The following is a 120,232-nucleotide window of genomic DNA, read 5'->3' as shown; positions in this document are numbered from 1 at the left end:
AAACCTTGACATTACTAGAATCGTCTGGTTTTTGAACGCCGCACACTTTTGCTGTCATCTGACTCCAGAGAGAGGAAGAAGCGTTGCTGTTTCCTCCCACACGAGTGCAGCATTTACCCTTCACCTTACACAACCGTTTTGCCCATTGTGAGTGCATTTTTTGGGGGGCTTAAGATAAATACAATCATTCCATCTTGTGTTGAATCTAACTGGCTGTTTAAAGATGTCAGTCAAATTGACCCAAGAAAAAATAATGAAAATGAAAGACTAGCGTAATACTGTAAATGTTTGACCTGCCCCCCATTTCTGACACTTCTGTCAAATGAAACATGGCCTGGGTCTAGTTGACCTCTGAAAAAAAAATTTTTTTTTCCTCGAACCGTGATCTGTAATAGGTACCGCACTAAGTCGTGTTTGATATTTTTTAGTAACGGGGTTAACCGTGAAATATCAAGAATGTTTCATGTTTTTGTTTGTTCATATTGGACACTTTTGGATAATGTAACATGGCGTGGGTCAACCCTTAACAATATCAATGCAACAGGAGGGTTGAATCACAAAAGGCCGTTTATTGATTTGTGACATGTTTTAGCACCAGTGCACATATATTGTATGTTTTGCACCATTCTATCTATTCTGTGTTAAAAGGTGCCCAGCTCTGCCTTGCCATGTATCTTTTATAGAGTCTACATAACATGCATTATTCAGCAATAACACATGGCCCCATCTGGGCCCGTGTGTGTGTGTGTGTGTGTGTGTGTTCTTGCGCAACTTTTCCCTGACGTTTTATCATTTCATGCCATATCCGATAGCGCTTCAATAGCAAAGAAATTCCCCTCTAAGGTATACAATGTATGCATGTGCGTGTGCGTGTAATAGTGAGTGCAGATGGCACGTTCAAGATCAAGCTCTTTCATCACGCTCTTGCTCATTAACAAGGACGGGGAGCGCTGCCCTAATTCCATAATTCCGTAAAAAGAAAAAAAAAATCAGTCAGTGAAGGAAGAGGAAGAAGGGATTAGCCAATTGTCTGGAAACGAGAGCGAGGAAACAAGCAGGGGAGTAAAAATGTAAGAAAGAAAGAAAGAAAGAAAAAGAACAGAAGATGCGTTGCCATCTGTATTTCCTGGCGTTCCTTCCTTGGCTGCCGCCCAAACTGCCGTCTTCCAGGCCAAAAATCCCCTCCTGCCAATTATTGTTCCACAAGCAAAGCCAATTAAAAAAAAACGAGGGGGGCTAAAACTAATGAAATGATGAATTGAAAGGCAGCGTGTTTACCTTATGTGTGCTAATAATAAATGATGACTTTTCACTATCATTCCAGGAAGCGCATCTGTTCACTTGTAGGCCCATTTCCTGTTGTGAGGCAGCCATTGTTGCCCCTTTCATGAAAAAAAGCAAGCTATAATAAATAATGGCCAATTTTGATTGACATTAATGAGGCGGTCACTCAACAATGTGCAACATGTTTATTTCAACAACTATCTACTGGGAATTAAAAAAAATTGTTAGTTGCATCGCGCTAGGCAACCATGACTTCTACTAGCTGTTTACAATGATGTGACACTGATTTGATTGGTCTGAAGTTTGTTATGGCTGTAAACTTATGGCCATGTCATTTATGTATTGTGTGATTTAAAAAAAACAAACAAAGGCTCCATAGCGCCCCCTAGAAACTTAAAACTAGTTGAATGGGGGGAAAAAAGGGAAGCTACGACGCCATGCGCTTGTCGTCATGGGAAATGTGGTCTTCCTTCAGGCATAACATTACCGCTTTTGTCCATATGGTGCCGCCATAATCAACGTAAACTGAAAGTTCTAAGTGTTGCTTGAAGGAGCCCAAGATCACGTGATGTGAAGCAAGCTTCAAGGCGGCGGTTCAATGGAAAACGCATGTCCTTGTTTCGAAGCGTCAGTGTCAAACTGCCATCAGTAGAGAATGGACTACTGTTGCCAGCCAGGCACTCGTTGCTAATGCTAACAGCTAGCTTCTAGCTACGCATGCTGGAGACTTGTGCCGCAATGACGCTAGCGGTTTTTCAGCATCCTAAATTAGCGATTGAATACGGCACCGTATTTACTTGATATCAGATAAATACTAAATCTTGCTATGGTTATATCTGTAAAATAGCTGAGAATGTTTTTTTTTTTTGAAGTCATGTGGAACTAAGTGTAATGCAGTACCTGATGTAAGCAAGAAGAGCTGGCGGATCATGCTGTCAGTGCTTTTCTGGCGAGCTGTCACAGCGCTGAGGAAAGAACACATGAAGACGGGAGAAGGTGATTTCATTGGAATAATTTCACGCTTTGACGCCGGCTGTCCCAAAATGACCACATCACGGGTCGAATAAAGTCATCAGAATTCATTGCGAGGCCCGCGGTCAGATAGGAACGAACCTGGCAAGAAATCCCACTGGCGTTACATTTACAAGCAGACACAAAAAGGAAAATCTTTATTTGTGTGCTTCTTCCTCCTTCCTTCCTTCGTGTGTGGAAGGTCAGCCTCCCCTGCAAAAAAAAAAAAAAAAAAATGTACAAAATAAAAACCAAAAAGTCGTACATGCCCCCCCTGAGGCATCCTACTATACCTACCACTAAAATGAGCGTCGGATCATGAGCCAGAGAAAAACAACAGGAGGACGGACGGCGTCAGTGGAACAAAAGAAGACACGTCTTTTGTTTGTTGCTTTGTTTGTTTTAATCTTCCACAGGCTACACTCACTCTCGCCCACCCATCACTGCATCCCACGCAGGAGTCCTTAACAGTGATTTTTTTTTTTTAAATGCTACAAAAATAAGAGGAAACCAGTAAGGAGGTGCTTCCCCTCATTTGTTTGTTTGTGTGTATGTGCATGCCTTGCATCGTGTGCTTTTCTACATATGATGCCCAACTCAATAGAATTTAGTGGGAAATTGCACTGGCGGGGTCATTTTTCTAGCAAGCTGCCGTCCACTAATATGGCTGACATAAATACAATATTCTCAGAAAAATGCTGCCATTTCAAAATAGGTGGTTATCTCCATTGTGTAAAAAGGTCAGTTTTCTACTAATTACTAGGGATGTAACGATAGCCAAACGTCACAATACTATAATTATAACAATTTTATGAAGAGGTTGGCAATATATATATATATATATATATATATATATATATATATATATATATTTTTTTAAATCATGATACTGTATAAAAACTTAAGATATTCAAAAGAAGAAAAAAATGCAAAAAAAACCCCCGTTTTTTGTACATAACATCAGTAACAAAGAAATAGTCTTGGGCAGCCATTTTATTTTATTGTCATGTGCTCGTATTGGCTCAGCGGCCTAAAGCGGGCGAAAAGTAACGTTTTTTGATGGAGATGAGTGAAAACTGACGCAGTGGCCCAAACATGCCTAATTAGAATTAAACTGCACTAAACATACTCTAACACCATCAGAGGGTACTGGAAGTGCACCAACGGAATACAAGCTCACCATTTTAACAGATGTGGAGCTTTTAATATCGCGACGTGACGACGACGACGACATCGCGGCGATTTTAATATCGCTATATTGGCGTTATCGTACATCCCTAGTAATTACGGTGTCATTTTTGTATAAAATCCTACTAAATTCTTATGAGGACAGGCGGACGTGTATATCTGCATGTTTGTGTTCACAGTGCTTTGCTCTTATATGTTCACTTCCCAGCAACAAAATAAAATAAAAAAAATCTCCATCTTTTGACATTAAACTCAATCCACGAAGGCTACCACCAAATATGTGTGTGTGTATGTGTATGTATATGTGTGTGTGTTTGTGGTGCAACCACACACGCCAAAGTCCACACGCTTCCCCTTAAGACTGGCTTTCCAGTTTGAGTCAGCGTTAACGTTCGTGGTGGTCTGGTTGAGTCTCTTGGATGGTTTCCGATCTGCCAATCCGGACCCCGCTGAACCACCACAAGGGGGCGAGACTGCGTGAAGAGAGAGAATCCTTCCTGTTGGCTGCCTTAAAAAGTCCCGGGAGACCGAGAGTGGCGGCAAGGTGGTTCTGGTTCCCCTCATGAAAAAATAGATCATCAATACAAACAAGGTTGTTCTGAGGGTTTCACAGTGGTCATGCAACTGGAGTGTCGCCGCCTCTTCTCTTCAAAACCCTCCCGCCCAGTCCCGAGAACCCGTTTTCCAGAAACCGCGACCCAGAACCCGAGAAGTGACCACAGTCGTAACAATACACAAACACAAAGAGGTGGGTGACCAGTGGTACATTCATACAGGAGTAAAGTCATGGTTCCAGAAGTCACCCGACCTGTTGGACTAAGACAAGTGCAGACTGCGCCTGTGCTGACAGCAGGCGGTGATAAATGCTTTTGTTTAGAAACAACAAACAAGACAAAGAACACATCCCAGCTGAAAATATACACCTCGCCAGACCCAGCCGCTAACCCTCCCACGGGCTATGGTTAAAGTTGTCATCGTGTGTGCTCACGTGATCCGGATCTGTTTAGTCTACAGCAACAATTTGATTAGGTTGTAAAAAAAAACAAATAAAAAAATGCAGGCATGGCTACTTGCGCTTCAGGCTTTGGGAGTACAAAAACTGTTTTGTGCATCCGGGCCGACCTTCTGGATGGATGACAAGTTTAATCATATCCACGTCTACCTCGTCACTGGCCAAAAAGTCTACAGTCACATCCAAAGAAGATCCTGATACAAGTGAAAGGACATTTCCCAGAGTGCAACATAACCGGTCCACCCTGCAGACTTGCCAGGCCTGGAAAAGGGTGTCCGTGGTTGGGCCATGGAGGGGCGGGGGAGGGAGGGGGGTTGGTCTGGCAGTGGTGGTGGCTGGTGGTCGCGTTGTCGATAAGTGGGGGGGGGGGGGGTGGGAAGGAAGGTGGATGGGACGGGTCAAAGGGCTTCCCTGAGGGGGGGGGTGGTGGACTTTCGAGGGACAGCCAGCCCAGCCCAGCCCGGCCCGGCCTGGCATCCCGGGGCGGGAGCTCCAGGAAGAGGGGGAGTGAGGGGGTCACAGCCAGGAGAAGAATCCCAGCAGCAGCCAGGCCAGAGCGGCTGCCGGGGCTGCGCAGTCCGGTCTCCGGCTTGGACCGGCGTCAGTCAGGAAGGGCTCCGGAGAATCGTATCCCGAGCCATCTGAAACACACAGATGAGAGGCGACACAAGATCCCATCTGGCAAGATTGGATTCACTGTATTTGATTATTTCTATCATTGCACCCCCCCCCCAATTTATGGAACTAAAATATGAACTATGAACCCTTGTGACTATCTTGTGTGTGGGGCGAACAGTAGGGTGAGCAGATTTTAAAAATTAAGATTTTACTGAAAATCACATTTCCAATAAATTTTCACCAGGAGCTATTGATAACAAATGTAATGGCTAGGTGCTTGTGTTATTGCTTTAGCTAATGCTAAGTGATATCTTGGTTGACAGTTCAACAGCACTTATCAAGTCAATGCATTATCCCAAAATTTCTGCTCGGGTCCCGGCAGCTATTGGAAGCTGGCTGTGCCGTTCACCCCTCGCTGGTCCCGCCAGAAAAGCTCAGCTTGCGTCCGCGGCATTAGGCTAGAAGGACTACATTTCCCATGATTCTTAGATACGGAAGCAGGAAGTAGTTCTAGTTCCGGCATGACGGAACGACGCCACGGCTCAAACAATTAGCATGCTGAAAAAAAAACCACGGGTCGTCGAGATGGGACCAGGTTTGAAGGCGGGACAAAACAATGGGGCTGGCGAAATCTGCTCGAGACCAGCTAGCCGTTAGCAGCAGATCAGCTGTCTGCCAATCGCGATCCACACCTTTCTCTGCATCATCTTGAGAAGTTTACCACCCTGCTTTCTCAGGCGTCAACCCCACAATTAGCCTCACCTGCCTGTCGGACCTCTCCTGGCACGTTCTCTTACGCTGCAGTTAGCTGTCAAGTCGGCTGGCTATTAGCAATAGCTAATGCTCGCTAACATGGCGACTTGGAAGGCATGTTGGGATGTCTCACAAAGCACGAAAATATGCCGATAGGTGCTAATAGATGCTATCATCCAAATGTTTCATTATCGCTGGGTGAAAGACACGGGGAGCCGCTGGGAAAACCCAACTGGCAACTCTTTGCCTTCAACTGGAGAGGCAAAGCAGAGCAAGACGACGACGGAGGTGGGAGGAGGCGACAGCGGCGGAGCTCTGCGGGGGGTTTAACCAACCTAATTACAGTTTAATCACAGAGACTCGCCGAATCTGGAGCAGCGAGCTGACATACACAGACACACACTTGTAAATGCACCGTGTCAGTACTTCACACGCGAGAAGGGTCGCAATGACGGACAGATTTCGCTCAAGAATTAAAGCAATGGAATTGATGTTGTTTCAGTAATTTGGGAGGAAGCGTAACCATCCGAAGCCTGGAAAGCTGCCGCACGTCCGCCCCCCAACCCCCCCGACATCTTCAAAGTGTGTCACCATCACGGGAGACGAGTTACCAGGCAGGTTCGATGCTGCATGTCGAGCTCGCCTTCAAATCTGCCTGACTGGTAGACTTTCAAAATAAGAGTTGCGTAACAGCTTCCTGCCATCTGACCTACATTCACCGCAGTTGCTCCGTCGGGTTCTCCCCCCCCCCAATCTCTCCCCCCCCACTGCTTAGAACAGAATCAAAGACAACACTGGAGACGCAAGTGGGATGCGTGAGGCTTTCTACGATCAATTATAGTCAGATTGCGATTTTGCTTACTATTATATTTGCGTAGGCACATTGAAGCACCCAGTATGGTGCCTCATAGAAGTGAATTTTGGGGTTTCAAACCCAACTCTGGCCTCTGTGCGCTGATGTCAGTTTTTATTTTCTCTGACCTATTTTCTCCAATCCGTTTCTGCCATTTTTTTTTTTTTTGTAAAGAACTGCACCAAACACTCGATAGCCCATGGGCCAAAGGTTGCCCGCATCTGTGATAAAGCCTTGTCTGGCTTCTCTGCAAATCAGAGCGTAGACTTTAGGCCGTGCCATTCAATCAGACCTCTTACGCCCCTTTAACTCTTTGACTGCCAGACGTTTTCAGAAAAGGGATGCCGTGGGTGCCAGCCGATTTTAAGCATTTTGACTGATCTTTCAAGGTCCATAGAAAATTATGTGTTTGGACTATGGAAACACACATACTGCCAAAACAAGATTGGACTCTCATCTTCCATCAGAAAAAAAAAAGTTTGTTTCTACCTTATTCCGTTTTTGAGTAATCAACAATAGAAAATGGTTAGTTTCACCTGTTTTGAAAAAAACGTCTTTTAACGTCTTTGGCACTCCTCCATAGGATTTTACGAAACGTTATTTAACGTTTTTGGCAGTCAAAGAGTTAATTTCACACTTGTGGCCAATCTGGACTTTTGTGTTTTCGTGTGTGTATGATGACTTACCAGGAGGTCTGACATACACCTTCAGCTTTAGACACGCTCGGCCCACGTGGTTCGGGTGAGGAGACGCTGCAAAGAGATAGAAAGCAGTGATTGCTTAAAGAGCCATCCGAATCCTCAATATGACACCATGTTCTGCACAAAACATGTAAGAGTCCTGGAGGTGGTCCAAAATGGCTACTTCCAAGCAAAATGGCCGACTTCCTGTTCAATTTCATGAGTGATGTCTGGGTACTGTTTGTGGGTCCTTGTGTGCCTAATTATTTTCCACTATCTGGCAATTTTCTAAATAATCCATCAAATTTTCACGCCATGCTTTACATTGACTGAGATGGCAAAAAAAAATTGGAAAAAAAATTGGACAGTTCAGTGTCCTCCGTCTGTAAATGATATCTTGACCCAATTTCCTATGGAGGACCAAAATTAAAAATGAATAAATGACTAAATAAATAAAAATAAATGAAATAAAAACAACCACATATAAATATATCCCTAAATAAATAAATTAGAATAAATAAATTGAGTTAAATATAAATCAATAACTAAAAATGCTCTACTCTCACATTTATTTATTTCATGCTGCAGACACTCTGCCAGGTCGAAATGTTATTCAAATGAGGGGGCCGGCGAGACTTCCATGTTCACCGTGCAGCTCGCTCGACCAATGACAGGCAATTGCAAGGGCGGAGTCCGACCCAAGACACGCTTAGGACCGCCCCCTCATTTGAATAACATTTCTACCTGGCAGAGCGTCTGCGGCATGAAATAAATAAGTGTGAAAGTGGAGCTTTTTTAGTTACTGATTTATATTTAATTCTATTCATATATTTCCTTTTGAATTTATTTTGACTTTTATTTTTTGAATCTCGTTTTTTATTTTTGCATTTATTTATTTAGGGATATATTTATTTATTTATTAATTTTTTTCCATTCATATTTATTTTTGGGGATAAAATTTTTGAATGATATTTTTTTAACCGTTTTTATTTTTCACTAATTAATTTTGGCAGGTTTGGTCCTCCATAATTCCATGTCATTTGGTGACAAAATGGCCGACTTCCTGTTTATTTCCGGGGGCTCACTTTCTCAAAGATTTTTTTTTCTCTAAAGAACATTATTGTGAACAATCAATTCCCACCACAAATGACTGATGACATAAACAATCTCTACGGTTCCACCATTTGACACACCGCCTCATTAAGTGGGACCATACACGAAGAGTAAATCACCACTCAGTCATTTGTCTTAATTGGATGCTAGCACAGTCATTAGAAGAGACTTTAATGATGACACTCATGAAGATTAAACACACCGAGGCATTAACGTGAATTCCGCTCTATCACCGTCTCTGCCATCCACCTCAAGTGATTCCGCTGGAAAATAAAGAGGGAAAATCTGCGCAGATCAGAGCTTAAGCGCCGAAACGGCTGAATGCCTCCAAAATGAGTGGAAACGTCGGCAAGTAACAGCGAGTCAGACTTCAAAGGCTCAACGAAATTGAATCTCCGTCATTAGTCCCACCTGACTCGATGCAAAATGTGTTGTCGACAGCGCTTTGTACGAGAAGTGAAGGGCAAAATCACATTAGGAGGACGACGATATGGAGCAGAAGGAAGGAACGCAGAGTTGTCTGCATCCTTCCTAAACCCTCAAAAGACGACAAACTGATATATTACTGTTCCAATTGTTGTTCGCTTCAGTTATTTGTTAATGTAATGTAAATATTTAAAAAACACGGTGTTACGTTCCAGACCATCCGCGCAAAGAGTGAAACTCGCAATATATATATATAAAGACCCTATTTAAATAATTGTTTTATAGTATTTACAATAGGGATTGACCGATTGCCGGCGTCAATATTTGTCAAAATGCCAAATATCGGACTTAAAAAAAAAATCTGATGACTAATAGTAGATCCATTTAAAACTGACCTCAGGGAACGATTTATTTAGATTTTCATTTAACTTTAACTTTTTTCAGACAAAAAAGACTGAAACTGATTCCTAGTTATTGATCGTCAAGTGGCCAAAAGAGGGCGCTGATGAGTACTGAAACCTTAAAATAAGGCTGGGTATCGGCCCGATACAGATAACTGGTATCGGTGCTCGCCCGTCCCTATTTTTGAGCGACAGTTGATTTGAATGGTCAGAAGCTCAGCAGGTGTTTTTAAAAAGCGTGTGTTGAAATCACTCCATCCTAAAACCTTTTCAAGTCATTAGCCCCCGCGTTGCTCGTTTCTCGTAGCATATTTGCAATTATTTATATATATATTTAACTTTATGAGAGATGCTGCTGACCCTAGGAACACTCTTGAAAAGTTGTTCAATAAACATATACTTTAAGGCATTTCAACAAGAGTTGGAATTTGTTTAAAAATAATAATAATTTACACCAATATTTTTCCCTTTTTACTGGAATTGAATATCGGTTACTGGTTTTCTTGACTACTTGAATAATCGGTATCGGCCCTGAGAAAAACATATCTCCAATTTACACCACTTCATTTTTTTCAAGCGCTTTAAACAAACTTTTAAAAATAATTAAAACATAATATTTAAATTTAACACATTGAGAGAGAACAAAAGCATTGAATACGACAAAAATATTTGACAGTCTAACAGTGTTCCTTTTTAAAAAAAAATCAATTTTTTTTCTAACTAACAAACTCAATTTATCATTTCACAATGTACAAAAATGAACCCACCGCTATTGCTTTCTGTCGGCGTAAGAAGCAGGATTTAAGAGTTGACTTTCAAAATCTTTAGAAAGCAGACTGAGCTGAAATACATTCGGTTTACGTTGCGCTTGGTTTCAAATTTACACCGTAACTAAATAGTGTGCCAAATGCAAGCGTGGAACTGCCAATGTGGAGTAAACAATTTTGACTGAGCTATGCCATTCGAATGTCTTGGCGAAGTTGTTTAACGTGCTGCAAAAGTGGTTGCAACGTGTTGATAAAGTCATTTGAACGTATTAGAAAAACATAGGTTAAATGCTAAAAACATTTTTAAAAAATTCCCACATTGCTACGTGGTATTAACTTGCGCATGTGCAATTGTGTATTACAGGACAAAACTCACAAACTGTGAAAATTAAATAAGTATATAAAATACTGTTAAAGGTTTACGAAATTTCAATTCAAGGCAAATGATTACTTAATTTTCACTGTTAGTGACTTTTGTCCAGTCCACATGTGAAGTGGCGGTGGTGCACAATTGCGCACGCCCAAGTCAAATACCCCGTGGCATTATGGGAATAAAAAAAAAGAAAGAAACGTTTTTAGCATTTAGCCTGTTTTAACAATACATTCGAACGACACTATCAACACGTTGGAACCACTTTGCAGTACATTGAAACAACATAGCCCAGTCAAAACTGTTTACGCCACCTTGGCTGTTCCATGCGCCCATAGCGCCGCCATCTAGTGGTCAACAGTGCAATTACACCCAAAATAAAACGTGAAGCGGAACAAAATAGAGGTAACCGTACCAAAAAAATTCCGTGATTACTGCCAATTACTCTAATTATCAATGACTAATTAAATGTTGATAACTATTAACGACACTACTAGTATCACCTCACCCCGCCGACAAATTCTACTTTTGCTGTCTTTTCCGCACTTGGTCTTATCAGCTCTCCCTCGCGCCGCTTCCCTTTCCCAGCACATCCACAATGGCGACGTGTCCTGAAAGCGCATTGAGAGTCACTCAGCCTCATCAGAGGGCAGCTGGGAGAACAGAGGTGGGGAGGGGCGTGTCTAACCTGTCAACATGTCAGCCGCATGACGAACACACACACACACATCCAGGCACCTGGTCATGAATCACCGGGAAAAATCTATGTGTTTTTCAAAAAAAAAATATATATATTTTTTTTAAATCAGAACATACTACACACACACACTGAAAAATGCTGCTGTAGCACATCAATGCAGACCTGTGTGTGTGTGTGTGTGTGTGTGTGTGTGTGTGTGTGTGTGTGTGTGTGTGCATGTCAGAGAGCAAAGTGCATGTCTGCCTGTCAAGATGATGGACACGGCCTTTCACGCACTCACAATCACTTGACAACTGACCCCGCGACTCCCCCACTACTCATGCACACACTCCTGCTTTCTTTCTTTCTTTTTTTTTGGGATGGGAGGGGGCGGGGGGGGGGGGGGGGGGATATGCCCCCACCCCTCGGGGATCTGGGTAACACAATACCAAAATCGGCGACTATACAACTCCAGGGGGTCCACCAGACCATTTGGAAACAAAAGAGAGAGAGAGAGTGTTTGTACGCACGTGTACGTGTGTACGTGCGTGCGTGTGTACGTGCGTGCGTGCGTACGTGCGCGTGTGTGTGCGTGCGCAATGGGGACATCAGGTGGTTGTAACCTTTGCCAAACTTGACATACATTCATATATAAAACAAATAGGACATTACATTTTCACATTATTAACATTTATTTAATATTAGTTTGATTTCAATTAATATGAGATTATTACGTTGACAATTTACTTTTTTTATTATTATTTTTTTTTTTACTTTCTTTGCTTTTAATATTCGTGACATCGTCGAAGAGTAGGAGCTTTTTTATTTTATTTCATGTTTCAGCATCCTTTTGTCGTACACAACATTACTCCACACACAACATGTCGCTAGACAACATTCAACTTTTTCTTACTTTAATTTCATTTGAATTGATTTTCCAATTTGTTTTTTTTGCTTTCCAACACTGTTCATTATTTTTCATTTATTACAGATATGTAATAATTTATTTTAACTTACCAGAATTTTATTGAATGACGTGACTTTTTCTACAACAAAATCTGATAAATAAATAAATAGTGATACAATCTGGGATTGAAATGAATAATTTACGTACTATTTTAATTTCGAATTTTCCATGATGATCAATTATTTTATTCCATTAGGTTGGTGCATTTTTAATCAATCAATACACTTGAGCACATTGAAAACGTAATTTTTTTCAGTTGCACATGTTGAAAATTTGGTTAAATGACATTTTAGTTAATCACATTTTAATCATGTGCAACTTTCATCCACATATTCAAATTAATTAAAAAAAAACTCATCTTTTTTTTAGTGAAGTTTACATCTGCAGATTTTTTTTTAGATGACATAATTTTTGTGATTGTTTGTGCAATCTTTAATTCCTTGTATTAAGCCATGAATTTCCTATTTTACTATGTTTTAAAGTAGGGATGTTCAATATCACTTTTTTTTTCCAGACAAAAAAGACTGAAACTGATTCCTAGTTATTGATCGTAAAGTGGCCAAAAGAGGGCGCTGATGAGTACTGAAACCTTAAAATAAGGCTGGGTATCGGCCCGATACAGATAACTGGTATCGGTGCTCGCCCGTCCCTATTTTTGAGCGACAGTTGATTTGAATGATCAGAAGCTCAGCAGGTGTTTTTTAAAAAGCGTGTGTTGAAATCACTCCATCCTAAAACCTTTTCAAGTCATTAGCCCCCGCGTTGCTCGTTTCTCGTAGCATATTTGCAATTGACAGCGTGAAGGACAGGGGAGAGGGAAGGGGGCGAGCGGGACCCCCATCCGTGACACTAACACCTCTGTTGTTAAAGCGCATCAAGACAGATAATAAGAAAACGATTGCAAAGTGAGTTGGCTGAGAAAAAGCAAAGAAAGATGGCAGCCGTGTTGACGTCCTGTGAGTGCAGAGTAGTTTGTGTTGATTGCATATTTACATAATGTTTACAAATGCATGCAGAGAGGCGGTGTGCATGACAAACGCGCACGCGCGCGCACGCACGAGCATTTTTCTAGTGTGAATCTGCCAAAATGTCTGCGCAAGGAAAAATAAAACGCACGCCAGGGATGTGTCGTCAGGAGGGGCAGAACCTCATGAAGAGTCAACAACAATTCAATTTTGGTTTTGTGTGTGCTTTACAGTATCTCGACCTTCCCCTTGAATCCAACAATATCTCTGATCCTATAACCACAATTGCATATTTCCTGCTCAATAACACTTGGCCGAGACTCAAAGTGAGGCAGCGGCCAGCCTGGCCTCACCTGAGATTGCGCAATCTTTCACAAAATGCGTCGGGGGGAGGCCCGCAATTGAGTCAAGTTTCGCTTCACGTCTCACGTCAATATAATGTTTCGAATGGGGAGAAAATATTTTGACATGTACTTGTTGGCTAAATGCTAAATACTTAGCATCATAAAAAAATACAAGTAAGCAATGTTAATTCACTTAATTTTCAAATATAATGGTACAAAAAAAAAAATGCAGTCACTACTACCCACGTTACACTTGGCGTTCTGGGAAACAATGCTAAGTTTTTAGCATTTAGCAGCATCTTCTAACGTAAATAAATGCATTTAAAGGGATACTTGACTCATTGAGACATTTTCAGCAGTACAAAGTTAACATTTTGTCCAGAATGAATTTGATAACTATATTATTTTTCATGTAGAATTAATACCTTTAAAAAACATTTTTTCCACTTGCTGTCCACTAAAGATGACATCACCTGTGCTAAGGAAGTGGGTAACGACCAATCATGGCTCAGTTTGCTGACCAAAACCAGAAAACAGGTGAGCCATGATTGGTCGTTACCTACTTCCTCAGCACAGGTGATGTCATCTTTAGTCGACAGCAAATGGAAAAATTAGTTTTTAAAGGTATTAATTGTACGTAAAAAATTATGAAGTTATCAAATTCATTCTGGACAAAATAATAACTTTTACTGCTGAAAATGGCTCAATGAGTCAAGTATCCCTTGAAACGTACTTGCAAATACGTTTAATCGTATTTCAATAGCAAAAAAGCACAAAGAAAGACACACACACTCGACAGCGCGCGTAGCTGCATACATACAGATGTAGTAGTACTCGTGTCCGGGCCGGAACTCGAATCCCAGCGAGAAGGGCGTGAAGAGCTGGAACTTCTCGGAGAACCTGAGCGGCCCGTCGGCTCCGCTGGGCCGGTTGCACTCCCAGCGTTTGAATCCGCGCAGCCGGTGCTGACAGGAAGTGTAGCCCTCGTGGTTGACCATGAACAGGATGTAGCGCTCCATGCGGCCGTGGTTGGGCGGGCCCTCGTAGTAGGGGCAGTAGATGTCCAGGTAGTCGTTGATGTTCACCGCCACCCGGTATTCCCCGTGCCAGAACCTGCACACACACACACCGTTGCAGTCGGGTTAGAACTGCTCAGGAGAAAGCCAGGACAAATATAGTCAACATTTTTTACAGTAGTATAAAGATTTATGATGTGTATCGCATTGCAGGAAGCACGAACTGTAAAATAAATAATCATCATCACATATTGATTGTTTGTATTTATTTTTCGTATTTTACCAGATCAGTTCTTCCAATGAGTGATTATCATCTCTGTATCAATTTAACTCTTTGACTGCCAGACGTTTTCAGAAAAGGGATGCCGTGGGTGCCAGCCGATTTTAAGCATTTTGACTGATCTTTCAAGGTCCATAGAAAATTATGTGTTTGGACTATGGAAACACACATCCTGCCAAAACAAGATTGGACTCTCATCTTCCATCAGAAAAAAAAAGTTTGTTTCTACCTTATTCCGTTTTTGAGTAATCAACAATAGAAAATGGTTAGTTTCACCTGTTTTGAAAAAAACGTCTTTTAACATCTTTGGCATTCCTCCATAGGATTTTACGAAACGTTATTTAACGTTTTTGGCAGTCAAAGAGTTAATGATCCCCCCCGACCCCACTATTTTATTTATTGTAAAATTCTGTCAATTAATTAATTAATTAAAATTAATTAATTAATTATATAAGGGTGTATGTTATTCATAGAATTTTTCTTTTTAAATTTTCAATATTTTGTATTTTCAATAATATTTTCAATATTAGCATTTAAGTTACAATAATCCAATTTTCAGTTTATTCTCTGACAACATAAAATAATATTAAAGCTTTTTCTACATCATGCATCATGCTCCACCAATGCCCAGATGAGTACGAAGAGCCCTGACTGTTTTACTCTGACTGCGTCTATCAGCTTTTATCTTCTCTTTATAGTAGGGTGCGCGGACTCTGCGCACTCCACAGCTTTTTTGGGGAGGGGCTGACACAGATTCTGCAGTTACGCTTTGGGCCAGAGGTGGCAGCCGCGAGAAAAAAAAGAGTGACAAACTGCACGAAGATCCATTAAAATTATTACTTAAGCATTTTCTTGAAAATAATTTATGCAGCAATGAAATGTACTTAAAAAAAATTCTATTATTTGATGACAGCCTACAAATATTACGTGACTAACGATTTCCATAATTGTCATTTATCTAATAATTTATTTCAATATTGGATATGAAAATTATGTAGCTTTAGCATTTTCCATGATTGTCATTAGTTTATATTTTTCAAAAATTTTCACTATTTAATTTTTTTTATTTTCAGCATTTTCAATTATTATTATTATTATTATTATTATGTACCTATGTAATTGATTGACTTTTGATTTAATTACTTTTTGTGTTTATTGGAGACTGTTATAGTCGAAAAAGCCCAACTCGTTTTCTTTGTCTTTTGATTATTATTTTTTTTAAACCACTTGACATGTTCCATTGTACTCGATTTCCATCATTTCCAATTGGAGAAAATGTATCCAAAATTCAAGCAAATTCTTATGAAGCTGAGTGTATTTCAGGATTTTTTTTTCTTTTTTTTTTTTTTAGCTGTTTCCTTGATAACTTATGACACCATCCCAGAGTTCACACTCCGCTATGAATGCAACCCGGCAGCTCCAGGTCGTGTCAATAAACACTTTCAAACAAACAAACCAACAACAAATAAAAAAAGCTCACAGCAGCCAAACACAGCGGTGGAGGCTTTTGATTAGAAGAAAAGGAAAATCAATGAGGATCCCTCGCGGCAAAAGTTTGCACAGTTCAGGTGTAATAAAGCGACGCTTCATTGGAGATGATTCGCATATAGAATGGAAGCAGGTGTGACACAGGTGCACATTACGAATACCAATGGTGGTCATGTTGTGTACATATATTCTTTTTTACAACAAAATTAATGGATTAAAATGGGGGGGGGGGGGTTTACAATGTCATTATCATCCCATCCTGCATGAGTGAAGTGATTGAATACCTTTTCACACTGCACTTGGTTTTCTTGGACGACAGCCCCAGGGTGCAAGCTTGCTCATATTTGGAAGTACAATATGACATTTTTGGCTCATTTTAAGTAATCTTTCTAACAGATCATTTGCACACATAATAATTCAAATGGATTTAAAATAGGGGTGGGGCAATTTCAGTGCATTCTGCGCACCAAATGACTTGTATGTACACAGCATATCTCACGGGAAAAATCTTTAGCATAAACATTTTAGATGGTCTTCCTAACATACAATTTGAACATATGTTTATCAAAATTGATAAAAAAATTTTTTTTAATGCATCCTGCACGGGTGAAAAATAACTCATCACTAACTCCCTCTGATTTTCAACTACTCTTAGTAAGACAATTCTATCATTCTAATTTAAATGCATTAAAAATAATAGCAAAAAAATTCACTGCATCCAAAAATAATCGCGTTTCCTCCATTGTTAGTCATTAACTCATTCACTGCCATTGACGGCTATAGACGTCAAAAATTAATTTGAACTATTTATAGCTCACATTTTTCCCCACTTTTGTTAACAAGAGTATGAAAACCTAGAAAAAATGTATTGTACATTTAGAACAGATATAAAGTTTGTGATTAGTCTTGAGTTTAAATAATTAAGTAATTAAACAAAAAAGAAAATATAAAAAAATTAGACGCGTCAGACGATTACATTTTTTAATTAATCACATGACTTCAATAGTTAACTCATGACTAATCACATTTTATATCTGTTCTAAATGTACAATACATTTTTTCCTAGGTTTTCATACTCTTGTTAACAAAAGTGGGAAAAAATGTGAAACTAATAGAAATAGTTCAAATGAATTTTTGACGTCTATAGCCGTCAATGGCAGTGAATGAGTTAAAAGGAATCCTTGCCGCTATATCACTGTGCCTCACCTAGCATTTTTTATCACCCAAGATCAAGTCCGCAGCTAACCAAACAAATACATCAGTGAAGGTTCTTCTTAAATAAATCCCCCCCCCCCTTTTTTTTTTTCTATCCTTGGCAGGCATTGATCGGCCGCAATGGAGACATTTCAGGTCTGGTTATTGGGTTTTTCGGACGAATTATCCTTGTAAAGAAACGCCGGTCGCGGGCGAATGGTGGAAGTGAGCTGGATGTGAAATGAGCGCCTTCACGCCTCGCCGGGCGAGTCGTAAGGGGAACGCGACGACGGATCATTTGGAGGCATTGATCCGGCCGCGGGGAGCTGGGCTCAATCCTCTCGGCTCTCCCAATCAAATGCCATTAAACGCACTTTGGGGGGGGGGGGGGGGGGAATCTGCCAGGAAGGAGAAGGGAGCGGGACAATGGAAGAAGAGAGAGGATGAGGGTGGCGGGATAATGAGATTGTGCTGAATGTGAGAAGGAGGCAGATGGGATAAAGGTTGTGAGTGTGGAGGGTTGTCGGTTTGCGCTCTCACTCGTTTCAATTTGTGTTGCTTTACATTGCGCCTGTTGATTGTCATGTGGGCAAGTACGCAGTCACTTAACTGCCCAGTGCAGTGGATTCTGCTATGAAGACGCGTTAGCACAAAAAAAAAAAAAACAACTAACAAACCTCCCCCGTCTGAATAATAATAAGAATTGGTTGCCTGAGGCAAGAAGAAAAAGAATTAAATCCCTGAAAGTTTATTTAGTGGTTTGATTTATAATCATAAAAATTAAAGCCCCCCAAAAGGCTATTGAGTTGCTGCAATAAAAAAAGAATAAAGTACACCTTAAAGGCAGATTTTTAAAAAATATATATAAATAAAATAAAAATTTAATTAAAGCCCCACATAACAAAATGGAATTGTCAGAATAAAATAAGAAGAATTAAAGCACCACGAAGAGGATTTATTTGCTATAGTAAAAATAATCTTAATAATAATAATAATAATTATAATAATAATAATGATGATGATGAGAAGACTTTAAGAATAAGAATTATAGCCACCCACCAACCAAATTCTTTAGAATAAGATCAAGTCTGATTGCTTGCACAAAATTAAAATGCTGAGCAGGGGTGTCAAATATACAGCCCGCGGGCCAAATCAGGCCCGCAAAAGGGTTCAATCTGGCCTGCGAGATGATCATGTAAAGTAAAAAAAAAAAAAAAGAGAGTATTAATGGCCCAGTCAATCAAAACATATACATTTGTAATTTCACAAGCAATGAGCAATGTAACTTGTACTGGATGTCATTATTTTACACACAAGTTAAAGTTACGGTTTGTTGAAAAATAAATAAATAAAAAACATAGCCCAAAATACTGTAAATCAATAACAAACATGCTGAATATGATGCACATTTAATTACTGGTAACGCATATAACAAGGATTAACGTCCTTATAGCTTCATTAACTGCGCCACACAATGCATTCTGGGAACAATATACTGTACAGTATATGCAAAACGGGTCGCTATAACACGCCTGCAACTCATACGGTCAGTGTTGCCGGGTTACTTTCTGGAACAATAACAGCGCTATTTAGGGCTGGCCTGCAAATAGCGAAAATCGATGTATGACAGACGACAATTGTTTTTAAGTTATATACCATGATTTTACCGGCCCCGCCCACTTGCTAATATATTTTCCTCCATGTGGCCCCTGAGTTCATACGAGTTTGACACCCCTGATGTACAGTAGAGTAAGTGGGCAAGTGGGCGTGCGCTCCATCCCTCTAATGTGCGTGTGTGTGTCATTTGAAATAAAACGCACGGACCGCAAACACGACACGAGAATGCACTCACACTTAGCCAGCGCTCGTATGTCATTAGCATAGCCTTCTTTTAGCATGCGCAAGTGTTTAAAGCTTTCATTTCTCTTCCCCCTTGCATACATTTAGTTGAGCTCTCCGAGGACACGCGAGTGAGAAGAAGCGCTAAGTAGTTAGCGGTAGAAGCCGTCTTCAGTCTGTTTTCTCACTCAACTAGTCAAACAAGCTAGCGCAATAAGCTAACGTAGTTCACTTAAAGTCACCGACAGACGAACTTCAAACGAACCAAACTATTCACAGAGTATCTAAATCAAAGTCGTTTGTTGGCAGAAAATACGTGGCGAAGCTAACGTAGTCTAAACATTCACCTTAGAACTTCTTCACAAACTGATGAGCTTCATTAGTCATTTGAGATCCAAAACAAGAGATGCTAACCAAAACGGTAGCAGCTAGTAGAGCGTGTGTGTGCATGCGTACGCACGCACGCACGCATGTCATCATCCCAGTCTCTCAGCATGACTGTGATCAAAGGCGCTCGCTTGGAGAAGTGGATGTTTATCACACCTGCCTGCCGACACGCGCGCGCCCGCCCGCCCGCCCTCATCATCTCCTTGGCCGCCGCCTCGCTTGATCTCCCGCTGCCGCTCGCGCTGAAGCCAACACAAAATATTAGCCAGTCAACTCTCGCGATTCGCCGGGGTTAGAGACCAAGAGCCGGCGGGAATAACAAAAAATGTTCAAATGTTGACAGTGTGAAGCCTAAATGTTTCCCCACACTCGGATCCCGAAACATCTCATCTTATATTATCCTGGAAAATAAATGTCTTACAGCTAAGCATGTGCTGTATAGTGCTGACTGCTAATGGCCGCTAATGACAGCTAAAGCCCATTAGCGAGCGCCAGTGATCGCTAATAATGATAAGTTGACGATAAAAAGGACAAGTCCACTAGAATAAGTACATACTGTAAGTACGACTACAGTACTAGTTTAGAACACAAAGATTAAGTAGAATACGACCCAAGTAGGCAAGTACAGTAAATAAAGTAGACATGCACACAAGGATACTATTGTACACAAAATAATGTTCCTTCTATTCATAGGGGCACCTCATGTCTAGCGCGGAAGTTTGTAACATGTTGAATTTTTCAGCACATCTTCCGTCTTCCTAGTGAGAGGAAACTTGCTCCTGTGAAAAACTTGTGAGTCCAAATATTGAAAAGTTTACTTTTTTAAGAAGAAGATGGGGGGCGGGGGGGGGGGGGGGCTACTTTTTCAAACACCTACCAATGAAAACTCAAGCGTGGATGGAATTATTTTAGGTTTTGGAACACCTCATTTTTGTTCTCCAGCTGACAGCAAAAAAAAAAAAAAAAAAAAAGTTGGTAAAGTTGGACATTTGAGTTTCTGCAGGCACAAAAGTCCTGCCGGGAGCGACCGGCTCAATGTTGGCGGTGCTGACAGTAATGAGCATCACTCACAGTCTCCAAAAACGTCGCCGATGTATTTCCACATTTTTGGGGGAAAATGCAAATGTTGATCTCGTTAGTGTTTTTGGCAAGCAGAAGAGAGGGCTGTTTCTGCAGGCTGTTTTTGCCAATGTGTGTTAGTGTTACATTGCCGCGAGCGCCTGTCACTCTACATGTCAATTAACCGCACGCTTTCATCTCCTCTTCCATCGCTCCTCGACATCATTTACTCGCTAATGGTCTTTCTTCCTACTCGCTTACTTAATGCGCTCCCTCATCTCATCGGCGTCGCTTTCACTATGTGACTCGTCATCATCCCTGCTGTCCGAACCCTCAGGCCTTGTTTGATTTCATTATCCTTTCAGCTTGCCTACTTGTCTGTAATATTTAGACTTTTTTTTTTCTCTAGCTTCTTTCATTGCATAAATTATTCAGCCAACATTGTTTTTTGTCGTTAGTATTTAATTTCTTTTTTTTTTTAAAACCCTTCCAATTACATAGGCTTAAATAAGTGAAACTCACAATATAAAAATGCCTTATTCAAAAACTCTCTCTGCATTATTAGATAACATTTACTGTACTTAATTTTAAAAGTCTTTAAACACATTTTTCAAAATAATGCAATCCCATAATATACTGAGAGTATTAGTATCCATCTACGTATTTACAGTAAACAAATATCCCCCCCCCGCAAACTAACAACTGTATCAATTCACAATATACATCAATCAAAACCAAAGATGTATATTATAAAATGAGCCTACATCCGTCGCTCTCTGTAGGTGTAAAAAGCAGGATTAGAGGATTTGAAATCTCTGCAAAAACTCTGCTGAGCTGAAATACTTTCGTTATTCTTCTATCAAATTTACACCATGTCAAATTAAATAGTGTGCGGCCGTCTAGTGGTCGACGTTGGAATTGCACTCAAGATAAACAGGAGGCAGACCAAAATCGAGTTAATTATAAAATTGGATTTTATTGTATTTTATTATTATTATTATTATTATATTTTTTATAAAGCTTTGCCAGTGCTGGTTTAATGTTGCTGCATGCTTTGAATGGGGGGAAAAAATCTGCTGGGTGCCATTTTACAAGTAGTTCGTCTTCCACATCAAAGCAACATAAATGGCATCAATGGCCGCCAGTCAAACATGTCCTCCTAATCAAAGACCAGACACTCAACACAAGAGTGGAATTACCATAACAAAGCACGTCATGGACAATCTCCACTCCCTACATGGGCAACTGTCACCCAATGGGTGGGTTCGGAAGTGGCGGGTGTATGGTGGCTAAACTCCGCCCCCCCCCCCAGCAGGTAAACATTCAAAGGGACAGACCAATGGACGATCACGAGCATCCGGACAAAACAGACGAGAGCGGAACAGACACCTTACGTCTGAGGGAGTCTTCATCACGGTCAAACATGGACGAGTGCGGATCGCTATCGACAAGATTGCCTCGGAGCAAAGCCAAGACGAGCTGATGGCGCCGTTCCAAAATGGGAAGTTGTCCAAAAAAAAAAAAAAACATCCCCGCAAACATGTCATGTCTCCACCGAGTTGATGTTCAACAACCCGTTTTTTTTTTTTCATCCCAGCAGCTTTAAGTATTTATTTTTGCCGCCATGAAGACATTTTTCTGTCTGTCAATCAACTTGCCAGTATGCAATACACATAAACACATTTTGTAAGCCAATTCACACTCCGCGTTGACAGTCACATGACGACATGAACGTGTGAAGGGAATCACGCGTTCAAAGCGCAGTTTAAAGGTCAGCAGCGTTTCCCGTCTCCGCTCCCTGTCTGTCAAATCAAGTTGAGATTCGGGAGGCGGGAATTTTCTGTAAACGAGCTCGAGGCCGGCAGGTAAAAGTAAAAAAAAAAAAAAAAAATGTTGTCACGGCACATTCGCAGGAAATGAGATTATGAGATGAGAAACTCGCTTTAAAGTCTTTATTATTTTTGTCTTAGTGATGTAAAATGTGAAGAGTTGTTAAGGATACCAAAATAAGCGATGTATTGCGGGGAACCAATCATGCGAGATCTCATTTTTCAACGGCTCGGTTTGAGGTGCTCAGTTTTCCGCATTGAAAAAGTACTGAGTGAAGCTGAGAAATCCACGTCAAAATAAACGCATCGGCTGGAACGAGACACAACAACAATGGAGGGATATTTTAATATTTAGGTTGAAGTCCATCCGCCAGAAAATTGAGTGCTGAATTAAATTGGATACTGTGGATTAGAATCTCTAGCGTCCAAAAGTAATGCTAAAAAGAAACAGGCTAACAAAATGGAGACTGTGGCGTTGAATGCCTAAGTGTTAGCATGCTAGCATTCATGCTTATTTCTATCATTTGCGGCGCGCTGTCGACAAATTGCATCCAACGTTTGAATACCATTTCCCTCTTAATTGGGAAAACGCCTGCGAAAAACATGGAAAAGGAAACAAAATGCCTCCCCCTTCCTCATCTTCCTCGCTGTGTTCCACATCTTCAAGTAATCCAGCTGCGCCCAAATCCTCTTCTCTCATCCCCCCCCCCCCCCCACCCTGCCACTGATCTGCCCAAATTCTAACACCTCCTCTCTCGCACACAAACACACCATTCCTTCCCAATCCGCTCTCCTGCGCATGCATGACACCCTTTGGAAAGCTTAAGCTTGCCACCAAAATTTTCTCATTTCAATCTTTCCGTTGACTATTTGCGCTTTTCCTCCTTCCTTCCAAAGCACCGACGAGTTAATTAGGGACAAAGAAGTAGACTGTCCATTTCCAGACCTAAACCCTACAGAGTATGCATTTTACTTTATAAATAAACTTCCGTTCATCTGAATTCATGCTCATTGATTATGTTTGTTAAAAATAAATACATAGGAAGAGGACCTTGAAAAAGTAATCGTATATTAAATCGCAATCGTAATATTGAGAGTAATAAAATAGCAATTCGATTTTTTTCAAAATCATTCATTCCTATTCATTTGGGTGGATAGACAATATGGAGTCTTCAATAAATGTTTTTGGAAAGTGGGCCGACGTACGTGCTAACTGCAAATCCATTGAAATCATTCCAGTCTCTGGTTTAATTGCTGTTTTCCCTCCACAAATCCCGCCTTGGAATTCGTGTCGTCTCTCTTCCTGTCGTCATCCTCTACTTCCTGCTCTCGCCGTTCATTGTCTCGCCCTCCATCTGCCATCTCTCTCTGAGCATTAATCAGCGTGTTTAAGCACCGTGACCAAAACAAGGGCCTTGAGACACACACACACACAAACATACACATGCTATCAGACACTAGCATACTGTAGCTTAAACATTCAACCGTCGTGCTAACCTTTGGACTCTATTGCTGACGGCGGCTCCTTCACTGGAGTAAACCCTCGCCCATTGGCAATTTTTTTCTGAAGAACATTACTAAAATTATTTGCCCAAAAAATACTCATTTCGGGCTTTATCATTAAATGCATATTGTATTCATCCGCAGTATGGCACCGCGCCACAGGGTGGCGCCTCTTTGTTTTTGTGGGCATGTTCACCGTTTTTGTTTCTTTTTAACTCATTCACTGCCATAAATTCATTTGAACTATTTCTATTTAATGTTTTTCTACTTTTGTTAACAAGAGTAAGAAAACCTAGATTTTTTTATTGTACATTTAGAACAGATATAAAATTAGTGATTAATCGCGAGTTAACTAGTGAAGTCATGTGATTAATCAACAATAAATAAATAAATAAATAATAATAAAATAAAATTAAAATTAAAATCACCTGACGCCCCTAATTTTCAATAATATTTTATTCTTTCTTTTTTTGAAATAAAAATATTTAAAAAAAGAAAAAAATATTAAAAATTAGGGGCGTCAGGCAATTAATCGCATGACATAATATCACAGTCCACAGGTTCACTTTTATTAACTCATTCACTGCCATTGACGGCGATAGACGTCAAAAACTCATTTTAACAATTTCTATTAACGAGTATGAAAAAACCTAGAAATTTTTTTTTTGTACATTTCAAACAGATTTGTGATTAACCGTGATAACTAGTGAAGTCATTCAATTAATTACAATTAAAAAATTGAATCGCCTGTTGCCCCTAATTTTTAATATTCTTTATTTTTATTTTTATGAATTAATGGCAGTGAATGAGTTAATTTGGCAATGATATATATATATTTTTTTTAATGCAGGTGTCCATGAGTTGCAGATTTTTGCTGCTATTAATAAATACATGGATGTACCATACCATAGAAATGCAGCTACAAGCGCCCTCTGTGAACTTGTGTTCAGGGACAATTTTTTTTTCCAGGCAAACCAAGTGTGAGTGCATTTGTGTGCAATGAAAGGAAATGCTACGGGCTTTGTGTGTGAGTGTGTGTGTGTGTTTGTGTGCGTGTGTTCCTTTCTTCTTGTGCCTCCCGAGTGCAGGCCTATTTGTAGCTGAGCTACAGGGTCAAGGTTTGGCCACTGATGGGAAAAAAAAAAGCGGTGTTCTCTTTTAAAAGGAGATAAATAAAAACGATTTTTTTTTTAACTCACAAAAGAAGACACTTTGCCATCTTTTGCACTTTAACCCTCGCTCTGCCATGAGGCCCCACTTCCATTGACATTTGCTGTTGTGACATCTGACTGCGAAACTAGCATCTGAAGCTATCGCTAGCATTTAAACTAAACGGGCATTTGAAAGTAGCACGTGAATCACAGCATGCCATTAGCACTTCAAGCAAATGGACCAAACGTTAGCATTTAAACTTAGCTTAGCATTAGCAGTGGACTATGAGTACTTAAATGTACAGTTTATATTTCAATGTACTAGCAATTAACTACCGTTTGAGTGCAATACACTGGCATTTGAATTTACCCCTTAGCATGCTAATCTACTTATATCTCGACCGTTTCAATGTAGTATTGAGATTGGGATGTTAAAGTAAGCATTTCAATTCAGTGGTAACACTTAGCATTTCAACCTAGCATTGACATTTGAACAAAAAAGTAGAATTTGAATGTACCGTTAGCATTTAAACATCCCAGACATTTGAGAGTAGCGCTAGCATCGGCGTGTGCCATTAGCACTAACATAGACAGACCCAAAGTAATTGAGCCAACATAAGTATTCCAAAACTAAGAATAGGTGAGTTTTCAGCAAATACCTGGCAATAGTAGATTGAGATTCTACAAAACGCTAACGTAATTATTGTTAGTGATGTGATGCTTTTCAGTCATACGTAACATATGCCTTAAAAGGGCTTCATTCGGGAGACATTTTTTATTTTAGCAGGTCTGGACCTTGTCATGACTCAGACGCCGACTCCCAGGCTTGAAATCCATTACCTGTTACATGCGTCAAAAAACTAGAAATTGTGTCAAAATGTTTCATTCCGCTCATCTGCTTAGCAGGAGATAAACCTCAACTGTCATCTGTGATCGGATGTGCGGAAAGTGTCGTGTCGTCGGCTGACGTGCTTGGCTGTTAAGCTAATGTGACTCCAAATTAGATATCACGTGGAGAATGCAAATCTCCGCCAAGGCAAACCGGGCAGGCATGATGAGAGCAACATTAGCTTTACTCCCACAATTGCACCACTGCCATTCCAACCTTGACTTTGTATTTTAATATAATTTCAACAATCATTTGTTGTTCTCAAATTAATTTACAATTAGCATTTGATCTTAGCAATGGCACGGATAACTTGTATTTGAGGATAGCATTAGCATTCAAACCCTCTTGTGGGACTTTTAAGGACACAATATTTATCTTTATATTCTGTGCCTCCTCACAATCTCTCAACAAAACAACAACAAGTGTGCCTCATCTCTGTTTGAATGCAAACACGGGGATGACAAATCTGATTTTTGGGCAATTCATCATCATTTTGCTTGTTTCGCAAGTGTCATATTTTCCATTTGAAGTCGGGCGGGTGTGGGGTAACTGTTAAAATGCTGAATGTGCCACTAAAAACAAAATAACAAGAAAAAAAAACAATGACAGATAGCGTCTGAGTCTCGATGGTGATGCAGCGTAAAATATGCAAAGTAATTGGCCCCAATTCACTCCGCAGCATCACCGATTTAATGCCCGTTTGGAGCACAAATGACTAGAAAACGTATCTAAGACCTTCGCTATCTCCAGTGGCTAGGCACCAACACCTGACGTGAATAGATAAATAAACCTGTAAAAAATACAAGTTACTACTTTCCTTTTAGCCAATCATGTACTCTTATGAAAATAATTACATTTGTAAGTGACGCCAGAAACTTGTGTACACTAATGTCTACTACGACACAAACTCATGTTTATAATGCTAGCGGTGTCTTCAAATGCTAACATCACTGTCACATGCTAGTGTTACGTTCACATGCTAGCGCTGCGATGAAATGCTAGCGTTTTGATCAAACCAAATGAAGTATATCGCAATGCAAACTCGATGGTAAAACACTAGCCTTTCGATCAAATACCAGTGATGTATTACAAAATAAATTCATGGTTAAAATAGTGGTGGTAATTTCAAAAGACAAGTTATGATCACATGCTAACGTTAAGGTCACATGCTAGATGTAGGCTATATTACAGTACAAACTAAAGATTAAATATAGGCCTTTTACGTTTGTTCACATTCGAGTAGTAAGGTCAAATACTCAAATGTGGATCAAATGTCAGTGGTTTACTATAATACAACACCGAGGTTACAATGCTAATGTTACGCTAGCGTTCCATTTGAATGCTAGTAGCTGTTTTTCAATATGCGTTCTTGTCTGTTCTTACATCCTTAGTACTGCTCCGATTTAAAGTACATAAAAAGCCAGAACGCAAGGAATACCCGAGCGATTGTTGTTATTGTCAGCTAGCATAAACCAAGGATGCATCGGCTACAAATATATCGGTCGGGGAGGGAGGGAAGTTAGCAAGTAGACACCCGTTCCAATTTACACAGAGAATCACTTTAGGAAGAACGTTCACAAGACCGTATGCTGCGTTCTTCATTTTGAGAAACCTTGTATATTACATGGCAAACTCAAGGTTAAAAATCGACAGCGATGTTTAATTGCTAGTCTTCGGTTCACATACTTGAGTTGGGATCAAATGACATCAAACAAGCTCCAACTTGTTTGCCGTTTGAACACCGGTTAAAGAACGTCCTTTAACTCGGCGCCAGGCGACTCGGTCGCCGTCCAAAACGAGGGGGGGGGGGGGGGACAGAGTGGATTTGAGACTTTAAAGAGTTCAACGTCTTCTCATCTCAGCGACTTTTCCCATTAAAGTGAGAAGCGCCTCCTCCAAGGCCGTTAATTGGAATCGGCGCGGGCGCCTTAATTTGGAAGCGCGGCCCCGTAACTGCGGTCAGCGCTGAGACTAATGGCCGTTCCGCTCAGAGGACGGAGGACAACCTGGAGTGCCGACACACCCGCAACTTGTTTGCATGCAATTCCCGCGGCTCGGCGGCGTGCCGCCAACGGAAACGCGGCCGCTAAACTGGGGGTCATGGGGCAGTGTGTGTGGGGGGGGGGGGGGGCTGCGGGGAAGAGAGGATGATGATGGTGTCTAATAGATGAGTGGGCATGAGGGTGCGCTGCTGCCTGAATTATTCACTCCAGCCAAACTGTTGCTCAGGGTTTCATTCATTTTTAATGGCGTCTTTTGATGTTGATTAATTAAGCACTGCTTGCTCGGCGCTTTCTCGCACACGCGCACACAAACGTGCATTCAAACAACTCGGCTCAGCACGTGCAACGCTTACGTTATCACACATTCAGTATCTTTCTTGTACTGACCAACAAAAATGTCTTCACAAAAAAAAAAAAAAAAAAAAACGTATCAATAAACTAAAAAGGACAAGGACACACAACAAACGCACACATTCACAACCACACACAGATCATCACTGCAGCATTTTTCTTGCATGGACCGACCAAAATGTCACCATGGGGGAAAAAAAATAACCCGATGGGATGTCAACAGCGGCGCCACGCTAACATAGAAAGACTAGACAAAGTGCAATTTCTGCAGAAATTGCGCGGGAATGCTGAAATGCATGTTCTTAAATCATTTCAGTGAAATCATAATCCATTTCCTGATGCGACAGTCAGTTGGTATGCATGTGTATCAATTAGCATAACGGCCATGGATATATTGGAGGTGGGATTCGAACCTGCGACCTCCTACTGAGCAGTATCAGACAGGTGGTAATGATAAGTTGTTACGTGTGGAGGTGGGCATGGAATGTTAGAAAATGTCTATCCCATTGAAAATAAATGGGGAAAAGTTGATATTTAACGTGAAATCGTGCCAATACTGTAAGTAATGATATAAAGACGATATAAACCCCGGAAGGCGTGAATTTTTGAAGCAAGTTGAAATTCGAACGATGTAAATCGGAAGTATTATGTGAGAGCGGCAAAAAAGTGTGGAAAGTAAAAATCGCAACAACATTCCCACGACAAGAACATATCCACAGACAGACAGACAGACAGACAGACAGACAACCCCCCTCCCCCTCCCTAAAGTATTATGATGTGTTAAAAGTGTTATTTTGAGGCACTTTAGAGAGAGAGGGGGGGGGGGGGGGAGTTGAAAACGAATGGGGAGGAGGGCGGTTAGGGGGTGCCTCTCGGCAAACACACAGCGGATTAGTAGGTGTGCGTGTGTGTGTGTGTGTGCGTGTGCAAAAATGACAACTGTATTGTTGGAATCGGGACTGTACGATACAGCTCGCAGGGGGGAGGATGCTAATTAGGTGTGTGTGTGTGCGTGTGTCGGGATTGTCTCTTTCATGTTTTCTCGGCCAATCCCGAGACGGGAGACGACTTTGGCGGCGTCCAATCGGCAGCCCCGGAGGTTTATAAATAGTTTGGGCCACTTTTCTGGTGGAATGGAAGGCACAAGGATGAGCACTTTTTAAACAGATGAAAAATTCAAAACGCTATTGCTCTATTAGAGGAGGGCCGCGCTTTTCCCGTGCGTGCGTGCGTGCGTGCGTGCGCAGGCGTGTGTGTTCTTGTTTTTTTTATTGTAGTGTGGCACCACCCTTGACATCCCACCTTTATTGTGTGTGTGTGTGTGTGTGTGTGTGGGGGGGGGCTTTTATTTTAGCGGTGTCTATAAATACCTGGCCCAAAAGCTTGCCCGTGTCATGTCGCATTGATCCGAGCGCCAGAGTCGAGCCCTCACGTTTGAACGGGCACAACAGACGGAAACAAAATCAAAAGAGAAAGCGCACTCGACTTATGTCTTATTTCAGGGTTATTTTTAAACAGCGTTTTAGTTTTGTGACTTTTTTTTTCCTGGAGTTTTAATCCCCATCGAGAGAACTGGGAAACTTTTCTACCTTTTTAACCGTATGAGACGTGTTCAATTTGTTACTCTTGGTGACTTCATCCACTTTTAATATCACGTCGCAATTCCACACTCTAAAAACAGTTGGGCCAAAAATAGGCCGATCCTCAATTTGACCCAACTTTGAGTCAAGAAATGGGTCATTTTGTACAACCCAGAAAGTTGGGTCAAATTGACCCAGGAAGTAGATCAGTCCATTTTTGATCCATATGGTTTACTGTTGACCCAACTTTTTTTAGAGTGTAGAATCCATCAATACGAGACAAAAACCTACTTTTCCATGAGCAACATCTGGAAAGTGGGGATTTTTCCGTCTTGGCTGGAGTCAGGGATGCTATGTTCGTGCCATTGATTATTTATTTCATGTTTTGTCATCTCTCACTCTTTCACTCACTCACGCGCATGCTCACACTTCCTCTAACGCTCTCTCGCATACACACAAACATTCGCTCATCCTCACATCTCTCTTACAATTTCTGTTTCTCACACACTCTCTCACATGTGAACACACACTCTCAGTCACATTTTCACATATTTCTCTCTCACACGTGCACATGGTAATTCTCTCGCTCTCAGACATAATCTCATGAATTTGTTGTCAGTCACAGGTGCGCACACACAGCTGTAACGCACACATACTCTCACATGTACTGTCTCTCTAAGAGACTCTCTTGCCACACAAATGCACATTATTTCTCTCTCGAACCCATGCTAACACAATCTTCTCTCACACAAACATACAGACTCTCTCTCTTTCACAACAAGCTAACACGCACATTCTCTTAATCACAGCAACAAATACAATCTTGCATGCACACTTGCGCTCTCGCACACACTCTCAGACATACCCTCACATGTTTATTTTTCTCTCAAACGTGCACACTAACACGTTCTCTCACACACACTTTCTCACGATTCTGTCTTTCTCACAGCCACACCCTCTAGAAGCGAACACACTCTCATGTTTACTCTCACATATTTCTCTCTCATGGCCATATGTGCACACTAACACACACACATTCTCTCTTTCACAAACACAATCTCATGGATACGCTCTCTCTCTCTCCAACAGGCACACACACAAACATGGACTCAACACGCACACACACAGTGTGACACCTTGCAAACTTACAAAGCAGCATCACAACCGCTCAACGTCTGGAACTAATTATGAATATGCGTAAAATGAATATGCATAATGACAATAACCCGCTTGCACCCAGGAAGGGAAAAAGCTTGGAGAGCAGTGTGTGCGCGTGTGTGTGTGTTTGCGTGTGTGTGTGCATGTTCTGCTCTGCCTTTAATCTGCATATCGGGGCAGTGGTGGGAATCTTGCACACCATGCTAAATCGATGCACTCCCCCGACTGCATTAGTATGCGTGTGTGTGTGCGCATGTGTGTGTATGTGTGTGTCAGTATGCAGTTGGGATACAAAAAAAAAAGAGAGCGAGAGAGGTTACATAAGTATAAAAAGGGACATTCTTAAGTGGTTTTGACCTTGGATCATCCTCGAAGGACCCCCGACAAAGACTAAGGACTAAATAAATAAACTTTATTTCCACATGTAGCTTTCCACTGTGTGTGTGTGTGTGTGTGTGTGTGTGAGTGTGTGTGTGTGTTCATATAGATTAGGATCCTCAAAGAGAAGCGCAAAGGGGGACTCTGGGATTATTTCCCCCCCTCTGCCATCCAGCCCCCGCGCACTCCATTTCCATCTTTTTTCTATTTTCTCCCGCACCCCCTTCGCCGCACTCCTGCCAATCTTCCAGCTAACCTCCTTTGTTCCTAAGTGTGGCCGGCATTGCTCCACTTCACCCCCCACACACCCCCCCCCCTCGGTTGCCCTCCCATCCCAATCCAGTCCATCTCTGCCTTCATCTCGCATTCCCTTTCCGCCGAGCTCCTTCGCTCCGTCCTCATCTCTGATTCCGAATGACCGCCGCTCTCTCCCTCAGGCTGCATCAGACTTCCATCGGACCACCGCCCGCCCGCCCGCCCCCACCCAACCGACCCCCACCTCTCTCCATCTCTCTGCTGCTGTTGGCGGCATGACAGTGCTTTCCCAGGGCAAGGCCTTGTGTAAACAGCTCCCGCAACGGTGTGTGTGCTACATGTTGGTTTAGCGTGGAGATTTAGCACCTTTACAATAACTGCAGTGAACCTGCGCTATATTAACTGCAAGCCCACCCCCCCCAAATATGTTTTACGATTGCCTATAATACTAGTTCAAAGCTTAGATAGACCGTACTGTCGATTTTACATGCACACATAGGATGATATGGAGAAAAAAAATGCAAAGAATATTGTCATAATGATTGTCAGTGATTCACGCGTGCGCCTTCAAGTAGTACACAAATTAATTACTGAATTAAATGTTACAATTGCTTACAGTTTTTGCTACAAGAAAACACTATGTGCCAGACCTCGCCAGAAACCAGTATTCTGATGAATATTGCATTCATGGAATAAGAAATAAACACCCATATTAAGGGACCAGTAACGTGAAAATCTACTTTTTGGAGCTTTTAGTAATTCCTCACCAAAAACATCACCAAAGTGTTCTTTTCATCCATTTGCCCCTAGAAATTCTAGGTCATTCTGCTCTCCAACCACCAGACACCCCCCCCCCCACACACACACACACAAAAAAAAAAAAATAATAATATTGTTGTTTTTTGATACACTCTGGGAGAAAATTTGTTTTGACTTTGAAAATAAAAAAAATTGTCTTGAACTCTATTAGGTTAAGACAAATGTTTTTATTTTAAATAAAATCTGTGATCAAGTGGACTCCGGCTATTCGTAGTGGGAGTGGGCTGGCCCACAAACGACAAAAAAATGGTTACAGGTTGATGACACCGTATTTTGAACAAAATGTTTGAAACTATGTTTTTTTCCGCGAGTCCGCGAATCGCGAATACACGGGGCTTCACTGTGCTTTCAAGTAACACTAACTAGTAGTACATATTTCATTTTGTAGCAAGGCGACGGTTATTAACATCCCTGGAGGTGAAATTTGACATAAAAACAAGAAAACAGGTCAGGATTTCCGCCTGTAGCCACCTCACGGGAAAGCAAAGCATGCCAGCAGGCTTTCTTCTTCTTCTATTGCGTCCGCCGAAGATGACACGCTTCCTGGCGTTTGATTGGCCGACAAAGCAGGCCCTTTGATCGGCCCTCCCCCCGGCCCCATCCCCGCTGCGCTCCAGGACGACCTTCAGGAAAAGTTTACCGAACTTGTCTTTGATTTCGCTTCCCCTTCCCTCCTCGTCCTCCTCCCCCCCTCCTCTTCAGTCTCTCTACGATAATGACTGCAGCTGACAAAGCGCACCAGGAAATCATACGGCGGCCGTGCTGCCCTTTTATTACAATTTGGTCTCAATCAGGAGCAATCAAATCTGAGGCAGGCGATCTGAGACGCGTCGTCCTTCCAAACCGCACAGTGCGCAGCCACCCTGAACGAGGAATAAGTCATTCATCTTACTTGAACAGAGGCATGGATGCACACAACATTGTGGAGCAACCACCTGTCAGTCTAATCAAGAGGAACGACAATATCTGAGTAGATTGATTGGAACCAATAAGAAGTACCGCAATAGGCAGCTTAGTGGAATATAAACGTGCATACACAACATTGTGGAGCGACCACCTTTAAGTTTAACAGAATGCTAACCACTGGAACCGACATACAAGGTAAGATCTGAAGTAAACTGACTGGAACCCATCGCAACTATTGTTAAAGGTAGCGTAATGGAACATAAACACATGTACACAACATTGTGGAGCGACCACTTTTAAGTTTAACAGAATGCTAACCACTGGAACTGACATATAAGGTAAGATCTGAAGTTAACTGATTGGAACAAATGGCAACTATTGCTATAGCTTAGCAGAACATAAACACATGTACACAACATTGTGAAGTGACCACCTGTCAGACTGATAGAATGCCAATCATAGTAAACAACACATAAAAGATCTGAGGTAGACTGACTGGAAACAATAAGAAGTACCGCAGTGGAACATAAATGGGACACACAACACTGCGGAGTGACCACCCGTCAGTCTAATAGAATGCCAATCATCGGAAATGACATATGACATAAGAGCTGAGGTCACCTAATTGAAACAAATAAAAAATTGGTATCGTAGTGGAAAATAAACATGCGTACATAATATTGTGGGATAACCATCTGTCAGTCTAACAGAAAGCCAATCATAGTAAATGACACATAAAAGTTCTGAGGTAGACTGATTGGAACCAATAAGAAGTACCGCAGTAAGTAGCTTATTGGAACATAAATGGGCACACACAACATTGTGGAGCGAATAATGTGTCAGTCAAATGGTACGTCACTCACTGGAAATTACACATAACGTTAGAGTTAAGACAATATGGGTGTAGCTAATAAATTGCATAGCTCAGAGGAACATAAACATGGCCACAACATTGTGGAGCGACCACACTCTTGAACTTTTTGTATAAGTATCGTGAATAGCGCAAGCTTGTCGTGCTTTGAAGTGCTAATCGACAATAGTGAAAGTCCTCAGCTGCTGCCAAGTTGTTGTTTTTTTTGAGTCGCCTTTCATCCGCGTGAACTTCAGGGGGGGCCCCCGCCATGCTTTTTTTTTTTTTTACAAAACATTTTCTGACACGAATCCCTCCCCGCCCGCCCGCCGCTCGTTAACCTCAGCCTTATTTACCTCAGCCCCTTATTAGCAGCCTTCATGGACGCTAATAGCCGACTTCCCTCCGCTGTGTTCAATGTCAAAACGTTGTAACCTCAGGGAAATTGGAGTTGGGGCTGAGCGGCACTGCCATGCGCGTGTGTGCGTGCTTTTTTTTTTTTTTTTGTGGTGTTCCTGTGTGCATCAATTACCCATCTGTGAGCGATTTGACGTGCAGGTGTAGTTTTGTGTATGTGTCCGTGTGTGTTGCCGCAATTATCTCGTGCCCAAGTGGAGCGTGAGGTTGCACACGGCCCGCGAATCTTCGTGTGTGGGTGCTGACACGCATCAGAGCTTTGCTGAATACCTGTGTGCATAAATAACTGTTGCTAACGGTTAGCATCTGCGTGTGTGCGTGTGCGTGTGCGTGTGCGAGCGCAACCATTTTTATTTTGCATATGACAAGAAAGGAGCCTGGTAGAAGGTAATCACAGAGTCAACGGCGCTGATGCCGAACGTTGCCAAAGACGCGGTGCGCGTATACACGACGCGAAAAAGAAGAAGAAAACTTTGAGGTACGTGCGTCCAGGTCACAAATATTTGGTTAAAGTTGTCTTTTGCAGAATTCGGCAGGAGAAAAGACTGAGAGAGAGCTGGCAAAAATCAATTAAAATCAATTAAAATCAGAAATCGGGTTATGTTGCCAGCGTCAACTATTAAGTGCATAAAATCATTCACTGCCATTGACGGTTATAGACGTCAAAAATTCATTTGAACTATTTCTATTTGTTCAACATTTTTTTGTTGTTGAGTATGAAAACCTAGGGAAAAAAATATTGTACATTTAGACCAGATTTAAAATTTGTAATTAATCGTGAGTTAACTTGTAAGTCATGCAATTAATTATGATTTTAATTGCGTGACGCTCCAATTTTTTTTTATTGTAGTTAATCACATGACTTCAATAGTTAACTCAGGATTAATCATAAATTTTATATCTGTTCTAAATGTACAATTAAAAAAAATCTAGGTTTTCATACTCTTTTTAACAAAAGTGGAAAAAAAAATGTTACACTAATAGAAATAGTTCAAATGAATTTTTTACATCAATAGCCGTCAAATGGCAGTGAATGAGTTAATTTGGAATGCTGACTGAAAATAAAAAAAATAAAAAATAAATCTATTTTTGAAAACTTTCTCTGAAAAATATGGGCTTGTAAAATCAAGCTTTAATTACAAATATTAACATTTCGACTTGCGAACACCTCAAATATCCTGACATTTGAAATTCCCAACAAAATTAAACTTCCACTGTATAAAACTTTGCAAAAATTGGAAACAACAACCACAATTTTGCTCAATTCTGGATTTTCAGGAAAAAGCATATCGGTTGCACCTAGAGGGAGCGTCAGTGGCAGTGAATGAGTTAATTTGGAATGCTGACTGAAAATAAAAAAAATTAAAAATAAATGTATTTTTGAAAACCTTGAATCTGGTAAAAACAAGCAAAACTTTCTCTGAAAAATATGGGCTTGTAAAATCAAGCTTTAATTACAAATATTAACATTTCGAATTTCGATTTCCCAACAAAATTAAACTTCCACTGTATAAAACTTTGCAAAAATTGGAAACAACAACCACAATTTTACTCTAAATTCAACAATTCTGGATTTTCAGGAAAAAACGGGCCTCTACAAAAACTTCCCTCCTTAAAATATTTCGCAATACTGAGCAAAACAAAGAAAAGTCTGTTGTGCCAAGAATTGGCTTCGTACGCAAACCAAATCCCAAAAGACGGATCGCCGGACACGGGAAGCATCGTGTTCTTATTGTCTTCCTCGCCGACTGCCGACCCCTCGACGCTCCCTCTAGGTGCAACCGATACGCTTTTCCTCCTCTAAATACTTCAACCGCATCCACCAGCAGCCCCTCCCCATCTCGTCTTGTCTCCGTGCCAGCACTTGTGAATGGAATGGATGTGGCCCGAAAGGGAAGAATGGGGGGGGTGGGGGGTGGATAACAAAACAACACATACACAGGATTGACGGCTGGAATATTCTCTCTCAGATATCCTTTTAGCTTTTCTTTTTTTTTTCTTTTTTTTTTCCTTCCACCAGGCAAAGTCAAGAGCTGACCTACATGAGAGGCGACAGGCCATTTGCAGGCGCCGTAACGGGAGACGTCCAATCAAAGAACGCCACGAGCGAGCGAGTGATGCAAAAAGATAAATAAATAAAAGTCAAAAAGCATTGCAACACTGTTTGCGGCAAAGAGGGAATGACGCAATTTTGAACGAGAGACTGACTGAGAGACTCGGACTAAAATGGGGGACAGCAAGATTAAAGACTTGTTACGGTGTCATGCCATCAAAATCCTTTTTTTTTTCTCTCTTGATTTATGCATTACAATAGGTTGGAAATCAGCAAAAGGATTGGAAAACGAGTGGCTGTACTTAGTAGCGTAGCGCACCGGGTGTAGTAAAATTTTTCATTGTAATTAATCACATGACTTCACTAATTAACTCACGATTAATCACAAATTTAATGTTCTAAACATATCATTTCAAAAATTCTAGGTTTTCATAGTCTTGTTAACAAAAGTGGGAAGAAAAATGTTAAACTAATAGAAATGGTTAAAATGAATTTTTGACGTCTATAGCCGTCAATGGCAGTGAATGAGTTAACAAGTTTTTTAACAATGTTTTCAACTTTTTGCCCACCGTGCTTTGATGTAATGTCAGTAATATTTAATATTAACTCATTCACTGCCATTGACGGCTATTGACGTTCAAAATTCATTTGAACTATTTCTATTAGTTTAATATTTTTTCCACTTTTGTTAACAAGAGTACGAAAACCTAGATTTTTTTATTTATTATACATTTAGGATAAATATAAAATTTTTGATTAATCGTGCGTTAACTATTGAAGTCATGCAGTTAATTACCATCAAAAAATGTAATCGCCTTTTAAAAGTTTTAATCGTAATTAATCGCATGACTTCACTAGTTAACTCACGATTAATCACAAATTTTAGATCTGTTCTAAATGAACAATAAAAAAATTCTAGGTTTTCATACTCTGGTTAACAAGAGTGGAATTTTTTTTTTTAAACTAATAGAAGTAGTTCAAATAAATTTTTGACGTTTATAGCCGTCAATGTGAGTGAATGAGTTAACTCTTTGACTGCCAGACGTTTTCAGAAAAGGGATGCCGTGGGTGCCAGCCGATTTAAGCATTTTTGACTGATCTTTCAAGGTCCACAGAAAATTATGTGTTTGGACTATGGTAACACACATACTACCAAATGAAAGATTGGACTCTCATCTTTCATCAGAAAAAAAGAGTTTGTTTCTACTTTATTCTGTTTTTCAGTAATCAACAATAGAAAATGGTTAGTTTCACCTCTGTTTTGAAAAAAAAAACGTCTTTTAACGTCTTTGGCACTCCTCCATAGGATTTTACTAAACGTTATTTAACGTTTTTGGCAGTCAATTAAAAGGAATAATAAATGTAATAATTAATATAATAATAATAATAATAATATTAATAATTATAATATTTTATTTCGCTTTTATTTACTTTTCTGTCTGCAGCCAGATCGCCATCACAAATAAAAATCTACTGTATTCTCCATGACCTTATCTGGATATATAAAGGTTAAGTAAATAAATAAAGCTCGCAAAATCTATTTACATTGGCCCCTAACCTCCACAAATAGTTTCACTGTCATAGTGTCAAAGGTCATTAGTGACTGGGAATGGATTTGTGTTCATGAGATGAGTTGGAAAATGGCTGCAAAGGTGAAAAGGGGACGAAATGGGACAGGATGAAGGAAAAAGGAGAATAAATTTGAGACACGGTCACTAATGCAGCGGAAGAGCGGCGTAAGGATTAAGGTCCTGTGATTGGGGGTCGGGGGGGGGGGGGTAATGAGAGGGGGGAGGGGGAGTAAATTGGACAAACAAAGGACCTCACAGAATGAGGAGTGCTGTTGGGCATCCTCAGAGGGAAAACAGCACACAGAGGAAGCTTCATGGACGTGTGCATTAGTTGCTTTTTTTTTCTTTTCTTTTTTTTTTGATTAGTCCAACCTTGAAGTCTTTGTGTCCCGCCGCACCTTCTCAATCATCCCCAATCATCATCTCCCCAGCACCTTCGCCGTATCTGTCGACTGCATCTCGCCATGTTTTATTTATCTCGGGCGCACGCGGCACCGGAATAGAAAGGCACACATACACGTACGCAAGCACACAAACAAGGTTTTTCTCTCTCGCAGGCTTTCCAAACATGGCTTCCTCGCCGCGTCCCCCGGGTGCCCAACGCAACATCAAAACACATTCCTCACTCATTCATCTTTTTTTTTTTTCTTCCCCTCCCTCAACACTCTGTCTGGACGAGTAAGGCGGAAAAAGTAAATCCATAAATTCAAATTGACAAATGGTCTTTTTTTTTGTTTGTTTGTTCAAATGAGCTCTACTTTCAGCACCATTTTTTTCCCCATTTAGCCAACGTGATTTCGAAAGCTACTGGGCTAGCCAGGATTGTACGTAGAAATTATTATTATTTTTTTAATAAAACAAAACAAAAAAAGACTTTTGAAGACTAGCTGACCTCACGCCCCGTCTTTTGACGGCGTATAAGAAAAGTAGTCTATTTTGGGCATTTTACAGGAAAATGCTTTAAAGCAGATGTGTCAAACTGCAAGGCACATGGGTCAGAATCAGCATGTCACCATTTTTTTTTTGTGAGCCACTAAAACAAATGAAATGTGTGGACTTAATGTTTCCCGTTTAATTAATGTGTTCTTCCTTTTTTTGGAGGGAAAAAAAACCAGACCAAATTGAACCTTCTTCTCTTCACTGTTCTTCAAAGTTATTACAAGCATCCTTTCTTAACTCTTTGACTGCCAGACGTTTTCAGAAAAGGGATGCTGTGGGTGCCAGCCGATTTTAAGCATTTTGACTGATCTTTCAAGGTCCATAGAAAATTATGTGTTTGGACTATGGAAACACACATACTACCAAATCAAAGATTGGACTCTCATCTTTCATCAGAAAAAAAAGTTTGTTTCTACCTTATTCCGTTTTTCAGTAATCGACAATACAAAATGGTTAGTTTAACCTCTGTTTTGAAACAAACGTCTTTTAACGTCTTTGGCACTCCTCCATAGGATTTTACTAAACGTTATTTAACGTTTTTGGCAGTCAAAGAGTTAACATAAATCAACCAATAGCAGTAGACATTCAATATTTGGTTGTCACTGTTTTTCATGACCTCAGCATCTCATAAAAAGTGTGTACACTCCTCCCATTAATGTAAACATTTAATTTTGCGGATCTTTACATGGCACAACACTGGAGTGATGTCACTTTGCTACGATGTAAAGTAGCCAGTGTACAGCTGGGAAATATTAAATGTTAATGCCTAAAAGCCTGGCAACAAAAGTGAGTAGACCACTAAATGAAAATGAGTTTCCATATTAATTTTTCCAAATAAATTAATATGGAAAATAATCATAAAAATGATAAATTTTCCACGATATATATATATATTTTTTTTATTAATTTATTTATTTATTTATTTATGTATTCACTGGCAGCCATTTTCACTGAAGCAATCCCCTTCGCTCCCTCCTGGTTTACTGGATTTTGACTGATTTTGCAAGGCCCACACAATATCGTGTTCTATTGCTATAAAAAAAAAACTACCAAAAGAAAGATTAGAGTTTCTTCTAGGCTGCTAAAAAAAAGTATATTTCTATCTGTTTCCGTTTTGCAGCAATTAGCTACGTTTCGTCATTATTTACAAATCTGTTTAGAACTGTGGGGTTAAAGAGCCTTTTTGCAGCATGCTCTTGGTTGATCTCTTATACTCTGCTGCCACCTGCTGGTCATTTTTGTAATAACTACCATTGCTTTAAGCATTCTCTCCAGTTCAGAGGCTGCATCAAAGCCTTCTACGTTTTTTGGGGCCATGGTAATATTTGAAATAGAACATATTTATACGTTTTTGGGAGCAAATGAGTTAATTTCCTAGTGTCATACTAATGAATAATGTAATGATTTTGGATTAACTCAAGTTATCCAACCCTTCTCAGTGCTTCAAATGATCCTCAATCATCAGTCTAGTAATACAGTATGTGGGAAATGTCCATCTTATTGTATGTTGAATAGCTAGCCGTTAGCAGCTAATCAGCTAATACCTTCCATTTCATGTCATCTGTAGGCTATGGTCAACATTTTTGCCGCTTTTTTTGTGCCACTCCATAATGTACCTGCTGACGATCCTAATTCCTATTCCCCGCCATGCCCCTCCACATTCGGACCCATTTGGACCCCATTGTTCCCGGCATTTGCCTCTCGCGCTGCCATCTTCCAACCGCCTAATCCTGGCCTCGGCGGACTCAGGATGCAGGACGAGGCAAGCGCATCAATGCGCCGCTTCCCCGAAACACTTCCAACGGGGGCCCAAATTCCTACCTCATCCCGAGGAGCCCCCGCCAAGCCCGGCCCCGTTGCCGTCCTCCAATCCGGCACTCCTTTCACCATTCTGATGGCCAATCAGATTAGGCGTGGAGAGGAAATTGGAGAGGCTCGTCTGACCCGCTCTCGCGCTTTCATGTTCCTCTTTCACCGACGCCGAGAGAAACAAACACGGGTGACAAGAAAGGGTTGCCCTGGGAGACGGAGGCCCGAGTGAAAGAAGGATGCTGGCAGCGAAAAGGGCCCCTGACCCATCTTTTGGCAGGGGACGGCCCTCTCAGCCGCCCTCTGTTGCACTGAAAGGAGCAGCGGGGCGATACGGGGCAAAGCATTCTGGGTGATCCCTGGACCCCCGCACGTGCCGCAGGGCAAAAAAAAACAAGATGGCCGCGCATGTGACGCTGCCTGTGGGATCGCTACAAAATCCCGTCGTTACACTTCTGCCAACATTTCTCATAAACACCAAGAGAGTTGACAAGGTCATCTCATAATCCGAAACATACAATTGGAAGTGTCACAAGGTACATATTTTTATAACTAACAAAAGAACCTCCCCCAAGGCTTGGAACTGAAAGCTCAATAAAAGCAGTACTAAAATGTTCGTGAGGCTCAAACTGTCAAGTACCAAATTGTTATCGTGGATCAAAAGTGCATCAACATCGGGTGTTAGTAACCCAACAAATGTTACTCTTACTGAACAACACAAACCTCCTCCAAGGCTTAAACATTTGTCAACTGAGAGATCAATAAGTGTGGTACCAAAATGTTCCCATGGATCAATACGGCATCATGTGTAATGACTAAAAATATCGCCATCGGCTATCAGGTAACCCGACACGCACGTTGCTCCCGCAGAAGTTGTGTACTGAACAACACCACTGAGACCTCCTCCAAGGCTTAAACATTTGTCAACTGACAAATCAATAAGTGTGTTACCGATATATTCTCGTGGATCGATAGTGCATCTTTGTTAATAACTCGAAACGACACCATCGGGCCTTAACCCAACACACGGTTACCCTAAGCAAGTTTCTGTACTGATTAACAACACCGCAACCTCTGCCAAGGCTTCAACATTTATCACCCGGGAAATCAATAAGTGTGGCACTTAAATGTTCTTGTGGATTGATGGAGCATTTTGGCTAATGACTCAAAACGACACCATCGGTTATTTAACCAACACGTTGTGTACTCAACAACAACTCTCAGACCTCTCCCAATGCTTAAATATGTCAACAGCATATTTCATTTGATCGTTGTCCTTTTACCATTTAACTCTATAAAGCCTGAACAATGTAAATTACAACAATTGTAAATTGAGTATTTATTGGTCCTTTTGAACAAAGTTCAAAACAAAAAAAGTTGGAAATCAACTTTCACGTATGACTTTTGATTTGTGTCATATTTGATACATCCGGTCACAATGCTTTGAATTTGTATATTTCGAACTGTCAAAAATATAATAATAAACAGACATATTAGTAGTTCCAAAAAATCAGAAAGAACATTTCCCACTATTAACTCATTCACTGCCATTGACGGCTATAGACGTCAAAAATTCATTTGGACTAACTTTAAAAAAAAATTCCACTTTTGTTAACAAAAGTATGAAGAGTATTTTTTTTTTAGAAATACATATATAAAATGTGTGATTAATCGTGAGTTAACTATTGAAGTCCTGCGATTAATTACAATTTAAAAAAATTAATCGCCTGATTCAGGACGTCAGGCGGTTACATTTTTTAATCGGGATTAATCGCATGACTTCACTAGTTAACTCACAATTAATCAAAAAAATTATATCTGTTCTAAATGCACAATAAAAAAAATATAGGTTTTCATATACTTGTTAACAAAAGTAGGAAAAATGTTAAACTAATTGTCGTCTATAGCTGTCAATGGCAGTGAATGAGTTAATATGATACATTTGGTTGTATAGAGTTAATAATAATAAAGTTGCACGAAAAGACAAAAAAAAAAAAAGCGCCTCTGTAGGCAGTTCCAATCAATCGTTCTGAAATTCGCTGAACATGCTGATCATAGAATGCGAAAGCCCCAACACATCAACCTCAAACAACAGAACTGAAAGTCATCCATTTTGGTTTGAAGCAGCCATTTTGGGGAGAATTCCGTGTCTTTGACAAACTCCTACTTGGGAATCCCCAATCGAAAGCGGGTATCCTAGACATATGAGTGACGCTGAATTGCCACGATTATTCGCCGGCGGCATTTCATGTGGGCTGAATTTTGATCATCTTTGAGAGTTACAAGCGAACAGTGTTTTTTTTTGTTTTTTTTCATTACCAAGTAAATATCAACCAACAACAACAAACATCCAGCGTGATAAAGACCCCCCCCCTCCCCCCGCCCCCCATTCCACGGCATCAGCAAGTGTCTCCAAACTTTTGACGGGCAACGCATGGCTCCTGCAGACAAGGTTCTGACCATTCACCATATTTGGGCCTCAGCTGGAACCGTTTGGACTCCCCCCCCCCCTACACCCACGAGACCTTATTTTCCTTACCAGTCCACAACATAATGGACACGCAACACTAAATGCCTCTGCGCCACGCTCGAATAATAACGCACTCCGGGACCATTTGGTGTGAGAGGGGGGTGGGGGGGGGTCTGATCTGCCATTAGCGCTTTAGACGCAGATGGCAAATGACTGCGTTGCAACTTGAGCAACATTTATCTTGCTTACGTGTGTGCTCGTGCATGCGCGTGAGTTTGCAAACACACACTTTTTTTTTTTTTTTTTTTTCGCGTCTGAGCTGATGCGATATCGACATACGGCGACGCGCACTTGATCTTGACTCTGATGGATTGTGCGCGAGTGCAATTAGAAGCCATTGATTTCCACGCAGCAGCGAGCTACATTAAATGAAAGCCTAAAAGCCGGCCACAGTCCGTCTTGAAAAAGTCTCCGCACGGAATATTACGCTGCTGCCCGAATACATTTGAGGTTGGGAAAGTCATCTAATTGTGATTTATTTTTTTCCACCTTATTCTATTTTTGCTACATTTATGTCCCCCTTTTAGTCCCTTGTAGAAATGCCTGGGCAATATATATTTAATAGATTTTACACCGATCTGATTGGCTGGATCAGGATCGGCCAATATTTAGCATTTCATGCAAAATCGGTGATAGGCTGCAATGTCTTAAATGGATTAATTGCGCAAAATAAAATATGACATGTTATATTTAATGTTTATCAGTGTTTTTTGGGGGTTTTAAAGCATTTCAGTTGGCGTCAATTGTACGTGGGCTTTCACTATTCAGGTGTCGTACAGTCAACTGCAAAGTAAATATAAAAGTTAAAAGTGACATCAAAGTTGTTTAAGTGGATATATTGCTCCATCTTCTAATAGAATCGGTGGTCAGACGAAAAATCCTGATCTACACGATCAGAAGCCGAATATTTAAGGTCAAGGTCATCAGAACAAGTTTTATCCCAAAATTTCTCACTTTATTATCATAAATGGTCAACGTTTAAATGGGCCAGATTAACAGGAGTGTTAGAATTACTTAACATGTAATAACATTATAATAAAAACAAATATTACATTAAAATGATATTAAAAATTCCAATTTAAAAAGTGCATTAAATAAATTTGGGGAAATCATCAAACTGTGAACCACACACCTTCAATATTACTTTAGTTGCAAACAATAAGATTTATTTTTTTAATCAAAATAATTAACATACCATGTGAAATTAAAAAAAAGTTTTTATTTAAAACAATCAAATTAAACCAAATTTTTGTTGCAAACGTTTTAAAAAGTCAATTTGACAGTTCTAATTTAAATAAAAGGATAAAAATGAATGAATGAAGTTGAGTAAATAAGGCAAGTCATGAATTTCATAACAATAATAATTCATTCCGTGAACACTGTGCGAACTTCAACCCCTCAAACTATGATTCCCCTTTGAAATGAATGGAAATGCAATTAATCCGTTCTCCCCATAACAAAACATTTTTGGGGGTAACGTGTATAGTATAATGCAGTCACACAGACAAACTTATATATGACATTCAATCAACTACTGTAAGGGACTCACTAATCTGCAGCAATATTAATCATTTTTTTTGCAGAGGATAAAGAATATATGTCTACATGTGTTGTGTATCGCAATATCGATGCTATTCATTAGCTCTGTTATGTGTTAGCATTAAGCTAGCGGACTGAAAGACAAACTTGGCCGTTTTAAATAAACAACATGTAAATTGTCTTCAACAGTGAATCTGAAAATGTGTTCACGATGCCAAACATTTTGCATGTTGTGAAGCCGGCCGAGTTCACCGCCATCTTACAGCGAAGAGGAACGAGGAAGATGAGGAGGAAGGTGGCGGGGGTGAACGGCTTTCTTTCCCCACTCTAAGACTCTCATTAGCCGTATTGATTTAAGGCTTTCCAGCTCTTTAGCAGTCAAGCGCTGCTGGTGCATTGCATTGCATTACACACACACACACACGCACACACACACACACACACACACACACAAAATGCTTCTAAACTAGCATGTCTTGCGTAACTTTTTTTTGCGCACCATAAATAGCGCGGCAATGGTGGCGGCCGATGCATTTTTTATGACTCGCGTTTGCTGTCGACGCGGGTCAACTGGCCTTGGATCTTTTATATACAATCTTGCTAATTATAGCACATACAATATGAATGAGACCTTCATATGGATGTGACACGCACACACACACACACACACACACACACACACACACACATATATATATATATATATATATATATATATATATATATATATATATATATATATATATATATACGCATGTTTGAATTCCAGTATGGAAGAGTATAAATTTTTTTTTTAAAATAGAATACTTCATATAAATGCTTGCTTTTCTCTATAAGCAACCAATTAAAATTTGAAATTAAATTATTATAGAAAAAAAAAAATGCCCTATGGTCGAGTAACGGTAACCCGGTTATACACGTACGTTAATAAAAGTTTTTACGATGGCGCCGGAGCAAATTATTTCTAAATTCCAGTTATTTCCTGTGGGAAGAATTTCCAAAATGCTGACAAAATGAAAGTCGTGAAATTTATGACTTGAGAGGCTTCACTTTTTGTGCACGTGCCGCCGGCTGAAGTAAAAGCGGGTATCCAGGAATAAGCAACAGCATTCGTTAACGGCACCGCCTCATTATATGCCTTTTTCACTCCCTAAAGCAAACACACACACACACACAGGTTCTAAACAGCTCCATCTTCTAAAAGAATTGGACACTGCCGAAGACTGATTCCTCCGGCTGCCTGGGCCGTGTGCGTACGTGTGTATTGTGTATTGATTTAGCTTAAAGCGTGTCTAATGAGGCTCAAAGTGACAGCCAAGCAAAGAACGCACACACACACACTTTTGCCGTAGCTTTCCATCTTTGCTTCTCCTTAAAAAAAAAAAAGGAACATTTTAAGGAATGACCTCCTTTTTCGACACAGACATTCCCCCGAAGCGCTTGGATAGCTTGAAAATGTGCAAAGAACATTGACAATTAAATGGTTCAATTTGATTGGCAAGCTAACACGAGGGTTAATATGAACTGAAATGGAATATAGCGCGAGAAAATTGGATTGAAGTAGTAACCGAAATTACATTAAAATAAACGACATCATATTATTAACTATATATATTAACTAGAAAAATTCCCGCGGAAATTTTGAATGGGACTGCTGACTCTTGCAAGGTGGAAAGACGCATGTACAGTATGTAGTACTTTTAGCAATAGTCGTCGTAGTAGGACGTTTAGTAGTAGCGAGCGGAGTGGCGAGAATCCTGGGCGTACCTAATCAATTGGCCAAGATGGCCGCCGACCCGGGTGGGCGAGGGGGAGAGAGTCCTTGGCGTACCTAAATAATTGGCCAAGATGGCCGCCGCGCTGGGCGAGCGGAGTGGCGAGAATCCTGGGCATACCTAATCAATTGGTCAAGATGGCCGCCGATAATGAAATAATTCTTATTAAAAGTTGCATAAAAGCTGTGTAATATTTCAGTTTGGAGTAAAAAAAAACTAATCACAATTAGAGATTTATTATGACATTTTGAGTCATACCATGTAAATAAAAAATAAACTTAAAACAAAAAAAGCAATAAAATGGCCCATTATGAATAAATGCTGCTAAACTGAATGGAACAAATACATCTCATGTTTATTTGGGGGAAGGCGTTTATTTGTCTTAAGTGGCTAACACACCCATATCTAATCGAAGCACAGCATTCTTTAGAGAGATTGCAAAGTGTCTATCAACTGAGATTGTTACAACCAATTTTTTTCCCTGATGGTAAAAATAAGGCATATATTTGTGAGAGGCATTTATTTTTTTTCGAAGGTGGATGGCACACTCATGAGTAGTTGGAGCACAGCATTCATTCGAGAGACTGCTGACTGTCTATAACCCAAAGTCATGAGTTGGAAATTGTTTTTTTTTTCCTGATAGGAAAAGTGAGGCATATATTTGAGGGAGGCATTTAATTTTTTCAAAGGTGGATGGCACAGCATTCATTCGAGAGACTGCTGACTGTCTATAACCCAGAGTCATGAGCTGGAAATCTTTTTTTTTTCCTGATAGGAAAAGTCAGGCATATATTTGAGAGAGGCGTTTATTTTTTTTTGAAGGTGGATGGCACACTCATGAGTAGTTGGAGCACAGCATTCATTTGAGAGACTGCTGACTGTCTATAACCCAAAGTCATGAGTTGGAAATCGTTTTTTTTTTCCTGATAGGAAAAGTGAGGCATATATTTGTGGGAGGCATTTCTTTTTTTCGAAGGTGGATGGCACAGCATTCATTCGAGAGACTGCTGACTGTCTATAAACCAAAGTCATCAGTTGGAAATCGTTTTTTTTTTCCTGATAGGAAAAGTGAGGCATATATTTGAGGGAGGCGTTTATTTTCTTAAATGGACGACTGATTGGAGCACAGCATTCATCAGAGAGAGTGCACAGCGTCTATGAACTGAGGTCATTATTTACAACAATTTTGGTTGCTGATGGAAAAGGTGTGGCATATATTTGAGAGAGGCGTTTATTTTTCTTAAATGGATGACATTTGACTTGAATGACTGGAGCGCGGCATCCATTTAGAGGAACTGTACAGCGTGTAGGAATTGCAATAAATGGGACTTAGTAGCTTTTGTTCCCCCTGATGGTAAAAGGGAGGCATTTATATATAATGTAAACTTTTGGTAGTGGGAAAAGGGGGCATCGATTTAAAGGGAGGCGTTTGTCTTAAGTGGATGATTCATTCATGATCCAGGGGCACAACATCTATTGGACTGAAATGTGTTTTTAAATCAGAAAATAAAAAAATAAAGGCCTCCCCTCTAATAAAGTTTGAAAGTACTATTGGAGAAAATGTGAAGTAATAACAAAGAGTGAGCGCACTCAGGGGGGGTTCCTGAGGTGCTTGACAGCTGTTGTGGCATAAGACTGCAACTCAAAGGTCTAGAGGAACGCAGGAGACCTCCCAGCGGAGCCAGCCGCGGATTGCCTTTTTCCCCCCTGTCGTCGCCTCCCCTCCATTTTTATCTGTGAGCACATCGCCACCCCCGAATCAACACTCCTTCTCCTCTCTGCGAGGGGTTTGATGGAGAGGCGTCGACAGGAGAGCGCGCATGCAGACTTGACGGGATCGGGCGGCGCGGGGGTTTGGGGCTGGCGAACCTTGCTGCATTGCGGATAAGCTTCGACGCCTTTCCCAAAATATCAAACGTGTAGCAAATATATACAAGGCGAGTGTCGATTTTGTTCGTCCGGATGGAGTCCACTGCATAGAAACTAAGTACATGTTCCACAAAGCATCCGGTGTCTATGATTTTGTCACTGATGAGCCACAAGTGGTCAGTTTTCAGAGCATTGAGAGGTTTTCGAGTGGTGGTGTTTGGAGCCTCGTGCAATCGTACTTTGGACTACAACAATCAATATTTTTACCGATTTTCTGATGGATGTTACGGACCAAAACAGTAACTTAATCACAATCCTTGCATTTTTGTCCATTTTCTGCACTTTCAATGTGAAATAATGGAAATTAAAAAATGCTTCGATTAAATCATTTGCTCCCAAAAACACATTAATCCGTTCTATTTTAAAGGCTTCAAGTGTCCCAAAGACGTATTTGTACGTTTTTTTTTTTTTTTTAATTTTATGCTAGAGCATACAGAAGGGCTTTGATGCAGCCTCTGAACTGCATAGAACGGTTTGTAGCAATGGTAGTAATTACAAAAACGTCCAGCAGGTGGCAGCAGAGTATAAGAGATCAACCAGGGCCATGTTGCAAACAAGCCAATTTCCCCCACAGTTCTTAACAGATTTGTAAATAATGATGAAACTTAGCTATGTTCCAATGCTAATTACTGCAAAACGGAAACAGATACAAATATACTTTTTTTTCTGCCTGATGAAAGAAGAGACTCTAATCTTTCTTTTGGTGGATTCCATGTTTTTAGCAATAGTAATTAGTCAAAATCCAGTAAAACAGCCCAGAGCGAAAGGGGTTACTTCAGTGAAAATGTTAGTTAATTGGCAAAATAATCAACAAATTAATCAATTATTAGAATAATCTGTAATTGCTCCAAACGACGCAGACAATGTACTGTATAACATCAATCAATAGCTTGTCATCTTCAAACCCCAAATTTGACGAACCACCCCACAGCACATCAGTAGCTGATGACATCCGCTAGCCTGAGGCTGAGCCGCATTGTGTTTGTTTACAAAGTGCGGCACTTCCACCAAACATGTTCCATGTGACAACTTCGCTTGCCTCTGTACCAAAAACCAAAACCAAAAACGCATGCATCGTTGCTATCCTACGTACGGCGTTTTTAATCACCAGCATGTTTGATGCAATACGCCCACTGCTAACCCGCGTCTATTAAAAGCAGCAACCCCGAGCCCGGGTTCTCTCTTTAAATAAAAGCCGCTCTCCCCCGTGTAGCGCATGTGAAGTCAGCTGACTGGTCGCTCGAACCATATTGAAGGAAGCGCAAGGGGGGCGAGTGGATAAAGTGCGGCATGTAACGCTTGCACTCTCCTCCTGACGTGGACTCACATGAACTGACTGCTCTTGATGTTCACTCACCCATTGGAAGCAAGAGAGCCTCGCACCCCCCCCTTCACCCCCCCCCCCCCCTTCATCCTTTTGTCCCTGCATGTTCGCTTCTCAGCTCGTGCCTTTAGCCCTTCCTGCCCGCTAGCGTACTTCTTAAGACAAGCGCGAGCCCGCTTTTAGCGCCATTTGTTCTTTTTTACAGCGTTACACGTTCCCTGCATTATACGTACGTACGGCTCTCTGCACGTATGACCACCATTTCGCATTAAGCGGCATGTACTCGCGTAGGCAACGCTAAAACGCAGCACGAGACAATTTGAGGTCTTTAGTTCTGCTTCTGTCTTTTAGCGTACTTTGAAAATTCAGCCCCCGAAGCCATTGTCACTTAGTAACATGACATTTGGCATGCGTGTCTCTCACGAGTAGACCCACGAAAAAGTCTCAAGAAGGCATGCCTGGAAACACGCAGGAAGTCTGCTATCGTAGTTCGAAGTGATCATTTTACAATAAAGTTTTTGGGGTGGGAAATTTAGCCCCCCCAAAGCTAGTATCACTTAGCAACATTAAAATTGGCGGGTGTGACACTCACAAGTAGATCCACAAAAAAGTCTCAAGAAGCCTTCCTGGAAAAGACACAGGAAGGCAGCCATTTTGGTTTGAAGTGACTATTTCCTGGTCATTTTGGCTCCTGGCCCACATGGGAACGCCACATCGTGCATTATTTGGAAAATTCAGCCTCCAAGGCCAATGTCACTTAGCAACATGATTTTTGGTAGGTATATTTAGTAGGGGTGGGAATCTTTGTATGTCTCACGGGTCGATTCCGATTTTTGGCTGTGCGATTCGATTCAGAGTCGATTTTCGATTCAGGGCGATTTTTCATTCAAAATGATTTGCTTGACAATGATTTTTGCTTCAATTTATAGATGTTCAAGGAACCGTAACGATCTACTCCAGTCTGACTCGCTAATGCTAATTAGTGCACTACCCGCGGCACTTTTATCATTCAAAAGAACGGCTCCACGCTGCAAAAAAAAAAAAAAAAACTCTTATTGGAATAACTTGATCGGGACTTTTTCCTTCTACTCTCAAATGTGACTACTACTTAACAGTGTATCAGACCGCGTGAAACCACACTGCCCCTAAGTGGCCAAATCGGGTACAACATGAACAGCGCTCCCAATAAAGGCACACACAAACAAAGGGAAGACTGTATAAAATAATTTAAATAAAATCGGTTTTGGGACTTTTAAAATTGATTCTGAATCGTACTAAATGAGAATCGATTTTTGGGCAAACCCCTAATATTTAGTGTTGTAGTCAAGACCTTACTGTTATCAACGGGTTTGTGAATAATGATGAAACTTGGCTATATTCTAATGCTAATTGCTGCAAACCTGAAACTGATACAAATATACTTTTTTTTTTGCCTGATGAATGAAGAGACTCTAATCTTTCTTTTGGTTGCTGTTGTTTTTATAGCAATAGAACAGAATATTCTGTGGACCTTGCAAAATCTGTCAAAATCCAGTAAAACAGCCGGGAGCGAAGGGGGTTGCTTCAGTGAGTTAAATTTTAAATAATTCTCATTATTTTAAAATGAAGTCCACAAATTCAGTGTCACTCAGCAACATGAAACTGCCATTCACAAGTAGACCAACAAATAAGTCTGAAAAGAACCAGAAAGTCTACCATTTTGGTTTGAAGCGGCCATTTTAGGCTTATTTTTTTAGTTTATAGTTTGTGTTCCATTGCTACCAAATTTTGAACCAATCGTACGAGACAGATCAGTGATGCTAAATTGCAAAGGATTTGAGTCTTCATCATTGCATTTTTTTTTTTTTAAACCTCCTCCCTCCCTTTCACTTTTTTTCTTATTCTCTCTCCCCCAAACTCTGCACCTTCACATTGGGAATTACTAAGTGTATGCTTGAGTGGTGAGGAGAGGCGGTTTGAGGGCAGAAGCATGTCTGGAAGAAAGAAAAAAACAAAACACTGGCTGGCCTGCGTTTATAGTTTCGTAAGCGGACACATACCCGCACGTATGTACTACTTTCCTACGTCTAATAAGTTCCGTTCCCTATTCGAGTTGATCACAAAATCATTTTCATTTCCTGTTGTATGGTTATCATCAGGCTTTTCTTCCTTCTGTGGCGCAAGAAAGAAAGCAAACAAAACCCAAATCGTTGGCTGGCCTGCTTTGATCGTTTCGTAAGCGCAGACGCACGCACGCGCGCATCACACATAGGGATGAAAGCAACCAAACGCACAAACTCGCGCCTAACGTTTAACCCACCGGCGACGCCGTCAAACGTATACGGCGAGCATTCCCACGCCTATACATGCGCATGTCAACACGCACGCGCACAAAGACGACCTGTTCTTTCCGCTCCGTTACTTTCGCACAGGTTCGTCTCTTTGGCCTGACGAGCCACGGTGCGCGCACACACAGATACACACACACACACGCACACACACACACACAGCGCACTGGCAGAGGGGTCCATGAATTATACATCCTCTCTGTCTCTCCGCATTAGGCGAGGAGAAGAGGCGATGGGCGCGAAGGAGCTCCGAGGAGGAGGAGGAGGAGCATCAGATAATGCAATCCTGATACATCACATGTTATTGCGACCGGGGGTGGGGGTGGGGGAAGGGGGGGAGGGGGCAGTGATGAGCTGTCCATCATCTCGACTATGGAGGACCAAAATTGCCAAAATTAAAAATAAATAAATGACTGACTAGTGAAAATAACAATGGATATAAAAAATATAATTTGAAAATTAAATAACAAATATATATAAATAGAAATAAAAATAACTAATATAGATAGATAGAAATAATGTTTAAAAAAAATATTAAATTTGATTTAAAAAATCTAAATAGAAAAACAAATGTCGAAATAAATAGAAAAATAAATATATTATTAGAAATCAATATCAATCAATAAATAAAAACGCTCCGCTCTCACATTTCATGCTGCAGAAGTTATTCAAATGAGGAGGCGGTCCTAAGCGTGTCTTGGGTTGGACTTCGCTGTTGCAAACTGCTCTTTTATTGGTCAAGTGAGCGGCTCGGCCAACAAGGAAGTCTGGCCGGCTCGCATTGGAGAGCTCCAACAATGGACGACTATCTTGTGCGTTGTCACATCGACTTGTTGTCGAGCAACTCAAATCGCAAGTTGTGGTGTGGCGGAGTCCAACCCAAGACATGCTTAAGACCGCCCCCTCATTTGAATACCATTTTGTCCTGACAGAGCATCTGCAGCATAAAAAAAAGAATGTGAGAGCAGAACATTTTTATTTATTTATTGATATTTAATATTATTTATATATATATATATATATATACACACTTATTTTTATTTTCATTTATATATTTTTTAAATAAAATTTCTTAATTATATTTTTTTTTATTACATTTTTGAATTATATTTTTTATATCCGTTTTTATTTTCACTTTTAGTCATTTATTTATTTTGAACTTTGAACAGTTTTGGTCCTCCATACTCGCCACTACACGTGTGTAAAGTGTGTGCGCGTTGGATGCTGGAACGGCTCCCATCAACATCTTTGCGGGGATGCTCATTGGTTGACAGTTCAAAGGGTTTGCTCCTCCTCAGCAGTGTGTGCATGAAATGGCACACACTTTCATATCAGATTTTTAAAGCAGCAAGCTCGCTTTGGATTTTTGTGGATGATGGAGGGAAAAAAAACAGTTCAAAGTCAAAGTCTGACACGGGGCGGGGGGAGCAAAAACCTTGTTTGCGCGAGCGACAGGAAAGACTTCCTGTCTGTCACTGTCAACTTTACAGTTTGGAACCTTCAAGGTGAAACACAACCTGCTCCTCGGGGACGCACGTCCACCTCCCCGCTCGTCCTCATTTTTTCCCCCACAAGAAATAATCCAAACTGACGTTTGCATGTTATGTAACGTAGACGTTTCAGCATGTATGTTTCATGGTAAAGTTTTGACTTCCCGACGGGCGGAAGTGAAGGAAAAAGAAATAGTCAGCTGCAGGATAAATTTGGCACAAATCTAATTTCATCCCGCAGGAATTAAAGGAAAGATTTGTGTTGCCCCTGATAAGAAATAGAAATCTGTTGCTTGAGTTTTACTCAAAATAATTCATCAATTTCCCCCCCATAGGAGTCCAGATGGTCTCACCTTAAAGTGGAAGTCAACCTTAAACATGTCTTGACAATAATATGTTACATGTGACCAAACGAGTGTAAACATGACATTCCGATTAATATGCCCATTTGTGAAATATGAGTTAAGCAGCAAAATCCAGCTGCTTTAATCCATCTCAGTGGGCGGCCATTTTGCTACTCGCTGTGGACTGAAGATGACATCACAGTTGCTCTGGTCTCGGGTAACGACCAATCATAGCTCACCTGTTTTCTGAAGCTCAGCTATGATTGGTTGTTACCCGAGACCAGAGCAACTGTGATGTCATCGTCAGTCCACAGCGAGTAGCAAAATGGCCGCCCACTGCGAATACCATATTTAGACCAGTGGGACTGGGGGGCGGGGGGGTACTTCCCCTGTAACTCTCACCGTGTTGCCTTAATGCCACAAAGAGCTGGCCGTTGATATGTTACAACTAGAGGAATAATCGGATCAAATATCGAAAGCCGGAGAAAAAGCAAAAGCAAACTTGTGGAGCTCTCCCCTTCACAAGCTTGAGGATTCTCTCCCTTTAAGAGACGAGCGGCGCGTTTATCATTTTGTGGCATCTGGGCTGACAAAGCGACTCGTTCCCTCTTTTGCACAAGTGTTTCATCAGCTCCTTGAAATTGACTCCCCGACACATCAAGACACTTTGGGAGACAAACGGCAGTTCAAAAATCAATGGCTGTAACTAGCACTAGCACACACACACACACACACACACACAAAAAAAAAAAATCTGCCCCCAAAGCTCATCATGAGTAGACCTACAAAAAAAAAGTCAGAATGACCCATGGCCAAAAAGAAAAAGGAGGGCCGCCATTTTGGTTTAAAGTGACAAATTTGAGTGCTATTTTGGTCCAATGACCCACAAAAAAAAGCCTCAAGAAGCCAAAAGAAGTTGAAAGTTATTTTTGGTTTAAAGCGTCCATTTTAGATCAGTCATTTAAGGCGGAGATATTAAACAACGTTATGCTGTAGCAGCGTCTCCAAAGTGAATTATCATCATCATGTACTTTACTACCAGGAAGTTACGTTGTTGTTGTTTTTTTTATATCAATGAGAGATATGAATGAGAGCAAAATCTCCAGAGAGTAAAACTAGTCGGATACATATTTACAGATAAAAAAAAGCTGCCTAAAGAGGAAAAAAAAAAACCTCCTTCCCCTGGTCCAGAGCATTTACATTTAATAATAATAATAATGATAAAAATAAATGGGTCTTCTGAAGGCAGCTTTACGCCACGAGTGTGGCTGAGGGGCGAGCGAGAAGGCCCGTCCCGTGACGGATTTGCATGTTGCCCGCAGCTATTGGAATTGGATTATTCCAGAACTTTCCTGGTCGGCGGGAAATATGCGAGATTTGTTCTCTCCGCGGGCAAGTAATTGGGATGCGTCGCTAAGAATTTGCTCCTCGCGGATGCTTTATTTGGACGGTGCTGTGTGTGTGTGTGTGTGTGTGTGTGTGTGTGGTCACGTGATGAATGAAGTGGAAAGCGTAGAATGTTAACACCGGACGTGTATATTTAGTGCATCACAACACAGACGTGGGCGTAAACGGCCGTATGGATGCTACAAGCGAGGATCTTCACAAAATCGACTACAAAAAAAAAAAAAGACTTCTCCGGCCCTGTTGGGTTGAAAGCAATTGTTGGTGTCTGGCAACAATTTTACATGTCACAAGAAAACAAATGGAGAATGACGAGCGCCTTTATTTCTCGACACGTATGAAGATGCTTTTTATTCAAGTGGAGATTATGTGCCGCTGCGGCACACTGGAGATTGAGGAGGTACTCAAATGTACACATCAGGGGAAAAGAACACTAAATGAGGCAAATGAATCTCCTGTATTAACTTTTCGGCATGTAAGAAAACTGATTTATCCAAGGGGACACTAAGGGCCTCTATGAAGAGAAGACTGGAGGTACTAAAATGTATGCATCGGGAGAAACGAAAACAAAATGAGGCAAATGAATCTCCTGTATTAATTTTTCTGCAACTAGGAAAACTTATGTATCCAAGGTGACACTAAGGGCCTCTGCAGCAAAGGGGCGACTGAGGAGGTACTCAAATTTATGCAGCAATGGAAAAGAAAACAGTGGAGGAGAATGAAGCTCATCAAATAACTTTTCTGCTTACAAGAAAACGGATTTATCCAAGGGGACACTAAGGGCTTCTGCAGCAAAGTGGAGAATGTGGAGGTACTACAATTTCCGTTTCAGAGGGAAAGAAAATAGTTGAGGCGAATGAAGCTCATCTATTTAATTTTTGGTATGTAAGAAAACTTACTTATCCAAGGGGACACTAAGGGCCTCTGTAGCAAAATGGATGCTGTGGAGGTACTCAAATGCACACATCAAGGGAAAATAATACAATGGAGGGAAATGAACTATTCTGCAAGTAAGAAAATGTACTTATCCAAGGGGAGACTAAGGGCAGCGAAATGGAGATTAGGAAGGTTGGTTTTCCCATTACACATTGGTGGTAACAGCGGTATGCAAACAGACAAATTTCATCCAAGAGGAGAGTGAGGGGTTGTTGTAGCAAATAAAACGGTGCACTGCATTGCAGCCAAGTGGACACTGCGGTGTCCAGATCGACTAAAATAATAGCGAAAGTCCGCAACTTGTCTGGCTGTCAGGAAGCGTACAGTATCGTCTATTCAAGAGGAGACGCCCGCCAATTAAAAAAACGGCAGTTGCTCGCAGTTCCGTTGCGAAAACAAAAAACAGGTCGCCGAGTTTGTTTTGACGTCGTCGTCGCATCGGAGCCGATTCTCCGAACCGGTCGTCTTCGTTTTCTTGCCCGCGCGCGCACACAATTTAGATCACATGTACTTGATGTGTCCGCCAGAGTGACACACGCAAGCCATAATTCACCTTGTGCTGGTCGTCTGTAACGCGCGGGAAAACGCTGCAGGGGGGCAGGATTGGATTTTTTCTTTTTTTCTTTTTTTGCTTTCCAACTACATCGTTCCCGGCGACTCGTCTGCGTTCATGGAATTAATGAGCTCTCTGGAGCTGCAGATCTTCAAGGCCTACTAGTGCAGACCACATCAAAACCCAAATAAAAAATACAAAAAATAAAAAAAAGAAGATGAGAAGGTGGAAGAGTAGAAAGAAAAGACATGATGATGATGATGATGATGATGATGATGATGATGCACAAAGACATGAAGTCACAATCAGGACGAAGCACTGGTGGACGGTCTCGCTGGACTTTTAATCAATGAGTGAAGTAATGTTGGGTGGGAGGCAACATTTTACAGTTGCTCATAATATATGTTTGGCACATGTATATATTATGCAAAGACATTAATTTTAATTAACCGTATAATTTTAACCTCAACATTAACTTCATGACTCAAATCCCACAAGTTGTCATCTATTACAAAGTACTATCATTTTGTTCTCTAAATTTGAATGTGTAGGGAAAAAATGGTTAAAAACTTGATGAATAAATAATAACAATAATAAATGTGATCACAAATATTCCTATATATTTAATACAAAATTAATGATTTGAATTTATTTTGGTTGTTTATTGTTGGGTTATTCATCAAAAACACAAGTTTCATAGTTCACTATTATTATACAATTAATATTTTATATATCATAATTATGACTAATAAAATACAACAATATATTAATAAGAAAATTATTTTATTTTAGTAATTTTATCATAGAATTATACTATATATTAATATTTATTATAATACCCAAATTTTGGGTGGCCACTAAAAATGAATATATGAACGTGACAAATTATTTTCAAGATTTTGTAACAATAATAATAAAATATGACATTTTGACCAGCAAAATATTATGAAAAAATGTTCATTGTAAAATGCACGATTATTTAAAATGTTTGATTCTAATCCTAAAATAGTTTTTAAAAAAAATGTAATACTTGAAAAATTGATAGCAATATTTGAAAATCTTTAGCACAAATGCTTTAATTTAAAAAAGTAATTATCCTGTGGAAAATTGTGGAACCTTGCCAAATTTAGCACATTTTTTTATATTTTCTTTAATTATTTATACTTTATATATTGGCCAATGAAAACGATGCCGACACAACTCATTCGCTGGCGTCAAGTACGCAGACGCAGCTTGCGTGTTTGTTTGCTTTTGACCTATTTTACACTAACGAAAAACAGCCGTAATGCTTTTGTCAGCAAACACAAACACGTGGGCTTCCCACACATGCACGCGGGAAACACTCGCTCTTCTCCCGACTCGGCAAAGGAAGGAAGGAAGCGCGGCCCGTTTGAAGTTGATCAAACGGCGATTATGCGGCAGAGCTCCCGACGACGACGACGACGACGCTCGCAGCGAGTCGATTCCGTTGCCATCTCGTCACGGCGAGTTCACCCCCCATCCGCGCTCACCTGCGACTCTCGCGGCGCTATCCGTCCCGGTTGTGTTTTGGAACATGAATTAATCTCAGGAAATGTTAACGCTGACAACGTGACCTCAACGCCACATGAAAAACAGTTTGCTGGCTAAAGAAGCGTAGCAAAAAGCACAATCGGCTAATCGAAGCGTAATAAAAAAAAAAATGGCTATGGCTAAAGAAGTAGTGTCTATATTATATACGTATAAAAGTATCATTTCACATACTCTCAACACAGTCTTAGTCACCCTTTTATGAGATTTTCCGATAATCGTTAAAAACAAAAAATTTTGGGCAAATCAAATAGGTGGGTAAAAAAAAAAAAAAAAAAAAAAAAGAGTCGTAAAGAAGCAATGGATTTCACTATAACAGAAGTTTGTTGGCTAAAGAAGCTTAGCAAATCTGAACGAGGCACAACGTATTTAGCGATTTTACGACAATCAAACGTTTGTTGTTAAGCCATCGTATTTTATGGCTAATATGCTAGCTAAAATAGTCCTAGAGAAGCAATGGCTACAACATCATTGCTAATTTCCTGATCATCTGCACAGTCCTAAAGAAATGTAACAAATTAGAACGATACATTGTTTTCTGAGATTTTAGAAAAATCGTTAAAAGCAGAAGAAATTGTCGGGAAACCATCACATTTTTCGACTAATATGCCGGCTAAAAGAGTAGTACAGAAGCAATGGATACACCATCATCGCTGATTTCACAATAATCCGTACAGTCGCAAAGAGTTTGTTGGCTAAAGGAGCATTGCAAATCGTATTTTTTTCAATTTTATGATAATCGATAAAAACTGAAATATTTATTGGTAAATCTACTCATTCCCGATACAAAATAAGAAATTCTCGACTAATTTGCTGGCTAAAGAAGTGGTAGAATCTTTTGCCGTAATTATCCTTCAGGTAAATCTCAATCTGATCACGTCGGCTTTGGTGGTCCGGCCACAGTCGAAGCCGCTCCCTCCTGTACAGCAGCAGCGTGTGATCAACGTCAACACGAAAATAAAGCCAGCGTGCAACAAAGGCCTCCCGCGGGCAGCTCGCTAATCAGTGACGAGAGTCGGCCAGCGCAATCTGCAAAGCAGAACGCGGCACCTTCACATTTTGCCAGCCTTTGATTCCATTTAACCAGAAGCATCCTGTTATTTTTATTATGGGGGATTTACACGTACGTAAACACGCTACAGACGGCACAGGTGGGGGGACAGGAGTCACATGATGCGGTGGATGAAATCTGAGAGCGCTTGAGCACCTCGAGTTTGTATCTCAAATCATCCTTCCCCTTTGAAATGAATGGAAATCCATTAATCCGTTCAAGCCTCCCTTACAGTTGTTCTGTAATAAGTAAAAGCACTTTATAAATATGACATAAATGAATTATATTTCAAAGGAGATATTGCTCCTCCTCCCTGGTACGCAGGGGTTCACCCGTGTGGATGTTCAAGGGAGTAGCGAGGTTGACATCTCAAAGACCGGCGCAATCTCATCAGCAAAGAATCTCATTTTCTATTTCCATTGGAAGCTGCCAAAAAACTAATAATGTTCTCACATCTTCACTCTTTGCCTTCTCCGCAGGGAAGTGGCGGGGCAGAGAGAATCTTTAATGGAGTCACCCCGCCCCCACCCCGCCATCCCCCGCCCCCCATCTTCATGGCCTTTCCAATCATGTGAAAATGTGTAATCCCATTGTCTTGAATGTCATTTTAGGGTGACAATAAAAGCTGTCATCGATCACTGTGGACGTTTCGCACCAGCACACTTTTTTTTTTTTACTTATAAGATTACGTTGCAAATCAGACAAAATCATCTCAAATAGCGGACAGTAATAACATATGAATAATGTCAAATATGCTGACTAGAAAGAGCTGTATTGAGCTGTGTGACTCAAATAAACGTGGCATTCGCTGAATAAATGCCTCTACCTCTAATAAATGCCTGCTATGATCCCAAAGTCCCAAAAGCTATAAGGAGAAATTTAGACTTGCCGCCTGACTCGTATGGATTTTTCAAAAGTGGAATGCGAATACGATATCTGACCGAATACAATTCCGATGGTTGAGTCATTAGCAGATTTTTTTTTTTAATCTGTTTTTGATCCCTTAATGCTTTAATTTCAATTTGCTCAGAATTTCGGCTCCTCAACAGTAAATATTCTCTGGTTTTATTGAGTTAATTTGATGTGTAAATTAAAAAAAAATAGTCTGAAGATTATTATTATTATTATTATTATTATTAAATATTTTCTGGTTTTATTGAGTTAATTTGATGTGTAAATTAAAAAAAAAATAGTCTGAACATTATTGGCAATTTTAAAAGATATAGACCGACGTGTCAAATTCAACTGTCGAGTCAAACTCAACAAAATGTTGATTTTTGGGCTTAACACATTTTCACAGAAGCAACCCCCCTTCGCTCCCGGCTGTTTTACTGGATTTTGACAGATTTCGCAAGGCACACAGAATATTGCGTTCTATTGCTATCAAAACATGGAACCTACCAAACGAAAGATTAGAGTCTCTTCTTTTCATCAGGAACAAAAATAGATTTTTTTTTGCATTTCTATCTGTTTCTGTTTTGCAGCAATTAGCATTAGAATATAGCTAAGTTTGATCATTATTCATAAATCTGTTTAAAACTGTGGGTAAATTAGCTTTTTTCAACATGGCCCTGGTTGATCTCTTTTGCTCTGCTGCCACCTGCTGGCCGTTTGTGTAATAACTACCATTTCTTCAACCGTTCTTTGCAGTTGAGAGGCTGCATCAAAGCCTTTTGTATGCTCGAGCAAAAAAAAACAAAAAAAAACGTATAAATACGTCTTTGGGACAAACATTTTAAATAGATAAATAAATTTTAATGCATTCATTTTTGCAGCACCACCTCTAGGAGCCATAAAGTATTGACGCAAATATAAGAGGAAGTGGAATTTCTCTTTGAGTGTCTGCATATTACACAAACTTGTCATCATTTAGCTGTGGATAATTTAAATAATGTCCCACGCCAACTTGTTGCCAACGTAATCGGCGAGCATCACAGGCGTCACCCGATTCCCTCATCAACATTTTAATCAACGCCATTAAGCCGCACTCTGTTTTCATTACGCTTATCGGCGCCATCTCAATAAACATCGGCGCCATCATTACGGCCCCGTTGAACGTTGGGGGCGGCGAGAGAGGATTAGAATGCATGAGAGTGAGTAAAGAGAGAGAGAGAATAGAGCGTCGGCGTGGAAAGTTAACCTCGATATTCATCAAAGGGAATGCGCGATGCGTCAGGGGAGGAAAGACACTTGGGAATACCAGCCCGGTTCTGAGAATGCTTGGCCCGACATGAGTTTTAAACATCACGCATTCCTCACACATTTTTTCTTAAATCATTCACTGCCATTGACGGCTATAGACGTCAAAAATTATTTTTAACTATTTCTGTTAGTTTAACATTTTTTTCCACTTTTTTTTTAACCAGAGTAAGAAAACAAATATTGTATATTTAGACCAGATATAAAATTTGTGATTAATCATGAGTTAACTATTCATGTCATGCGATTAATTACAATTAAAAAATGTAATTGCCTGATGACCTAATTTCTAATAATCTTTTTTTAAAGATCATTTTAAAAACGAAAAGGAAAGATTATCAAAAATTTGTTTTTTTAAAAAAGATAATTTAAAAAAAGAAAAGAAAGGCGATTAAAATTTTTAATTGTAATTAATCGCATGACTTTACTTACTTTGACTACGACTTTAGTTAACTCACGATTAATCATCAATTTTATATCTGTTCTTAATGTACAATAAAAAAAAATCTAGGTTTTCACACTCTTAACAAAAGTGGAAAAAATATGTTAAACTAATAGAATTTTTGACGTCTATAGCCGATTAATCGCTAATCTGTATTTTTTTTTTCTGCCAAAAATGAATATCAGCATTGGCCTAAAAAATTCATTGTTGTTCCAATACTGTTTTTTGGACCCCCGATACCGATTCCGATACCCAGTTTTGCAGTATGGGCCGATACTGATACCGGACCGATACAAAGATAGAAGATCAGGCATTTAACAATTTTGGTCCGCCCAACCAAAATGCGGCTTTGTCCTGAAAACAGCGTCAGAAATGGCTTATTTTGCCGCCCGTACAAGACAAAAACTAAATCAAACAATGACAAGAAAGAAGAACAAATAATTACCAGATTGTGATTAGCTTTGCCGATTGTGTATCTTGAGCTTGCATTAAAAAAAAAAAAAAATCCAGCCCAACTTTAGGGATTTGTGTTGTCGTATTAATATGATATGCTTATGTAATAACGCCACTAACAATAGGATGACTGCTGCTATGACTGATAGTAGTAAAAAAAAAAAAAAAAAAAGCCTCCAAGTGGTGTTTAGATTAAACTCGGGATTAAACCTGAGGTGAGGATTAATACGGCGGCCGGAGGGGCGAAAAGACATCATTACACAAGCAGCCAACCAGGAGGTTGCCGACTGTGCATATGGACACCTCGGAGAGCGATAAGACAGAACATATGTTGATCCCGCCTCATTATCCTCATTAGCATAGAATAAAATGAGTTTCACCGCGGCCCTGTTCCGGATCACACCGAGGTAAGCTTGGGCGTCGTCGCCGTGACTGGCGCCGAGTCGCGCACTTCTCGCCTGCCTCATCTGATGGATTACAATGCAAATGGCTCACTCGCTTTCTTTTGTTTGATTCCCAACTGTTTGGGGGGGGGGGGGGGACCCCGCCAGGGATCCTTTGGATGCAGATGAGAAGCTGACGGCACATGCGCGCCATCGCCGCATGCCCACCGACGCAAGTCAGGGAAATAACATTTTCAGGGCCAGTTTGCTTGCCAGCTCGTGCGTACAATTGTTGATGAAGCGTATGGAAATGAGCGGGACGGGCGAAACAAGACGGATACCATTTGCAAGTCACTATTGTTTAAGTTGTGAGTATGTTCATCTAAACATGGATGGATGGAAGAATGAGTAACAGTTGACAAGACTTAAATAAACCGCACATACTTTTCAGCTACAGTGACTACGTTTACACGCAGTCATTATTCGGGGTAAGGTAAGAATTGCGGTTTCTGAAACCATCGAGGTAACACGTTGACATGCGTGGCGGAAAGAGTTACTCCCGTTGACATTCATTCATGTGTGGGAGGCAAAGTCGGTTCCTTTTTGACCCAATTTGAGTTATTTTGGCGTGTACACACCAATTTCACTCAACTTTTTCAGTTGTTTATTTAACCTAAGAAGTGGGATCAAATGATTAGTTGAGTTAAAGAACAAATCAACCCGATTTTTTCGGTTGCAAAAAAACTGAACATTTGTGGGTTGTTTTGTGGTCTATTCATTCAGTCCCTTTTTGACCCAATTTGGATTATTTTTGACCCAACCGTTCATTTTGCACCAATAAATTAGGTCAAATTGACCAAAGAAGCAGGTCGACCTCGTTTTTTTTCCTTTACCTAAATTCGGTTAGTGTACATTCTTAATGTGGCCCAACGTTTTGGGTTATTTATAAAAAAAAAACATTTTTGGGTTGAAAAAACACACACAAAATTTAGGGGTGGAAGGGGGGGGGTGTTTTGAACAAAGCTACACAAGGTTTGTGGTTTTGTGGGTTACTCATTTGACCCAACGTTTTGGGTTATACAGTACATGTAACCTAAAATGTTGGGTCAAATGAATAACCCACAAAAACAACCCCATAAAGTGCATTGTTTTGTTCAAAACCAACTTCCCAAATTGTTTATGCAACCCAAAAGATTGGGTTGTTATTTACTGATTTCCTCCAACTTTTTGGAAAGTTGGCTAAATTTAGAGTGTACATTCAAAAACAATCTAATTTGTGTCGAAAACTCGCTACAAGGGTCAATCTGACCTAATTGACCTACTTTCTCTCCTATTTCATTTAACCCAAAAAGTTGTGGATCACTCATTTGACGAAACGTTTTGGGTTATACATGTAACCCAAAATGTTGGGTCAAATGAATAACCCACAAAAACCACCCCATAAAGTGTATTGTTTTGTTCAAAACCAACTCCCAAAGTTGTTTATGCAACCCAAAAGATTGGGTTGTTATTTACTGATTTCCTCCAACTTTTTGGAAAGTTGGGTAAATTTAGAGTGGACATTCAAAAACAATCTAATTTGTGTCGAAAACTCGCTACATAGGTCAATCTGACCCCATTGACCTACTTTCTCTCCTATTTCATTTAACCCAAAAAGTTGGGGATTACTCATTTGACCCAACGTTTTGGGTTATACATGTAACCCAAAATGTTGGGTCAAATGAATAACCCACAAAAACCACCCCATAAAGTGCATTGTTTTGTTCAAAACCAACTCCCCAAATTGTTTATGCAACCCAAAAGATTGGGTTGTTATTTACTGATTTCCTCCAACTTTTTGGAAAGTTGGGTAAATTTAGTGTACACATTCAAAAACAATCTAATTTGTGTCGAAAACTCGCTACATGGGTCAATCTGACCTAATTGACCTACTTTCTCTCCTATTTCATTTAACCCAAAAAGATGGGGATTACTCATTTGACCCAACATTTTGGGTTATACATGTAACCCAAAATGTTGGGTCAAATGAATAACCCACAAAAACCACCCCATAAAGTGTATTGTTTTGTTCAAAACCAACTCCCAAAGTTGTTTATGCAACCCAAAAGGTTGGGTTGTTATTTACTGATTTCCTCCAACTTTTTGGAAAGTTGGCTAAATTTAGAGTGTACATTCAAAAGTGTATAAAACAATCAATCCTGGCAACTCTGCACCGAACAATCAGCCACCAAATCAGCAAGCGTTCTGAAAACGAAAAGAGTTTTAGCTCGCCCATCAACGATGCGTTTTCGTCTTTTCCAGTCCAACTTTGACTTTCAAAATTTCTGGTTCCCGACCTCCAAGCAGAAGAAGGCCCGCCGCCGTTCACACTCTTCCCAGCCTAATACCTGGCCTTTGACGCCCCCCCACTGGGACCGTCCGACCGTGCGCTCTTTAAGCGCTTTCTCGCCGCAGTAATCTTTCCTTCATTTCCGCTTGATTTGGCTTCCATTGTGCACGGCTGCAACTTGCGTCTTTCATTTGATCGGCACTAATCCTCAGAGTCCATCTCGCGTTTGTCTTGCGGTCTCTGGAGAGGCGGAGGCAGGCAGACATGATCCCGCTGAAGAAAGAGAGGCTGCAGTCCCATTAGAGCTGGGGTTTTGCAAACTGGGCTCCCTAAAACCCGGGAGCAGACGGTCTGCCAGTTGCAGCCTAAAGGTCGGGAACATTATTTGAAACGAGAGAATGACATTTCTGGGGAAATTGCGTGTGAAGGTGAAGAAAAAAAATGTGAACTGAAAAATGGTGGAATGATACTGAATGACATGAAATGAGCTAAACACGATGTTGGAATATTTTGAATTGGTCAAAAAAAAAAAAAAAAAAATCTTTTAAATGACTTCATTCTCATGAATTACATTTTATTTTATTTTTTTACAGCGTCGTAACGTCGTCGAATTTTTTCTTGAAAAGAACTTTTGGAATCCCACTGGCATTGAGGCAGTTGTGTTTAAATAAGCGGTGGGATTATGAGGGGTTTCTTCGAAATTGTCTCTGGATGCAAAACGTTCAACGAGCCCCGCATTTGAGTACCACCAAGTCGCCATCTTCAGCAGACGACTAAAAAGCAAAAACGGAGCAGGAACGCCAACCGATGAGATTCAGTCCAGAATATTCATCCGTCTTTCGACTGGCTTTGTTTTCCCCATTTACTTCATCACGTCAACTCATTAGGTGGCACTGCGGCATCTTTCACCACCCGCCATCAATAATCCCATTTTTGGTGGTGGTGGGGGGGGGGGGTGTTAAAGGGGACACGTTTAAATAAACATTTCACACGTCGTCACAGATTGCTGCCAACATACTAAACAGACTCTTGTGGGCACATTTGATGATGACGGCGTTTCTCAGTCTGTGCACTCGCCTCTCGGGGGAGGCGCTACAATCTGATGAGGGCGATGCGGAGGGGGAGGGGGAGGGGGGGGTGGTTTGCCGCCGGTCTGACTTTTAAATGCAGACTAAAAAAGTCAAGTGACTTTCATAAAAGTTGATTTGATTCAGTGCCGCTAGTCCTCGGTTTGCAACTGTTCCAAGGGCGGGGGTCGGAACCCGGATATGCAAGTAAGTCGGAACGTGTCGTGGCCTGTCACTCAGCTACGCTATAAACAGAAGGCAAGTCAGAATTGTGTGAACACTGATGAAGAGAAAAATTTGTTCTCCGTCCACATTTCTTAAACGTCCCGTACAAGTGAATAAGAAATGCAATAAAGACGTGCCTCGTCGATGGCATTCCAAATTCTAATTGCTGAGCACATTCCAACGATTTGACACATTCTACAATAAAATCCCCAAATTTAAGAGATATTTTATATATCTACCCTCTTACGCATTTCCCTCATTTCCACACTTTTTGCAGTAAGCTGTCTAAAACAATGAAATTACAATAAAATTCCCAAATTCAAGCAACATTTCAAATATTTAAGTCCTCCTTTTACATGTTTTAACTGATACCAACCAGCCCACTTTCAAAATGTCAGATCATTCAAGACATTTTGGAAACTATTCATCAAATTCAGTCATTTGCACACTTTTTACAGTAAACTAAAACAATAAAATTCCCAAATTCAAGCAACATTTCAAATATTTAAGTCCTCCCTCCACATGTTTTGACCGATACTAACCAGTCCAACTTTTAAACGTTAGATCATTCAGGGCATTTTGGAAACTATTCATCAAATTCAATCATTTCCCCCACTTTTTACAGTAAATTCAAAAAAATTAAATTACAATAAAATTCCCAAATTCAAGCAACATTTCAAATATTTAAGTCCTCCCTTTACATGTTTTAACTGATAAAAACAGTCTAACTTTTAAACGTTAGATCATTCAGGGCATTTTGGAAACTATTCATCAAATTCAGTCATTTGCACACTTTTTACAGTAAACTAAAACAATAAAATTCCCAAATTCAAGCAACATTTCAAATATTTAAGTCCTCCCTCCACATGTTTTGACCGATACTAACCAGTCCAACTTTTAAACGTTAGATCATTCAGGGCATTTTGGAAACTATTCATCAAATTCAATCATTTCCCCCACTTTTTACAGTAAATTCAAAAAAATTAAATTACAATAAAATTCCCAAATTCAAGCAACATTTCAAATATTTAAGTCCTCCCTTTACATGTTTTAACTGATAAAAACAGTCTAACTTTTAAACGTTAGATCATTCAGGGCATTTTGGAAACTATTCATCAAATTCAGTCATTTGCACACTTTTTACAGTAAACTAAAACAATAAAATTCCCAAATTCAAGCAACATTTCAAATATTTAAGTCCTCCCCCTCCACATGTTTTGACTGATACTAACCAGTCCAACTTTTAAACGTTAGATCATTCAGGGCATTTTGGAAACTATTCATCAAATTCAATCATTTCCCCCACTTTTTACAGTAAATTCCCAAAAAATTCAATTACAATAAAATTCCCAAATTCAAGCAACATTTCAAATATTTAAGTCCTCCCTTTACATGTTTTAACTGATAAAAAACAGTCCACTTTCAAAATGTCAGATCATTCAAGACATTTTGGAAACTATTCATCAAATTCAGTCATTGGCACACTTTTTACAGTAAACTAAAACAATAAAATTCCCAAATTCAAGCAACATTTCAAATATTTAAGTCCTCCTTCCACATGTTTTGACTTATCCTAAGCAGTCCAACTTTTAAACGTCAGATCATTCAGAGCATCTCCAAAACTATCCCTCCAATTTCACTAACGTCACACTTCTTACAGTAAAATGAAGCAATCAAATTACAATCAAATTCCCAAATTTAAGAGACTTTATCCTCTTCTTCCACATTTGCCTGATTCAAACCAGTGCAACGACAAAATGTCAGCTCATTTCCGACACCTTCAGTTCAGCTTTTCAGCACTGCATAGCGACATAACAATATTACTACTTCCGACATACTTCCTTGACACCAGTTTACTATTTTCCTATTATCCAAAACAAAGCATTGTTTTATAGAAAGAACGCCAAAAAACACAGATTGATGTGTTTTACAATGAATTGCTAAGAATAGACACCACAGAAAAAATGGTCAATAGCATAAGTGAATTTGTAAATAACAAACAGCAAATAGGCCAAAGGTCAGCGCTACGCATTTTTTAAACACCCGGTACTGGTACAATTGAGTAAACAAAAGCACCCTGACCATCACACAAGGAAGCACGGCAGACGAGGTGACGTGCTACCATTGTGTGTGTGTGCGTATGTGAAGGAGATCGATTGCATCCCGCAGCACGACGGGCGCGCTTCCGCAAAGACGGTCGAGATGGAGTGCGAGCGGGGAACAAAGACGGACGGACGGGGGGGCGGGTGGGCGGGTGGGGGGGGGGGGGTCTTTTTGAAGGAGAAAGTGTGGGATTAGACGAGATGCTCCTTCTGGACCAATGAGCCAGCGCATGCATGTGTTTGCGTGTGTGTGTGTGTGTGTCAAAGTAGCCATTTTTGTGAGCACGTTAGCTCTTCAGGCTGAACAAAGGCCCATAAACCTGTAAGATTTTTTTTTTTTCTCTAATGGGCCAGTGTGTGCGTTTATGGTACTCAAGTAGTGTGTGTGTGTGTACCCAGTAAGAAAATGGAAGCTGAATGGACCGCGTGTGTAGTTGTGTTTGTGTGGATGTGTGACCTACATCTTGCAGCCTCTAGTGTGTGTGTGCGCGCTTTGCTCCCGCATCCTTCTATAAGACTCATCTGCGTGATGTTGCGCTACAGTGTGAGGATGATGACGACGTCATAACCCCCCCCCCCCCCACCCCTTCCACCCTCCATTTATGACATCACAACAGCTAAATGCATGGACGGAATTGTCCGAAGGATCGAAAGCCTGCCAAGTGCTTTGAGTTTGGTCATCTGAGCAGAACTATTTTGCATGTGCAACAAGCTGAACGAGTGGATATAAAAAGTCTACACACCCCTATTCAATTTCCAGGCTTTCGCGAGACCAAGCAAAATCGTTTCCACTATTTGACTTATAACCTGCGACAACTCAAATGAACTAAAAAAAAATATCTTTTAGCGAGCATAAATAATAACAAGAAAAGATTATTAAAAATTTGGGGTGTCAGCCAATTAAAATTATTAATTGTAATTAATGGCATGACTTGACTAGTTATTTTTATTATTTAAAAAAAGAAGAAGAAAAGATTAAAAAAGAAAAGAAATGATTATTAAAAATTCGGGGTCTGAGGCGATTAAAATTTTTAATCGTAATTAATCGCATTACTTCACTAGTTAACTCACAATTAATCACAAATTTTATATCTGTTCTAAATGTACAATAAAACAAAACGTCTAGGTTTTCATACTCGTTAACAAAAGTGGGGGAAAAAAACTAATAGAAATAGTTCAAATAAATCACAAATAAAGTTCAGCTGTTCTAGTAGGCTGTTCCTGACATTTTTGTTGTCACATCTTACAGCGCAAGCCGTGGTCCGCAGAGAGCTTTCCGCGGCATCAGAGAGATCTCACCGTTTGAAGGTTTCAACCAGGAAACGGGGTATTTTCAAGGCATTAAAGATAGCAACGGAACAAAGCGAAGTTCCTGGAATCATTTCAATGAGATGACATTACTGCGCAGGAACAGGATCTCTCAATTAAATCTCTTCCGAATATCCCGTCGAACAGTGGCCAAGCTTAATCACCAAAGCGCTGAATGTTTTGGGTTGGGTCTGAATCCGATGACATCATTGCGCAGGAACAGGCGGCTGGTCAGCTGAAAGAGCTTCTGTGGCACTTGCTGCCAGCCAACGAGCATGTTCCTCATGCTCTCTAAATAAATACAAGTGTTTCACTGGCTTGAATGCATGCGTATGCAACAAGTGGATTAACTACTTTGTGAGCATTGAGCACAATATAATGTGATGTACAAATGTAAAAAAATATATATTTTTTTGGTCTTAACCTTTCCTTAACCTTCATGTTCATTTAATGTTTACATAACGCCGCAAACCAGTAAATAATAAGCCAAAATGGCTCCGATGCTGAACTTTGGACACTATTGATAGTATGTTCTAATATCCAAAATTAGCGATAATTATTATTTTTTTGTTAAGACAAATGTGAGATAAAAAAAAGGAAAAGGGTTTGGTATAACTGACATTTTATTTCATTTGCAATGGTTACTGTAAAATTCCGTAAAAATATTACTTTGTCCTTGCATGGTATGAACATTTTCTTCTTCTGACTTACCCCCCCCCCCCCCTCCCTAAAATCTGGGGTTTAAAAATAGCATTTTTGTGGGTTTTCAATGAGACAAATATGTTTTTGCATACTTTCGACATTTTATTTAATTTGAATTCTACTGTCATTTTAAATTCAGCAAAAAAAATGGATGACCTCCCCACCCCCTCTGATAAACACTAAGATTTTTTTCTTTTTTTTTCCCTCTCTCAGGTAAAAAAAAAAAAAAAGTGGGACAAATGTGTCGATATTTACATAACTTTCCCAGTTTATCTTTTTGTATAAAAATATCAGCAAAATTCCCTTATTTTCCATAAAGTGGCTTCACTATGTACAAATAGCCTTGTACTGTATGTGTAATGCATGGGGATGGATGTCCTCAATGAACACGGAGCGGGTCCAAACAAGGGGGAAGCGAGTTCACCAACGTCACAGTCCTGATTCATTGCAATGCATTTTTGATATGTCCCACACCCCCACTCGTCTCTCCCACTTTAACACCCCCCACTCCCACCCCACCGTCAAACACACACACACATACACACACCAGCTCTCCCCTTCCGCTTCACCCCCCCCCCCCCCCCCCCGCAACGCCATTCCCTGACGGAATAACATCGCCCCCGGCAACCGTGCATATAGCTTAAACATAGCCGCTGATGTTTGCGTTATGTGCACGCGCACTCGTGTGTGTGTGTGTGTGTGTGTGTGTGTGTGTGTGTGTGTGTACGAGAAAAAAAAGTGAAAGTGCAGAGAGAGGAAAAGAGGGAGAGAGGGAGACAGAGAGCAAGAAAGCAAGAAAATGTTCCCCCTCGCCTGTTAAATATTTGAGATGGCTTCAGTGGAGAAGTGATGAAGTCACAGACGCAACTGCAAGCTCACTCCGTGTGCGTGCGTGCGTGCGTGCGCGCGCGAGCGCTTGTCAGTTTCAACCAGTGTTGTTTTTATTTGGAAAAACGCCCACCACTGAGGTGGACCACGCACTGAGAAAACTACAATGTGATACGCTTGTGATTAAATAAACCTATTTTCGCAATTTTTCAGTGGAAACGCACCCTTTCTGTAACAACGCCCTGGCTAACAGGAAAGTAGTAATTGCGGTCAATTTGCATGCAAGTACAGTGAGCCTAATGGATCAAAAAGGCACAATATTTCTTTATATCACTGCAAAAAAACACAGCCATACTCAATAGAATAACCAACTCGATTCTATTAACCTTCTCGTCGATAACAATCAGAGAGAACAAAATAACCTTGCACAATGAGCCACATGTTGCTTCACCAAGACATATACCGTACATTCATCAGTTGGAGAAAAAGACCAATGAAATGGGACATGAAAATTCCGAAATTCTAGAAAAAAGTTTTTCATCATTTTTTTAAAAAAAAGGTTTATAATGAGAAATGATAGGATTGAACTTTTATTTAATTGTAATTGCAATTAATTATCAAAAATTATATTTTTATAAAAAGTACGTTTCGTCTTTTAAACTTTTTCTTAAATATCTAATTTGATGTATTTTGGCCTTGACAGGGGGGCCCCCAAAATGCTTGGGTCCCTTAGATGGTTTTGCCATCCCTTAGCCCAGATCAATGCTCATCGACTGCTCGCATCAAAAACAGTAGGGGGAGGGGTCATGTCACTTAGCCTGCACTGACGATTCCAATAAATTAACACAACACACCTCGTGAAGTGTTGAGGATCATCCTAATTTGCATACATTTTCCATCAATTTTTTTTGTTATTACCAAAATTCTGTCAAATTGGGCAAAAATCCTCAAAATGCTTTAAAATATTTACTCTTGGTTTAAAGTGGAGGGGGAAAAAAAACAAGTGGAAAAAGTGCATCAGAAATTGCAAATTGAGGTTCATCTTAATTAGCGTCAATTAAGCCCGCGCATGCGCACACGCAGCCCAACGGCGGACTCACTTGGGGTTGGAGCTGTTCCAGTAGACCGAGTGCCTGTCAAAGATGATCTTCTCCTCGGCCCACACGCACATCCACGAGAGCGCGGTCAGGATCAGCACCTCCATCGCTCCGCACTTGACTGCCATCATGAAGGTTGCTTTTCTCTTCTTGAGGCTTTTTTTTGGGGAAGGGGGGGCCTTTTTTTTTTTCCTCTGTCGTCTCGGCTGCTCCTTTGGATCCTCAGCGACGACTCCTCAAGTCATCCTGGAAAGTTGAGACGGTCTCGCTGAGAAAAGTGCCACTGGAAGAAGGAGCAGCAGAAGAAGTGCGCGGTGCTCATGGGGTACTCACACGGGGGTCTTCTGCTGGTCTTGCTGAGGGGGGGCTTCTTCTACGTCTCCTCCCAAACTTTTCTCCCAGCATCACGGGGGGAAAAAAAAGCAGCGGAGGATGTTTGTTTTTTTCTTCTTTCTTCTTTTTGAATCAAGCTCCACAACAGCAATGAGGGCGGTGCGTTCAGGTGCACGCGGGAAAAAGCATGCTGAGATACATCCACCGAATGTGCGTCCCGACTCCAAGCATCCTGCCCACGCACGTACAATCCACGACGTCCAAAAGGCGCTCCCCGCACCACGCAGCCTTCCACCTCTCCCTCTCCGCGTGTGTGGAAGGGAGAGGCTCGCACTGCGCTCGCTCCCTTCATCACAACATACGCGCCCCCGCCCCCTTCCGTCTCGTCTGCGTCACGCCCCCTCACGGCTGACTGGCTACACTGCACGCAGGGACACTTCATTAGGTACCGTCGCATGCGCTTGATGAGCGCCCCCTAAAAATTTAGTTTGATTGGAAAGGATAAGGGAATGTGATGAATTTTTTACATTACAAAACATTAAAATGTATTTTTTTTTATTTTTTTTTAAAAAAAAGAAAATTTGACATAAGTGTTTTTCACATAGCCTGTATAGGTAACCTGATTATGCAATTCAAATATATACTGTATTTCCAATAAATACACGCATTTAGAGTAATTATACTTTATTAATACTAAATACATAAACTTGAGGATTATGCATTTCAAATAACTAGGCTTTATTAGACTAAACAAATATGTATCATATAAGGTTTGTGTTAAAATGATCTTTTAAAAAATAAATAAATGGGAATTTGTCATATAAAAATATTACATAAATCTTAAATTAGCTTAAATATTTCTGTGAGTGTTTAAGACCCTGAGAAAAGCCCCAGTTACAGGGCTCGATTTCTTCAAGACACCCATATCTCAAATCATCTTTCTCCATTCAAATGAACAGCAACGCCATTAATCTATTCCAGCCTCCTCCCCAAAAAAACAACATTTTTGCACAAGAAAACTAGAATTCTATAATAGTGCACCTTTCTTAAAACATACTGTAATTCTGTGTCCAATGAGCAAGATTTAGCCGTCCAGTGCTCCGGCGCCACTCCCAAGACGCACTTAAAACTCCCCGTAAAGTTCAGCCTGTTTGAAAGCTGAGGCGAAGATGGATGGCGAGGGGAGCGCGGTGGCGCCTGACGCATGGATGGAGCGCGGCCCGGCCCGCACTGTCCAACCGGGGGCCCAAAAAGGGCGGCGCATGCAGTCGGGTGTAAAAACGCGGGGCGCCGTAAAAGCAGCAGACACTGAGCGAGCAGGGGTGGGCGGGGGAAGTTCACCATAACATCTCGTCGCCAGTCAGGTGATATACGGCCCTGCTTAAAGCGCTACATCACTTTTATGGGTCATTCCACAATTGAAGGACAATTTAGCCAACAACTGCCCTTTCATTTTAATTTGATGTTTTGTTTTTAGAAAAGCCAACGCAGATCTTAGCCATTTCATTCAACATTACATTACAGCTAATCAGCAACCTGGAAAAACAATATTGCTGTATAAAAGCCTTCCTTGACCCCAAAAAAACGTTAGTATTAGCCTAGTTACAGTAACGATAATTAAACACTGACAATTTTTTTTTTTTTAAAGCAATTAGCTTGCTGCCATTTCTACAGTCATCAATGGCAAATGGACTGATTTTATATAGTGCTTTATCTACACCCAAAAAGTTTATTTTAAATGTATCTGCTGTATTCCACGTTTTTGTTATCAAATGGGAGTAAAAAAAAAAAAAAAAAAAAAAAAGGCCATTTAAGGGGCTGACAAATTATTTAGAAAATATTTTACTACAGCAAAAAATTCACTACAGCTAGTTACATTGTGTCTTAAATAAATAATAATAATAAATAAATTGTGATTTTTCAAAAATTATACTAAGTTTTATTTTATTTTGACTTTTTTTTTTAATTCACTTTTCTTTTTTTATTGTCATTTGTTAAGTGCAAGATTTTAAAAGAAAAAAGGCCATTTAAGGGGCTGACAAATTATTTTTAATTTATTTATTTTTATAAAATAATTTATTTTATTTAGAAAATATTTTACTACAGCAAAAATTTAATCACAGCTACAGTTACATTGTGTCTTAGGCAGGGTTATAATAAATTGTGATTTTTCCCAAAATTATATTAAGTTTTATTTTATTTTGACTTTTGTTTTTTTTAAATTCACTTTGTTTTGTGGATTTTTTTTTTTTTTGTGGAGTCGTTTGTTGAGTGCAAGATTTAAAAAGAAAAAAAGGCCACTTAGTATTGTGTAATAAAGTAAACTATGTTTAATTGTGAAACAACTGTTTGACCATCCTGTATGGATTTACAGCAATCCCAAAATAAATGTATTCGAAATTAACCCCAAAGCTCATGAATAAATTTTAAGGACATTTTCACAAAAAAATATAACTAAAGAGGAACATTTTTCAGTTTCCATTACTTATGATAACCTTGGTTTTAGGACAACTACAATATACACAAGTGCATGTTTCTGCATTGAAATGTCATCGGAGGTGATTGCCCAAAATTTTCCCTCCAATTGTGGAATGAAACATCTTAGCCATATGGAGGACACGCCCGCTGAGAAGATCATAAAAAGCAAAATGCCGCTGGTATTGTGCCTACTTTGTGCCCTACTTCTTGAAAAGTAGCCGAGGATTTTTGGATAAAGGAGCGCACACACATCGCAGAAGCGTAACCCAAATACAGCCCGCATGTCGTCCGCCCGCGGGGATGAATTATTCAACATCTGTCTGAGAGGCCTGCATATGTAAACAGGTGGACGCTCTCCTGGTTGGCTGCTCGGCTTTTTTTGTTGTAAAGAAAAGGGTGGGCAACTCTTTTTTTTTTTTTTTACCCCTCTAAGAGGAGCCATTTCAGTACGCATGTCTATGAGAGGAGCCACAAAAAAAAAAGCATCAAGAAGCAATGCTTGGGAACACAATTTTGGTCCAGAGTAGCTACTCGAGGGTCATTTTTGCCCATTTTCAGGGCTCCAACATATAAAGGCTATTTGACAATTCAGACTCCGAGGTTTGCTTCACTCAGCAACATGAAATTTGGTAGGCATGCTCGTAGTTTCACCAAAAAAAAATCAAGTAAGCCATGCTTTGAAAAGACAAATTAGGTTCCGAGAGGCCATTTTGGCTATTTTTTGGGGTACATGTCATATCTCATCGAAAATTCAGCCCCTACAACAAAACATTTAGTTGATATCCTTCTGATGAGTAGAGTCACAAAAAAAAAAAAAAAAAAGTATTCAGGAGTCTTGACATTTAACAATTCAGCCCTCAAGGCCCATTACACAACAACACAACATTTGGTCGACATGCCTATCATGAGTACGCCCACAAAAAAAAAACACCGTCAAGCCTGAAGAGACACAGGAAGTCTGCCATTTTGATTTGATTTTTGGGTGCAAAAATTGCGACAATTTCCTCTTTTTTTTGCACTCTGGCACAGCACAAAAACAAAATTTGACAACTCGCCCATAAAAGCTGGAAGCTAACTCCACAACTATCTTGCAGAGATTCATCGGTGCTCCCGACTGGCAGAAATATAGATTCAATAACTCCCAAGTCTGCGTAAGGCGGCCCACGGTCCCGGCGTTAAGTTGTGCTACGCAGCCACCATGAAGCAAAAAAGACGCTTTGCTCCTCTGCTGTCACGCTGACATTGAGTCTAAATCACATAAGCTGTGCAGCCTAAATGGCATTTGGATGGGGGGGGGGGGGGTGATTCAGATGTGGAGGGATGACTGATTTAACTGTGGGCCATAGAGCAACTATCGCCTTAAAAAAATAAAAAATAAATAAAAAAGGGTCCTGCTAGAATATAAAGTAAAAGAGTGTGGGGCATAATGAAAACTAGACACTACTGTGTCTTGAAATCCAAACACGCGATACCAGCTTGCATTAGAAAAGGAACAATGGACTAGCAAGTATCATTTGAAAATCTGTGCGAGGATGTGCTCCAGGTAGCACACAATTGACAAAGCAACACGAGACATCCTTCCCCGGCGTGGAAAAAGCTCCTTCCTAACAAATGCTAAAAATGGGCCACTTGCTATTCGAAAATGGGGCCGAGCAGGGAGAGCCAGCTTGAGCATGTGTGGCCGTTTGTGTTTGCCAGTATTTGCTTGATTAGAGAGCGCCGCGTTGATGTCAATAAGTGGTGCCAGATGTGAAAAAAGCCCCCCCACATGCTTTTGATTTTAAAAGCACTGGATCAAGAACGCCCAGTGACATCGTCGCCCTTATTCCGTACTTTGGAGGTATCTCCGAAAGTTAAGTGTTTGCAAAAAGCCGTCATCGAGACTTGCACGAGCCAGCTGAAGATAAAAATGAGACCACGTTGTACACTTGGAACTTTCTGGAATTAAGATTTCATTTAAAAAAAAAAAAGCAAAGTTATGTTCAGATGATCTGCCTTTGAAATCGGGTTTCTGTCCAATTATGCAATCTCTTTGCATTTCAAATAATTCTACAGAGGATCGCGCGCTCTTCGCTTGGAAAGAATTTCTGGTGCAAAGCCAATTGCTATGACGCCGCATGTATGTATTGCTGATAGCCTAGTTTGAGATCCACTGCTCTAAAACGCCCAGAGTCCTGAACAGTTGTCTACAAGTGTCCCAATCCGGCACAATTGAGCTCAGCCGCGACAAGAAGTTGGATGCGCATCCTAAAACTCTTCAATGGGGACACTGTGTGACCTTCAAAGGCTGCATTCTCATGCAAGATAGGCAGCAAAGAAGTTCACGCCAGTCGTCGCCAAAACTAGTCAAGGTAAAGCACAACCTTTTTTTGTGACAAGCAAATAACTTCATTTAAGACCGCACTCCCAGCTCGTCATCTCTCATACGCCATTTCACGGTTTGTCCCATCTCTGAAGACGGAGCAGAGGCGAGGTTAATCACCGTCGCCGCTCTGTCAGGGAGTCGGAACAAAAAGGCAGGTAGAGGGGCCTAATGCCACAAAGCCAGGAGGAGCCACTTGAGATTAAGTGTCACACTCTTGACATTGTAAAAGCTGGCAGGTATAGTCAGCCTTGTGGGGCCAACACAGAGCAACACTTCCCCCTAGTGGGCTACAACAGGAAGGCAGCTCCTCAAGCCTTGGCCAAGACGTGCAAACTGTTTAAATCCATAAAATCAGTGGGGGGGGATGTCATACATTTTGTATCTGGTAAATTAGCTGTGACGTAACTGACTTAATACTGTACAGTACACCACCAAAACCTGATAGGGGAAATGGAGTCATACATTAAAAAAAAACAAAAGTATAAGATTTCAGTACGTTTACAATAAAATAAAAGCAGGTAAAAGAGGATTAGACTTCGACAACATAACACCTTCACCGTGGTAATGCACCCGCTAACTTATTGCTAACAATGGATAATGAAATTGGTTGGCTAACGATTAGCATATATGTGGCAGGCAGGATTATAGCCCTTTCGGCAACAAATTCTCAAATAAAAACGGTGGAGCAACAAATGTAGACTGCTATATATACACAGTATATATAGATACTATTAAGCATTGTATATAATTATACATCACCCATGGGAAAGAGAAAAAAAAACCCATTTATGTCGCTATGAAGTTTATAATTATGCTGCCCTCTAGTGGATAAAGTGGGCACAACAGATTGAGCGCCACAATTATATTTTTGAAAACGTACCATATTGAGAGCTTTCTTTTTGGGTAATAATTTGAGATACTAGTGTTTTGTATTACAAACTTAAACTCATAACTAATTAAATCTCGTATCTCAAGGCACCATTGTACAAAACGGGGATATTAGCAATCCAATAAAACCAAGAGTGATGACCTGAAGAAAAATATCGTATTATAGTAATTTTACAAAAGTGTTGAAATAAATGTAGAAAGTTTTATAGAAATATATCAAGAAATGTTCATAGAACGATTTTAGTCTATGTAGGCAGTAGCAGAGAGCAGCCTGCTCATCCACCACAGAATAAGAGGAACGCCGTTTCACAGACCTTTTAGCCAGGTTGGTTGAACCCAGACATCAGCCCACATTTAAAGATGAGTCAAGTTGGAAATGTAGCAAGATTCAACAAATAAAAATAAAGTAGTAAAATGTGATGGCGGGAAATGTTACAAGATGTTAACCAAGCATCAGTTCCACAGGAAAGAAGGGAACAGACAGAAACCAAATGAGGCCAGATGAAAGAAGGAACAAACTAAAGATTTATTGAAGGCAGCAGAAGATGGGAAGAAACAAGAGAACAAGATGGTGGCGGGGGAGCATATACAGAGACACGCGTGTGTTCATACCAGTTTTAATGTCTTTGTGTTACAAACAGTCTCGTTTTTTTCCAAAGCTCCTGAACGAGGTGGAGCTCTTTGTTTTTTTTAAACTTCTGGTATTGTCTTATCAAAATATACACGTTTCGAAACAAAGTCAATATAATCCAAATGATTGTGTGGTACAAAAACATGAATATATACAACCGTCAGCCCTGCGTCAAACAACCCCCACACCTCCGTATAAAAAGCATAAACGTAAAAGCTTTCAACACAAAAAAAGAAGGCGTGATCATGTTGCACCATTCTAAAGCCATCTTGGTGGGCACTTTTGCAAATGAGGGAGGGGAACGCAAGTGTACCAGAGATACAGTATTGGTTTCTACTCAAAAAGTTGTGCGTCTAAGGCATATCCATGGAAAGGCAACTGAGCAGAGGCATCTGAGTGAGGCCTCCTTTTGTGGGATTTGTGTGGAATAGGAGAGGGAAATAAGACTCACGTGGAATGGGGGGGGGTGTTGTTGTTGCTTGTGTGGAATATGAGGGAAGAAGAAAAAAAAAAGCAACCTATATGTGAAAGACGCTTAAATCACAACACTACAAAACCTCACAGGGTAGAAGGTACTTTGGTCCTTTAACAACAAGAACAACCGTCTGTCTGTAGCTACTTTTGTTAAACCATGCATAATCTTGTACAAAAATAGAGACGACACACACACACACACACACACACCAAAAACACGCGAGTGAATGTGTGTGCGTGCGCGCATCTGGTTCGGGACTATACAGTGGTCAAAGGCTTGTGAAGAACCGGCGCTGGAGGCACTCGGGGAATGTGACGACGTTTTAAGACTTTTGTGGGATTCTGTGCGAGGGGGTTCAAATAAAAAGTGCACGAGAGAACCTGACCGTAGCGCAAGTCAAATCGCCAAAGGGAAAACGAAAAATGACACCTCGCAGTTGTCCTCTCACAGGTACCATTACCTGAGTTTGGTGGTCAAACTGAATGTTAGCAGTCAGGTGAGCGGAATGGGAGGAAAAACTACCACCAACAATTTAAAGATAACAAAACACCTGACGACAACGAAGAAGAAAACTACAGTAATAAAGGCAAAAAAAAAAAAGAAGCTTGATCAGGACGTGTGTGGGCCTAAAGGCTTTGTGTTAAAACACTGAAGCCCTGCCACTACATTATCGATTTCAAGACATAATGCTAAACATAAAAAAAAGATAGAAATATAGATAAATGTATGTGTGTACTATATAGGCGTCCACACAAAAAGAATGTAAGGTTAAATGAGCCTTCGGCACGATACCTACGAGCACTACATGGCCTAGCATCGCCTATCTGGATTTACATTCATAGTTTCTACATATATATTGGGATATACGCACACAAATCTTTAGGAGGTAAACATTTGTGTTCTTTTTTTTCTTTCTTTCATAGAACAAGCCGCCATTTCCCCTGAAGCCGGAGCGATGCTTAAGGCGGGCGGCTTGGAAAAACTGCCGGGCGGGGGAGTAAGGCACAAAAGACTGTAGTCGAAAAAAAAATAGAGCTTTGCGTTTGATGAATAGATGGACTATAGATAGTGGTGCAGATCCCTTGAAACAAACAGCACTTATGAGAAGATATTTTTAAAAATAATATTAGGTTTATGAAGACGTCTGGTGAGCTGGGAGTTTGCCTTATTACGGTGTCCGACTGGCCAAACTGGGAGTTGGGGGGGGGGGGGCACGCGACGTCGCTTAAGGAATGCTGAAGTGTGTCTAGTGTGGATGGCGGCGGCCATTTTAAGCAATTTGGTCTGTAAGTGATGGTTAATCAGCTGCCTCGACTTTAGCTCCGATGGGTCTTTGTTGGGATTCCAATGCAGACCCGTCGCTTGCTTTTAGTTTGGGAACCAAAAGAGTGCGTAGAAAATCTGGTCAGGCACGCTTTTCTTTCCAAATTGGTTGTGCTTTCAGCTTATCGCTTGGATATTGTACAGGGCTCTTTAAAACTAAAAGGGTTAAAACATTTTGATATAATGGAGGAAGCTTTTCCCTGAATCACGCAACTTCCATTTTGAGATCTAAGCATTTTTTTTAGGGGGGGAAAACAATAAATCATATAGCCATCACTGATTAACATACCTGGTGCCACTTTGTTAAAAGAGGGGATCATAAAAATAATAATAATAAAAAAGAAAAATCATTGATCTGATGACTTTTAAAGGGGCAAAAAAACAGCTGCAAAACCTGTAATTTCCTCCCAGTGCGACCCGGAGAACAGGGGGCGGGCGGGGCGCAAGATGGTAAATACGTTTCGGGAGGGGAGCTGAAGGCACTCAGATGGTGGATTTTGAGAAGGACACTCTGAGGTGGTGGTTCTCTCCCAGGTCGTGGTTGTGGAACTCAATCAGGCACTCGATGGCCTCCTCCACTGAGGCCATCTGGATCAGGGCCATCTTGCGATCGTTTCTGTTTCAGAGAAAAATGGGCTTAATACCTGGGCCTCAAAGGAGAGGAAAAATAAAGAAGGGGCGCGGGTCTGAGGGGAACTTACTGAAAGAACTTGAAGGCTTTGACTGTGGCTCCTGAGCTGGCAAAAAGCCTCTTGAGGTCTTCTTCCACCACAGCAGGCCTGAATGTTGTGAGCAAAGTTGTAAGCTTCCATTTCTTCTCATGCAAAAAGTTTTATTGAGACCAAAAATAATGCTTTGCCGCCATCTTGTGGCATTTATAGGCAATGATAAACCTTTTGGGGATTTTCACTGGGGCCATTGTGAACTCGTCATGTGTGATTATATTTAGAGGGGCATCAATTACTCACTATATTGCTATTATGTAAAAACTACAATTAAAGAAACAACTCACGGTATATTGGACAAATGGAGCGTGGCCGATGGTGGAAAGATGTTTGAGTAGTTCTTGGAGCCGGGCTTTTTGAAGCGATGCAGCGGTGAGTTGCTGTAGTCCTTGGTCAGGCCCTGGTCCTCCTGGCCTTCTCTCGGCAACTGCACCGTGGTGTGCTTGGACACCGTCACGCGGATGGCCCTGCCGAGCAGCCGCTGGCCATTCAGGTGGCTGATGGCTGAGACAACAACGTTCATATGAACCAACATCAGGTGGCCTTGTCTTATATTTCAATAGACTGCAGAAATAAAAGTCTAGAACAAAAGACCGGCTTAGATGCCACAAAAGCCAGCTTGATTTTTTTTTTTTTTTTGGCACTTTAAAACTGTAAACAGCGAGAAAAAAACTGGTGCTACCTAGCTGAGCCTGGTTGCCATCGGCCATCTGGATCAGAGCGTTCTCTTTTTTATTGAACAGGATCTTGACTCTCATCACGTCGCCATACACACCTGGAGAATAGAAGCACATTGTCACGTGTGTGGCAGAGGTGGAACCGGCTGTACTAGTCAAGAGTCACACAGCCAATCACAGCAGCCAACACGATTTTAATAACGATGCTATGAAATCTTCTAGCGGACGAATGAATGTGTGCCGATTTGAGGGCAAACTAAATTCAATCCAGTGTGGAATCAGACTAAGCCTAAATAAGGAGTCTTTTGTTAAGAAAGGACAGTTGTAGAATAAAATTTGAAAAAGTTATGCTTCGAGGGGAGGGCAGATTTATAGGGGAAAAAGGAAGTACAAGTAGTAAGTTTAAGGGGTTTGATTTCTTTAGCGTAACGCTGATTCTTGTACAAACTGGGCATCTAGTCAAAATCATGCAGGAATAAAACTACACATGCATAAACCAACACTAAAGGAACTACAGAGGATACCATCCCAGGGGTCTCTTTTTTCTTTCTTTTTTTTAAGCTGCAGCATTTGATTTTTTTTTTCTGTTGCTATAGAATAAATAAAGTTTGCCACTTGTAATCCAAAAAATGCACAAGCCAATAATAACAGCATCAGCTTGTCCTTAGCGAAGCCGCCCCACACACATTTTCACTGAGCGGACTGCACTTTTGAAGATAAAATGTGCGTTTAAAGCACAACAGCTGTTCAAAAATGAAATGCTGCAGGTCTGAGTGGCGCTCTCAGCCTCAATGTCTCTCAAATCCCATGTCAACCAAACCAGATCTCACACACACAAACACACAAAGAATAAACCCACCCAAATAGACAAACAACCCCACCCCTTCCCTTGGCTGATGAGAAACCATCAGTGCATAAGAATTTTTTATTATTATTATTATTTTTTTAAATCAAACTAAAACAAAGCCAAAATAATATGAGACGAGACATGCCCACCTTGCCAGGTAACAGTAGTAATAAAAAAAGGAGATGAAAGGATGATAACGTACCGAAAAGAATAAAGAGGCAGTGTGGCGTAACGCTCTTTAGAGACAGCAGGGGGAGCAGCAGGGCCAAAAGGGTGGGAGAGGGTGGGTAATTTGGGTCGGGGTACAAGGGAAAAGAGGCGAGGAGTGGAGGACAGTGGAGTGGAGTCGGGACATGTCCGCAGGCCACAGGCAGCGAGGTCCACGGGAAGGCCACAGTACCATGGTGGAAGGAGAGAATGGAGAGACAAGGAGGAAAACAAGGAAGGGGAGGGAGGGGGGTGAGGGGTTGGTGTGATGAGGTGGTGATGAGTAGGAGTAGTAGTGAATGTAGACATTTAGGGCAAAATCAGTTTCAGGGGATTGGGGTGCCAATGATGTGTTTATTTGATGGGTGGGGTCCAATTTTAAGAGTGTAGGCCATTTTGGGGGGGGGGGCAGAGGGGAAGGAAAAATGGGAGGACAGAGGGAATAATTGGTCATTGGCCGTGCAGTGAGTTGGCAAGAGTACAAGTGGGGCGGGATTGGACAGGGGGTTTAAAACAAAAAAAAAGGAGGGGGAGGTACAGAGGAGAAAGGGAGGGAGAGAGAGAGAAAGGAAGTAAAAAAAAAAACAAGGTCAGTATACACAAAGAAATGTAGTGCTTCAGACAGTAGAACTGGCTAAATTAAAATGCACTGTCACTATGGGGAACACTAGGAGAAAAAGAAGAGAAAAAAGATTAACAATGAAATACAGAAAAAGGCAGAGACAATATGTACTTTTAAAATAACACGCTACACCTATAGACGACTTTAAATTACATGGTGTATTTAGCAGTGTAAACAGTTAAATGTCAATATAAAAGTTATCAGTATATAATCATGTTTTTCTCTTATTTTAATGACTAAAAACAAGTGGCATACAAGTAACTAATACATGCTAGACAAGAAGACCTAAAGATGTATTTTTAAGCAGTAAAAAGTAATATTGTCTCTCCAAACAACTCAGGAATGATTTCAACTTATGGACAAAAAAATGGAAGATATGGGAATGGTAAGTTTTTTCTTTTTCTTTTTACAAAAACAAGAAGTTAGTGCAATTGAATAAACTTAAAATTCACAGTGAGCAAAGTGGCAAGTAAGAGATGCAGCAGGTTTGGTCAAACAAACAAGAGGACCTGAAAGAGAAGCGCTTTTTACTAAAATGGCCCATAGTTTTGAATTATCTCAACATTAAAGCAAAGGCTGCTCTCCAGCTAGTCTGATCACATTCGTGTAGTGAGCAGCCTGTGATACGAACGGTCTGTGGCCTTCAAGCCTTGTCAGAAAGCCTCACGAGTGTGTACTGACCTCCGGGTTCAGATTGCTGACCAACAGGACGTTGTGTCCGCCGACGGCAGCGAGCCCGGCCAGGCTGAGGCGACTGGCGGCGGCGGCTGCCGCCGCCATGCCGCTGTGCCCGACGCCCAATGACGCCAAGGCACCGGGGATGCCGGGCATTGCAAGACCTAGGGAGGAGCAAACGGGTCCAAAGGGTACTATCGTACACCGTTAAACTGACAATATAGTCAAGATGTCATTATTAAGATCTGGAGTGAAGACTCTTCACTGACCTGCTTGCTGGATGGCAAAAGCAGGTGGGAAAGCATGAGCGCCTCCATACGGAGAGGCAGAAATTATACCAGGGGCAGCTGTTGAAATTGGGGAGAAAAAAAGGGAGTGGGGGGCGGGTTAATCAATGCCAACAGGTAACTTTAAAAGACATCATGACTGATGTGGTCACACGTACACAAAACCTTCTCGCTTCAGATGACTTCCATTTAACACAAGCTTGAATGTGATGGATTAATTATGAACACAGCCACATCCTTGTTATTAGAGGGTGTGCACTCTAGTGTAACCACATTATTTTTACTTTAGTTCTTAAAGATGAGGGTGGGATGGTGGAAAAGGTTAAAATGATTTATGCTAGACTTTTTAACACCAAAAAAATGACATTTGAATAGGTGTGTGCTGACAAGTACTTGGACATTTTTAAGAGAATGTTTTCTTACCAAAGGCAGCAGCAGCCATGGTCTGGTGGTCCAGGGTGGGATGAGCGTCAGCGGTGGGGAGATCCAGGCGGGTGTAGTCCCTGCTCTTGTCGTTGTTGTATTTGACATTCAGGTTGGTGAGCTTAGAGAAGCTGATTCTGAGGGTGCAGCAGGCATTGTAGATGTTCTGCCCATCCAGACACTGGACACACAAAAAAAAGTACAATTAAAAGCATTGTGACAGACATGTTCTGGCCCAAACAAATATTTTTTTTGTAAAAAGCAGGAGGGTAAAATAGGTACGTCATCTAATTTAAGTGTTGACTGAATTCTATTGAGCCAATATTTTGCACTGAGATGACGACAATCTCATCTGAATTGAATCTCAAATTTACTCATTCCGTCAACGGAAACACTTGGATACAGGTTATGCATGTCTTCTGCCATCTAGTGGAGCAGCAGTTCTGCCTTTCACAAAACATCACTGGCATAAATGAACAAAGATAAATTATTTGCCGTAAATAAAACATTTTCAGACCAGTTGGGCGTTAAATGTTACTTTTCCCCACTGCACAGTGGTTGTGTATCGTTGCTCTTATGGCTATAAAGTAGATGTCCTTCAGCCTGGGTTGTACCAAATCTTACTTTGGCATTGTGGGCCATTATGGCATCAGCATACTGGATGAGAGCCTGGAACTGGTTGTTCTTTGTAAATGTGATGATCTTCAGAACTGTGCCGAATTTGGAAAATATCTGAGAGAGAGAGAGAGAAGGGCATGCATATTAAAAGCAGGGCTGTTTAATAAACGTTCAGGGTGTCCGGTGACACCGGGGCTCCGTTGTACCTGGTGCAGTACATCCAGGGTGACCGGGTAGAAGAGGTTCTCCACAATGACTCGCAGGACGGGGCTTTGAGCGGTGGCGCCCGCTAGGCCGCTCACATCCCCGGCAATGGCGCCACCGCCATGCAGAGCGTTGACCGCCTGCAGAGCAGCTTGGGCGCGCTGGAGGGGAAGGCAAACAAGACGCATTTCTTAGCACACAAGCCATTTGAGGTGTGGTAAGCAAATTAAATATTCAGGCTAAAGCAAACGCATTAAGCATCAGCTGTGTGCCTCACCACTTGGTTGGGGGAGTTGTCCGTCTTTAGCTCTTTGTGGGTGGAGTATTGCATGTAAATGGGGTGGTTTCTGATGACGGGTGTCACAGACAAGTAGTAGCTCACCATGGTCTGAGCACACTCCTCGCTGTTCAGCTCCAGGAACGCCTATGGCGCGTAACACAAAAGCACAATCCCATCTCCTTGCAACTCATAATAAAAATGCCACGAAATATTACTGGTAATGGCAATAACAGGCGAGATGAACATGTTCCTTGCTGACCTAACTGCACGGACACACAGGCCACATTGTAAGTTAAGGAAAGAAGCCTGATGACAGGTGAACACATCAACCGTTTATCCGTACCTGGTTCTTCCCTTTCAGCATCAGCAGATTGGTGACTTTCCCAAAGGGCAAACCGAGCCCGATGACCTCGGCCTCGTTTATGTCGCTGGGCAGCTTGCGTAGATGAACCACGCGTGACGGAACACCGGGACTGCGGACGTCACCCTTGAATTTTTTGCTGTCGTTGCCATTGGCTGCGAAGGGTGGGGGGGAACAAGAGACCGATACAATCAGGGGAGTGAAAAGGCATCTCTCGGCCTTCCTGAATAATGGATCGGTCGCCGTGGCAACACATACAACACAGACAAGACTAGCACTTAAATGAGAGCAGACCAAAAAAAAAAATCCTTCCATGGCAACCTCCCTACCTGAGTTCATGATATAGGGCCCGTTGGATATGCAGGAAGAAAAGAGCTCGTCAGATCCTCTCTGTAGGACAAGGAGAAAAGAAAAAAAAGTCTCACCTTAATGTGGTCAACAATGAGTGCACGGGAAGGCAGGTGGAGAGCACGGCTCTCGTGTTACCTAACCATTGTGTGTTAAGGTAGGATGTAACGTGAGTCTTCAAAACACCCTTTAGAAAGAAACACTAAACCCTTACCGGCCGGTAACAATATGACTTGGCATGTCATTTGATACTATGGGCCTGATTCTCCCGTTCAGCTCGAGTCCTTTTATTTTTTCATCAAGCATTTTTCATCTAAGATGATTCTTCAATCCTGATTTCTCACACACACACACACACACACACACACCGTGCATAAAATGTGCATCAAAGTGGCCTATCTAAGAGGCGTCAGTAATTGACAAATTCAGCTGTCTCGGAAGCACCCAAGTTTTTCCTGTGTACAAAATTCAGAAGCGGCCACCTCCACCTAATTTGCTCGCCACTTCCAGCCTGAGCTACTGATATCGATCAACACAGCACTCGGGCACCGTATTTTAACTGCAGTTGCAACAACTGAAAAAGAAAAGGCTTCTTTTTTTTTTTATGTACCGAAGAAACAGATCATGGAGCATCTGTTGCACAGGCCCATTTCCTGCTTGTGAGGCAGGTGCGTTCCAGCCATCACCAAAGTCATAAAAACACAGTATATACAATTAACATAATTTTCATAGTTTTACAACAATGCTGAATTATATTTACAATTATGTACTAGGGGGTGAATTTTTAATGTTTGTAGTTTAAAAAGAGGCAAAAATTAATGGCAACTTGGTATTCATATAATTTCTAATTTCTAGTCCCTGATCGTAAAATGGCTGCAGGAGGGCGGCCAATAATGTACACGTCACCGCCGCGAGTACCGATACCTTAAAATAATACTGGTATTGGCACCGATACCCGGTATCGGTAGTCAGGATGATATCACCTCTGCCTCATTTTGAGCCAGGAAAAACCCTGGAATGTCAAGAAAGACCATTAAAAAGATAAAATGCGCTTTCAATTTGAACAAGTCTCTCTTCTGGAAAGAGTATGATTTTGTAAAACAAATTTGTCATGTCTGCAAGCCCAAAGATGTTCATACGTCTTGCATGACGCCATTGACATGTTCTCCTCTCCCATTCATTAATTCACAGTAAACTGATGCTCCTTTTATACTTAACTAAATAAATGTATCCAGGGGTGTCAACATTAAGCAAATGAAGCTAAAATTGCCATCTGACATGGCCTGAAAATTATACAAGCCATTTATCAGGCAAGATCACTTTTAGTTCTCTAACAGACAGCCTTCCTTGGTGCACAGCAGTATACTTATGATTTTTTTGTTTGGTTTTTAAAAAATACTTAATTGCCAACTAATCAGATTTCGCCACAAACGAAAGAATGAACCTCTGTCAAGTGTAGACAACTAATGCAATGACTTAAGTCAACAGTTACACTTTTGCAAAACACTACCTGTCACTCAACAATCTCAACCAGGTATTAGATGGAAGAGAAACATCATGAGGCCATCTGGACTGGAAGGATAGTGGTATACCCCCCACTCCGCACCGGCCCCCTTCAACCCCCACCACCATTCAGTGTTGTTCACATGGCCTGGCGATAATGAAGTACAGCAGTCACAAGAAGTGGCTCAGTGGACTAAGCTCCACAACGGGGGCCTACAATGAATGAAGGTCCTGTTCCGGATGAGACTGGGGGGCATTGTTACGTGGCAGAGCATAAACATATGGAACCCCTTAGGACTTGCTGGGATTTCAAGAGGCATCGCAGTTGTTTTAAAAAGGAACCGGTTGCGCAGGTTGGCGAGCATTCTTTTCATGGCTGGTGAACCTGACCGAGCGTTCATTCATGTTGCACAAGGTGGGGAGCTTTCCAGACACCCAATACCTCCACAACAGCCAAACAATGCTTTGGTGGGCAGGCATCAAATTGTACTACTGTTTTTTTTTTGCCATTAAAATGTTCAATATGATCTTAAGTATTAAAGAAAAACACACATACCTAGAAATATTACTTGGCCCACACCTTGCCACTTGGCTTAGAGTTAACTCTTTGACTGCCAGACGTTTTCAGAAAAGGGATGCCATGGGTGCCAGCCGATTTAAGCATTTTTGACTGATCTTTCAAGGTCCACAGAAAATTATGTGTTTGGACTATGGAAACACACGAACTACCAAATGAAAGATTGGACTCTCATCTTTCATCAGAAAAAAAGTTTGTTTCTACCTTATTCCATTTTTCAGTAATCAACAATAGAAAATGTTTAGTTTCACCTCTCTTTTGAAAAAAAAAACGTCTTTTAACGTCTTTGGCACTCCTCCATAGGATTTTACTCAACGTTATTTAACGTTTTTGGCAGTCAAAGAGTTAATTGAAACAGGTTAAGTAGTTTACACCTTTTAATTCTCATGTTCTGCCCTGGGGGAAAGGCCATATTAAAGCTGCAAAATGTTTTTCTTCTCTCTCAGTATTTAGCTAACATGTAAGCAACATATACAACACACATTGTAATGGTTCATTTTACATGAATTAAGGTAACCCTCTTGTTATGCAGAAGGTCAAACTGACCCATTTTAAAGTTGTAGTTTAATATAAAAGTTCCACTTGGCCTAAATCAGGAGTCAACTTCCATACTGCTTATTCTTAGACCATGGTATGTTGGCGGTAATGCACTTCATATTGAGTGAAATGTTAGAAATGGAGGTAATGATGAGACATGGAACATTATTGCTGCTCCTGATAACTTTAAATAAAAGGAGGGTTAATGATATAAAAAATTATAAATGGGATTTTCTTCCGTTTATGACAATTTGAAAAAAATAATAATAATCACGTCACAGGTCAGCTTGACCCCAAGACAGTATTGATTGTCCTGATAATGTAACAGCTGGTTAAACAAACATATTTTGACTTCACCATTCAGATTATTTGTAAACATGTGTGTGATAGCATCAAAATATTGTAGCCTGGTCATTAGAAAGAGGACGTGGCTACGGCGTGACTACTTGTCGGTAGATGACGTCACATCGTCCACTCAACAGAATCAAGGGGAGGGGGTCCCGAAAACAGGAAGAGCAGCAGCAACAAGACCAGGCCTGCTTCCTGGCATCTTGTTAACCCCCTCATTGGGACTTCATGATTACATGCTTCATGGTAGTTTCCCTCCTGCTCCTCCTCTACTTCCTCATTCTAATTATATCCACAGAGCTGAGAAGCTACAGTATGTGTAAAAGTAACACCATGCATTTTGGAAAGAGCGTTTTAGACAGGAGTACAATTGCACTAGATAATCCCATAGTTGTTCACATTGTTCTCCATCTCTCGGTGTCGACAGCTTAATAGTCACCTTCAGTTAATGGTGACTCATGATTGGCTCACTTCCTGAACATGCTGTGCATGTTCCTCTCAAATTAGAACATACAGGCGAGCTTAGTGCTAATAACAAAAAACATTTGGACTTGAGAGTAAGGTAGTAAAACAAGGGGTGGTGCAGGTATGTGCATGTTTTGTCCCATCATCTGCCCTTATGGTGAATGGGAGGGGGCAAGGAGTCTCACCAGGGGGCTTAGAGGGGTGGGGGGGGGTCGGAATGTGACCGCCGAATTCCAGACGCTCTGCCCCAGACAAATAATTACAAGATTCCAGCAAAGCAGGGCGCCGTAACTGGGCGTCACAAATTCTTAATATGATGCAAATCGATGTGTCTTATTTAGAAAAGACTTTTAAACACAAGTGGAGTATCGGCTAGCAGTGTGGCTTTGCTGAAAAACAGGCTCGGCTGGAACGAGAGAGGGTGTGGTTTGTCCCCCGTCGAGGGCGTTTACCTGATGACTTGTTCAAACAGAAACGCAGACCTTTGGCCTGCGAAACAATGGCGGCTACATTACTTCCAGTCAGACACCTAAACGGTTCTGTCCACCAGGTGTTAAGAGCACGTAGCAAAGTCGTATAAACCCAGACTGCCCAATAACCGTGTTCCTTTTCATCTCGCAGCTGAGTTTGTGTACAACTTCCCAAAACAGAGGATTGGTTTCTTTGGTGAACGATTAAGAGATTAATCAGGATAAGAATTCTGTCCTTTTTTTTTTTTTAAATATATATTAGGGCTGAGACAATAGTTTTGTGTGTGTATGTGTGGGGGTCCCAAAAATGCTCCTCGGGAACATGCAGAATAAACAGGAAGCTTCATTTTCAAATAGATGCACAGTTGACAGGCAACTGGCGCATACCAATATGTACGTCATGAAAGATGATTGATTGGCTTCAGCCGCAATAAAAAGGCTTTAGGCAGCACTTTCATAATTATAGGGGGAAGCTCGCGTAAATGGACAAAGCAAATCTTTCCCAGAGTCGGCAACTCTACTGCACGTTTTTGACTGTCGCCAAAGTACAAATAGTAAACCACTGACTTGAGTAGCACAGACCAAAGTCACATCTGCAAGACTTCAAATATGCATTTAAGTCAAACAATCATTTTCAATCAATCAGTAATTACACAAGCAACACTTCATAAAACAGGTCATAAAACATAAACCCTGCCACCCACCCAGAATGCCCAGGACAACCCAGCCATCCCATGCATAAAAGCATTTATAATCCAAAAAGACAAGTCTGATTAGACAGTAGACTTGCGTGAGTTTGTACAGAAACTGATGCTTACCTTCGTGCCAACTGATATGTCATGGACACTGCTGTGGAAAGACAAAACACGGGGGCTGTCAGCAAGGAAATGGATTCAAAATGTATATTAGTAGTATCCGATTTTAATAACAGGGAGACAAAGAAATTTCCTTACTCAATTTCAGGGACGTAGCCGGATCCCAGAGGGTACAAGTCAGCGTCTAGGCGGCTGTAGGTTTGCAGGAAAACAAGACAAAAGCAAACTTTTAGCTTTAGATTAAAAACAGAACATCCCGTGAAACTACACAGAGCAGAAGAGCGCACGGCGGGTACACTAAACGCGCAAGAAGACACGGAAACCATTCCAACAGCCCAATTCAGGTGATCGACGAAGGGAGAAAAAAAAGGGGGGGCTGAGGGGGCAACAACAACAAAATTGAACAAGATGCAGCGGGCGACTTTGAACCACCTCCGGACGAGCACCACCACGCCATTAAGTCGCCTTACTGTGCTTTGATATCGCTCCCCCCCGGCTGTTGAAAAAGTCCCCGAGATTGGATCAAGGCGAAATGTTGGGAGGCGAAGAGATCGGTCGCTTCCAACATGGCCCTGACTCTCCGCACAAAACATGAATGCGGAAATGAGACACGTTGCTTTAGCTCGACCTGCCCCAAGTTAACTCGCTCGTTAAAAAAACACAGCAAAGCTTAAACAACCTCGTGCTGAATTACCGCCCCCGTACTGTATCCACTCATATGATTAAATAAAACAATATTCTACACATGAAAGAAATACACAAAAAAAAAAACTTGACGACGGCTAGCGAAGGCTAAATGCTAGGCTAACAGCTAACTGTTGCATGTTTGGGTGAGGAGGAGGAGGGGAGGAAGAAGGGGGGGGAAAGTACTTTTAAGTAGCAACTTTCGCGAGCGGGACTTAAAAACGCGATGAGGAGGGCGCCGCGAGACGCCCGGGCGCCGGTAAAAGCGAACACGCGGAGATTTTCCGCGTGAAAAAGGCGTCGGAAAAGTGTTTGCCTTTTCAACTCACCCGTCCATTGCACAAGAAAAAAACTGCAGGTCTGAGGCGAAGGTAGGGCGGCAGACTTGCTTGATTTTCTTACAAAATGGCTGAACTCGCGGAGGCGAGCGCTGATTAGTCCGCTCGCCTCCGAGAGCCCGGAGAAGGCGGGGATTAAGAGCTGTCAGGGCTGCCATTGGTCAAGACGGCCATCAATTTTGTCGAGGGGGGCGGGAGGATGAAAAAAAAACAAGGCCGCGGCAAATTTCCACTCATCGGCCTATTTATTAGGTACACCAGCTTGATTTTGATTGACGTCGTCAAATGTGGGATTTCAAAATTATTATTTTTTATTATGATAGTAGATTTACTGTGTCCACCTGATACACAGTATTTCTAATATTTTGCCCTTCTGTGATAAATTGAGTGTACTACATTACACTTCCCATGCGTGATGTATAGAAATCTGCTACAACCTTCTCATTAAAATTATTACCATTGTTCAAAGAATACGCCTCTGACTGAAAACTGAGCCTAGCTACTGTAATTTACTTTATGATTTATGTTCGTTTTTTATTAAATTTTGTTTGCACGTTGTTTCAGCTGCGGTTGTTCTTTGAAGTGCGTTCTAAAAAAAATTTAAAAAAAAGGTAAGTTGACGTTTGTTGTACTGACGAACTCAGCCGTGTTCAGCACGTCCTTATGTGGTCATAAATACGCCTTTCACCGATTTATATATAGCTATATTTTTTTAACATGACGTCATTGTACCAACTAGTAAACAAATCCCAATTTGTCATTTGACCATGTCAGAGCTGCATGAGGCTGGCCCCCCACCCACGCAAGATTTTGGAAAAAATAGTCTGTTTAGTTTGTGCCGTAAAATCTTTCATTTGTGCTTCTACTGTTTTTAGTTACTAGACATTATTTTTTAGGCCATCCAGAGATCACCCATCCTTGCATCTACTGTACTTCAGGGCCCAGGAACTTTTGTGTTAAAAGGAACATAAACAGCATATGTGCAATAGAACAAAGCATGACACGCATGTTCCTGTGACTGTGCTAATGTGTTGACCTCACAAAGAAATCTTTAACACAATGTTTTATTTTTCAGACAGTTCCACTCGCTGATCATCTTGATGCAGTGTTCAACATCTGGGGTGGCATGGCTCAGTGGTAGAGTGGCCGTTGTTGTGATATGGAACTGGAACTAGTTTACTGCCTCCTAAAAGCTCATTATTGGTTCACAAACAACACAACAGTCGTTTCCTAACCTAGAGGTTGTGCATTTGATCCCCAACCCTTGTGACCACGTCGAAGTAACCTTTAGCAAAATACTGACCCCACCCACCCAATTGCTCCTGATGCTTTGTCATCAGTAGGTGTCAGTTTGTCATGTCTGTCATAGATTTGGTTAGGACGTGTGTGGTGCAATGTGGTCCATTAGTCGTACCGTTAGTAGTAGTCATACTAATAATGTGTATTGCCCATCCCCGATCTGAGCTATACCGGACAGCAGCTGGTGCTGAAACTGACCCAGCTCCAAAGTTCATGTTGATTTCAGTGGCGTGTGTGTCTGTGAGTTTGAGGGTGTGCGTGTTTTGGCAAGTTCCAAAGCTGTTCATGTACGCCCTTTAGTGGCATGTTGAAAGAACTGCACTTTGCAGTCACATGATTTTTTTTTTCCCGCTCCCAGCCATTTTCACTAAAACAATCCCCTTCACTCCTGGCTGTTTTACTGGATTTTGACTGATTTTGCAAGGTCTACAGAATATTCAGTTCTATTGCTATAAAAACATGGAACCTACCAAAACATTAGAGTCTCTTCTTTCATCAGGAGAAAAAGTATATTGCTATTTATTTCTCCTTTGCAGCAATTAGCATGAGAATATAGCTAAGTTTCATCATTATTCACAAATCTATTTAGAAATTTGAGTAAAATAGATTTTTTTTCAACATGGCCCTGGTTCATCTCTTTTGCTCTGCTGCCACCTGCCGGCCGTTTGTGTAATAACTACAATTTCTTTAACCGTCCTTTGCAGTAAAGAGGCTGCATCAAAGCCTTTTGTATGCTCTACCTCTAGCATAAAAAACACACACATAAAAACGTATACATATGTCTTTGGGACACTTAAAACATTTAAAATAGAACGGATTTATACATTTTTGGGAGCAAATTAGTTAATTGCATATTTGCTTGCCTGACTTGAGCTACAAACATAACTTTTACTCTTGATTTAATAGTTAGATGAGCACAGGATAGAGCAAGGGTCACCAACATTTTTGAAGGCGAGAACTACTTTGGGCTACTTTAGTTAGCTTAATGGGCTAGCAGTTTGATACACACTAATTCTGAAACGGCACATTTTCTCAGATAAACTTTAATAATATGCTATTATTAAATACTATGATGATTAGATATCTACCTTGGAGTGTAGAGGGCAATGTGGAAAACACACCGATGCAAGCAAGCCAACACCTCATGGATGTTCCTGAGCAATGCAAATTTAAAGGCAGTGCACATGTAACTGTACATGTGGAAGAAATTGACTATATTTCCTTGGAATGCGAGAAGGGAGAGTTTCTCCCCAACGATCGGGGGAGGCAGCCTCCACTTGCCCACTTTACAGCGGCCAACTTCGTCATCTGCAAACGGAGATATTTTTGGAGTTCCTATAAATGTGTACTCAAACAAAAATATGAACGCAACACTTTTGTTTTTTCTCCCATTTTTTGTAAGAGATGAACTCAAAAGATCTAAAACTTTTTCCACATCCACAATATCCCCATTTCTCTCAAATATTGTTCACAAACCATTCCAAATCTGTGATAGTGAGCAACACTGTTCCTTTGCCGAGATAATTCATCCCACCTTGCAATTGCAATAGCATGATTAGTGCATAGGTGTGCCTTAGACTGCACACAATACAAGGCCACTCTGAAATGTGAAGTTTTGTTTTATTTTTTCTCAGACTCAGAAATTGGTCAGTACTGACAAAAAATGCACCTTTTACAGTGGCCTTTTATTGTGGGCAGTCTAAGGCACACCTGTGCACTAATCATGGTGTCTAATCAGCATCTTGATATTGCACATCTGCGAGGTGGGATGGATTATCTCGGCAAAGGAGAAGTGCTCACTATCACAGATTTAGGCCCCGTCCACACAAAAGCCAGTTTCAATGTATCCTCACAAGTTTCTTACCGTTTAGGCCGTTCGTCCACACGATGGCGCGGTTTCGGAGCTTGAAACCGATCACTTTTGAAACCGGGCTCCTCCAGAGTGGAAAGATTCTGGACACCATATGCGGGATACTCCTCCAGCGATGACGTAAGGATCGCAGCTCGATGACGACGCATTATCGCAGATTGATGTCGTATGCGCCAACCGTCAGTCTGTCGACAACAATGGCGGACAGCCGTGTCGTAGTCGTTTTGCGTAGCCGCCTTAGCTTGCTTTAGCTTTTGCAGCAAAATATTTAGCTTCTTTATTCCCACGTTCAACGAGCTGTGTTGTTCTTGAATCACCCGCCATTGTCTCTTCTCCTGTGTTTGTCCTTTTTCATGTTGTTTCGATACATGCAAAGCCATGTTTGTTCTGTAAATTGCAATAAAGATTTAAAAAAAAATTGTTTGTCTTCTTCGCTGATTCTTCTTCTATGCTTTCTGTTAACAACCTGTGGCTGCGCTACAGCGCCACTCCAGACTTGGCATATATATTACAGCCGTTAAACGTCCTCAGCGTCTTCTTTTGGGCACAAAATGAACCACCCTTAAGCACAGTCAAAAGATGTACTTTATATACTTACACTTAAACATTGTTTTAAAAAAAAAAGTACCGTTGAGCATATCAACCAGTCAACAAAGACATTTTTACAGTAGCAACAGATTTTTATTTGGTTCATAAAGACACAAAAAGCATTGAGCGTGAGCTGCACAAAGCCTAACTCCTCTTCTCCTCCTCGCTTTTGGGCCAACAAATCTGGATGGAACCCCTGCTCGCTTTTACATTCACGTGAAAGGGTGATATAGCGCACACATCAAAAAAAGACTCAACAGTGACGAGACGATCCAAACAGTTGCAAGGCTTCATGCAGTGCTACGAGTCGACTGTCCGGAGGTGAGGGGAACACCGACTTCCCTTCCGCTCGGCAGCTGTGCAACTCACTTGTTCATAACAGTTGAAATAATACAAAAAGCTGTGACTTTCATGTACATAGATTTATATATACTGTATACCACATAGTACTGACGGGAAGCATCTATGGAGTATATTGTGATCGAACGGCGGCTCGCGTGACTTTGGCTGGATTGATGTTGCACGGTTCAAGTGACACAATTTTTTTTTTTAATGCAAGGAATCGTGTTTATTCAGATCGGAATCTTCCAAATGTAAGAATCTGATTTGTATCAGATATGTAAGTAAAAGTATAACCCTATAAAGCCAAATGTATCATATTAAATACAATACATTTTGAGCCCTCTATTTCATGAGTATAATATTTTTTCCCCCCTTTAAAACCCTGACGTATATGATCTGACACATGCATTGCATGGATAATCCATTAGAGGGCAGTATCACCCAGCTGATGGCTTTTCCAGCGCCCCATTTGAGAAACAAGAGATACCTATACTTATTAAAAGTGGGAAATGTTCTTTCTGATTTTTGGAATTACTAATATGTTTGATATGTCTGTTTATTATTATATTTTTTGACAGTTATAAATGTACTAATTTAAAGTATTGTGATCGGATGTATCAAATATGACACAAATAAATAGTTGTTTGTGGAAGTAGATTTTTTCTTTTTTTAAATCTTTGTTCAAAAGGACCAATAAATACTCTATTTACAAAGAATCAGATTTTTCTCTCATATATTTAATTGTTCAGGCTTTATAGGGTTAATTAATGCAAATAATAATTATTTTTTGGTACAATTCACCAGTTGAACAAACTTTTACTAATCAGGCCCAGATTTCACACTGAGCAAGTAAATGTAAAAGTATGATTAAATTGGAAGGACATCTTCATTATTTCAATACTTTTTGGAACATTTTGGTTTGGCCGTGAGAATTTTCTAAAATGGTTGAGAAACACTGGGAATTAAAAAAAACTAATAAAATTTGTTGTAAATCTTAACTACAGTCAAATCTGGCCCGCCACATCATTTTATGTGGTCTGCGGAAACAAATCATACGCGTCTACTTCTATGACCCTTGCTAAAATCTACCAACATTTTAAATGTGTAATAATAATGTTAAGATTTTGCAAGATTTTTTTGCTAGCCTTTTTACAGTTAACCTGAACAATAATTGGTCAAACTACTATCCTTGACTTTCAAAACTAGTATTCTATCAATTTCTTGTGTATATAATACGCTGTGATTGGCTGGCAACCAGTTCAGAGGTGTACCCTGCCAATGCCCGAAGCCTGCTGGGATAGGCTCCAGCACCCCGCGACCCTTGTGAGGAATAAGCGGTCACGAAAATGGATGAATGGATGTTATAATACAATGAGACTATATAGTAAATTTATAATATATATGGAGTTACAATTTGTTTTCATGTGTTCCATTGATGTAAACATCCATATCGGATGTGTCACTTGAAATGCACTGTACAAGGAAATAGACAGCTATAATATAAGCCTTAATGCAAAATTGGGCACTTGGACCTGCAGCGTAAATCCGTTAGTCAAAGAAGGCGCTGGTTAATGACACAAAGCTTACATGCAAGTTAATGGTGATGGCCGTGATGGATTACACACAGAAGCGCAAAAAACAAATAAATACACTGTATAAAACATAATTTCATATCAATATATTAAAATACTATTCAAAATAATATCTTGGACAATATTGCAATATGAAATCGGCTGATAAATAGTTAGCTAGGCCTACACAGAGAGATATATATTCCGAAGCATCTGTGTCGTGTTTGGACTATGAATGATATATATATTTTTTTAAGTTTCCAGGTTTTGTCCGCCCCACTTGAGGGGGCGTAGTGGTACAATCCAGAGAGCTAACAGCTATGTCCTCCCTTTCCAACAATAACAACAAACAGTACAGTACACAGTCCCATAATCATAATAACAATAACAAAGATATACTGAATACAATAGACAGAAAAATAGAAAAATATCAATAGAAATCAAAAGTCAAATACAAGTGAAAAGTAGGCTGAGTACTTGGAAGTCTTTGTGGTTATTTTTTGTTGTTGTTTGTTGGAGCTGGAGCTTGTTTGGGCTCTCAAAGGTGGTAAATTGGCATTATACAGTCCCTGACGCACGCACACGCCGTTCATTCATTATCAACACACACGCACAAAGCGAAAGTACACACTTGCAAACAGACACATGCATAGGCGCACAAGCCTGCACGTTCACACGTGCATCCTCACACGCGCGCACACTCGCACGACTCACATGACCACGCAGCACTTGCAGCTGGGTTTCTTCTCCTTCTCCTCCACCCCTTCGGCTTTTTCCTTCTCCGCCATGCTCCCGTTGGGCGGCGCCTGGTCCTCCGTGGCCGCGTCCCCGGCCGCCGGCTTGGCCTCCCCGTCCTCGATCACCACGAACTCGGCCTTCACGTTGCCGTCGGCCCCGTCGGCCCCGGTAGCCGTGCGGCCCTCCTGCTCTTCCTCCACCGTCTTGTAGCCCATGAAGACGAGCGTGACGGGGTTGTCGGCGCTGGCCTGCTCGGGGCTGGGGCCCAGCAGCTTGGCCTCAATCCCGGCCACCTCTCTCTTAGGGGTCTTCACGACGCCATTTTCTCCTTAAACGGTAGAGGGGGGATACAGTGAACCCCTGGTGAGTATGTTGCTGTTCCACATGCTACAAGACAAACACTCCTTATAAAGAAAAACAAAAAACAATACTAAATCTAATCCAACTTAAAACTAAAATGAGGCCTTTTTGGAAAAAAACTACTATAAGTACTAATAATTAACTAAAACAAAACAAAATAAAAACAAACTGTATAATAAGTAAATTTTCAGCTTCTGTACTTTTTTTTTTTTTTTTGACTTAAGTACAGGTGTTAAAATAAATACTTCTGTTTTTACCTGAGTATGTTTTTTATTTTCACACAAGTACAAAATGTCTCTACTTTCCCCACATCCACCGGTGGCCTTTAATAGCTTTCGCTCTGCCTCGGGGAGCCGCATGAGGAAGTTGCTATGGTTTCCGCTCTAATTGTGTGTCGCCGTGGCAACCCGACGTACCTCCATTTTCTTTGGCCACACCCTTATTGGCTGGCGCTCCTGTCTCCAGTTCTTCAATCTCGCGCTCCAGCCTATCTCACAACACACAGACATGCGCATTATTTACAAATGTGAACACTGTTTACTGCTGAATTGATTAAAATGATTTACTTCAAATGCCACTTTGTTGTGTTATTCTCAACCAGAAGAATTACAGCATACAGGCGAATCCACACTATACGAATTGGAATAAGTTTGAAAACTTTCCCTTATTTCAGTAGTTCAAATCAAAAAGCTGAAACTCAAGATTATTTTAGTTATTATTATTTTTAAAGGCTTTAACTGACTAGCATAACTGTGTCCACATGTATCTTGGGTTAATTCATGGATAATGCAGTCCCACAAAAAAAAAAAGGGGAAAAAAGGACTACATAGTCACAAATTAATTAATTAATTAATTTTGGTGACTGAAAAGGTTATTATTTATTTCAGAGGTTTAATTCAAAAAGTGAAAATCATACATAACTTTGCATTTTGATGATTATTTTGACCGTTTCTGTTTATATCCTTTGCTTAAACTAAGGATTATATCACAGCCAGATGCTAGCATTAGCCTGAAGCTAGCAGACTAAAGTTTAACTGCGTACTGTTTGAAGTGGATCAGTAGCTATTTAATCAGATGTAAAGATCTTGCATGGCACGCACACGTCCAAAAAAGCCCCCCCGACACTGACCTGAGAATGACCTGCTCCAAGATTTTGGTCTTCACCTCCTCCTCCTGCAGACGCCTCTGCGTCTCCTCCTCGGCCGGAGCGCCATCTAACAACCAGCGCTCCCTCAGAGCCTTGGACTGCAGGGACAAAAAAAGGAAATTAGATTTCATTCGATTCCAAATTTTCCACATAGAAGATGTTTAAATGTTGTCGAAACTGAGAGACATTTTTCTCAAAAGTTGACGTCTATTTCCCCCCCACAATATTCAGACTTTTTGATTTTGACACATACTGACATTTTCCCTCCCTTGCAATTGATCTTGATTGTCAGATGTCTGAAAAAGATGAGCAATTATCCTCTTGTGTGAGATGTTTTAAGAGTATTTTTTTTCCTGCTGAATCTTCTTGCAAAACGGTCCAGGGTAGATAATTGTTACTATTCAATTCCTTCAATATTTCTCAAGTTCGGCCACATACTTTTCTCATTAGGACAAGAAACGTTCTCATTTTAATGAGTTTGAATGAAAAAGTTTCAAATCTTTACCCCCTTATCAATCGCTATCATGCTGTTATTTTAACTCGCTGTACAATTGTGGCCCTCCTGCAGATGCCAAAACAAATACTTGTCATGGCTATGAGGTATAACTATAAACCACAGTGGGCCTTTTCATGCATCTGTTCCGACAGGAAGTGACGCACAGGTGACCTCTAGAGGCCGTGTGGAAAATCAGCTGGGAACGTTTTCCGGCCCCGTCAAGACACCCCAAAAAATCTTCACTTGCGAATTCCTCAGCAGTGATGCAAAAAGAATTTCGACAGTTTCTTTTCCCCTTCCTCCGTTTCCTGCCTTCTTGCGTGCATTAGGCAGTTCGTGAACTTTTTGGGAAGGTGTTGTGTGTTAAACTAAGCTGTAAATGTCAGAGTAGAGCCCTGCTGTTTCTTATCAGGAGCTTTTTAATCTGTGGAAGTGCTTTTCTTTCAATGTTCCCAGGGAGTGTAGCAGTGCACACACGCACGCGCACACACACACACACACACACACACACACACACACACACACACACACACACACACACACACACACACACATGCACACACACGCACGCACACACGCACGCACGCACACACACACGCACGCACGCACACACACACGCATACAGCACACGTAAAGTCATAAATCAGAATTACCTCTCACACACATAGATTAAAGTCTCTCATATACACTACTTAAACAGTCCTATACAAACCACTGAATACCTCTTATAGACCCTGGCCAAACACTCTTACACACACCACTGAAATCGCTTCACACGACAAACTGAAATACGGTAAAAGACTGAAATGTGTCAGAAGTGTGAATGAGAGTGTTTTGATAGTGCATGTGGGCGAGCACACAAAAAAATCCAGTTAAGAGTGCTTCTGTAGTATAGGAAAACAAAAACAAAAATCAAGTGTGAGAGCGCTTCAGCAGTTTGAATGACAGCATTACAGGTTTGTTCCTGAGAGAGCATTTCATTTGTCGTGCGAGAGCATTTGAGCATTGTGTGTGAGAGTTTTAGCACCTGTGAGAATGTTTTTTTCGTGGTGAGCAAAAACTATTTTAGTAGTGTCATAGTGCTGTAGTGTATTGAGAGCATTTCAGCAGTTTGTGTGAGAGTGTTTCAGTTGTCTGCGATAGCATTTCAGAAGGATTTGAGATCAATTATAGTGAGTGGTTTGTGTGAGAGCATTAGTCTACAGTAGTGTGTGATAGAATTTTACAAGGTGTGAGAGCGTTTCACTAGTGTGTTTAGGAGTGTTTTTCCAGATGTGTGAGAGCATTTCCATAGTGTGTGAGTTTCAACATTGTGTTTTAATAGTGTGTGAAAGCATTTAGGCAGGGTGAGATGAAATCAATTCAGTATATGTGAGAGCATTACAGTAGTGAGAGTGTTTTTTTTTTGTAGTGTGTGAGAGAGCACAGTGTGAGAGCATTTCCGTAGTGTGTCAGAACGTTTCAGTAGTGTGTGACCGGGTTTCAGTCACGTGTAAGAATGTTTTGGTAGTGTGTGAAAACTTTCCAGCAGGGTGTGAGATCAGTTCAGTCGTGAGTGTGTGTTTCAGTAGTGTGTGATAGCTTTTCAGTGTGTGTGGAAGCATTTCAGTAGTGGGTGAAAGGAATTTTAACAGTGTGTTGACTATGAGAGTGCTTCAGTTGAATGTGGGAGAGGTAATTCTGAAATTATGTCCCAGACGGCAGCTAGACGGCAGCTCATAGTCAAGGGTGTTGTCGTACTAATATAGAGCAACAAGAACACACACACACACACACACACACACACACACACACACACACACACACACACACACACACACACACACACACACACACGCTGTAATTCAACACCCTTCCTACGCCAGACCTGCACTGAATCTAAAAAACTCTCTCTCTCTCTCTCTCTCTCTCTCTCTCTCTCGCTCTCTCTCTCTCTCTCTCTCTCTCTCTCTCTCTCTCTCTCTCCCTCTCTCTCTCCCTCTCTCTCCCTCTCTCTCCCTCTCTCTCCCTCTCTCTCTCCCTCTCCCCTCTCCTGGCCATCACAATTCTGCCACACCCTACTCCGCCAGCAGATGACATCATGTAATGTACTCACACACACACACACGCAGGGTCATAAAGTTATGTGTCTCTCCATTGTTCTATTGGATAAAAAGCTGCAAGCGTAGCATACAAAGGGCGGAACTGCAGCAACACACACGCACACGCACACGTCTCTGGGGACATTACATAGACTTGCTATTATTTCACGGGTTTACCACTATCAAAAGGCGAGCTCTACTTGACTACGTCTCCATTAAAGCAGGTCGCGCTGCCAAGTAGATCGTATTTGCTGATGATGTCATTTTAATGATGTCCCAACAAATAGTAACACTCCCAAAATGTCTTTCCAAGTAGCTTATGCTAAGCTAACAAGGAAAAATATACTGAAATAATTTGATCTCACTTCATCTTTCCCATTTGAAATGAATGGGAATGCCATTAATTTGTTCCAGCATTAAAAAAATAATAAAAAAAGCATTATTAATGGCATCTTTTTGCCACACTTTGCATCAATTGAGTGATCATGGTACTGCTGCCTACTTGGCCACTTGAAGGCAGTATAAGACAGAATACTGTATGTGGACGAATAGTCAATTAGGCTCCTCAGCTTGTCTCAATTGTTTACAGAAGATATAAAATATGTGATTGAGTACTGTTTTATCTAAATGTGATACTGCACTGTTGACCATAATGTGTACTAGCATTAAGCTAGCTGACAAAAGGCTAAGAAATGTGGTTGTTTTGAATACACATCCTTTGCCGCCATCTTGTGAAACCTCCCCCAACAACCCCCACCCCTCCTTCTGTGGGACGTCAATTAGTAGCTGATTTTTGCTATGTGGCGCTTAAAAGGAAACAGGCCATAAATATACAATTTACTTTTTCAATGCAGTTTTCCTCATTAGCAGCGACGCCAGGCTACGACGACTTGCTGCGGCGAGCACAACTTTCTTTTGATTGTAGCGCTTGATAACACTTTCTATGCGTGCATGCGTGTCTGTGAGGCGTTTCCTGTCGGTGGGAGTGGGACAAAGCTGCGTTTCCTCTTCCAAAGCCGTCTGCATTGTCTGGGGCTTGCGCGTTCCCTCACTGAGGTGCACAATGACCGCACACACAAACGTGATAAGGGATGAGCTCCGAAAATAGATGAGCTCGTATCACACACGCTCACTGCCATCTTTGTGTTCTTAGTAACAAGCAGGGCTGTGACGGACTCTAAATATGTTTCAGGTATCTGGAGTCCACCTTCTGTTTATGATGACTTTTTACTTTTACTCCCGATGTTTGAAAACATGCTTGATGTGAATTTTAGTCAACAGCAGAGGTCAGTGTAAAACCAAAATGGCAGGATGGATGAAAACAGTCTAGAGCGTACAATATTATCGCAAAGAAAAATGTTGCAAGCTCGGGGTAAAATAAGCACTTCTACTTTTACCAGAGTCTTTTTTTACCCTAGTATTTGTACTTCAACTGAAGTACAGAGCACGAGTATACTGCCACCTCTGCTTATCGGCCACCTCGTCAAATACCTTTGATAACGTTGACGCATGCACTGACAAAAACCTTGCCTCTTGATATGACGAGTGTGTGATGACTCCACCGTGTGTGTGTGTATAAACAGCATGTGGGGGGAGCTCCTGCTGTTATCTGCCGTCCATTTGGAACATTCCGTAAAAGTGGTCAGGGAAGCTCGCACACGGGTTGAAGGAATGACTCTCGCCGGCCTCAGCAATTTCGGCTCACATGAAGGGCGCCGTCGCCCGGGAGGCCTGCAGTGAGCTGGCAGCGTTTGTTTATCATCAGCTTGGATTGAAGTGTTTTAAAGGTTCACGGCCCAACACGACTTTTGCTTGTTTTTGCACTTAAGGGGGGTTGCAATGGAGAAACGACTGTCAAAATAAATAAAGGGAATGTCCTGTTGTTGTAGTAATATATGTACTGCATATATATATATATGTATATAAATATATATATATAAATATATATGGGGGGACAAGCCAAAAGTTGCAACAACCATTACAAAAATTCTTATTAACAGAATAAAATGTTTGAAAATTTAATTTTATGTAAATAACTCATGTTCAGTATTTTAAATGCTATTATTGCACTAATTTGATTAGCAGGAGCTAATTTACCAATTGATTAAAAAATATTATTTCTTTATCTCCCAAAAAAACAAACAATTAATACAATTTTTTAATAAAATAAAACAACATAAAAAGAATACAAATAATAATATCGTAACTAGCCAATTTTAGCATCACTGAAATCAGCCTGTTTTATGATTACATAGGTCATTACCAACCATGACAATAAGGGCGTGGATAGAGTGTTGTGATGAGGCAAGATAAGAAAAGATAAGCATGACGACCAAATTGTCATGGCTTAAAAAGTGAAAAGTAAAAAAAAAAAGTTTGTATTTTCACTGGTGGAGGCAGCACTTCATCAACATGCTTTTAAGAAATATTAAAAGACTTGCAGATTTTTTTTTGAGACGCACTTTTGACTACATTTTTAAAATAAACAAAAAACTATTCACTCATAGTTGTGTACTATTTTTTGAGAAATATTCTTTTACAATAATTTAAACGGACAATACTAATCTTCTAACATGTTGACTCAATAGAACCTCTGATTATTATTATTTTATTTGTTTACGCCCATTTTACATTGTGGTTAGTTGCATCAGCAAAAACATTCAAATTCTTTGTGCAATCCTTGTTGCAAAAAGTCAACTATAAAGGGAAGGAAGAGGCGGTGTTGACATGCTGGTATATGAAAGCCATTATATTTTCACAGTAAAACTTTATGGATTCAATTAGTGATTCATGACATCCCTTTACATTGTGCTGACCTAATTTCCTCTTGGCTTAAGCTGCCTTTAAAACAATGAGGTTTCTGTTTTATTTTTTGGTTTGTTTTTTTTTGTAGCGTACCTTGAGGTGCTGGAGTTGTCGTCGGTCATCGTCCAGCTGTCTCCTCTTGTTCTCAATCTCCGTCTGCTTCTTCCTTTTCTCCTACAACCAAATTAGAACATTATTGTTATGCGTATTCTGATTACAAAACTGCACAGAGAAAATAAAAAATACTCAAATAATATGTAATTTAATGGGAATTTTTTTAAAATAATTTTCATGCAATTTTGGCTGTGGTGAATGAATATCAGTAATAGTCATTCAAAGCATGCAGCAAGAAGTCACACCCTTCACTTTATTCTGCAAGGGTGCCTCATATTTTAACAATATATATATAAAAAAAAAAAATACTGAATTAATTAATTTATTTATTTTCAATTTCAAGCCATTTTTCAAAGAATATCACTCAATATGTCTGCCATTCAAAGCATGCCGCAACATTTCCCATCTTTTAATGTTTTCTGCAAGTGAGTGCTTTGCTACTGAAATGAAAAATGTCCGTGTATGTAAAAGAAATTCTTTGTGACATTCGTTTCTTACTTCAGTAAGTCTTTACTCTTATAAGTGCTTTTTTTTTTATTTTTTTAAGAGTGGATAATTACAGAATAATCAAGTTCATTAGCTTTTGAAAATAGATGTTTTTTTCTGGTTGAAACAAATGAGCATTAAAAAAAAATATATATATATATATATATATATATATATATTTTTTTTTTTAAAATTAAAGTCATTTGGTTGCATTCAACGACTACTGGTTAAATTTGAAGTGTCTCACATTCAAAGCATGCAGCGAAATTCACATCTTTTCCTGTTTTCTATCACTGAAAACGATAACTTGTCAGTGTTGCTGGTAGATAACGAGTGTTTGTAAGAAAGCGAAAGTGTGTGTGTGCGTGTATGTGTGTTACATCCAGTAATATTTATCTTTCTTTTAAGTGTGAGTAATCACAGAAATAACAAGCGAGAGGGAGTGCACGAGTGAGCGAGCGCATTAGCGTTTCATGTCTTCTTAATGGTGCAAGGAGACGGACATAAAAGGTTCAGCGAAGAAGACGCTCCGTGTTGCTTTTCTACTCACAGCGATGACCTGGAGCCTCTCCTCTTGCGACACCTCATCCATCCTGCAGGCGGAATGAAAGAAAGAGAGAGTGAGACGTGGGTCAAGCAAACGTTCGCTGAGCGCAGCATTTGCTCGTTGGCCTCCCACGACAACAAACAGTCAACAAGTTCGACACGCGTTGCTTTGCTTTGCTTTGGATTCTTTCCAGCGCAGGAGAGTCGGTGGAGGCATGCTAATGTGCCAGCAGGAGGTTCCTACTCTACTCGTAATGATTTCCAGACAAGAAGGAGTGAGGAGAAGGGCTGCTGCACAGAAAGGATGGCAGTAATAGCGGGGAAGTGTTAGGATGGAACAGTTCTGCTTTGCTTGGTGTAAACACAAACACATAACTCCTGGTGCTAATGGGCTGCTAGCCAACTTGCTAACATCTATCTATTAGCTTAACTTAGCTAGTCACTCCACAATGTTGTGCGCGTGTATGTTTCTGTTCTGGGAAGCTATGGCCAATCGTTCCACCCCCTCTAATTTCTCATCCCAATGGAGGAGCTTATTTTGCCGGCACACACAAACACTCACACCGCCTTCTGCTGTGTGTCAACGAGCCGCATCGGCGTCACACGGACACGAGCGCGATCATCTGATCGACCGCCGCCCATGCAACTGTGCACACAATACACTCACGCTGTCTCAATGCGCGCCTGTGCTGCCTTGCATAAACGCTCCCGCTGTGGGAAAAGCATTCCAGCGCAAGCGTGTTGTAACTTTTATTGAACCGAGGCACTTACTTGACATGAGAAAAAGCTCCTGGCCGGCTCACCACCAAACCGAAATGTCACTAAAAGTGTTGATGAACTCATCTCATTTTACTTGCTGTATTCAGAGATTGCATTTATCTGCATTGATTTTAAATTTTGACGGATTCAACTGATTAAAAAGTCTACACACCCTTGTTAAAATGACATACAGTATATATACTTTTTAGTAGGGGTGTCAGGCGATTACCATTTTTAATCGTAATTAATCGCATGACTTCAATAGTTAACTCCCTATTAACCGCAAATTTTACATCTGTTCTAAATGTACAATAAAATGTACAATAAATATTTTTTCAAAGTTTCCATACTCTTGTTAACGTAAAAGTGGGAAAAATGTAAACTAAGATATATGGCTGCATTTTTGAGTCATTGAAAAAAACAAGTGTAATATTGATTTGTGTTGAGGTTATTTTTCTGCCACTAGATGGCATAATTGCATTTGTAAGACATTGGTGACAGCTCAGTGCATTTTTTTCCCATTAAGAGCTATCTAATTAACGTGCAGTAACTTGTGAAATTGTGCACATTTTTTAAATTGTAAAATACAACTTGATCCCAGTCTCCACAAATAGATGCATTATTATTAAATTTACTACTGCTAAACTTTGACGTGGATGTGTCTGCTGCATTGCGACTGGAATTCCCCCAATACAGGCTTTCCAAGTAATTAAAAAAAAATAGTGGCATTAAAGGAATTTTAAATGACCTCAAAATTAACTCACTAATTATGACACCCCTACTTTTTGTATTCACTGTATAGTTAAAAAATATTGAAAATTGTGATTGGCCAGTCCGCGTTTTGTGGGTGTGGCCTCATGTCAAAGGTGAATTCGAGAAACGCTGCAGCATTGTCGGAACATTGATTGGATCTAAGGCTCAGGCAAACACAACCCGACAACATCAGCCGGACCCGCCAATAAACAGGAAGTGGTCCCGAACAAACAAACCCATATTTTGTCAATATGTCAAGGCAGGTGCATTGCAGGAGAGCTGACTAACGACCGAGCCAATTCCCCTGATGAGTGCAGCCAATGCTCTTGTAGCATTTCCAGGAAGGACCACATTAAGGGCCCGCATAGAGCCCCACCGGCCTCGCTGCTAAGAGCAACATTCCTCTTGCGCCCAGATTCACTTTGCACAAGGCGGGAAATATCATTAAACACATCCAACTCAGATATAATCCCACCCGTCCCAAAATGGAAGCTATCGATGATGATTGTCAAAATCAGACAAAAATGGCGACACGTTTTCATTGAACGCAACTTCTTACAGTCTTTTGCCACTTGTGTGATTTCTAGCTGTGACATTTCACACACTGTATAGCATGACTCATGTCGGACATAACTGTAAGGTTATTTATGCTGCGCCGTCTGGACGGGCAAAAACGCGGACAACAAAAAGATTATATTTAACTGGAACACCAACTGGACACCGTAGCAGCCGCGGCCTTCACCCACGCGAGCAGCCAGTAAACACTTCAATGCCTCCACAGGGAAATACTGCAGCAATCATGTGGGATGATTTTTTTTTTCTCTCATTAGAAAAACAAAACAAACAAACGAGGGATGCTATTAAAATCAGCGGAGTGGAGCAATCAACCTGCAAAGCGCGAAAAACGACAAGTGGCTACTTAACTTTTTAATTGGAGACTTGCGCATGAGAGGCAATCATCAGCTCAGCTCGGAGTGGCACTTTCGCCATCAAGGGGAGAAGAGAAGTTCATTTGGAGTCAATTAAGGTGAAATCAAAACAAATAATAATTTTCTGCCCTGAAGAAAGGGTTTTATTAAACAATCTAAAATAGGACAAATAAACAACAATATGGTTATATTTCTTATACCGTCAGCAGCAGCAAACTGTAATTTCTTGTCTAGAAACGTTTTCAGTAGGGCAATTTCAAACACAAATTTCAATTTCAATTCAAGCTTAGTATTTCTGCGTTGTATGATAGCAAAGCTAAATTGACTTAACTCATTTACTGCCACTGACGGCTATTAACGTCAAAAATTAATTTGAACTTTTTCTATTAGTTTAACATTTTTTTCCCACTTTTGTTAACAAGAGTATGAAAACCTAGATTTTTTTTGTTATTGTACAGTTAGAACAGATATGAAATTTGTGATTAATCGCGAGTTAACCAGTGAAGTCATGCGATTAATTACAATTAAAAACTTTAATCGCCTGACGCCCCGAATTTTTAATCTTTTCTTCTTTTTATAATTCATTCACTGCCATTGACACCTATAAACGTCAAAAAATCATTTTAACTATTTCTATTAGTTAAAAAAATAAAATAATCCCACTTTTGTTAACAAGAGTATGAAAACATAGATTTTTTTATTGTACATTTAGAACCGATATAAAATGTGATTAATCGTGAGTTACCTAGTGAAGTCATGCGATTAATTACAATTAAAAAAATTTAATCGCCTCTTGCCCCTAATTTTTAATAATCTTTTTTTTTTTTTAATAAATAAATTCATGGCAGTGAATGAGTTAAAAATGACTAAAAATGATAAGATTGACTGTAATGTAATTTTGAGAACATTTATTGTGCAGTCCTCAAAAGTCAAAATCAAAACTCAGGACTGTATTGGGGAAACAAACAAATAACATTTCTATGATCATCAATATTTTAAACTTTTAGGCCACTCCTCCTAGCTGACTCAAACACCTAAGGGCTTATTTCCGGTGTTGAGAATGACATGTCAATACTTTCATACTCTTGTTAACAAGAGTGGAAAACGTCAAACTAATAGAAATAGTTCAAATGAATTTTTGACGTCAACAGCCGTCAATGGCAGTGAATGAGTTAACAACAACATGCTCAGGGGATCGAATTCAAGGGCCATCTTTTACCCACTACTGCTTTAAAGGGTAAACAAGACAGCAAGTTGGCAACGATTGAATGGATTATCCCACACGTACAAGTAATAGAAGTGTCTGGCAGGGGGGAAAAAAAAAAGAAAAGTTTCCACTCCACAGAAAGAATGATGACAGTCAAATGACTCTTGAGCTTAATGACCCTCGCTGAGCATTGGAAGAGAAAGGAAACTAATCTCCAGTTCCCCCTTCACACTGCTGGAGAAGCACTTTGCTTTCCGAATCTCTGCTCCACACTTCCACGTCTTCCTTCCTTTCGGCCCAACTAATAAAGACAACAATAGCTCACATACACATTCCTGTCCCAGGCCAATCGCACATGCAGGTCAAGGCATCCCACTGTCTGAAGGAGCAACAGTCAAAACTCGAGGAAATCCGTTGAGGTCCAATGTTAGCAATCCAAGGGGTCAGGGGTGGGGGGTTTGGGGGGGGGGGCTACGAGATGGCCCATGAATAACGTCTCGAGTAGTTGTCCACAATAAAATGAAGTCATGTCTGCAGCCTTCTGACGTAAGGCTGAGCTGTATTATACAATCAAATAAAAATGACAAGTACGTCGGAAGCTGTTAAATTTGTGGGTTAATTTCAACGGTGAGTCAGGAAAATGGCTGAAAAAAAAGTCACTGGGTGGGTGCGAGGCTTTTCATTGTTATTTTTGGCATTTGACCGAGCGCGGTAAAATGTAATGATCTGTGCCCTTTTAACAAATTCACACGTTTTTGCTTTTCATACCGGCTAACAAATGTCGTAACAAAAGTATTACATCAGTAAAAGCTACAATTGTGATTAAAGTTATGGGATGATTGCACCACAGGTCTAATCCATGGTTGACCATGTTGTCGCTCCACAATGTTTTGTGCTGTGGGCAGCTAGTTAGTTCTGCCCAGTTTGCCTCGGATCTCAGGTAATGTGTAGACAATGTTGTTGTTGTTTTTTTTAACGGTGATTAGCATTCCAGTAGATGTGGTTACTCCACAATGTTGTGTGTGTCCATGCTTATGTTGACGGTTAAGGGATAACTATGTGACTCCGCCCAGTCTGCTTCAGATCTATTTTTATGAAGAGACGGCACCTCATAACGACAGTTAGCATTCCAGTAGACATGTGGTCGCTCCACAATGTTGTGTGCATGCATGTTTATGTTCCAGGGAGCTATGAGTCTTATTACTTCCACAAAGTCTACCTCGGATTTTATTTTAAAATGACCATTGCAATTTAGACTCTGGCCACTCCATACCGTTGTGTGTGTCCATGCTTATGTTGACGGCTAAGGGATAACTATGTGACTTATTAGCTCCGCCTAGTCTGCTTCAGATCTATTTTTATGAAGAGACAACACCTCATATGACAGTTAGCATTCGAGTAGACATGTGGTTGCTCCACAATGTTGTGTGTGTGTGCATGTTTATGTTCCATGAGCCTTATTACTTACACAGTCTACCTCAGATTTTATTTTATAAGTGAAGAAGGTGATTAAAAAAAAAAAAAAAGACAATTACAATTTAGACTCTGGTCACTCCACACTGTTGCGTGCCTCCATGTTTATGTTTTGGCGATCGATGTGACTAATTTTTCCCAGTGTGCCTCAAACTTTATTTTGTGTCTTCATCAGCAACTCAGGCCAGTATAGTGGACATTCCACAATATTGTGTGCTTATTTGTTGTGTCGTGAATCTAAACGTGTTCTCTGCTTTTCTTATAATAGTCCTTCTATTTCAAATACCCCCCCCCCCAGAAGTCCTCTGGGTTGCATTAGTGTAGTGGAGACGTTACCTCTCGGGACAGAAATGGACTCCTATCCTGAAAGCGCAGCTAAAGACAAGTGCTTGTGTGGTCTTTTTTAGCCAATCAGCAGTTTCCTCATATAGGAAGGCCGATGCATTAACACAACGAGGCCCTCCGATGCTAAGGCAGGAAGCATTAGGTGCCTTCTTTGGGCAGCGTCCCAAAAGTAAAAAGTTCTCAAGAGGCTCGGGAATTGTTTATGTTGTTCCGCCTTTCGCTCGGAATCGTGAGCAGAAGTGAATGTTTGTGTGTGTTAAACTGGGGTAACGTCCAGTTCAAAATCCCGCCTTTGGCATTGCATCAATAGGCCTTTTGATAGCGGCCACGGCTGATCATCATGAGTGTGCACCAACGAATATGAGCTGGTGGGGGGGGGAATTGACTGGGGAAGATAAAATGACAGTTTCCAGAAGATATCTGGTGATGCTCTCTAGCTTCAACGTATCCGTCATGACAAAGCAGTCGATGGAAAAGGGGGGGAGGGAGGACGAGGCGGGTGGTAATGTGTAATGTGACCATCCAGGAGAAAAGGAGATTAATAGAAACACACTGCACTGAAAGAAGCAAGGTGGGCCGCGTCGCATCATCTAAGAATATCTCACATCTCTACTATACTACGTTCCTCTTTTCGCGTGGAGAGTGAACGCTGTTGCCGTGGCGACGCGCTGTTTGCAAAGAAGAGTGACGCTGATTTTGATGGTCTAAACTTTCGTGAAAACATATGAAATATTGGGACCCCGCCTAGCCTGGAAATCCAGACTCGCTCGCATTTCTGAGGCGGGGCAAACCTGAGCTAACAGTGGACTGAACCAATGAGCAAAGAGCAAAAGTGACATCAGGAAAGCGACTGAGGCCGTTTTTATGGGCGGACATTATCACCGTTGAGTTTTATCACCAAGTCACCGAAATATATTTGGCAATTAACTCATTCACTGTCATTGACGTCAAAAATTCAATATGAATACTTTTTCTGTTAGTTTAAGATTTAATTTAAGAGTATGAAAACCTAGATTTTTTTTATTGTACGTTTAAAACAGATATAAAATTCCTGATTAACCGTGAGTTAACTAGTGAAGTCATGCGATTAATTACAATTTTAAAAAAAGTAATCGTCTGACTCCCCTAATTTTTTATAATCTTTTAAAAATGATTTTTATTAGGGGCATCAGGTGATTAAACTTTTTAATGTGTAATTAATCACATGACTTCACTAGTTAACTCACGACTAATCAGGAATTTTATATCTGTCCTAAACGTACAATACATTTTTTTTTCTAGGTTTTCATACTCTTGTTAACAAAAGTGGAAAAAATGTGAAACTAATGTAAATAGTTCAAATGAATTTTTGACGTCTATAGCCGTCAATGGCAGTGAATGAGTTAATATAGCATGACATGGCCAAACACAAATGCCACAAACCCCCACAGAGCCAAACATTATTCGCTTATAACGTTATCATCAGAAGCTAATACGACTAAAACTGCTCGCTAATGCTATTTGTTGATTTTTAGTTTGCGGTGTCACAAAAGCAAAAAAAAAAAAAAAACATTAGCGTCAAAGTCTCTGCTCTGCTTGACATGTTTCCATTTCACAAAAAGCTTCTTTTCTCTGCTTATTAAAGATGAGTCTCATTTTTCTTTTGTTAGGCTCTGCGCTTATACAGCATGTCACCGTACACAATATTCTGTTGGTCTTGAAAAATCAGACAAACTGCTCTTAAACGGCTAACAAATGAGTTGCGTGTGTGTCAAGTAGTAGGATGCGATGGGCGTGTTTGTGTTTACGCTCTCATCACTTCAAGTCTGCTCAACAAAAGACGTGTGCGGAGACAATGGCTGGAAGAGACACTGAAAACAAAAACAAGCACTTTTGTGTTGTCTGCCGCACCTGCTGTGCGCTAACAAAGCAATCACGCGGCCGCTAACGCAAACGCTTTGTGTGTTTACAATCAGTCAGAAGCTAGCGTAGCTTGGTTAGCTTAAAGGAACTAAGACTGTTTGTCAATATGAAGAACGCAGATTGGCGCTTACTATACAGATTGACGGCGAGTTAATGTCATTTTCCGACCGCATCATTTTCAATGAATGTAGCTGCAATGCGGGAACCCGCAAAGCTTTATCCTGAGTGTTCATTTTGATTTTGGACTGATTTAGATGGCTATTCAGAACATGCATTCATCTGTGTTTACATTTTGACAATGGGCCACCACATAGTTGTATCCACATCCTGTATTTATCAGTGCAGTTTCATTTTCTGACAGACATGTCATCCGCATAGCTTTATCCAGAGCCTCCTTTGTATCTGCATTGATTTAGATTTTTGACGGATTTAAGATTCTATGCAGAGGACTTCAATAGCAATATCAAGAGCAAGCATTTTTACGCGTTCATTACGAATTTTGACGGATTCTTTGCGGACGACCCCGCATAGCTTTACCCCAAGCCAGAGTTGTAATAGTTTGGTATTTTTCATTATAGTTAGTTTTTATTTTGTTGACTTTTACAAATTATTATTGTTATTATTATTCTGTTAGTTTTAATTCATTTTTAAGCAAGTTTTTTTTTTGTATAATGATTACTTTTGGTTTAGTTTTTATTAGTTTTAGTAATAGTTATATTTTTTTGTACATGGAGGAGGCCTATTTGTCAAGTGCAATATTTAAAAAAAGAAAAGAAAAGAAAAGGTCATTGTCTAAAAAAGTAAACTACTTCTCAAACCTTTGACCTTCCTTCTTTTGTGTGTTTAGCAATACTAAAATCAATACTTTTAAAATAAACCCCAAAATCTCAAGTATGATATTAACTGACAAATGAATAAAGCGAAGGACATTTTCACAATCATTAGTTTTGTAAACAAAGCATTTAAGTTATGTTTCATTTTAGACATTTTTTTATTTCATTAACCAAAATGAGTTAGTTAATTTGAATTATTTTGCTAGGTTTTTGTTAGCCTGATTTAATCTGAGTTCATTTGCATTTTTGAATGGATTCTGACCACCACGCAGACAGTGATTAGTTTTAGCCTGAATCCTATATTCATTTCTGTTTTTGACCGATTCATTTTCATCTTATCCTTGAACTTGCATTTAAAATAAATAATAATAATAATAATGCTGTTTTCCAAGCCACCACATTGACGGTCCCAGTTGCTAGAAAGGCCACACGCGCCTTACCGTATACGCATACGGGTGTACTCTACTGTACCGACCTGAGCACATCAGCCTGGGAGTGGAGACACACGCACGGACGCACGCACGCACGCACGCAGATTCCAGACAGCCAGGGCTATGTCATGGCCAACACCGTGCGCCATATTGGAGCAGCAGACTGCTCACATCACATCACAACACAACAGACACGCACTGGAGGAAGAAGCCAGCCAGCATCATCACCGGATTCAAATCCAAAAATAAGAGGGATGATGATGATGATGATGATGATGATGATGATGGTGCTGATGCTGAGACGTATACACACAAACGCACGCACTCTCTCATCTTCTCTCAGCCGCACAACAAATCGATATGACATGATGAAGCACGGGCGTAAACATGTCCGGTTGCACCTGTCGGATGCTAAAATGCAATCCAAAAAAACCCAAACAAATAGATAAACACACAGACAAAAAAAAGGCAATCTCGCGATATTCAAGCTTAATTTGTCATTTTGTGTCCCCGTGACTGCAGGATGTGCCCGCCACGAAGCAAAAAGAAGCAAAATCACGACTTACTCGGCTCCGGTGGTTGATCCCTTCGCCTTCTTCTTCTTCTTTCCACTCCCACCCCCCACCCCCCCACCAAAAAAAAGGGGGGAAACACACGCGTGGTGTTTATTTCTCCCTCTCCTCCTTCCGCTCCTTCTTCTTACAAGCCACCCTCAACCTCCACCACCTCCGCCGCCTCCTCCTCCTCCTCCTCCTCCTCGCCCCCCTCCCTCGTCCCGGAGGTGATGCTGGTCGTCCGGGTGCGCGCGCGCTTCTCAGGCCGACTGTGTTGGCGACACCCCCGCGGCTCTGCGCCTCGACTCACTCGGCGGAGCTCCGAGCATGGGCGGCGGTTTGGAAGCAGGTTGTAATGTCGTTAGTGGGGAGGGAGGGGAGGTGAAATGGAGATGGGAGAAGAGGAGGAGGAGCTGGGAGGAGGAGAGGGAGGAGATAAAAACAGGGAAGGGGGGGGGGAGGAGGGCGAGGGCTGGGGAGGGCCCTCGGAATATTAAGGCGTTCCTTATTATCCTGCTGCTCCTGTTGTGTCGCACCAACAGAAGATTTTTGTAGGATCAACTGCAGCTCTGTTAGGAAAACAAAAAGGGGAAAATAAATGTTTTATTTGGGCTTTGTCGCCCTCTAGTGGAGAACATTTTAAAACACGTCTATCATCCATAATCATATTTTCTAGGGCTCATTTTTACATAGAAGGATTTTTTTTGGGGGGGTGTGGGGTGGGTGTATTTTTGCATTCTCCTGTACTCGAGATCGAATGAGAAGAATTGCACCTGCTTGAAATATCCAGCAGAGGGAGCCCGAGTTCAAGATTGAACGCGCAACCACGCTGCTGCTGCTGCTATTCTGGGTCGAAAATGTATTTTTAATGGAATCGGCCTTTTTGGGGGACACGTTTTTGGCTTTCCATCAAGCATTTATAAAATCTTTGCGATCCAGCCAGTGGCTCTTGTACGAGTACACACTTTTGTTAGACAATACAGTGTACTGTGGAAATGTGGAATGACTGGACTCACATACAGACGTTAATATATTAGCAACGTTTTCCAGTATTAGTGCCACTTTTAGCTTACTAGAACGCAATAAAACCTTACTAGTGTACGACTGTGCTGCACTAGTAGACCCAACTAGTAGTAGGCATGTGTCAGGCACTACCACACCTTATTTATTTATTTTTTAAATTATGGAAAGCCTTTTGTCCTCACAAGTAAGACAATTGGATGCACTCGTAAAACGACTGTATTGTACTTTTTTTTTTTCATAAACATACTAGTGGGCCAACTACATGTTACTATAGCCAGGCAAAACTGTGCACCAGTTGGCATTTGCTTTCTACCAGTACTACTTACGTGTTAGGTGTTAACTGATAGAAGTGTAAAATGTCACTAGTTGTACTTATAATCAACTACTTTTAACTCATTAGTAAGATGCACGGTGGATATAAAAAGTCTACACACCCCTGTTCAAATGTGACCTATGACCTCTACAACTAAACTGATATTTAATCATCTGTGGGAGGAGAAATAAACAGCCATCTGAAATAATGTGGTTGGATAAGTGTGCACACCCTCTTTAAACTGGGATATGACTGTGTTTAGAATTTTGTGCTAACATTGACTGTTCTGTTCATAATATTTCCCACGTGTTTGGGAGCTTTGTTACAGCCCAATGAAATCAAGGTTGGACTTTTTCGGCATGTTTGGCACAAACAAACAAATGGCAGTCAGTGTTAGCATAAAACCTTCAGAACAGCTGAACTTGACTTGGGGTTATTCAGTGTCACTTTAAATGGCGACAGGTGTGCTGATTCTTATTCTTATTCAACAAGATTGTGATTGGTTGATTCTGAACACAGCCACATCACAGTTATAAGAATGCTGTTGTTTATTTTTACTTCCACACAGTAGATGACATAACATTTGAAAAAGTTTTGAAAAGATTTGGAGAGGAAAATTCTGGCATTTCAACAGGGGGGTGTGTGGACTTTTTATATTGAGATAATTAGGCAACGCTGATATGAAAAGCTTTTTTTGTTTACGCCATTTAATGTGGCCAAAGCCGGCGACAAATTTGAACAATCATTTGAGGATTTGCAATTAAAAAAGGGGGTGCGATGGCCCAGTCATCGCTGCTTTAATTCTTATCATTTCCATGTGTGTGTTTTTGTTTGACGTACCTCAAGGGAGCAAAATTGCATGGCTCATATCCGACAGGAAAGCCTTTTTCCCCAGCTTTAGTGTAAAAGCTGCCAAATATTTTAAATGACATTTTTCCCACCCAGACGATCAAAGCTGAGGTAGTGTGCATTAAAGCGGTGATGCGGCCGTGATGTTATGTCACGACATCATCGCAAAGCGCTCAGCCGCCCAATCACGTTGCGCTAATGGTTAACCAAATAGCAGCCACTAGGGGGCGTTATTTGTGCTAATGGTTATCCAAATAGCAGCCACTAGGGGGCGTTATTTGTGTGTGGATTGCTATGGTGAGTTGTGATATTCGTATAGCTCAGTTTACCGATCAATTTAGTCTTTAGATAAACGTGCGTCTTTTTGGAAACATCAAAGATTATTTATTGTCTTCAGTGAATTTTAGCTGGATGCTTAAATGCAATTTAGTCCGCAATGAAGAGTTAAAAATAAAACATTTAGGGCCCTATTACTGTGCCCAGCACAAGTCTAACTGCGCTGTTGTGGGAGTGAACACAACCTACTTGATATGTATGGATTTTCCAATTAAAACTGCTTTCCGTGACTCCCCTGCAATCAACATGCGGTGCACGTTAATGAGCCTTGCGTGTATGTTTTTGAAGCACGGCTAAATCCAATGGACCTATCAAACTGTCAGCGCAGCCAGCCACATATCTCTTTAAGTGTAAAGCAGAGAATGGGAAAGTGAATTTCTAAGTCCGGCCTCTTGAAATTTGAATATTTGGCTCCGACAAAGGGAATCTTTGGGGGGGTGGCGGGAGCTAAGCAAGGCGAACGAGAAGGCTGGTATGCATTGTGCGGGGGGATTTAGGGAGGTTTCCATACGAGGAT

The 120,232-nt window shown here is 40.7% G+C and overlaps 3 protein-coding genes across 13 annotated transcripts; all 3 read right to left on the bottom strand.

Annotated features, from left to right (window-relative positions):
- Nucleotides 1-2,674: 2,674 nt before the first annotated feature.
- On the bottom strand, nucleotides 2,675-73,751 carry efna2a (ephrin-A2a). 2 transcript variants are annotated; one of them, XM_077562349.1, is made up of 5 exons: nucleotides 73,395-73,751; nucleotides 73,065-73,307; nucleotides 14,252-14,544; nucleotides 7,406-7,471; nucleotides 2,675-5,136 (listed from the first exon to the last, which is right to left on the bottom strand). In XM_077562349.1, the coding sequence occupies exons 2-5, from the start codon at nucleotides 73,190-73,192 to the stop codon at nucleotides 5,012-5,014; spliced, it is 612 nt and encodes a 203-aa protein (XP_077418475.1). In that variant the 5' UTR covers nucleotides 73,193-73,307; nucleotides 73,395-73,751; the 3' UTR covers nucleotides 2,675-5,011. The 2 variants fall into 2 exon arrangements, with proteins under 2 accessions (XP_077418475.1, XP_077418465.1); XM_077562339.1 differs by having other exon boundaries at nucleotides 73,065-73,751.
- Nucleotides 73,752-79,726: 5,975 nt separating this feature from the next.
- On the bottom strand, nucleotides 79,727-96,898 carry LOC144049374 (polypyrimidine tract-binding protein 1-like). Of its 10 annotated transcripts, none has more exons than XM_077562261.1 (16): nucleotides 96,729-96,898; nucleotides 92,682-92,735; nucleotides 92,547-92,601; nucleotides 87,810-87,870; nucleotides 87,463-87,635; nucleotides 87,117-87,263; nucleotides 86,842-87,000; nucleotides 86,642-86,749; nucleotides 86,018-86,198; nucleotides 85,577-85,654; nucleotides 85,314-85,501; nucleotides 84,006-84,039; nucleotides 82,962-83,054; nucleotides 82,567-82,783; nucleotides 82,256-82,333; nucleotides 79,727-82,170 (listed from the first exon to the last, which is right to left on the bottom strand). In XM_077562261.1, the coding sequence occupies exons 1-16, from the start codon at nucleotides 96,881-96,883 to the stop codon at nucleotides 82,038-82,040; spliced, it is 1,914 nt and encodes a 637-aa protein (XP_077418387.1). In that variant the 5' UTR covers nucleotides 96,884-96,898; the 3' UTR covers nucleotides 79,727-82,037. The 10 variants fall into 10 exon arrangements, with proteins under 10 accessions (XP_077418387.1, XP_077418404.1, XP_077418395.1 ...); XM_077562278.1 differs by having other exon boundaries at nucleotides 85,314-85,471; XM_077562269.1 differs by having other exon boundaries at nucleotides 92,547-92,577.
- Nucleotides 96,899-97,389: 491 nt separating this feature from the next.
- On the bottom strand, nucleotides 97,390-117,596 carry palm1b (paralemmin 1b). The gene is made up of 6 exons (XM_077562249.1): nucleotides 117,207-117,596; nucleotides 108,013-108,055; nucleotides 106,956-107,036; nucleotides 101,463-101,578; nucleotides 100,750-100,820; nucleotides 97,390-100,301 (listed from the first exon to the last, which is right to left on the bottom strand). Exons 2-6 carry the CDS (start codon nucleotides 108,052-108,054, stop codon nucleotides 99,946-99,948), a joined length of 666 nt encoding a protein of 221 aa, XP_077418375.1. The 5' UTR covers nucleotide 108,055; nucleotides 117,207-117,596; the 3' UTR covers nucleotides 97,390-99,945.
- Nucleotides 117,597-120,232: the final 2,636 nt, after the last annotated feature.

This window comes from Vanacampus margaritifer, chromosome 1 (assembly GCF_051991255.1).
Source record: "Vanacampus margaritifer isolate UIUO_Vmar chromosome 1, RoL_Vmar_1.0, whole genome shotgun sequence".
Taxonomy (NCBI): Eukaryota; Metazoa; Chordata; class Actinopteri; order Syngnathiformes; family Syngnathidae; genus Vanacampus; species Vanacampus margaritifer.
This window is presented reverse-complemented; position numbering and strand designations above follow the sequence as displayed.

Coding starts and splice junctions, on each gene's coding strand:
- efna2a (XM_077562339.1), bottom strand. CDS start 73,192: ATGATGGCAGTCAAGTGCGGAGCGATGGAGGTGCTGATCCTGACCGCG. Junction 7,472..14,251: donor ACACGAGTACTACTACATCT/GTATGTATGCAG, acceptor ATCTCTTTGCAG/CGTCTCCTCACCCGAACCAC. Junction 5,137..7,405: donor GGTGTATGTCAGACCTCCTG/GTAAGTCATCAT, acceptor TGTGTGTTTCAG/ATGGCTCGGGATACGATTCT.
- LOC144049374 (XM_077562261.1), bottom strand. CDS start 96,883: ATGCGTCGTCATCGAGCTGCGATCCTTACGTCATCGCTGGAGGAGTAT. Junction 86,750..86,841: donor CCCTGGATGTACTGCACCAG/GTACAACGGAGC, acceptor TCTCTCTCTCAG/ATATTTTCCAAATTCGGCAC. Junction 84,040..85,313: donor TCAGCAATCTGAACCCGGAG/GTCAGTACACAC, acceptor CTGTCTCTAAAG/AGCGTTACGCCACACTGCCT.
- palm1b (XM_077562249.1), bottom strand. CDS start 108,054: ATGGATGAGGTGTCGCAAGAGGAGAGGCTCCAGGTCATCGCT. Junction 107,037..108,012: donor AGAGGCTCCAGGTCATCGCT/GTGAGTAGAAAA, acceptor ATTTGGTTGTAG/GAGAAAAGGAAGAAGCAGAC. Junction 101,579..106,955: donor GACAACTCCAGCACCTCAAG/GTACGCTACAAA, acceptor TTGTCCCTGCAG/TCCAAGGCTCTGAGGGAGCG.